Source organism: Microcebus murinus, chromosome 22 (assembly GCF_040939455.1).
Source record: "Microcebus murinus isolate Inina chromosome 22, M.murinus_Inina_mat1.0, whole genome shotgun sequence".
In the NCBI taxonomy this organism is placed as follows: Eukaryota; Metazoa; Chordata; class Mammalia; order Primates; family Cheirogaleidae; genus Microcebus; species Microcebus murinus.
In genome coordinates, this window is record NC_134125.1 from 183,149 (window position 1) to 324,456 (window position 141,308).

General features: G+C 46.6%; 4 protein-coding genes across 12 annotated transcripts in view; 3 read left to right on the top strand and 1 right to left on the bottom strand.

Annotated features, from left to right (window-relative positions):
* Positions 1-7,072: 7,072 nt before the first annotated feature.
* ZNF26 (zinc finger protein 26) lies at positions 7,073-24,241 on the bottom strand. Of its 3 annotated transcripts, XM_020283030.2 has the most exons (5): positions 23,753-24,241; positions 17,306-17,508; positions 16,608-16,734; positions 16,252-16,347; positions 7,073-9,613 (listed from the first exon to the last, which is right to left on the bottom strand). In XM_020283030.2, the coding sequence occupies exons 2-5, from the start codon at positions 17,321-17,323 to the stop codon at positions 8,262-8,264; spliced, it is 1,593 nt and encodes a 530-aa protein (XP_020138619.1). In that variant the 5' UTR covers positions 17,324-17,508; positions 23,753-24,241; the 3' UTR covers positions 7,073-8,261. The 3 variants fall into 3 exon arrangements, with proteins under 3 accessions (XP_020138619.1, XP_012603120.1, XP_012603119.1); XM_012747666.3 differs by lacking the exon at positions 17,306-17,508 and having other exon boundaries at positions 7,073-9,610; XM_012747665.3 differs by lacking the exon at positions 17,306-17,508.
* A 12,059-nt stretch (positions 24,242-36,300) lies between these two features.
* On the top strand, positions 36,301-57,002 carry ZNF605 (zinc finger protein 605). Its single transcript, XM_012747663.3, has 5 exons — positions 36,301-36,359; positions 44,607-44,782; positions 47,702-47,822; positions 48,060-48,152; positions 52,139-57,002. Exons 2-5 carry the CDS (start codon positions 44,768-44,770, stop codon positions 53,929-53,931), a joined length of 2,022 nt encoding a protein of 673 aa, XP_012603117.1. The 5' UTR covers positions 36,301-36,359; positions 44,607-44,767; the 3' UTR covers positions 53,932-57,002.
* A 9,667-nt stretch (positions 57,003-66,669) lies between these two features.
* On the top strand, positions 66,670-95,966 carry CHFR (checkpoint with forkhead and ring finger domains). 4 transcript variants are annotated; one of them, XM_020283103.2, is made up of 18 exons: positions 66,671-66,781; positions 66,960-67,101; positions 72,965-73,064; positions 77,049-77,158; positions 78,039-78,098; positions 78,614-78,820; positions 80,927-81,094; positions 82,495-82,654; positions 83,345-83,499; positions 83,610-83,772; positions 85,696-85,838; positions 87,209-87,325; positions 89,226-89,309; positions 89,763-89,833; positions 91,112-91,199; positions 92,906-93,013; positions 93,674-93,726; positions 94,734-95,966. In XM_020283103.2, exons 2-18 carry the CDS (start codon positions 66,972-66,974, stop codon positions 94,752-94,754), a joined length of 1,938 nt encoding a protein of 645 aa, XP_020138692.2. In that variant the 5' UTR covers positions 66,671-66,781; positions 66,960-66,971; the 3' UTR covers positions 94,755-95,966. The 4 variants fall into 4 exon arrangements, with proteins under 4 accessions (XP_020138694.1, XP_020138692.2, XP_020138691.2 ...); XM_020283102.2 differs by having other exon boundaries at positions 66,672-66,781; positions 93,674-93,746; XM_020283105.2 differs by lacking the exon at positions 78,614-78,820 and having other exon boundaries at positions 66,670-66,781; positions 93,674-93,746.
* Positions 95,967-100,248: 4,282 nt separating this feature from the next.
* Positions 100,249-141,308, top strand: part of GOLGA3 (golgin A3) — a 46,782-nt gene continuing 5,722 nt past the window's right edge. Inside the window, exons 1-21 of one of the 4 annotated variants that reach the window (XM_075996392.1) lie at positions 100,249-100,363; positions 105,755-106,066; positions 108,529-108,807; positions 112,432-112,544; positions 115,071-115,723; positions 116,914-117,025; positions 118,855-119,161; positions 121,736-121,938; positions 123,292-123,429; positions 125,458-125,619; positions 125,938-126,306; positions 129,083-129,160; positions 129,986-130,249; positions 131,498-131,592; positions 133,419-133,638; positions 135,555-135,698; positions 136,448-136,645; positions 137,407-137,523; positions 139,422-139,561; positions 140,491-140,623; positions 140,848-140,970. In XM_075996392.1, the coding sequence (XP_075852507.1) occupies positions 105,934-106,066; positions 108,529-108,807; positions 112,432-112,544; positions 115,071-115,723; positions 116,914-117,025; positions 118,855-119,161; positions 121,736-121,938; positions 123,292-123,429; positions 125,458-125,619; positions 125,938-126,306; positions 129,083-129,160; positions 129,986-130,249; positions 131,498-131,592; positions 133,419-133,638; positions 135,555-135,698; positions 136,448-136,645; positions 137,407-137,523; positions 139,422-139,561; positions 140,491-140,623; positions 140,848-140,970 (3,981 nt within the window). In that variant the 5' untranslated portion in view covers positions 100,249-100,363; positions 105,755-105,933. The other 3 variants (XM_075996395.1, XM_075996394.1, XM_075996393.1) reach the window with 3 other exon arrangements.

Sequence of the window (141,308 nt, forward strand, 5' to 3'; positions counted from 1 at the left end):
TACATAATGTGGAAAGGATAGTCTCTTCAAAAAAAAAAAAAAAAAGATGTGGAAAAACTGGATATTCATATGCAAAAATTAAAATTGGATCTTATCTTGCACCATACACAAAAATCAACTCAAAATGTAATAAAGACTTGCATGTAACACCTGAAATTGCAAAACACCAAGAAAAAAACATAGGAAAACAGCTCCATGACATTGGTCTTGGCAATGATTTTTTAGATATGAAATCAAAAGCACAGAAAAAGCAAAAATAAACAAATGGGATTACATCAAATCAAAATGTTTCTGCAGAGCTAAGGAAATAACAAAATTAAAAGCAGCCATGGAATGGGAGAAAACATTTGCAAGCCATATATCTGATAAAGGATTAATATCCAAAATATACCAGGAACTCATACAATTAAGTAGCCGAAAAACAAATAACTCTATTGAAAAATAAGTACCTAAATAGACATTTTTCCAAAGAAGACATACAAATGGCCAATAGGTATATGAAAAGGTGCTCAACATCACTAATCATCAGAGAAATGCAAAGAAAATCATGAGATATTCCTCACACCTGTTAGGATGTCTATTATAAAAAAAAAAAAGTCAAAAGATAAGTCTTGGTGAAGATGTGGAGAAAAGAGAACGCTTGTACATTGTTGGTGGCAATATAAATTGGTACAACCATTGCAGAAAATAGTATGAAGGGTGCCCACAAAATTAAAAATAGAATGACCACATGATTCAGCAATTCCACTTCTGGGCATTATGTCTTAGTCCCTTTTCTTTTGCTATACCTGAGACTTAGAAATTTATACAGAAAATAAATGTATTTCTTACAGTTCTGGAGGTTGGAAAGTCCTAGGTAAGGGAGCTACATCTGGTGAGGCTCTTCTTGCTAGTGGAGACTCTCTGCAGAGTCCTGACGTGTCTCAGGGCAACACATGCCAAGGGGGCTCAAGCATGCTAGATCAGGTCTTTCTTTCTCTTCTTATAAAGCCACTAATTCCCTACCCTCATGACCTCTTCTAATCCTAATTACCTCCCAAAGGTCCCACTTCTCAATTACTATAGTTGGATTTTCAACCCTCTTAATACTGTTACAATGGGGTTTAGGTTTCAACATTAGTTTCATAGGGGACATTCAAAGCATAGCAGTACATATCAAAATGAAATAAAATCACTATGTCAAAGAGATATCTGCACTCCCTTGTTCACTGCAGCATTATTCATAATAGCAAAGACATGGAAACAACCTAAGCATCCATCAGTGGATGAAAGCATAAAGAACATGTGGTTTATATACACAATGAAATATTATCTAGAAAGGAAATTCTGCCACTTAAAACAACATGGATGAACCTGGAGGACATTATTGTATGTGAGAACAAATAAAAAGATATAGAAAGACAAATATCGCATACTCTCAGATGTGAAATCTACAAAAGTCGAACCCATAGAAACAGGAAGTAGTAGAAAGATAGTTATGAATGGTCAGGTGGTAGGAGAAACGAGGAGATATTGGTCATAGAGTAAAAATCTGCAGTTATAGATGAAGTTCTGGAGACTTACTGTACAGTGCGGTGGCTATAGTTAATAACTGTGTTGTGTACTTGAAATTTGCTTAGAGTAATCCTAAGTATTCTCATCACACATACACAAAAAACAGTAACTATTTGAGGTGATGGATATATTACCTTGTTGCACTCATTTCATACATTTCAGTCATTATTTCTTTGAATATCTTTTCTCAACCTTTCTCTCTCTACTCTCCTGATACTCTTATTATGCATACATTGGTGTGCTTAATTGTGTCTCACATTCATCTGAGGCTCTGTTCATTTTTCTTCATTCTTTTTTCTCTCTCTTCTTTGGATTGCATAATCTTGATCAATTTACCTTCAAGTATGCTAATTCCTTCGTCTGCCACTTCAAATCTATTGTTGATCCCCTCTGATGAACTTCTCAATTTAGCTCCAGAATTTCTACTTGGTTCTTTTTTAAATTTCTTGTTATAAATTTCTCTTCTTTGAGACAGAGTCTCGCTCTGTTGCCCAAGCTAGACTGCTGTGGCATCAGCCTAGCTCACAGCAACCTCAAATTCCTGGGCTCAAGCAATCCTTCTGCCTAAGCCTCCCAAGTAGCTGGGACTACAGGCATGTGCCACAATGCCCAGCTAATTTTTTCTATATATTTTTAGTTGGCCAATTAATTTCTTTCTATTTTTAGTAGAGATGGGGGTCTCACTCTTGCTCAGGCTGGTTTCAAACTCCTGACCTCAAGTGATCTGCCCACCTTGGCCTCCCAGAGTGCTAGGATTACAGGCATGAGCTACCATGCCCGGCCTCTTGTTAAAAATTTCTTAATAGCTAGTTCCTATTTGATGAAACATTGCCTTCACCTTCCTTTACTTCTCTAAAGATGGGTTCCTTTATTTATTTCAATATATTTATCATGGCTGCTTTGAAGTCTTTGGTAAATCAGCCATGTGGTCACTCTTACAGGAAGTTTTGCTTTATTTTTAAAATTACAGGTGATTTTTTTTTTTTTTTTTTGAGACAGAGTCTTGCTTTGTTGCCTAGGCTAGAGTGAGTGCCGTGGCGTCAGCCTAGCTCACAGCAACCTCAAACTCCTGGGCTCAAGCGATCCTTCTGTCTCAGCCTCCCAAGTAGCTGGGACTACAGGCATGTGCCACAATGCCCGGCTAATTTTTTCTATATATATTAGTTGGCCAATTAGTTTCTTTCTATTTATAGTAGAGACGAGGTCTCGCTCTTGCTCAGGATGGTTTCGAACTCCCGACCTCGAGCAATCCGCCCGCCTCGGCCTCCCAGAGAGCTAGGATTACAGGCGTGAGCCACCGCGCCCGGCCTCTACAGGTGATTTTTGATACCTGCTATTTTTTTAAATGTATGGATCAGACCATCCTATCTCTTTGTCTCATAAATTTTTGAAACTGGACATTTTAGATAAAACAGTGACTGGATACTAGTCTTCTCCCTTTAGGGAGCCATTATTATTACTCTTATTATTTGCTTAGTGGTTGGATTATTTTAGTGAAACTATTTATGTCCCACAGTGTGAAGCCTCTGATGTTGACCTTCAGAGGGTGCAGACTTGGTCATGTGCAGTGACCCTGTAATGATAGCGATTGTGGCCAGGTCCTCTCTCATAGTTTCTCCCTGACCACACCCAGCTGTTAAGCCCCACTAATCGCTGGCTATTTGCTCTGCTGTTATCAACAATGCCCCATAGCATAATGTGTTCCACAGACTGAGGCAATTAAATTTGCACCATTTTACAGGGATAGTGTTTGAGGACAGTGAGATTTGTTGTGACCCTAGGAAGGCTTTTCTTAGCTGTCTATATGGTTTCCTCTGATAAACAATCCAGTCTATGATTTAGCTTATATCTCCAATGAATCAACAGTCTCCTATCCATTTCATTTAACCACAACCTCAATTTGAGAATGCAGCTAGGCTGAAATTCCCCACACTCTGTTGCCCATGAAATGAGCTCCTTTGGGAAGAGCTTGGATCACCTTGGGCAAAAATTCTGAGTCACAGATCTGGAGCTGGTGATGCAGACACTGGCTTGTTCTCCTGTTGTAGAACCTTAAAATCAGGTTTGTGAAGCCAACATGCAGGAGAGTGGCTACTGATGGCCACTGCTGAGTCAGTGTTGGGGTGTCCAGTGTCCTGGTGACTCTAGGTCTTGAGGAGAGGGTAACTGAGAGGGAGGAGAGTATTGGTTGTGGCTCCCAGCAGCAGCAGGGGCTGTAGTTCACTTTACTGATCTTACCTTTCTAAGTGTTCCCAGGAAGAGAGGCCCACAGGAATCCTGGAGGAGCTAGCTGCTCTCTAATTTAACATAGTTGTGAGTGACAAGTGGATCCAAGTGGCAGAAGATGGATTGGAGTCAACACAGGCCACCCAATTATTCTCTAATTAAGGACTTACTACCTAGCACTCTGGGAGGCCAAGGCAGGAGGATTGCTTGAGCTCAGGAGTTTGAGACCAGCCTGACCAAGAGCAAGACTCCATCCCTACTATAAACAGAAAGAAATTAGTCAAACAAGTAAAAACAGAAAAAATTATCCGGGCATGGTGGTGCATGCCTGTAGTCCCAGCTACTCAGGAGGCTTAGGCAGGAGGATCGCTTGAGCCCAGGAGTTTGAGGTTGCTGTGAGCTAGGCTGATGCCACAGCACTCTAGCCCAGGGAACAGAGTGAGACTCTGTCTCAAAAAAAAAAAATAAATAAAGGGCTTACTGCTCCAACTCTTGTGAAGGATGTCAGTAGACAAACTCAAGCCGTCAGCTCCTTAAAAATCTCCTTTTGTTTCTTGATTCCACTTCTGTATCTGAATACTTTTAAATACAAGTAAAAGAATCCCTAACTAAAAGTGGTATAAAGACTAAGGAAGAGTTTTTTACACTAAGTTTGGAAGAAAGTAATTCTAGGGTTGCATTAGCAACTCAATTGTTTCTAAGAACCCAGGACTTTGCCACCTTTCCCTATTGCTATTCTCAGTGTGTAGGATGTCTCCCCTTTTGGTAACAAGCCAATCACATATCAATATAAAAAAAGCAGGGAGAAATGATAAAACAATTTTGCACATATTGCCATCAAGGAATAATACTGCTCTCGGATGTCGGGCACAGTGGCTCCTGCCTCTGGTCCCAGCTATCGAGCGGTTGAGGTGGTAGGATTGTCTGAGCCTAAGGGTTCCAGGCTGCAGTGATCCCACCACTGCCCTCCAGCCTGGGTGACAAAGTGAGACCCTGTCTCTTAACAAAAATAAATTTAAAAAGGAACAAACTACTCTTGGAAAATAACCAGCAGACTTAAATTTTGTATCATTGGCAGGAACTCCGATACACGACTCCTCCTGAACCAATCAGTAGCAAAGGGAAATGGCATTTCACACCCTTCTTGTGGATATTACTACCTCAATACCAAGTAAACGTGAGTTTCTTAGCAAGTAAAGGATATTCTGGTGAGTGAGTAATGATTGCCATGGAACACAGTTACTAACTGTATACCCCTCTCATGTTTTTTTTATGCCTGTTATAGCAGATCCTTTGGTTTTATAATACAAACATGGGTTGAATTTCATTTTTAGAGTTCACAAGTAAGAATCAAATGAAGACCTGATTACCATGCCAAACTCATGTCCTTATACTAACTAAATCTACCTAGTCTAGTTGTTAAGGGCCATGACCAGTCTTCTGACAGAACAACATCCTCCCAGAGATGATGGATTTGAATTATATTTGCTCCCACTCACATTCCCAGCCTACAGAGAGTAGCTGATACTTTCAATAATACATTTTTTCTGGGCCTTGGTGAAGAGAAAGGGTTTAGGGTCATGAGAACACATAATGGATCCAATCTGATATGATGTTACAAAGCATTACAATTCTTCCTTCTATATTATGGTAAAGTTTCTGCCTTTTGTTCTTACTCTGTCATGTTGGATCTGGTCTTGGATTAGCCAGTCTAGCTAACTTATAAAATCATAACCACTTCTGGGTATTATGAGCACACTAAGTACAACTGACTGTAGGTCAGTAAAAACTGACTGTAGGTCACCGCCCTTGATCAAACACCCTCAAAAATCATTTTCAGGCTGGGCACGGTGGCTCACGCCTGTAATCCTAGCACTCTGGGAGGCCGAGGCGGGCGGATTGCTAGAGGTCAGGAGTTCGAAACCAGCCTGAGCAAGAGCGAGACCCCATCTCTACTATAAATAGGAAGAAATTAATTGGCCAAGTAATACATACAGAAAAAATTAGCCGGGCATGGTGGCACATGCCTGTAGTCCCAGCTACTCGGGAGGCTGAGGCAGGAGGATTGCTTGAGCCCAGGAGTTTGAGGTTGCTGTGAGCTAGGCTGACGCCATGGCACTCACTCTAGCCAGGGCAACAGAGTGAGACTCTGTCTCAAAAAAAAAAAAAAAAATCATTTTCACAAGTATTTTCCAGAAGTTTTGATATACTACTAATCCTTGCAATGCTTTGTGCTATCTATACTCTATTCTAAATCAGCAATACCATCTCAGGCAGTTTAATGTAGATTACTCTCACCAAACTGGTAACACTGAGCCATGGGGAATTGGCAGAATAAGCTTCACCCTACAAGGCAAAGTCCACTTTTTTCAGAAAAAGGAAGGAGCTCTCTCCACATCAGGAGTTAGATTCTGTGGGCAATGCGATGTCTGCCACATTTTCAACTCTGCCACTACAGTGCAAAAGCAGTCAGATAATACACAAATATATCTGGCCATGTTCCAAGAAAAGTTGACACTCAAGTTTGAATTTCATATATTGCCAATATCTAGTCTATATCCTTAAATGAAGAACATACAGCGCAAACTATGTCAGAAGAGTTGCTAGAGGCTGAGACCTAAGGTTCCTCCTAGATAGTCCTATTCAAATTATCAAGGGACAACTTTTTCAATGCATATTTACATAAGGGATTTAGTGAGCAGTTGAGGTGTGGACTAACTTTTAAATTCACAAAGCCAAACATACTATTTGGTTTCCAGCATATCGACCCTATGAATATAAGTGAAAAGTTATTTCAGCAAAATCACAATAAGCTGTTGAGTCTGATACTCCACCCTGAGAAGAAATTCCAGGGCTTCACACCTGCCATTCTTGTGGTCTAAGATCTAGTATGATTAAAATTAGTCATCTCATTTCCTGTCCTGGATTTACTAAAAAAATTTAAAATTCTTATAAAGCCATAGTTCTTCAATGTTCCACAGTCTTATCATCAGGGATTACATATTGCTAGTGTACACAAACAATTACACTATTTCAAATGATTGGCTAAAAAGTTTGTATCTTGGAATATAAATAGGAATCTGACTTTTTTCTTGTCTCAGGAAAAATCACATAAATTTTGTGATTTATGTGATTGCATAAATCACATAAATTGCATATGTGATTGCAATATCCCACTTTTCCTTAACAGACTGTTATCTATACAGTACTCCAAGGCAATAACTTATCAATTAAGTCCTTACATTATAAGAAATAGTAACTCATTCCTCTTAAGCAAAAAAACCCAAACCAATAAAAAACAAAAACAGTTTTATTGAGAAGATATGAGGAAGCACACAGAAGGCCAGCAAGCCAGGTTCAAAAAGGGATAGTATCCAAAGTTATTCTGGGAATTAATTGATGCGCTCAACAGAATTCTGGGACAAGAATAAGTGGGTTCCCACAATTCCTTTCTGGTTTATGTGTGACTGAATTACAGGCTCAAAATCCTGAAAAAGAGGTTACCAATATTCAGCAATGTGTATAATACTTACTGTGGTGAGTAGAAGGGCTACCTGAAAGACACTGCCACAAGGAAGCACCCAAGAGAGGGGAGGTATTCCTCCAGAGAACACAAGGGTGCTCACATAAACCAATGGAGAACAGACACTAAACTGCTAAAATATAATAAATGTTCATTATGATGACTTCTCTTAAGCAATAGCCCTATAACAACTGCCAGACCTGCTTACATAGACTACTGAATAAGTAAACTTGGAGTGAGAACTGCATCTTTTCATTTTATAAGCCACATTATTTTAGTTATATTGCTAATAAATAGCAATGTTAATATTTAGCATTTAACATGGAGAATATGGAGGATGTTATTCCACAAACTAACAAATATGTATATAGAACAAGTTACATTAAAAAATAAAATACCAAAATTTTTAAAAATGCTTTTCAATGTTAACTCAGAAAGTCACACTAAATATCACTTAACTTTCAGAATATGTTCCTTGAATTTTTCCTGACCATCATTTTATTTACATGTTAAAATAAAACAAAAAACAACTTGATACTTCAACAAGAAAAAGCTTACTATTTATAATTGAGATTTTCTTCACTTCAGCTTTAAATCTGGAATGTGACTTTCAATGTAAAACATTCTATGGGGAAATGCTTTCTTGATTTGTTAAATTTATAAGGTGTTCTCAGCATGAATTCTCTGAATGTTCATAATGATGCTACTACATTTGGTACATTTACTGCTCCTCATTCCTTCAATTATTCTCTTGTCTACAAAGATTTGTGACTTATTTCTGAAAGCTTTTGCAAACTCACTCCAAATATGATTGGTTTCTCTCCTATATGACTTTTTTGACATGAATGCATTTTTAGTACCTCCTGTTTATAAACCCTGTCTATATTATCATCTGAAATCTCCTGAGCATCAGCCTCTGTGATAAAGCTTCTCACATTTACTTCATCACTTTGATTTCTCATTTGTGAGTTTTCCGATGTACACGAAGGCCTGAATTCCAACAGAAGGATTTTCCACATTCAGAGCATTTCCATGGTTTCTCTCCAGTGTGAACTCTTCGATGTTCACCAAGAGATGACTTCTGAGTGAAGGCTTTCCCACACTCACTGCATTTAAAAGGTTTCTCTCCAGAATGAGTTTTCTGGTGTATCCGAAGGGATGCTTTCCTAGGATAGGCTTTTTCACATTCATTGCATTCATAGGGCTTTTCTGTTGAGTGAGTTCTTTGATGTATAATTAGCTGTGATTTCCCACAAAAGGCTCTCTCACACAAACTGCATTCATAGGGTCTTTCTCCTGTGTGTGTTCTCCTATGTATAACAAGGTACGACTTGCTGCTAAAAGCCTTCCCACACTCACTGCATCCGTATGGTTTCTCTCCTGCGTGAGCTCTCAGATGTGCCGTGAGCTGTTCCTTTCTACCAAAGGCTTTCCCACATTCACTGCACTGATATGGATTATTTCCTGTGTGAACTCCCTGATGCACAATGAGTTGTGTCTTCATATTGAAGGCTTTCCCACAATCACTGCATTGATAGGGTTTCTCTCCTGTATGCATTCTGATGTGAACGAGGAGGTAGGATTTACTCCTAAAGGCTTTCCCACATTCATTGCATTTATGGGGTTTCACCCCTGTGTGAGTTCTCTGGTGTACAACAAATGGTGACTTCAAACTGAAGGCCTTCCCACATTCACTACATTCATACGGTTTGACACCTGTATGACTTCTCTGGTGTAAAATCAGCTGTGATTTCCAACTGTATGCTTTCCCACATTCACTGCAACCATAGGGCTTCCCTCCTGTGTGAATTTCCTGATGGACGATGAGCTGTGACCTGAAAGAAAAGACTTTCTCACATTCACTACACGAGTAGGGTTTTTCTCCTGTATGAACTCTCTGATGAGCATTAAGGTTTGACTTGGCACTGAAGGCTCTTTCACATTTAGTGCATTCATAAGGTCTCTCCCCTGTATGACTTCTAAGATGTACAATGAGCTGTGATTTACAACGAAAAGCCTTCCCACATTCACTACACACACAGTTTTTTTCTATGCTACGAGCTCTTTGATGCTTAAGAAAATATGGTTCTTCATAACCATAGAACTTATCAGGATTCTTTCTTATATAGCTTCTGATTGAACCTGAGTTTTGTGTCAAACTTTTTTCATGCGTGTTATACTTATGGAGTCTTTCTTTTGAAGACACATGGGTTTTGCTGAGATGAAGTTTTCCAAACACATTACAAGCATAGCTTCTCTCAATGCTTTCAAGCTCATCTTGATTTTTCTGGTACCATTCTCCCCAGCCTTCTAGAAAAAAAACAAAATAAAACATACTTTTCAAATCATAACATGAACTTGACATGGAATTAAAGAGCTTTAGAACTGCCAAGTAATGAGTCTCTGTCGGTAACAAGACTATGACACTAGTTCAAAAGACATATTGGACAAGCATAGGGGTGAAGGAACTGAATCAGACAAAACCACAACAGGTCTCCTCACAAAATTGATAACAAATTAGCTGTAATCAAAAATGGTTTTTAAGGCCAGGCATGGTGGCTCACACCTGTAATCCTAGCACTCTGGGAGGCCAAGGTGGGTGGATTGCCCAAGGTCAGGAGCTCGAAACCAGCCTGAGTGAGACCCCATCTCTACTAAAAATAGAAAGAAATTAATTGACCAACTAAAAATATATATACAAAAAATTAGCCAGGCATGCTGTAGTCCCAGCTACTCGGGAGGCTTAGGCAGTAGGATCGCTTGAGCCCAGGATATTGAAGTTGCTGTGAGCTAGGCTGATGCCACAGCACTCACTCTAGCCTGGGAAACAAAGTAAGACTCTGTCTCAAAAAAAAAAGGGGGGGGGATTTAAATTGGAGGTTTAAAATTTTTAGCCTACACTTAAGGAACCAACTGTCAATTATTTTATATCTCAGGGTTTTTTTTGTTGTTTTTTTTTGAGACAGAGTCTCGCTTTCTTGCCCAGGCTAGAGTGAGTGTCGTGGCGTCAGCCTAGCTCACAGCAACCTCAAACTCCTGGGCTCAAGCAATCCTTCTGCCTCAGCCTCCCGAGTAGCTGGGACTATAGGCATGTGCCACCATGCCTGGCTAATTTTTTCTATATATATTAGTTGGCCAATTAATTTCTTTCTATTTATAGTAGAGACGGGGTCTCGCTCTTGCTCAGGCTGGTTTCGAACTCCTGACCTCTAGCAATCCGCCCGCCTCGGCCTCCCAGAGTGTTAGGATTACAGGCGTGAGCCACCGCGCCCGGCTGTTTTTTTTTTTTGAGACAGATTCTCGCTTTGTTCGCCAGCCTAGAGTGAGTGCTGTGGTGTCAGCCTAGCTCACAGTAACCTCAAACTCCTGGGCTCAAGTGATCCATCTGCCTCAGCCTCCCGAGTAGCTGGGACGACAGGTATGCGCCACCATGCCCAGCTAATTTTTTCTATATATATTAGCTGACCAATTAATTTTTCTATTTATAGTAGAGACGGGGTCTCGCTCTTGCTCAGGCTGGTTTAGAACTCCTGACCTCGAGCAATCTGCCCACCTAGGCCTCCCAGAGTGCTAAGATTATCTGAATTTTTTAATGCAAGATTTTGCTTAATTAAAAGTGAATTCAGGCCGGGCGCTGTGGCTCACGCCTGTAATCCTAGCTCTTGGGAGGCCGAGGCGGGCGGATTGCTCAAGGTCAGGAGTTCAAAACCAGCCTGAGCAAGAGCGAGACCCGTCTCTACTATAAAAATAGAAAGAAATTAATTGGCCAACTGATATATATATAAAAAAATTAGCCGGGCATGGTGGCACATGCCTGTAGTCCCAGCTACTCGGGAGGCTGAGGCAGGAGGATCGCTTGAGCCCAGGAGTTTGAGGTTGCTGTGAGCTAGGCTGACGCCACGGCACTCACTCTAGCCTGGACAACAAAGCGAGACTCTGTCTCAAAAAAAAAAAAAAAGTGAATTCATAGGATATAGAATAACTAGAGCATGACACTTAGGTAGGGTGACAATGAGACATTAAATATGAGAATTAAGGAGCTGTAAGAAAACTTAACACTCCAAACAGAAGGAATACCACTTATAAATTTCTGGAGGGTACTGCTTGACGTGGTTTATGAAATAGTAAAAGGCCAGAATAGCTAAAACCCGCTGAGTGAATAGAGTGAACACAGAAACCAACTATGCAAGGCTATGGCAAAAAAATATTCATTTTATCCAAAGATTTTTAATTAGAGGAGATATCCAGTAGTCTTCTGCTTTTAAAAGATCAGTTTGGCTGTTACGTAAATAGAAAAGGGCAGAGAGACACATTAGAAAGCTATTGTAGGCTGGTCTGATGGTAGTGGGTTATCAGAACTTATTAACATTAGTGTTACTAAAGTTGGTATTCAACCCCCCACTGCTAAATTTGACTGGTTTTAAAAAAAAAAATTAAAAAGAAAATAAGAAAGCTATTGTAGCGGATCAGGATAAAATAATAATGGTTTGTACTACTCTTCTGGAGTTAATGAAAGCTGGAACATATTTTCACAGAGAAATAAGAGAATTTACTGAGGGACTGGATGTGGGAGCTGAGAAAAGGGAAGGAATTAATAGCATATAACAGCTTGAACACCAAGAGACAGAAAACACAGGGAGAGGCTGGCCTCTGTGGCACACGTCTATAATCCTAGCACTTTGGGAGGCAGAGGTGGGTGGATGGCTCAAGGTCTGGAGTTAAAAACTAGCCTGAGCAAGAGTGAGACCCTGTCTCTACTAAAAATAGAAAGAAATTAATTGGCTAACTAAAAATATATAGAAAAAATTAGCTGGGCATGGTAGTGCAAGCCTGTAGTCCCAGCTACTCGGGAGGTTGAAGCAGAAAGATTGCTTGAGCCCAGGAGATTGGGGTTGCTGTGAGCTAGGCTGATGCCACGGCACTCTAGCCTGGGCAACACAGTGAGACTCTGTCTCAAAAAGAAAAGAAAACACAGGGAGAGAAACATGTTGGGAGGAAAATGAAGGACTTTGTTTTGGATATTGCTACATTTGAGATCTCAGTTAAACGTCTAAATGGAGAAAGTAAGTAGGCAGTCAGAGCCACGTTCAGCACTCGGTGATAGTCAACGGCATATGAAAGGTATTAATATGATGAATGTGACCACCCAGAGAACAAGTGCAATGAAAAAAGATATCAAAACATCCCTGGAGAATACTACATTTAAGGTCGGGCAGATGAAGAGAAGGGGAAATTCATCTATAAGGCTGAAATGGTGCTACAATGATCAATAATAAGCAGACACGGGGTCTGGACAATTCTCATTGGGCACAGTCCTACAAGATTACCATGCCAGGAGCTGTGTTAGCCTTCTACTTGCTTAGTGCCTCGTGCTAAACATTTTCATCCCAATAGCAGTGGAAAGACTCCGTATGGTCTGTGCTTGAAAGTGAGGCCACTACACTCAAGGGTGGAGGTGAGATTAAGACCAATGGCTAGAAGAGAGGAATTCCTGGGTTTAAAGACAGAGTCTAGACAATTTTTGGTTGTTGTTATTGGCTTAACAGAACTAACACACTGACTGCCACACTACAAAAAAAAAAAAAAAAAATTTCCCTGGGGCCATGGTGTTTTATTAAAACAAAACAATCCTTTCAATTTTTTGTTTTCTCTACCTGAGTTTTATGCAACACAATCCACATTTTTAGAATTAAACTGTCAATAGTAATTGTAACAATAAGAACATCAACAAATAAGATTTTCACAAACCAACTTTAGGGTTTTGCTTCATGAGGCCCTTGGCTCCAAACTAGTCTGAGTTAAATACAACTCACAAGGCAGTCAATGTGTGAATCAGAAAACAACAACGACAACAAACCCCCACAAAAAACGGACCGGAAGCCTATGTTTTGAAGGGCACTCAAGCCTTGTGTGGTAATGGTCTGTGATTCTTCAACACTGAGTACTCAAAAACTCAACTACAATAGAAGTGGGCTGCCCTTGAAACCACATAAGTAGCCCACAGAATGGCTTTCTCTCCCTTTATCTCAGTGGGCCACAAAGGACAAAAGAAAGGAAGATCCTCTTGAAGTACAGTACCAGGAGCTCTGAATTTGGTTAATCATTGAAATCGCAGCAAGGCTCGGCCAAAAAAGACCTATCTAATATTTTTCTAAAGGAGATGAAGTGTGCAATGGACCAACGATAGTTATTGTCTTCTACCCTTCCTTTTTGAAAAGAGGAGTTTTACTTATAATTTCCTGGTTCCTTCTCTACTGCTTGGGTATGTTTGGAATAGACAGATCATGAGGGCTTCACTCATACCTGTCTGGACAGCACTGCACACATCTCAAGAAATCCTGGACTTGAACTTGGATTCTTCCTTGTGGAAAAGGATGATCATATTTCATGTCAACATAAACATTTTTGAAGATGTGCTGTTGGACAGAGGGCAGGCTGTATGATATGCCTGTCAAAATGGGACCAGAATACACTGCTCTCTGCCTAATCCAGCCCCATCTCTTCCTTCCAGGCAGCAGCTGACTGGGTGAGAAGATCCATTCTTCCCTTGTCCATGGGAGCAGGTGCCACTCCCAAAATCCACCTTGTCACCCACACCATGACTGGGGTAGGCACTGGCATGTGGATTTCAAGGAAACATGCTGGCAGCCTTCTGGAAAAGACTTTGGGCACTAATGAAAGGGATTTTTCAGAAAGAAACAGGACTTGTTCCAGCAGTTACTACCAGGTCTGCATGTGATGTCTGGCACTGAGAAACTTACCAGATTATACTAAATAGATTTTATGGAGGAAAACTGTAATGACAAAAGCAGAGATATGTGGAAGCTGCATTCCTGACATCACCAAACTTCTGAATAAAGCCACTGTGGAGATGGCCTACAGCAGACTACTGGTCTCTAGAGACTAAAAATTCCTTATTGGTTTACTCATACTTGCTTATTTTCTCAGACTAGTGATAGGATGCTAATGAAAACAAGTCCAGCAGCAATAGGTAAAGAGAAAACAACAGTTCTCCCATATGACTAAGAATTTGAGCTATCAAACCATGGGAGAACACTGATCGAATCTGGATGAAAAATGAGGAGACAAGACCTATAAGACATTTTTCAAAGGATAGAATACTAACAGGAACAGAAGTAGTAGCAAGATTAGCAAAGGAGGAAGAAGACAGGATATCGAATGTGAGACCACAGAGGCCAGGATACCGGACTAGAAGTGCAATTCAGAGTAATAATAGGCCAGGTATGGTAGCTCATGCCTGTAATCCTAGCACTCTTGGAGGCTGAGGCGGGAGGATCGTTTGAGCTTAGCAGTTCGACGAGACCAGCCCAAGCAACAGCAAGACTCCGTTTCTACTAAAAAAATACAAAGAAATTAGCTGAACAACTGAAAAATATATATAGAAAAAAAATTAGCGCGGTGGCTCACGCCTGTAATCCTAGCACTCTGGGAGGCTGAGGCGGGCGGATTGCTTGGGGTCAGGAGTTTGAAACCAGCCTGAGCAAGAGCGAGACCCCATCTCTATTATAAATAGAAAGAAATTAATTGGCCAACTAATATATATAGAAAAAGTTAGCCGCGCATGGTGGCGCATGCCTGTAGTCCCAGCTACTCGGGAGGCTGAGGCAGGAGGATTGCTTGAGCCCAGGAGTTTGACGTTGCTGTGAGCTAGGCTGACACCAAGGCACTCTAGCCCAGGCAACAGATTGAGACTGTCTCAAAAAAAAAAAAGAATAGTAATAAAAACAGGGAAACCGACCAGGTATGGTTGCACACGTCTATAATCCCAGCACTCTGGGAAGCTGAGGTGGGAGGATTCACTGAGGCCAGGAGTTTAAGACGAATCTGAGCAAAGTGAAACCCCCATCTCTACAAAAAATAGAAGAATTAGCCTGGCATGGTGGTGTGCCTATAGCCTCAGCTACTTGGGAAGCTGAGGCAAAAGGATCACTTCAGTCCAGGAGTTTGAGGTGGCAGTGAGCTATGATGACACCACTGCACTCTAGCTGGGGTGACAGAGCCAGACTTTATATCACAGGAAAAAAAAAAAAATAGCCAGGCACAGTGGTGCACATCTGTAGTCCTAGCTACTGGGGAGGCTGAAGTGGGAGCATCAGTTGAACCCAGGTGTTCAAGACTGCAGTGAACTATGATCACAGCACTACATTCTAGCCTGGGCAACAGAGCAAGACCCTGTTTCACACACACACACACACACAAATTAAAAGTGGGGAAACTGAAGAAGAATGGTAATTTTACAAGGAAGTTCCTTCCCATTTCTGATCCTGAGAATGAAGTTTGAGAAAGTACAGGAGAGCAGAGGGAGCTATCCTAAAAGAATATAATACCAAGGACTGAAGTGCAAAAGAAAAGAGTAGGAGGATGACAATTTTGATATCACAACATCAAAGGGAAAAACAGCTTAAATCTTCAGACTAGAAAAGCCTTTCAATACTTTCAACATAGGAGAGGACAGCCACATTTGGGAAACAAATCCCTGTGGAAACTCAAAAAGTAAGTATAAAGCTGTCCAGGTGGGTGAGTGAGAACCAGGAAGGTGGGAGGTGGGGGTGACCTGTGTAAATTCACTCATGCATATAGCAGAGACCAGGTTTAAGAATGGGTAAAACATAAGGCACTTAACTGTGGAAGGCAAAAGAGGAAGCTGAAGTTAGCTTATCAGAAGGGCATGAGTCACCCCATATGAGGGGAAAAGAAACCTCTGAAGGCCCCATGCCCAATGCAGACCATGACCGTTGGAAGGAGGGAAACTATCCCAGAAAGCAAATCATGAGCAGAGTTTAGAGAAAAAGGGCATCCCACCTCTCAAAGACAATGGAGGAAGGAGAGCCCCAAAACGCAAAGAATGACATGCCCTGCAAGTACTAACTCCTCAAGGAACCACAGGTCACCCCCACCTCCCACCTTCCTGGTTCTCACTCACCCACCTGGACAGCTCTGGCTGGAAATCTTGGCGTTTACTTTCCATGGCTCTTCCCCTTGCTCCAATTTGAAGATTAAATCGGGTTTGGTGCCATGATACCCTGTTAATGGAAAATCACAAAGGATGTGGACCAAGCTGTCAGGGACCACACAGAAGCTAAAAAACAAAACTGCTCATTTGCACTTGGGGAGAGATTAGAATTAGGAGGTAAGGGCCAAATAGGGACTAAGAACATTTGACCTCCAAAGTTCAAGTTCATAATCACTAAGCACTTCAGAGATCCCAGAATAGATCAACAAAAGAAAAAGGGATGGCAATTTATGACTCGCAACTTAAGTCAAATAGAGATGCTGCACTTACCCACCGATATTAGGTTGCTATAGTTTTCCAATGTCACGTCCCTGTATAGGTACTTCTGTGTAGAATCCAGTAGCTGCCATTCGTCTGAGGTGAACTCCACAGATACATCCATGAATGACAATAATCCCTGTAATAATACACACCCCATTCAATCGGATACAATTACATTAGGTGACATGGGAAAGATGTAGAGGAACTAGGAAAGGAGAATCTTCCTCCACAGGTTCTCTTCTGTGCCTAGTTCAACATTTACTTTGTGAGAAAATAAAAAATTAATCAATCAACCAAACATTGAGCCTCTATGTACCACAAACTCTTTTGGATCCTGAAGATTTCAGGATGAATAAAATCCAATCCTGTCCTTGAGAAGCTTTCAATCTTGTAGAGGGAAACAAACATTTAGATATGCAAATGAAATAAGGTCTTCTGAGTTTTTTATAAAAACATATCAAGGCTATATTTTACACAGAAACAAAGAGAATAATTCTAAATAAGGGTGCCAAATTTGGCTCTATAGAGATTCACTTGAGCAGTGTTACAGAAGATTCATGATGTGTTCCCCAAGATGAGGTGAAAGGGCAATTCAGAAGGTGTTTAGAAGGAGGTTAAACTGTGAACAACAGGACAGAAAAATAGCAATGGGTTAAACAAGAGAGTTTATCCTTCTTCTACTAGTAGGAGTCTAAAGGCTCCATCACCTTGGTTTGGGGCTCCATCACCTTCAATCTTTTGCTTCACCTGTGTGGCTTCCATTCCCTGGGTAGTCCAGGGCTAAGATGACTCTGGTATCACATCTTCATCTAAACAGCAGTAAACATGGCAACTAGGAGGGAACAGCAGGAAATTCAGAAATGCAGCCTGTTCCTGTATGTGCTCAACTCCAGTTGAAAAATTGGTGAACCTATTATGGAACAAAGAAAAATGTATTGGGAGATAATCTGCAGTCACTGCACCAGGAGCAAGTATCACACAGAACAAATGGTAGAACCTGGTCAATTCAAGGAACTGCAAATATTTTAGACATAGACAAAATGGCTGTTTTAGTCCATTTTCTGTTGCTATAACATAATATCAGAGACTGTTTAATTCATAACGAAAAAAAAGTTTCTTTAGCTCAAGATTCTGGAGGCTGTGAAGTCCACGAGCATGGCACCAACATCTGATGAGGGCCTTCTTGCTGTCTCATAATATGGCAGAAAGTCACATGGTGAGAGACAGGGAACAGGATAGCTCAAGTCTCTCCTTCTCTCCTCATAAAGCCACTGATCCCATCATGGTGGTCCCACCCTGATGACCTTATCTAATCCTAATAACCCACTAAAGGCTCCACCTCCAAATACCATCGACATATGAATTTGGGGATTAAGTTTCCAACACATATAGTGAAGAAATAATTACTGGAAAAAAAAAAAAAAGTTTCCAACACATGAAATTTGGGGGACACATTCAAACAATAGCTATGGCTATGATAGGTGAATAGGTAAGAGCCAGACAGCAAAGCAAACCTGGAATGTTTTTCCTTCAGAGAGAAATAGCCAATGTAGGTTTATATAAATAAAATAGATAATAGGGCAGCATTTGAAGAAACACAGGCTAAAAAATTTCCAGGATTGAAGACAAATATGGGAGATCATATTAGAAGGACCTACCAATTGACAAGATCAGTTACCAAAAAAAGGTTCAAATTTAAGCAGATGGTAATGAAACTATTAAAAATAAGTATAAGGAGAACATCTGATAACCATCAACAGGAAAAGAAGAGAACACTTCCTGAAAGTGGGAGAGAGACAAATAAAGTGCTGAGGAAAAATAATTTTGATTCTGAAATCACATACCTGCCAAACAAAAAGGTAATAATAAGGAAAAACAAAAGACATTTTCAAATATACATGAACTTAGAAAATGTACATCCTAGAGAAGCACATGTCAAGAAAAAAAAAAACACAGAAGGAATTAATGGGAAGCTGGATACAATGGTGAGAACTGAAACCAGTAAAACATACTGATAAATCTAAATACTGATTCTAACACAGTTTAAATGTGCTTCCTTAAAGCCTTGAACTAAAATTACAGTCAGGTACAATTTGGGTATGGATATGATGCAAATAGATGTGAATGAAAGAAAATGAAAATGTATAAAGAACCTTCTTTCATTTGGGAAAAGAAAATATGAACTGTAGACTTTGGTTTAAAGGAAAAAGTTGAGTGTGTCTATGAACAACTTAAAGGCAATCAACCACTAAAAATATGTAAGGAAAGAGGAAGATAAACGTACAACTTCCAAAACAAGAAAGAAAAAAATATACAGAGACAGAACATGTTCAATGAACAAATAAAAGGAAATCAGAAGCACAAGATAGCATGGAAAATACAAAACAGAAAACATGATGGCAGTAATAATTCCAAATATTGTGATCATTAACTATAGTTAGTAGGAAGCAATAAAAAAAAACAACCTCATTGAGATACACATATTGGATAAATAAACACAGCTATGTGTTGTTTCAAAGAGACACACCTAAATTATAACTAAGAAAGTTTGAAACTAATGAGATAAAATCAAAGAAAAAACAAAATTAGAAAACAAAGGAATGAAAAAAGATGTATCAGGTAAATGCCAAGTAAATGAAAGCTGAAATTACAAAATTAGTGCAAGTTAACTGCATTTTTGCATCAGTTTAACTCAGGGGAATTAAACTGAAGGCATTTCCTATGTACCCTACTTGGTGTGAAGGTCTCCCTAAAGCTTCCAGGTGCACACATATGCTCTTGCCTATCCACTCCAGGTTTTGCCTGCTAAACCAAGACAATCCTCGTGGGGAACATCAAGCCAGAACATTAGAGGCAGAGAAAATAATTACATGCTTTGCTCAAAATGAGACAATTACAGATTGTATGACTCATGTGTAAAAGCAAGACCACTTTCAGTGTAGCCCTGAATCAAACAAATCACTGCCCCTGGTGTCCTCACTGAAGCAGCATCTACTCTAATTCTGCAGTGAAAAGTAGCTCCTCCAAACTTGTTAAGAGATGATACACTCCATCATAGGGTACACACATGTGCCTAGATGTTGATGTAGTGGAATATTATTTTTCCTTTATATGAATTTGGATTTGCACATTTCTCTTTGGAACGTAACTCTTGAAGAAGATGGATGTGACTGTGTAAGACAAAAATAGAATAAAACAAAAATTTCCCTTTCTGTTAATATGGCAAACAGCCTGGAAATTCTCACCCTAAAAGTCATTGCAGTCCCAATGAAAATCTCAGCAAGTTATTTTGTAGACACTGGCAAACTGATTCTAAAGTTTATATGGAGAGATAAAAGACTCAGACTAGGCCGGGCGCGGTGGCTCACGCCTGTAATCCTAGCACTCTGGGAGGCTGAGGCGGGCGGATTGCTCAAGGTCAGGAGTTCAAAACCAGCCTGAGCGAGACCCCGTCTCTACCATAAAAATAGAAAGAAATTAATTGGCCAACTAATATATATAATATAAAAATCAGCCGGGCATGGTGGCTCGTGCCTGTAGTCCCAGCTACTCGGGAGGCTGAGGCAGCAGGATCGCTTGAGCCCAGGAGTTTGAGGTTGCTGTGAGCTAGGCTGACGCCACGGCACTCACTCTAGCCTAGGCAAGAAAGCGAGACTCTGTCTCAAAAACAAAACAAAACAAAACAAAACAGACTCAGACTAGCCGACACAGTATTTAAGGATACGTTGGAGGAATGACACTACCTGACTTCAAGACTTATTATAAAGCTATAGTAATCAAGAAAGTGAAAGATTAGACTAATTGATCAATGGAACAGAATACAGAGCCCAGAAATAGACCCATATAAATACAATCAACTGATTATTTGTCAAAGGAGCAAAGATGATACAATGGAGAAGAGTCTTTTCAGCAAATGGTACTAGAACTGGACATTCACATGCAAAAACATGAATCTAAACAGAGAATTTACACCCTTTACAAAAATTAATTCACAATCAATAACAGATCTAAATGTGGCCGGATGCAGTAGCTCACGCCTGTAATCATAGCACTCTGGGAGGCCGAGGAGGGCGGATTGCTCGAGCTCAGGAGTTCGAAACCAGCCTGAGCAAGACCCTGTCTCTACTATAAATAGAAAGAAATTAATTGGCCAACTAATATATATAGAAAAAATTAGCTGGGCATGGTGGCACATCCTGTAGTCCCAGCTACTTGGGAGGCTGAGGCAGTAGGATTGCTTGAGCCCAGGAGTTTGAGGTTGCTGTGAGCTAGGCTGATGCCACAGCACTCTAGTCTGAGTAACACAGTGAGACTCTGTCTCAAAAAAACAAACAAACAAAAACAGATCTAAATGTAAAACTTGAAACTATAAAACTTCTAAAAGATAACATAGGAAAAAATCTAGATAATCTTGGGTTTGGCAATGACTTTTTAGATATGATACCAAAGATACAATCCATAAAAGAAAAAATCAATAAGTTGAAATCATTAAAACTACAAATGGGCCAGGCATGGTGGTTCACATCTATAATCCCAGCATGCTTGGAGGCCTATGCAGGAGGATCACTTGAGGTCAAGAGCTCAAGGTTACAGTAAGCTATGGTCACACCCCTGCACTCCAGATTGGGTGACAGGGTGAGATCCTGTCTCTTTAGATAAATAAATAAAAATGGCCAAAATCCAAAACAGTGTACCACCAAATGCTGGTAAGGATGTGGAGCAACAGGGACTCTCATTTATTGCTGGTAGGAATGCAAAATGGTAGATCTATCTTGGAAGATAGTTTGGCAGTTTTCTTTTTACAAAACTAAACATACTCTTATAAGATCTAGCAATTGCACACCTTGGTATTTACCCTCATGAGCTGAAAACTCAGGTCCACACAAAAACCTACACATGCATGTTTACAGCAGCTTTATTCATAACTGCCAAAACTTGGAAGCAAACAAGATGTCATTCAGTAAATGAATGAATAAAATGTGGTACATCCATATAATGGAATATTTATTATTCAGTGCTAAAAAAAAATGTGCTATCAAACCATGAAAAGATATGGAGGAAAGTAAAGTGCATTTTACTAAATGAAAGAAGCCACTCTGAAAGCCTACCTATCTATATAATTCTGGCTGGGCTTGGTGGCTTACACCTATAATCCTAGCACTCTGGGAAGCCAAGGTGGGCAGATCATTTGAGCTCAGGAGTTCGAGACCAGCCTGAGCAAGGGCGAGACCGCATCTCTACTAAAAAAAACCAAAAAAAAAAATAGAAAGAAATTAGCTGGACAACTAAAAAGATATAGAAAAAATTAGCCGGGCATGGTGGTGCATGCCTGTAGTCCCAGCTACTCGGGAGGCTGAAGCAGGAGGATCGCTTGAGCCCAGAAGTTTGAGGTTGCTGTGAGCTAGGCTGATGCCACGGCACACTAGCCAGGGCAACAGAGTGAGACTCTGTCTCAAAAAAAAAAAAAGAATGTAATTAATTAGAATTGAAAACCTCATTCTAAGCTCACATGTCGTGCAAAAACAGGTGGTGGGACAGATTTAGTCCACAGATCATAGTTTACAGACCCCAGGTCTACACAAAAATCTTAGGCTGTGTTAACTTGTACAAGGAATTAACTCTAAGCAAATCTGGTCCAAGTCTACTGAGTGTTAGAATAAATTGTATTACCTGCAAAACCTGCAAATCCATTCACATGTCACTAATTAAAAAAAAAAAAGCTTTAAGAGTGCTTAGCCAACAGTGGTAGCTATTAATATTATTCAATAGTTTTAAAATGTCATTTATTTAAGTACTCTACACTTAAATTCACTATTGTATTTTAATTGCTATTGTAAAAAGAATTATTTACTTTCTGCATAATTATTGTTTAAAAATAAAAAGGCACATTTATTTTGTGGTTAATTGCATTGTTCAGGCCACCTCACTGAAATCTCTTCTCTCTGGCACCTTAATTCGTCCTTTCACATTTGACCACCAAAAAATTCTATACTATTCCTAATCAATTCCACAGCCTCACGCAATCCACTTTGCAGCACTCCTTTACCTTTCAGGAAGCTATCAGCAGCACCATCATCAATACTCTCTTTGCTCTGGAAAAAGTGCCTAAGACCTGTAAGTCCCCAAATCCAACAGGTAACTTTGCGTCTCATGAAATATTTCTCCGAGGCATTTCATATCACGGCCGTCAGGAAGCTCTCTTTTCCCAAACTTGTGGGGGTGGGGAGATCCACTCCTCCTTTCTCTCACTTCTCTAACACTCCAGCCCTTCTTCACCGCCTGTCCTTTCCTTGTCATTATCCCGAGTCCTCTCCTCCGTCCTCTACGGGGTTCTAGTCGGTCACACCTTGAGCTTCCGCAAATATAGGTGCCTTTAACCTGTATATTTGCGGTTTAGAACCCCCACCTCGAATAACTGACTCAAATATAGGCACTGCATGTCCGCACTTGAGAAAGACTTTCCCAGAATACCTCTTCTAATAGCGTTCCTAGTCTCAAGAAATGTTACCACCACCTACCAAGCGCAACGGGTTAGGCAATCAATCATTGCGAATTATCCCCTCTGGTTCAATTCATCCAGGTGATCCACTGGTCCGGTCCTTCCCCCCAAGATCGCTGCTTCCTCCTTGGACCCTCGAGCTCCTCTCCTAGCTTCCTCTCCCTACCTAAGCACCTGTAATTGTGCCACGGTTCACTTGATTACTCTCCTTCCATGCCAGACTAAAGATCCCCTTAAACAAGTGACATACACAATTTATCTTTGCCAGCACCAGCCCCAGTGTCCAACATACAAAAATACGCTCAGTAAATAGCATTTGGACAAAGAAACAAAAAAGGAAGAGGGTCTTTGCCTTAGTGAAGTCCTAATAGTCTGTGTAAAAAAACAACTGTGCGTACAAACAAAACATGAAATGATGGAAGGTCATTTTCTTAACAAGGACTCTCAAGACTTCAGGGCTCTCAGGTGGCAATGAAGTGCAGTGCAACTGTCAAAGGAGAGGACACTGGACACAAAATACCAGAGACCGAGGGGGCGGGAGGGGGGCCGCTGAGGAACACGTCGAGTTCAGGTTCAGGATGTGACCCTGAAGAGATGAACATGGCCACTCTGTGCCGTGTTAGCTTTTAAAAAGTGAGAGAAAGTCCCTACTTACCCAACACGAAGCTGTCCCGAACCTACTCGCCATCCCGTGCCGGGTTTCGTGCTTGCCGCCTGGGGTGGGTGAATGACCCCGGGGGTGCGGAGGAGAGAACCGTGCAGGGGGCGGTGTCCCGGCACCAAGCACCTGACAGTCCCGGGGCAGAGCTGCTCGCAGGGACAAGGCTCCTCAGCTCGTCCCTGACACCAACCGCGCGTGGCTGCCCGACCTGGGCACGGGAGTCCGAGCGATGGATTTGCACTGTTCCGTGGCCCAGACGCAAGAGGGACCGAGGCCGGCCTGGCTCCGTCCACGCCCCGGACCGACAGTGCGGAGTTCAGCCGGTCAAGTTCCCGGTCTGCCCAGGACGCTCTAGGCCAGATTAATTTCGCGCCTCCGCAGCCATAGAGACTCAGACAGGACACCCCTGGCCCAGGACGGGTTCCCTGAGCCCGAGCCGGAAACAGCCCCGCACGCGCACAGCCGACTACGGCACGGAGTGCGGCGCATGCGGAAGTGCGTCACGCGCTGATGAGCCGGGAGGGCGCCGAAAGGACTGCATCTTCCACAGCCTCTAGGAGAGGCGTCTCGTTCCGGCCTGGGCCCAGCGGCCCGCAGACCTGAAGGGGGCGGAGCCTGACGGGAGAGCCAAGCCGAGAGCTCTGCGGCCGGCTGCGGGTTCCTCCTCCCGCAGCCCCGCTCGGTGCACCCTCAGTTGACTGAGCCCAAGCACCCAGCACCCCAGAGCCGGCGGAGCAGACTCAGATCTGGGAAGAGTCCGACCTCAGCAGAGGACTCGGGCGTGCTCCCAGGTCTTGATATGACATAAGACAGGGTTTAGACCAAAAGGCGCAGCAAGAAAGGACACGTTATATGGATAAAAGCTGCAGTTTCACGCCTGTAATCCTAGTTCTCTGGGAGGCTGAGGTGGGCGGATTCCTCAAGGTCAGGAGTTCGAAACCAGCCTAAGCAAGAACGAGACCCATCTCTACTATAAATAGAAAGAAATTAATTGGCCAACTAATATATATAGAAAAAATTAGGCGGGCATGGTGGCGCATGCCTGTAGTCCCAGCTACTCGGGAGGCTGAGGCAGCAGGATTGCTTGAGCCCAGGAGTTTGAGGTTGCTGTGAGCTAGGCTGACGCCATGGCACACACACACACAAAAAGCTGCAGTTCACAGGGTTATGTAACAATTGTGAATATCAGTGCACCAAATAATACAGTGACCACCTTGATAAAGGCGAAACGACTGTAGATGTACAGAAAAATAAAAAGCACATCAATAGAAGGAGACATTAACTGGGTCCAAAACAGATAAAAACAACCTTTCTGGTAACAGTGCAATAAAACTATAAGTGAATAGTAAGATTTTTAAAAGTCCTTTCTTGTTGAAAATCTTGTTTTTAAATCTTCTGTTAAATGTTAAGTGAATGGGGAAATACAGACAAAATTGTAGACACTTTATAAAGAGAATTCATGGGAGAAAAAGCAGTGTCACAGGAAATTTCATAATCTTAATTATAGCAGCAAAAGCAAAATAAAACAAATGAATTAAATTCTCAAAAAGCTAGTAAAAGAACAAAGCGAAAGAAAGCAAATATTAAAGATGAAAAGCAAAGTACGCAAAATTAACAAGTACAGAAAAGACAACACTGTGAATCTACTTGAAATAATTAACATATGTAAAGCACTCCACCTAAGTACTCTTAAAGATGCTACCTCAAGTTTTCTTTTTCTTTTTTTTTTTGAGACAGAGTCTCACTCTGTTGCCTGGGCTAGAGTGCCATGGCATCAGCCTAGCTCACAGCAACCTCAAACTCCTGGGCTCAGGTGATCCTCCTGCCTCAGCCTCCTGAGTAGCTGGGACTACAGGCATGTGCCACCGTGTCCAGCTAATTTTTTCTATATATTTTTAGTTGGCCAATTACTTTCTTTTTATTTTTAGTAGAGATAGGGTCTTACTCTTGCTCAGGCTGGTTTCAAACTCCTGACCTTGAGTGATCCACCCGCCTTGGCCTCCCAGAATGCTAGGATTACAGGCGTGAGCCACCACGCCGGCCCCCAAGTTTTCTTATTTACAATTATATGAATTTCTGTTATGTGTAAAGCTGTGACTGGCCTAAAATAATGCAGAAGTACTTTTAGGGAAGAGAGTCTATTGTTAGTCTTAGGTAGAAGGGAATGAAAAGTAGTCCTGGAAAAGTGCAAGAAAGAAGTAGACACCTGTAAGAATAACTAATGACAGTCTACAGACAAGTGCAGAACAATGAGAACATCTTGGTGTGTGACATAGGATGGAATACAATACAAAGATAACCATTCTGTTCACAGATGATTAGGGACAGTGTTTGTGACATCTACATGAATTAAAGGAAGTAGGAATTAAAGGAATTAAAGGAAGTATTGCCACAATAGAGAAATAGATATGATCACCTTTTTGCTTCTCTATTTTTCAGTGATTTAGCTGAGAGTTTTGTTTTAATTGGCATGGAAACTGACACTGGGAACACCATACATAATTAATGTAGTAAACTCGTATGAAGACTCTTTTGGATGAAACTACCAGAAATATAACTCAAACTGGCTTAAATTTAGAGGAAATGTATTAGCTACTGTAACTGAAGAAGTCAAGCAGTAGGTTCAGAGTTTCAATCAGCATTAGGACACTCCCTTTTTCTATTAATATTCATGTCAAATTGTTGCCTTTATTTTCAGTCAAGCTTTCCTCATGAAATGGAAGAAAACTCACATCTCTTTCATAGCCATTCCGGCAAACAGGTGGGGACTGATTTTTATAGGGTCAGATGCCCATCCACAAACCAAAGTCACTATCACTGTTGCCCAGGTCTTGGTCCACAGTGTAAAGCCAAGAGTTCATTGTCTGAAACTTCACTGAAACTACATAAACTAAGCATAGGAGAAGGGTTGTTTCCTAAAGAAAAACTGAGTTATCAGAAGAAAGGAAACAGATTTAGGGCAGGCAAAACGTAAACTTCTCAGGTCTAGTTCTAAAATGATTGGCTCCTCTGCTACATAGATTAACCCATGTAATGGGAAAAATCACAGCATGAGGAAGTACTGTAACATATTTCCAATGCATAGGTCCTATACACTTTCAAAATTCATTTTTGTCCATTCCAGTGAATTTTGACCTCATATTTATGAACTACAGTATCACTTGTAATTTGATCCACGTATGTTACTCCTTATTGCCTTCATATCACATGTAATTGTTTCCTGTTTGATGGTCTTGATTTTTCCAAGTCTCTGTTAAGAAAGTGCTCATATTCATTTTTGTTCCCAATTTTGAAAATGTTGGCTCTCATTAGGTATTTGATTGGTTGATTTATATGGAATATACCTAGGAAAATCATTTCCCCATTTTTGAAATTCTTTTTCATAATAATTTCCTCTCTTCCCCAGCTTCCCTGATCTCTTATTATAAGTTTCTCTTGTGTTTGTGAGATATACCTACTATATAAGTCTTTATGAGGACTTTAATACTGAGGAACTCAGCAAAGGATGAGACAAATTTATTTCTCTACAAAGCCTTATAAACTAGCAGGGACAATAAGTATCACATGTAGCAGGTTCAGTGTTTCAGGAAACATACTCTGTAATGAAGATTTATGAGGGAGTGCTCTCTGGAAGACCACCGCAAGGGAATGAGGGAAGCAGAAATGCACAGAGGAAAAGCTGAACAGCAATGCATTTACAACAGAGGGTTCAGCTAATCCCACAAAGATCTCTGAAACTGGCCCGTCAGAAATGTTCAAAATTAAAGCAAAGTGATGGGGACTCTGTATCCCTATTTCGACAAGTGGTTGGATATAGGCTGAATCCAAGGAGAAGGCTAATCTTGGGTGAGACAGCTCCATTGGCTGGGGGAAATTTGTGAAGAAAGATTCATTTGTGAGCTCCTAGAAAGCAACACAACTGGAATTGAGGGAGACGAAGTGCTGACACAGGTTCTGGGTCATATACCAAAGAACCCACTTAGCACATAAAGCAGAACTGCCTAGACAAAACTCTGCCTGAGAGTGTTTTAAAAGCAGTAATTTTGCAGAAAAATCAGCCTATTAAAGGTAACTGTTAAACAGAAGTAGGCAAAACCACTATAAAACTTACCCTGGGTAGAGTCAGTACTTATACTTAATGAGGAACACCATTAGATTTGATGAAAAGTAGTATCTATACCAGTAATAATTTTCAGAGTTCAATGAGGTACAGAGAGTTAGACTGATGGAAATTTTTCAGCTACAACAAATTTTTTTTTTCTTTTTTTTTTTTTCTTCTTTTTTTTTTTTTTGAGACAGAGTCTCGCTTTGTTGCCCAGGCTAGAGTGAGTGCCATGGCGTCAGCCTGGCTCACAGCAACCTCAAACTCCTGGCTCAAGCAATCCTCCTGCCTCAGCCTCCCAAGTAGCTGGGACTACAGGCATGCGCCACCATGCCCGGCTAATTTTTTGTATATATATTAGTTGGCCAATTAATTTCTTTCTATTTATAGTAGAGACGGGTCTCGCTCTTGCTCAGGCTGGTTTCGAACTCCTGACCTTGAGCAATCCGCCCGCCTCGGCCTCCCAGAGAGCTAGGATTACAGGCGTGAGCCACCGCGCCCGGCCTGTTTTCATTTTGAAAAGTTGATCCTGAAATTTCACATAAACACTAGGTGAACAGACCTATATTTTATTTTTCTTTTATGGGTCATACTTTGTATTTAGACCACCCAGGCTGGAATTTTTGCTCTACTACCAAGCAGCTTTGTGGCACTGCATTTAAATATAAGTGCTGAGTAAACATAATCTATTATCACAGTTATTGTTATTCTTGTCATTGTGAAGTATGCATGGTCCCAGAGGACAGGTCAGCGGGTCCTTGAAAGCTTCGGTTAGCACCAGCAATATCATAAATTGGTATTTAAAAAATGTAAGTCTTATAACAGATATAAGTGGGAGAGACTAGAAACTAAGTGAGAGAGAGTTCACCATTTATCATAGGATTGCAGAGATACAGTGAAGAATGTGATGCCAAACTGACTTCTCCAATTCCTTAACTTTCATAATATTTTCCTATATTATTATTTCCCTTTACCTCATCCAGTGATTTTTTTTTTTTTTGAGACAGAGTCTCACTTTGTTGCCCAGGCTAGAGTGCCATGGCATCAGCCTAGCTCACAGCAACCTCAAACTCCTGGGCTCAAGCGATCCTCCTGCCTCAGCCTCCCGAGTAGCTGGGACTACAGGCATGTGCCACCATGCCTGGCTAATTTTTTCTATATATATATTAGTTGGCCAATTAATTTCTTTCTATTTATGGTAGAGACGGGGTCTTGCTCTTGCTCAGGCTGGTTTCTAACTCCTGACCTCGAGCAATCTGCCCGCCTCAGCCTCCCAGAGTGCTAGGATTACAGGCGTGAGCCACCGCGCCCGGCCTCATCCAGTGATTTTTAAAGTTTAGGATTCACTGGAATCACCTAGCTAGGTTGTTAAATCATGTATTCTTTACCCAGATGATGACACTTAAACATTTGTATTGTTAATAAATTTGCTATGTGAATATGATGCTTGCCAAAGCGTAAGACTCACTGATTTACCTCCATTCTGGAGAAAGACTGTATGATTGTAAAAATGTATGAAAACCTTCCATCATCATTCAAACCTTATGGAATATAAAAAAAGTCATAATCAAGACAAACAGTATAAATGTCAGGAATATAGGAAATTCTTTAAGTATGGTTTACATCTTATTCAGAGAATTCAAACTGGGGAAAGACCAGTTATAATAACAATGTTGTATTTATGTTAAAAATAAAAAAGAGTCCTTATCAGTTAGACATACATACTAAACTATTTACAAGTGAAGTTATATGTCTAAGATTTTTTTGTTTTAAAACAATCTGGTTACTTCTGGAGTAAAACACTAAAAAATAAATAAAAATTAAAAAAATAAAATAATCTGGGGATAGGAGAAGTTAGGGATATAGAAAATATGAGATTGGCCATAAAATAACTCACTTGAGAAAATAATCCAAAATGAGCATAAGCCTGCAGGAAAAACAAAGTATTAAATTAAGAATTTCAAATAATAAAAATAGTGAAGATATTGAAGAAAACCACATAAGCCTCACTTAACTCAGGAATACATAGAAACAGAATCTTTTAAAATTACAGGCATGAGCCAGGCATAGGGAGGCCAAGGCAGGAGGACTGCTTGAGGCCAGGAGTTCTAGACCAGCCTGAGCAAGAGTGAGACCCTATCTCTATTAAAAATAAATAAATAGGCCGGGCGCTGTGGCTCACGCCTGTAATCCTAGCTCTTGGGAGGCCGAGGCGGGCGGATTGCTCAAGGTCAGGAGTTCGAAACCAGCCTGAGCAAGAGCGAGACCCCGTCTCTACTATAAAATAAAAAAAAAAAAAAAAAAAAAAAAAATAAAAATAAAAATAAATAAATAAATAAATAAATAAATAAATAAGTCCTACTCATGAATATATAAAAGATAAATTAAAAAAGGGAAATGTTATGAGTAGGCAATTCATGAAAGCAGAAAGCCCAGTCACGGTATTAAAACAAAGTGAAAATACACTCAGTCTTCAGTAATCAGGTAAATGCAAACTAAATAATGAGAAACCAGTCACACTCACTATAATAATACAAAAGCCTGACAACACCAACATTAGAGAGATAATGTAGAGTAATGGAAACTCCTAAACTCTGCCGGATGTAGTGTAAATTGATAGAACCACTTTATTGAACTATTTGACAAAATCTAATAAAGTTAAAGTTGCTTATAATCTACAATTTACTTTTGGATATGCCTATATCTATCTACCAATCTATCTACTAGAGAAGACTCTTGCACAAAAAATCAAGAAGATATGTGCAACAATCTTCCTTGCAATATTATTTTAAAATGCAATGAACAGGCCATGTGCAGTGGCTCACGCCTGTAATCCTAGCACTCTGGGAGGCCAATGCGGGCGGACTGCTCGAGGTCAGGAGTTCGAAACCAGCCTGAGTAAGAGCAAGACCCCGTCTCTACTATAAATAGAAAGAAATCAATCGGCCAACTAATATATATAGAAAATATTAGCCAGGCATGGTAGCTCATGCCTGTAGTCCCAGCTACTCGGGAGGCTGAGGCAGCAGGATTGCTTGAGCCCTGGAGTTTGAAGTTGCTGTGAGCTAGGCTGGTGCCATGGCACTCACTCTAGCCTGAGCAACAAATTGAGACTCTGCTTAAAAATAAATAAATAAAATAAAATAAAATAAACATAAAATGAAGTAATTTAATAGACAAGAGAATGGACAAATAATTCGTACATATTCATAAGATAATATACTCTAGAGCAATTAAAATGAATAATTTATAATTGATCTTTACTAATCAACAATGATAGAAGCTCAAAATCAAAATGCAGAGTTAAATACATTTACAGTGCAATGTCTAATCCCGATTAGCCTATGACAACCAGAAACAAACCTGTAGTCTGACAGAATCAAGATACTGACCCACGGCAAGGAGGGAGACTATACGCCACAGGAATCACGGGTGTGCCACCAAACACATTTTTTAAAAACTAATTCTGGGGAACGGTCCAGTTTAAATAAAATTTCAACGATGCATTGTTTTGACAGCCTCAAAGTAGAGCAGTGCTGCATGAAGACATTAACATCGGGTTTGGATTGCAAAAAGGACCCAGAATTTTTCTCCTTCCTTTGGGAACTACAAAGTTAAGATCAACATAGAATGTCATGTCCAGAAACCCCTTATCTGAAACTCTGCACCTAAGTTATAAATTGAGGCTGCTTCTCTGAGTCAGACTTTTACCCTCCAGGGAAGAGTGGAATGTTTCATTATTACCAATATACTTCAAATATCAAAGTTTCTAATAGTCTATGATTTTAAAGAACAACCTTTCTCAGTGAGTAAAAAAGCAGTAGTCACTCAATGGAGTTATTATTTATTACACTTTACAGTTGCTTGGGATAAATACTGTTTTCTTTTAACTTTGCAGCTGAGTTTACGTGTCTCTTATTCCAGCCTGTTAAATGGCAGGGCAGTTTTGCTTTTTAAATCTGAAAGAATTTTAATTTCCAAGTCCCCCCTTTTGGCTGATAAATTCAGCTCCTAGGACATTATTTGGTTAAATCCAGATCTTCACTGTTAAATCCAGAATCTACTGTTTGGGTTCCACTGCATTCTTTCTACTGTAGGATAAGTTATTTGGTCATCTTACAAGAAAATTGTTGCACAGTAGTTTTTAGAACTCTGGAGATCACACACTTTTAACACTGTAATGCAGACAAATGATAGAATAATCATTGTGTGGTAAAAGATTAGCCTTGTCCAAAGAGAGGTGTGGCTTTGCCCCTGGCTCCTGGAGGAAATCTCAAAATTCTTGGAATGTCCTGCCTGATAAGAGTGTCTGGAGGCCTTGGCCCAGGCCAAATAGCCTGTGCTAACAATGTGACTCATGGGTTGGGCTTTGGACCACGCAGCATCAGCTTGGCCTCCAGAGGGTTGAATGAGCCCCAGCTAAAGCTCTGGACCCTGAGACATGAGTGAGCTTCATTTGTTGGCAATGCTTTATGCGTGCTGTCACACGTCACAGCTGGGAGCAGTCAGTGTTGTCTACAACCACACCAGGAGAGGACAGCAGCAAGTTCACAGTAGGAACTCTTCTGGACCCTGCCCCATGTGCCTCTTCCCTTTGCTGATCTTAATTTGTATGTTTCCTCTTGCTGTAATAAACCGTACCCATGACGATGAAAACTTTCAGTGAGTTCTACCAAATTGTTGAACCTGAAGGAAGTCTTTTGGATCTCAAATTTACAGTTGGTGTGAGAGGTGGGAGTGGTCTGAGGATCTTCAAACTTTATGATCATTACCAGAGTTCTTAGTCCACGTCTAAGCCAAAAGCTAATTTTACCCAAATTAAACCAAGAGAACAGGTTCTATCCTCATTCTGAAGGGCCTGAAGAACCAGATACAGGGATATTAACTAAATTGCCTACTTAAAAACAAAAAAGAACTTTTGTTATTTCAGAAGTCACTCAGTAGTTGGTTCAACTTAGGAAATAAATTGACGTAACACATGAAATTAGTATCAAAGGAATTGGTTAAAAAGTGAATATAAACTTAACAGTTGGTTTGTGTTTTAGCCAAAGCATTAGCAAATTTAGCCAGGTGTTCTGAATCAAAAGAGCTGCAATCAAAGACTGAGCTGCAAAGAACAATATTAAAGACAGAGATCTCATAAGTACCATAATTAAGATGTAACTGGTGTCTGTAAGCAATCTAAACTTAACTGGTAAAGAGAATGAAATAAACAGATGCGTGATGATTTGTGGCTCAGGTCATCTTATTCCACAGGTCTTGGGCAAAAGCTGTCCGTTTCATGTAGGCATCTACTTTTGAAAATTTCCTAAGAACCTTAAGTGTGAGGCCTCCCACTGCTACAGTTTTCAAGTTATTTAAGCGCAACAAGTCTTTTTACTTGAGAGACCAGGATCAACAACCTGGAGATTTAGTGTCATGTTTGATGTTAAAAATAGCACTCATGTAAACTTAAGACATATAAAATGTACATGACACATTAGTATATCTATACATGTACACACCTTTAAGTATAGTTTGTATGTAGTAAAACTATAAATACATTGAAAATAAGGCTACACAGCAAAATCATTATAGTGATTTTCCTAGAAGGGGTGGTAGAGAGGAGGAAAGAAATGATAGGGTTTAGAGAACAGCAAATGAATGAATATGTAATGTTTTATTTTCTGGTTAAAGAAAGATCTGAATAAAATACTATAAAATATAAATATTTGATAATTTTCCTGTTTATTATATCATTTTCTGTACTTCTGTGTATTTTTTAAATATTCTGGACCAGGCACAGTGGCTTATGCCTGTAACACCAGCACTTTGGGTGGCCGAGGTGGGAGGACTGCTCAAGGCCTGAGCAACATAGCAAGACCCCGACTCTACAAAAAAATTTAAAAATTAGCTGAGTGTGGTGGCACCCACCTGTAGTCCCTGCTACTTCAGAGGCTGAGGCAGGAGGATCACGTGAGCCCAGCAGTTTGAGGTTACAGTGAGCTATGATCATGCCACAGCATCTATCCTGGGTGACAGAGCAAGACCCCTGTCGTTAAAAAAAAACAAAAATTAAATTAAAAAATTAAATTTTGAATTTAAGCAAACAATAGTAGTCATAGTTTCATGATTTCTAATGGCAATACTTCTTACAGTGTTATCCATTTATGAGACATTTATTTTTAGATGTTAATATTGCAATACTTCTGTACGAGACTTTTTAAAAAAAATACACATTCCAGGCTAAATGATTTTTCATTAGTCATTAAGATGATGATTCATGTTCCCCCTTCAATCTATTGATATAGTGAATTATGTCAGTAATTTATATAGTCTTGCTGTGGCTTCTACTTGGTTATATGTATTTTTTAATGTATTGCTTGATTTCATTTCCTATTTTCCAAAGATTTTCACATAAATATAACTGAGATTGCTTTATTGTTTGTTTAATCCTACCTTTGCCTGATTATAGCCTAAGTATTTTGTAAACTTTGTATTGAGAAAGTTTTGTGTTCTTTCTAGATTTTTCTGGAAATTTTTTAGAAAGATTTATACTACTTGAAACTGTGGTGGGTTCATCAACTAAATCATATGTGCCTGGAGTTGGAATGTTTTTATTTATTTATTTTATTTATTTTTTTTTTGAGACAGAGTCTCACTTTGTTGCCCAGGCTAGAGTGAGTGCCGTGGCGTCAGCCTAGCTCACAGCAACCTCAAGCTCCTGGGCTCGAGTGATCCTTCTGCCTCAGCCTCCCGAGTAGCTGGGACTACAGGCATGTGCCACTATGCCCGGCTAATTTTTTTTATATATATATCAGTTGGCCAATTAATTTCTTTCTGTTTATAGTAGAGACGGGGTCTCGCTCTTGCTCAGGCTGGTTTTGAACTCCTGACCTTGAGCAATCCGCCCGCCTCGGCCTCCCAAGAGCTAGGATTACAGGCGTGAGCTGGAATGTTTTTAAATTTACCAATGGCTTTAGGTCTAAAAAGATAATTCTTTTTTTAAGTTAATTAACTATTCCTTTAGATCATTTATTTCATTAGACTCCAAATTTACTAACACAGAATTGAGCAAAATATTTCACAAATATTTTAATTTCCTCTTGTCAACGGAAAAAAAGCCAAAGTCTGCAAAATAATTTTAGAGAGATTTATTCTGAGCCAAATTTGAGGACCATGACCCTGAGCCACTGCCAAGAGGCCTTGGGCAAGTGTACTCGCTGTGGCTGGGTTACAGTTTGGTTTTTATACATTTTAGAGGCAAGGGTTGTGGGTAAAGCCATCAATCAATGTGTGGGTGGCATACATTGGTTTGGCCCAAAAAGGAGGGCCATCTCGAAGGGGGAGGGGGCTTATAGGTTATAGGTGGGTTTAAAGATTCTTTAGATTGTAATTGGCTAAAGACATGAAGCTTTGTCTAACGACCTGGAATGTTTTAACATAAACTGTTTACCTGAGGTAAACCACCATTTGTTGCAAACTGAGGGCCTGCAGGTTTGTCTTGCATACCCTTAGGCCTGTTAATGGGTTACAAGTCTCCTAGAAGGGAGGGGGCATGATAAGGCATGTCTGACCTCCCTCCTCCTGGCAGGCAACTTTGCCCTAGAATATTCCTTTGGCCAAGAGGGGGTCCATTCAGTCAGCTGGTGGGGGGGTGAGCATTTTAGTTCACACTCTTTACGGCTGTTTCCATTTTTTCTATTGTCGATTGTGCATTTTTTCCTGTCTCCCCATTTTTTATAAAAAAAATTTAGTATATGTTTACGTATAATTTTTTTAAAGATTGCATATATGTTTATCTTTTATCTTACTTTAATTTCTGCTTTTATACTCATTAATTTTTTCTTTCCATAATTATATTTTATTCGCCCCTAAATGCCCCAGTTCACCTATTTTCAATCTTTTTGTTCAGGCCGGGTGCTGTGGCTCACGCCTGTAATCCTAGCACTCTGGGAGGCGGAGGCAGGTGGATTGCTCAAGGTCAGGAGTTCAAAACCAGCCTGACCAAGACCCGGTCTCTACTAAAAATAGAAAGAAATTAATTGGACAACTAAAAATATATATACAAAAAAAAAATTAGCCGGGCATGGTGGCGCATGCCTGTAGTCCCAGCTACTCGGGAGCCTGAGACAGGAGGATCGCTTGAGCCCAGGAGATTGAGGTTGCTGTGAGCTAGGCTGACGCCGGGGCACTCACTCTAGCCTGGGCAACAAAGTGAGACTCTGTCTCAAAAAAAAAAAAATCTTTTTGTTCAGTACTGCCGGATTGATGTACAAAAATCACCTGTATTACTTACATCTCTTATCACAGTGGAAAAGCGGCAGAAGTTACCTGCCGGCCGGCCGCCCAGGCCCAGGAGGCGCGGGGACCACACCCACCGGAAGCCCGAGCGTCGGCCGGCGGCCGCGGGGCCCTCTGGGAAACGCAGTTTCGGGGCCAGCTGGGCTCTGGTAAATGTAGTTCTGCGCGGACGCTTCCGCCATCGGCCGTGTCCGTCCGCACCGTTAGGCCTGAGGGGTAAGGGTGTGTGGGGCGGGGGCAGGACGGCTGGGCACCGGGGGCGGGGGCGGCCTCCGTGTCTGCCCCAGGGCTCGCGCTGACCCCGGCGCAGGCCGGCTTGTGGTGACCCGGGGACGCGCACGAACCTTCTGCTGAACGGGGTGCGAGGGGGCCCCGCGGGGCGGCCCCGCAGCGCATGCGCTGACCCGCACCCGGGGGGCGGCGGCCCTGGGGCGCGCGGGGGGCGGGACGGGACGGGATGGGGAGCCGGGGTCTGTGGGGCCGGTGACGACCGGGGCAGCGAATGTGATGTCGCGGGGGAGCCGGGGGTCGGTGGCGGGGCAGCTTGTGGGGTGGGTGGCTGGGGGGCTGCGGGGGTGACTGGAGTTGATGAATTTGAGGACGCTTGAGTGTCGGATATTGGGACGTGTGAAAATCAGTGACCTCGGTCTTGAGAGGGGGTGAGTGGCTCCGAGGCCGGTGGAGGGAATTAAATGGGCGACTCAGTGGGAGCGGTTTTGGGGAGTCCGTTTGTAGAGGGTGAGCCCCTGGGATACAAGTTGAGGGTTTGTTTGCAGGAGTAATTAGGACTCCGGTGATCAGTGATTTGGGTGCTTTTGGGGTAGCATTTGGAGGTCAGTGGGGTGGACGGTAAAGTTTTTGTGGGGGGCCTGTTTTGGAGGGATTTAGAGGACTTAGAATGTTGGAAGGTGGATTTCATTAACCGGAAGCCTGTTGATCTTGACATTGTTGGATTTTACCTGAGCCCCCTGCGCCTGGAAAACAGAAGGCTAAGAGATCTCCCACCGTTTTGTGTTCCAGGAAAGTGCTCACTGCGAAGAACCCCCTTCCCCTTCCCCGTATGACCTAGATAAGTTCCAAACATGCACCCTTGTTTACCTGTGACAAGGTCAGACACAGAGCCCCCAAAATTTTCGTTCCTTGCCTTGTCAATGATTAGCTGAACTACTTGTCCCCACTGATCAGGCGCAACAAAATGCTTGTTAACCAAACTTTGATTAGGCTTCTTTCCTTTCCCCAGTTCCCTGAACTTTGGCCCACTGCCAGGCTGAGCCTCCACACAGCCTCTCCTGAGAACAGGTTGGCTCAGGGTAAAACTTTGTTTTCTCTGGTCACCCCACCCTTCCATCCTACTTCACCACAGCTGGTCTTTTCTAACCTAGTTTACTCCTCTCTGTGAAAGAGAAACCCTTTTACCTTGGGAAGATGCACCTCTCCAGGTCTCAGTGATCTCCCTAAAGCAGTAGTCCCTGTCCTTCCCCACCAGTTATCCTTTGGAATAAAGTCTTTCCTTACTCCATCTGGAATGTTGTTTTATTTGAGTTGAGTAACAGTGGTTGCTGTTTCAGTGGAGGCGAGTGACTGGGGTCGCCTATGCTGGAGCGTGGTGGGGATTTTTTTCTAGGGCTGTGTTTGGGGGTGTTGCGATTGAGGCATCAGAGATGGGGGAACTGTGTGTTTGTGACAAGAGGGTCTGGATGTAGGTTAGTGATTGGCCAGTTTGGGTTGTGAGTGGACAGTGGGGTCACTGGAGGAGCCTAGTGTTTGTGCAGTGCTGATCAAGTGCTGATCAGTGCTGATCAAAGCCTTTCCAGGTGATGATCAGGAGAGCCTGTGGGGTGTCAATAAATGGGGTGAGCATGGAGTAGATTAGAGAATGGGATGTCATGGGGGTAAATGCCTGAGGTCCCTGTGGGATAAAGGATTGGGCATCCGTTGGGGTTTAGTGACTGGGGCTAATGCAGGTGGTCTGTGGTGATAAGAGATAGTAAGCCTGAGGGGGGTCAGTGACTGGGGGAGGGGCTCCAGGAGAGCAGTGATGGGGCACCTGTTAAAGTGAGCAAGTGGGTACCTGTAGGAGAGCGTGACTGGAGTCTGGGCATCCTTTGGCACTCAGTGGGGGTTTCACTGACTCAGTTTATAGTCAGTGAATAGACATTTGTGGCGATTATTTCATGGGCGTCTGGGATCACCAGTAGTTTGGAAATCTGGACATCTGTGTTTAGAAGCCTTGTGGAAGTCAGCAATTAGGGGTTCTGGGAGTGAGGACTCTATCATGGGTCCTCTAGCATTGACTGTGGCTGGTCCATGGGACTCAGGGATTGAGAGACTGGTGTGACAGGAATGGCTGACACCAGAGGTATCAGTGGGCTCCACGAGTCTGTGGTTGAGGATCGGGTGCATTATTGATTTGGCGGGGAGGGGTGGAGAAATGGGATTTTATTGATTCATGCCCTGTGGATTGGTTTTGTTATTTTGGGGGCCTGGAGGTGAATGATAAGGAGATTGTTTCTGTTCATGACCAGGGTGCTAGAGATGAAGGGTACCTGGTGGGGTGAGCGGTGGGGATCAGTGAGGAGGAATCCTTGGAGCCATCATGGGTTCGATGTTTGCATGGCCTCTGGGAATGAATGACCAGCGTGCCTGCAGTGTCTGTGATTGGTGTGGGGGTGGGTGAGGGTGAGAAATCGGGGAGCCTGGGGAGTTCAGTGATTTGTTTGCTGTTTGAGGTGAGTGATTGTGAAGTTGGAAGTCAGTGGCCTTTGGGTATCTGTGATTGGTGGTCTGCAGGCCAGTTCCAGGTCTGTAGTTCCAGTCACTGGTTGATCGTAGGCACGCTGAGAGTCACTGGGGGGTGGGGGGGCTGTGCTAGACGAGTTATTAGGGAACCCATAGTGTGCCATTGAAGGCCCTAGAGGAGTGGCTTGTGAAATCAACAACTGTGGTTCTGTGGGGGTGACGGGGACATAGGGTAAGTGTTAGCACAGCTTATGGGGTTCTGTGGCTGGGTGGTCTGGAGACTTATGGAGGGGCCTGTGGGTTCAGTGACCTGGGGAGGTCTTGGGCGTGGAGCTGGAGAATTCATAGGTGGCACTGTGGGCGACGGGGCATGTGAATGCTGGAGATCGGTGTGGGTGTGCAGGGGTATGCAGCTGCTGGGTTCGGTCGTGCAGTGTCTGTGGGGCGAGCATGTGATCGAGGGCCTGGCAAGGGTCACGTCTGGGTTTGGAGATAGGTCTGAGTAAGTGTTGGTCGTGTGTTGGCAGGTCTCTCATGTGGTGACTTCTGTTAAATAACCGTATTTTTTGTCCTTCCCCCCCCCATCATGTGCTTGTTGATATTCCTTTTACATGAATATTTGCTTTTTTAAAAGTTCTCAGTGACGCCATTGGCTTTCAGGCCTTCCCCTTCTATGCTATCTGCTCATTGCCCTCCTCTGGCTGTGGCCACCTCCGCTCTCCCCAGCCCCAGCCCCAGCCTGTGGGTCTGGTGTGCCCTGAGTGGTGTGGTCTCTGCAGGGCCGCCTCAGCTGGCTCCCGCCTTTAGTGCACAGTGAGCACTCCTGCAGTCTGAGATTATTTTATTTACTTACCTGTGTCCCACTCTAGAATGTATTTTCTAGAGGGCAGGGACCACCATGTTTGTCTTGGTTAGTTGTCTCTTCCATGTGCCCGAGCAGTGCCTGGTGTGTAGCAGGCATTCAGCACACGGTGCTTTCCTGGCCAATAAATGAGACAGTGTGAGTGTGTGTTATGTGTGTGTGTGTGTGTGTGTGAGTGTGTTTGTGAATATGTGAATGTGTACATGTATGTGTGTGAGTGTATGTGTGAGTGTGCGTGTGTGTAGATATATGAGTATGTAAGTGTATGCCTGTGTGTGTGTCAGTGTATGTGTCTCTGTAAGTATGCATATGTATGTGTGTGAGTGTGTGTATATGTGTGTGTCAGTGTGTCTCTGAGTATGCATATGTATGTGTGTGTCTGAGTGTATGTGTTTGTGAATGTGTGTATATGTGTGTGAGTATATGTATGTGAGTGTGTGTAAGTGTATGCCTGTGTGTGTGTGTGATTGAGTATGCGTATGTCTGTGAATGTGTATGTGTCTGAGTATGCGTATGTGTGTGTATGTGTTCGTGAATGTGTGTGTATGTGTGTGTGAGTGTGTATGTAAGTATATGCCTGTGTGTCTGTGTGTCTGTGTGAGTGTATGTATATGTGAGTGTGTGTGTGTATGTATGAGTATGTATCTGTGTGAATGTGTGTATGTGGGCAAGAGAGGAAGACTTGATGTGAAGGTGAGAGCAGAGAGAGTAAATACTTCAGGGCCCTAAGGGGGAAGCCAAGTGACTGCTTTTGGATGTCAGGACAACAGGCACCTACTGGTGCCAGGGGAGACAGCTGGAGGAGACCACTGCACCAACTCAAGAGGGGCCGAAACTAAATAGAAGCTTCCGGGGCGGTGGGCCTTGATCTCAGGGACCCCAGGCCTGCATGGCAATAATTCTGGGGTTCCTTTTGTCAACCAGGGCTCCTCTCTGGGCATCCCTGACTCTTGAAACCCCCTGAGCCGTGTGCCCACAAGCCTAAAGGAGCTCCCCAGTCATCTTGGGCGAGCACTTTTCCTTTGAATGTTGTTCTCTGGGCTCTTCCGTGATGTTTTTGTTTTCTCCTGAGAGATCTGCCTCAAGCTGCATGCCCTTCACACCATGGACTAGAAAGAGTCCACTGTACTCAGGGAAGCTGACCTTTATGACATTCCCATGAATGGGTAAACCCCAGGCCATTCTCCCTTCCCACTTCTCCTGGGAATTCTTCCTGCCCTGGATGTCCTTGCTCCTCCCTCCGCCACTGTTTTGGGTCAGAATTCAAAATTCAGCCAGTCTTTCCAAACAGATTATGTTTTTTAACTATCCCACAAAATAATATCTGTTGTGTAATCTGTGGTATTTTAAAGGTTTTTAAAATAGTAGTTATACTCAGCTATCTGGTTGTTTGGCTTATTGAGGAAATAATTAAAACCAAAATCTACCAACCCAGAAAACCTCTCCACAAAAGTAGAAAATAAAGAAAAATAGTTTTATTATTGAATGCAAATTAAACCAGACAGCATGCACATCACAGGCAGTTTGCTGAAAAGAGTGCCAAGACAGAAAGAACTTTTATCCCTTTCTATAACCTAGCAGATGCAACCCACCGCGCATATGGGTTGTTCAAGAAAAACAACTAGTTCTCATGTAAGCGGATTTGGTAGCACCATTTGTCACACATAGTTCATCCTAAATTCATCTGGTAATCGAGGTGGTCGCCTGTGTTTGCTAATTGTCTTTATCCAAAGGAAAAAATAAGCTTCTCATGTCTTTGTGACAGGAGGCAAGTTTACAAGCCGGAGCAGTGCTGCTGAAGCTAGACTCCTACCCACCCACAGAAACTGGGAGATGGGGGTGATAATATTCCTTGATGTTTTCAAACAGATGGCTCCCTGGTCCCTGAGAAAATCATCCCTGGGTCATTAAATTGGCAAAAGGCTTTTTTAGCTTTAAAAAAGATTTATATATGTCTCAAAGGGGCAGAGCAAGAATTGTCAGTGGAAAAAAACCCCAAACTCTGTAAAATAATTTAAAGAGGTTTATTCTGAGCCAAATATGTGTGACTATGGTCTGGAGAACCATGCCTAAGAAGCCCTGAGCAAATGGTCTCCCGGTGGTTGGGGTATAGTTTGGTCTTATACATTTCAGGGAGACAGGGATTACATGTAAAGTCACACATCAGTACATGGAAGGTGTGCATTGGTTTGGCCCCAAAAGGCAGGACATCTCCAGGCAGGGGCATTACAGATTATAGGTGGGTTCAAAGATTCTTTGATTCATGATTGGTTAAAGAAAGGAAGCTGTGTCTAAAGGCTTGGAATGTTTTAAGATAAGGAAGTCTGTTAATCAGAGACAAGCCACCGGACATATACCCAGATGCAAGTGATCTGTTGAGTGAATTGATGCCCTGCAGGTATGGTTGGAGCTGTGTTCTGCATGGCCTGAGGCCTGTCAATGAGTCACAGAAGACATCTCCAAGAAGGGACAGGCACTACAAGGTTGTCTGACCTCCCTTCTAATGGCCAGCAGCTCAGCTTCAGGGTATTTCTGGGGTCCCCATGGCCACGAGGTCAGCTATTGGGGGGGACTTAAAATTTTGTCTTAGCTCACAGAATTTACGAGTTTTCTAAAGTAAATGCTCTAAAAAAAAAAAAAGCAGGGACAAGTCTCTTTCCCTTTTTTGCATGAGGGAGAATTAGGGGTTTATCCTTATTTTAAGTCTATATTTGCCCTTATAGGTCTGTGAGTTTATATTCCCCTAGGAGTGTTAGTTGCTCTCCTACATATTGTGGTGATGTGCCAAAGGGAAGGGCTAAAGGCCAGGCCTTAGTCTTTGAAACTTCTGGTGAGTTGAAGCAGAGAGGAATTGAGGGGTCCCAGGGCTAAGCGTGCAGACCCTGGGAGACGCGGGGCTACTGGCATCCTGCCCTGCTCCAGGCAGCTCCTCCATGGTGGCTGTCCACCAGCCCTGGGATGCTGGGCCCAAAAGCAACTGTGTAACTGAAAGTAGGCTCAGCTGCCTGCTGCTTAAAATGCCAAACTCAAGAGTCCAGGAATGGTGAAAGGAAAAGCGGGTTTATTTCAAGAGCGGCATCCTGAAGACCTGGCAGGCTCCAGTGCCTCAGAGGCCCTTTCAGGTTCCTCAGTCTGAGGAAGGGCTTTTAAAGGAGGAGGCCTAGGAGGGGCCCACCTGAGGGCTGCATTCCTTTTTTCCTGGTGGTTATCTTGAGTGATGGGCCATCTGGCCTGGCTGGCTTCTGTGAGGTTGAATGGAATTGAAGGTTAACTGCTCAGCATTTTCCTCTAGGGGGTTTTATAGTTATCTGCCCAAACCAATTCCTGGAATTATTAAGCAAGCACACAACTAGGCATTGTAAAGGAAAGAGGCAGTAGTTAGCTTTTAGGTGGAGTGACTGGTCCTGTTACAGCTGGACAGTCCTTGCCATCTCCAGATTTCTTCCTTCAGCAGGATTCTTGTTGCAGCCCTGCCAGGCTCACTGCTCACTGCTCAGGAGGAAGCCAGCACACCGAGACATCAGGGGGTACAGCAGAGAAAGAGTTTTATTGCCGCAGGCACCCTGCAAGGAGATGGGAGTGATTTTTCAAATGTTGGAGGAAGAGTTTTTAAAGGGAGTTTGGCGGCAAAGGACTAAGGAATTGGGTCTGCTGATTGGTGGGGGATGAGCTCATAGGGTTGGAATGCAGAAATTATCTTCTCAGTGGGGAGGTTTAGTGGGTAGAGCGTTTCAGGGGATGTTGGATTGGTTCCCACGCCTGCCCACGGGTCTGGTTGGCCTTAGTAGGACTTCCAGATGCAGAGTCTGAGAAACATCTCAAAGACCAGTCTTAACAGTTACAACAGCAGTGTTATCTGTGGAGTCACAAGTCTTGGATTTACAACAACAATGTTACCTATAGAAGTAGGGGAGGGGGTCACAGGTCGTGTGTCTGTCAGTGAGGATAGTGCCATTAAGCAGTGATGCAGTGACCAGTTACAGCGGCAAGGAAGTTAGGGGACAGTGCTGGTTAACTTCTAGCTATGCTTTTATAAAACTAAACCTTGTTTACTATTTACACCTGAGGCTCTATGTTATTTTAATATGGATGGTTTCATTCTGATCTGCCTCTGTTAGCCCTTGGAAACCTGTGGCTACTGATTTCTGAGAGGAAGTACAGGCAGTCTTTGTCCCAATGTGAACTGAGAAAGAGGTAACATAAAAGATTTCCTTGGATATCTGTCTGGCTGCCGTCTGCTGTAGACCTTGCAGCCATCCCCGCTCAGCCCCAAACCTACCCATAAACTTCACCACAGCCTGCAGTCTGCCCTGGTGTGTCTCTTATTATTACTATCGGTTACTCTGATCTATGTTTTTCTTTTGTTCCAGGGCTGATTTGAGGGTAGGGAGCCAAAACCCTAGGCTAATTCACTGTGTTGATCTAAAAGTCCTTTTTTTTGTTTGTTTGTTTGCATTTTACTCTGTAGCACCTATGCAAATAATGTAGGTGCCTCCAGAAAATATTGCAGCAGAATGAGTGAGCTACGGTTGCATTTTCAGCATTTCCTGAGGTCTCTGCCCAGCAGTTTGGTGGGGTGGTGCTCTCCTGGGGGTGCTTGCTTAAACCAGTGAGGTGAATGGCTTCAGTCTGGCGTTTATAGGTAGGAACCAGAGCTGTTAAGTGCAGTATGCAGACCTGGCCCAGAAGTTGAGACATGCTAGCAGCTCATTCATCCTGTCTTACCCACTGGCCCTCGTTTGAGTCCACCAAACATTTAATCTGAGGATTTAAATGAACTGAGTTCCCAGCAAAGGAAAACCAAGATTTAGGTTTCCAAATTAATTACATCATCTAAAATAAAATTTCTACTGCATCCACAGGCCATACCTCTCAGGAACAATACAGTTCATGCGAGATAGGAAAGAAGAGGCCACAAGACCAAGGATGCAGTCTCAGTTGACAGACTTTTGACCAGAAGCCTCCCCCAAGAGTGTCAGGACGGAGAGAAATCGCAAAACAGATTTCCCAAAAGCAGCAGAAAATGATCGAGTCACAGGTGAGTTATCTGTTTTTCCATGGGTGTGATGAGGCTTACAGGAATCTGCCACAAACAGAAAGGTCTCAATGCATTTAAATAAGAGAAAATATAAACTTGGAAAGATGTCAAAAGAAGCACAAAGTAGATTATAGAATCATAAAGAAGTCTTAGAGTTGGAACTTGGAACATAGATAAATAAAAAGTAGGATCCTGCCCTCTCTGCCGGAGCCGCCATCTTCCAGTAATTCGACAAAATGATGAACACAAAGGGAAAAGGAGAGGTTCCCAATATATGTTCTCTAGGCCTTTTAGAAAACACGGAGTTGTTCCTTTGGCCACATACATGCAAATCTACAAGAAAGGTGATATTGTAGACATCAAGGGAATGGGTACTGCTCAAAAAGGCATGCCCCACAAATGTTACCATGGCAAAACTGGAAGAGTCTACAACGTTACCCAGCATGCTGTTGGAATTGTTGTAAATAAACAAGTTAAGGGCAAGATCTTGCCAAGAGGATTAATGTACGTATTGAGCACATTAAGCACTCTAAGAGCTGAGATAGCTTCCTGGTGCGTGTGAAGGAAAATGATCAGAAAAGGAAGGAAGCCAAAGAGAAAGGTACCTGGGTTCAACTGAAGTGACAGCCTGCTCCACCCAGAGAAGCACACTTTGTGAGAACCAATGGAAAGGAGCCCGAGCTGCTGGAACCTATTCCTTATGAATTCATGGCATAATAGGTGTTTCACACTTTGTGAGAAGCGACAGAAAGGAGCCTGAGGTGTTGGGACCTGTTCCCTGTGAATTCACGGTGTAATAGGTATAGCACACCTGTGAGAGCAAAGAAAGAACCATGAGCTGCCAGAATCTATTCCCTATGAATTCATGGTATAGGAGACAAACCTAATAAAAGCCGCTGGACTCTAATAAAAAAAAAAGTAGGATCCTGCGTTGTAGCAAAGCTGAGCTGCAAGCTTTTCTCAGATATTCCCAGAAGCCATAATATAAACGGTAACGGTTAGATGGTGTCCTCTGTCAAAAGGAAAAAGCAGACCTGTTACTCTGGAGAAGCAAACGTTTCCTGGTAATGACACATAAAGGAAACGTTTTGATAACTATTCACATAGGTGCTATAGTGGACAGGTCCTAAATAGCAACCTGCGGTGAATAAACACATTTCCTAGGACTGTTACTCATAGAGCAGTGGTCCCCAACCTGTTTTGGCACGAGGGACCAGTTTCACAGAAGACAATTTTTCTACGGATGGGGGAGGCTCAGGCGGTGGTGTGCAGGCCTGTTTTCCTAACAGGCAAGGGACGGGCCCCAGGGTTGGGGACTGCAGTTACAGAGTTCCTCAGCATCAGCCGGGGGCATGAATCTAAAGGAGAACTCCGGGACACCGTTTCTTCGAGGACTGAGGCAGAGGCCTTGAGTATACTTCCTACCTACATTCTAGGTTTAGGAAAGAAATCTAAATCATCTGGCAGAACTAATCATTGCAAGATTTTCAAATGATCCCCATCAATATTCTCTCAGTTGGAATTTTGATCTGTTTCATGTAGAAATGTTGTTGCTTCTATTGGCAAAAGCTTGGCACACAAGGATTTACCTGAGTTCAGGTGAAAGCTGGCCTCAGCTTACCTCTCTGTTTCTGCTCACTTTAAAAGAGACCACGACTCTCCCATGCCCTCTTTTATATTCCGGAAAGCCAAGGAAACGCTGTTTTCACGCCTTTGCTCACACGGCTGCGTCAGGCATGTCCTTTCCCCACACCCCGCTGTAACCAGGGCTTTCTTATCATCATAGCACCTAACCCAGTATTCTCAAATTCAATATTTTACCCCTGTTTTGTCCCCATATTCTGCAAATTCTTGTTTCATTGCCCCTGTAACACCTTGTTACCTCTGGCCTGAAAAGACTGAAAAGTATTTGAGAACATGGTTTTTCTTCTACTCATATTTTTATTTCCAGTGCCATAATGATATAGTTCCTGGAACGTTAATCGCTCAATATATGTGTGTTAGAAGATATCTAAAAGCTGGCTAGTTATTCTTACTTGAGCAGAACCACTCCCAGCGGGAGGAGAGTATTTTAAATATGTACATGTGGTTTGGGTTTTGACAGTGGCTAAGGTATTACTGTCATTTAGGAGGTAGAGGCCAGGCACGCTGAAGGTCTTACACTGCATGGGGCTAAGCTAAGAGCTAGTCTCAAATACCTATGACCCCTACTTTGAGAAGCACTGTACTTATTTAAAGACAACCTATTCTAATTTCTTATTCAAAGGATGGGTAGATGGGTGAATGAATTCACAATGATAAATATTTTAGTAACATTTTTGTTTCTTCATCAAAGCATAATGCAAGATTAGGATATTGTATTATTAATAATTATCCATTATTGTGTAACAAATTACCTGAAACCTCTAAAGACAATAAACATTTATCTCACAGTTTCTGTGGTTGAAGAATCTGCCAGTCGCTCACCCAGTCAGTTCTGGTTCAGGGTCTCACATGATGCAGTAACCAAGATATGGAGAGAGCTCCAGTCATCTCAAGGTGTCATAGGGAGATGATCCCCTTTAAGCTCATTCACAGGCTCTTGGCAGCCTCAGTTCCTTGCCACAGTGGGCCTCTCCACCCAGCTGCCTCCCAGCATGGTGGCTAGACCCCCAAAGAGAGCAAGAGAGAGCTCCCAAGGTGGAAGTCACATTCTTTCATAACCTAATCTTAGAAGTGACATCCTATCATTTGCCCTGTTCTATTCAGCAGAAGTGAGTCAGTAAGTCCAGCTCACACTCAGGAAAGGTGGATGGATACCAGGAGTCAGACGTCACTGGGCGTCTAAGAGGCTGTGCACCACAGATGGAGAGGAAAGCCTATATTCTGTAGGACCTCATGAGAATCGCTTTGGATTTGACCAAGATTGTGCTTTTCTAGGTATCATTTGAGGATGTGGCTGTGGATTTCACATGGGAAGAATGGCAGCTTCTGAATCCTACTCAGAAGAACTTGTACAGAGATGTGATGCTGGAGAACTATAGCCATCTCGTTTTCTTGGGTAAGAAGGTTCTTGTGTGATTTAGTGTATGCCCGATAACTGAGACCTCTGAGGGATTCACTGATCTTAGATACATGTTTCAGGTGTCAACGACTCTTTGACTTCGATGCCAAATTGAAAATGCCAAATTTTATTCACTTGCTCTGTTTACCAGCCTTTGTAATAAAACATTCTTCCTTTTACAGGTCTCTCAGCCCAAGCAGTTGGGTCTAAGTCCTCTGTGTTTCCAATCAACAGGTTGTCAAATTGTCAGACCTGATGGGATTTGCAAACCGGAGAAAGAAGAGGCCTGGATGGTAGATGAGGAAATCCTGAGTCAGAACCTTTCAGGTGAGAAATAATCGGATTTATGAGATGCAGTGAAAATTAAATCTCATGTTTTTGATGACACATGGGCACTTTTGAAATTTGTTCATAAAACTGTACTTCAAGTTCCAGAATCTTTAGAGTTGACTCAAGACTGGTGACGTGAGTTTTTCATGAAGTTTAATTAATATGCTCTGTATCCTGGTCTCCACATTGGGATGTGTCTTCTTTGCATGGAGTTCATGATAAAATGTGTCCCTGCTCACCCGTACAGTAGCACAGGCTGATGGCCAATCACTTAGGACCCTGCTTTCCTGCATAAAGGGCTGCTTGTTAGCTTCTTTTGTCTCCATTCCTTGGGAAGTAGGTTTGTTTCCTCCTCTTTAAGGATGCGTAATTCTTTTCTTGTTTTAGATAACACTTATTGCCTTTAAGTTTATTTTCATTTAAAACTCTTTTAACTTATTACTTTTCCTTTCTTCCGATAATTTGAACAGATTTCTGTTTTAAACCCACAGAGAGAGTAGAATGTGAATCCATGGATGTAGAATAAAAATCTAACACCTTAACATAGTAAGGAGATTCTGCTCCTTCCCTTACTTGTACAGATGAACGACTTTGAAGTCACCCCCAGTGCATTTGATGTCTAGCTTCTCTAATGCTTCTCACTCCTCCTGCCAAGTAGTCTGGTGGGTGTAAGTCCCCCACTACCTGCTATGTGATTTTTAAACTCCATTTTATGTCGAAGGACCTCATAGTGTAGCAACATCTTATTTATCCAGTTCTTCTTTTGTGTCCAAAAGCCATAGTTAACTCCATTTGAATGAGTTTCTTCCTTAATGCCTTTCACACATTTTTCTCTGCACCTGAGCCTTTGATTGTGGTGTGCTTTCCCTGTTTAGAGCCACTACCCCTCTTTTCAGTGTGAGCTCTTTTTTCACCTCCAGTAAATAGTCCTTGACTTCCAGCCTTTTCTAAAATATATACCCACTTAGCATCTACATTATAGGAACTCAGGCCTGATCAGACATTATTTAGAATTCCTAAAACAATTCTGTCCTAAGGTTTTATCCCACATAGAAGATGGCCAGTAACTTCTCTGTTCTCTATGGAATTTGTGGTATGTAATTGTTACATATTTAATTAATTGGTTATTGTGGGGCCAGGTAAGGCAGATATTTCTTTTTTTTTTTTTTTTTTTTTGAGACAGAGTCTCACTTTGTTGTCCAGGCTAGAGTGAGTGCCGTGGCGTCAGCCTAGCTCACAGCAACCTCAAACTCCTGGGCTCAAGCGATCCTGCTGCCTCAGCCTCCCAAGTAGCTGGGACTACAGGCATGTGCCACCATGCCCGGCTAATTTTTTTTTTTATATATATATCAGTTGGCCAATTAATTTCTTTCTATTTATAGTAGAGATGGGGTCTCGCTCTTGCTCAGGCTGGTATTGAACTCCTGACCTTGAGCAATCCGCCCGCCTCGGCCTCCCAAGAGCTAGGATTACAGGCGTGAGCCACAGCGCCCGGCCAGATATTTCTTACTTATCAAATATCTCTTCATTTCAAAGGTTTCTATCTAAACATGTGTATCAGCTTACCATGGGAAATATTTTAAATTACATACATGGAGGCACCATTCACATGGTTTATTAGGTCTGAATGTGTGAAGTTTGGAAAAGCTGTGAAGATAGATTTTATGTTCCCCCATTAATTTAGAACCACTGTTCTTACGTGGAATGAGAGGAAAGGATATAAGAGTCATGAAATAACCTTGTAGGAGCATAGAATTTTAATTTAGAAGAAAATAAAAAACTATAAAATATTCAGTAATTTAATATTTGAACATGAAGCATTTGTGTTAAAGTGCAAAGTCGATTATCAAGGTTAATGATGCAGAAAGGAACTGCTTTAGAAGTACTGTGACAAGTGAGCAGTTTTTATCCCACAAGGACTGAGGGCTTGCTATGGGCTATGTGGTGGGATGAACTCAGTGAAGAATACAAACCTGTTTTCTGCCTTCATGGGGTTTACTTTCTCATGGGAGAGGCAGAAGTAAGAGGGTTGGTTACGTGTTTGGTAAATACTATGAAGAAAATAGGTAGCATATTGGTTAGTGTGTGATCAAAATGATCTTTAGACCTGAATGAGCCAGGTTTGCTAAAAACTGGGAAGAAATACCAAATAAAAGGAACAACAAATGCAGAGGTCCTAAGGCAGAAAATGTCTTTGTGATCACAGGGGCAGGAAGGAATGCAGTGTGGCTGAGGATTGTGAGTGAAAGTGTTATGAGATGAAGCTGGAGAGGTTGGAGGAAACGAGGTCGTGCAAGGGCCTGTGTGCCATGGGAAAAAGTTTGAGTTTGTCAGAGACAGCAGGGGCATGAAAAGGCCTGATGACATTTTATGAATATTACTTGAGACTAGAATTGAACATAGATTGGAAGTAGGAATGTCAGTTTGGAGAAATAGGATGAGATTGAAAGTTGTATGGCCCACAGTGAGACAGAAACAGAGAGTGGAGAAATATACATGTACCTCTATATAATACCGAAGAAAGGTGACTCACCTGTTTTCCAAAATAACAAGATTTTAAAATTTTCTTAAAGATTTTTTGGATACAATTTAATATCTAAACCTTTAAGTCTGTAGATGAACTACTTTATTATTGTTTGATATCATTTAATTCATGAATATAGATAAACATTTCTTAACCTTATTTTTTGGTTATATTTTAATGTAGAATTATTTTTCTTGTTTCTGTATTGCATAAAACAATTTTCTCTAAACTCTTCAAGTGAATCTCATCACACTTTGTCTACATCTGACTCTGCTTTGATCTCCAAACTTCTTTCCATAGTCTTTTTCATCTCAATGAATAATATTATCATCTCCACTTACTTATGCCCAAGACATTGAGTCTTCCTTTCATTCTTCTCTTTATCAGCAGCTCTGGTTAGTGCTTCCTCTGAAATTCTGACGTCTGAGAACTAGATGAGGCTTTTTTCCCCAAAGTAATTATCACTCAGAAAAGAGCTAGTTGTTTTATATTTGAGACTTGCTCAGTCTTTTATCTTGCAGAATATTTCCTGGGAATATTATCAAAAAGTAAAGTAAACAAACCTTTAAAAGATCACTTGAAAACATTTCAATAAATGGTCATGTTGTAGAAATCACAAAAATAATGTACTTAGCAGGGTGAAAAAAATATGTCCTAATGTTATTTAAAAAATTCTTGTGGTTTAGAATGATCTCCATTGATAGCATTATGTATTTAATGTAGAGATTATAGATTCAATTATAGATCCAATTAAAAAAGGATGAATGTTAAGAAACTTAAATAAAGTGTTGATGCTGAGCTCCAGAGAGGACAATTCCAAAAAGTAGCTTTGATGATGGTGACCATGGACATCAGTGATTCAGGTAATAATCTTGAATGAGAATGTTTTTAAGTGTAACAATAGTACAGAAAATTAATATTTTTCATCTTTTAGGTATATCCTACTTGATATCCTACATTCATTCTGTATCATATCCAGTATTCTTTTATACCATTCAACAATGTACACCAATATTGCTCTTTTGTGTTCTTTCTATTTGCATCCCTAACTCTATTGTGAAGCTCTCTGATGGTAGGGTCCTTGTCTTCTTGACTCATATTCTGCTATTAATAAAGTTATGGACATGTAGTAGATATTTATAGATTATTGTTGAATAGGCAAATTAATCACTCCAGTGTTCAATTAGAAATTGTTCCAAATTCTTTTATCTCCTGATTACTCTTTCTTGAGTACATTTCATTTTTTTCTTATTCAAAAGTTTGTATGTTTAAGCAATTATGATTTTTAAATCCATTTTCATTTCTGTTAAAATTTTCAATGCCCAATAAGTAGTTATTATTTTAGGGAATTTTTTTTTCCTTTTTTGCACTGGGATCCTGGCTATATTTCAGAAGCTTTATTCAATAAGCATAATCACTGAGGGAATTACACAGTATGGTTTATTTTTTTCCTTTTTAGAAGTCTGGCTAGATAATAAATCCAAAATGCTGCATCAAGATAATCAAGACAAGCTTAAAAGTATGGAGAGTGGCCACGAATATGATGTTCTGGGGAGAATATTTAATTCAAGCATGAACTTTGTTCATTTAGGAATGAGATCCTATAAATGTGGCACAGGTGAAAAAAGTTTAAAACATCCTTTTGATTTTCTTATTTCAAAAAGTAACTGTGGAAGAAAGAAACTTGATGAGCTCAATAAGAAAATACCATTTTATATTAAACCTGACAGAACCCATGGTGGAATAAAATACTGTCATTGCAATAAATGTAGAAAAGCCAGCAGTAAAGAGTCATGGCTTATTACAAATCACATAACACATACAGGAGTCTATTTGTGCATGGAGTGTGGCAAAGTCTTTAACAAGAAGTCACAGCTTGTCATACACCAAAGAACTCATACAGGAGAGAAGCCCTATCAGTGCAGTGAATGTGGAAAAGCTTTCTCACAGAAGTCACTGCTCACTATTCATCAAAGGACTCATTCAGGAGAAAAACCATATGGGTGTGGTGAATGTCAAAAAGCTTTCAGTAGGAAGTCACTGCTCATTTTACATCAGAGAACTCATACTGGAGAGAAGCCCTATGGGTGCAGTGAATGTGGAAAAGCCTTCAGCAGGAAGTCACAGCTTAAAAGACATCAGGTAACCCATACAATAGAGAAACCTTACAGTTGTAGTGAGTGCGGGAAAGCTTTCTCCCAGAAGTTAAAGCTTATTACACATCAGAGAATGCATACAGGAGAGAAACCCTATAAATGTAGTGATTGTGGAAAGGCCTTTTTTTGGAAGTCACAGCTTATCACTCATCATAGGACTCACACAGGGAAGAAACCTTATGCATGCAGTGAATGTAAAAAAGCCTTCAGCAGGAACTCACTCCTCATTAGGCATCAGAGGATTCATACAGGAGAGAAACCTTATGAATGCAATGAATGTGGTGAAGCTTTCATCAGAAAACCGCAGCTTATTAAGCATCAGATAACTCATACAGGAGAGAAAAATTATCAATGTAGCGATTGTGAAGAAGCCTTCTTTAAGAAGTCAGAGTTAATAAGACATCAGAAAATTCATTTAGGAGAGAAACCCTATGGATGTGTTGAATGTGGAAAAACCTTCTTTGGGAAGTCTCAGCTCCTAACACATCAGAGAACTCACACTGGGGAGAAGCCTTATGAATGCAGTGAGTGTGGGAAAGCCTTCACCCAGAAGTCAAGCCTGATATCACATCAGAGAACACATACTGGGGAGAAACCCTATGAGTGCAGTGAATGCAGGAAAACTTTCAGTGAGAAGTCGAGTCTCATTCATCATCAGAGAACCCATACTGGAGAAAAGCCCTTTGAATGTAGTGAGTGTAGGAAAGCTTTTGCCTGGAAGCCACAGCTCCTTAGGCATCAGAGAATCCATACAGGGGAGAAACCGTATGAATGCAGTGAATGTGGGAAAGCATTTGTTCAGAAAGTACAGCTCATTAAACATCAGAGAAACCATACAGGTGAGAAAACCTATGGATGTAGTGATTGTGGAAAAGCTTTCTTTGAGAAGGCACAGCTCATTATACATCAGAGAATTCATACAGGAGAGAGGCCCTATCAATGTGGCGAGTGTGGGAAGTCTTTCACTAGAAAGTCACACCTTATGAGGCATCAGAGAATTCACACAGGAGATAAATACTATGGGTGCAGTGAATGTGGGACCACCTTCAACAGGAAGTCACAACTCATGATACATCAGAGAAATCATATAATATAGAAACCCTATGAGTACAGTGAATTTGGAAAGTCTTCCATCAGAAGTCATACTTTCTAACACTTCTGAGGGCACATATAGGAGAGAAATCCAACTGGGGCAGTGACCATTGAAAAAGTGTTAATGGGGGGAATCAATTCACTAAACAAAATTCAGAAAGGAGAGAATTTTTTAAAAGATAGACAATGTAGAAAAGCCGCCTCCCAGAATATAATTCATTATACTTTGGGCAACTCATCAAGGTGAATACTGACAGTGTTGTGATAGTATAGAAGTAGATAATATAGAAGCTTTCTGTCAAAAGTCACAGTTTATTAAATATTTAGAAGACCTAAATAGGAAAAAAAACCATTGGTAACAAGTGAATGAAAGATTTCATCAGAAAAAGGACAACTCGCTGTACACTAGAGAATACATACAGAAAGGAAATTGAATACAGAAACTGAATATTATGTATTAGAGATTTCAGACAGAAGAGTAGTCCTAATAATTTGAAGAATTTGGTAAGCATGACTCTATTGAAATAGTTCTATAAGGAAGTTATGTTCACTGTATATAAATTATTACAAATAGTAGTGAATTTTAAATGGTAGGTATGTTTACTTAAATGTGAAGACTTCTGCTTTCTGCTGTAGTGGCGTAGCAAGGATCAGGTTAACTCTTCTGCCTTAAACTGCTAGAAATTACAACATATATGAAGTATAATGGTTTTTAGATGTATGACAAGCACAGGTTTGTGGTCCATGGCAGAACATAGAGAGTGAGGTGTGTCCTATGATCACCCAGCCTGCTGCCTAATGGCCATTACCAAGTTACAGTTCAGAGAAGAGAACAGACAGGCTTGCTGAAGTGAAGAGACAGAATTGGCATTTGAGGAACCCACAGTAACTGGAATTTGCAAAGGCAGATCCTGGAGAGGAGGGAGCTTCCCAGAGTCAGGGCTCCAGAAATCATCAAGGAGTCCCTTCAGTACTTTGGCCTAGTACTGATTTGCACATGTGTGAAAGGAAACTCCTGAGGCCAGGCAAAGCAGCACTGGAAAGCAGTAGGCTGAACAGTTGCTGGGGCTCAGACAGGGCTGGGAATAGTTCATGTTCCCACCAGCCAGAGTGGAGACAAATTATAACACATGGGGCATCAGGTAGAATACTCAGAAGGATATTGTCTTAGTAATGAGGCTAATTCACCCTAGATTAAAAGCTGTTCTGGACCCAGAATATCTGGCATTCAGAAAACATATATGGCATGCAAAGAAGCAAGAAAATGTGACTCAAAACCAGGATAAAAATAAATCAAGAGAAACAGACCCATAAAATACAGGTGACAGAATTAGTAGACAAGAATGTTAACATAGGCTGGGCGTGGTGGCTCACATCTGTAATCCTAGCACTCCGAGAGGTTGAGGTGGGAGAATGGCTCAAGGTCAGGAGTTCGAAACCAGCATGAACAAGAGTGAGACCCCATCTCTCCTAAAAATAGAAAGAAATTAATTGGACAACTAAAAATATATAGAAAAAATTAGCCGGACATGGTGGTGCATGCCTAGAGTCCCAGCTACTCGGGAGGCTGAGGCAGAAGGATCACTTGAGCACAGGAGTTTGAGGTTACTGTGAACTAGGCTGATGCCACGGCACTCACTCTAGCCTGGGCAACAAAGTGAAATCCTGTCTCAAAAAAAAAAAAATACTATAGAGGTACAAAAGTTTTTGATTATATAGATCAGTTTTGTAATGCAGGAGTCAGGGCTGTAAGTGTGCCCATCACCCAAATCGTGTTCATTATACCCATTAGGAATGTTTTCAACAATCCCCTCCTCCTCCCTCCCCCCTGCTTGATTTCCACTGAGTTTTGCTATACACATGTGTGCTCATCGGTTAGTTCCAATTTAATAGTGAGTACATGTAGTGTTTGTTTTTCCATTCTTTAGATTTTTCACTTAGGATAATGGTCTCTAGTTCCATCCAAATTGTTGCAAAACAAATTAATTCATCCTTTTTTATGGCTGAGTAGTATTCCATGGTATACATATACCACATTTTGTTGGGAAAAGACTTTTTAAAAAGAGACAGAATAGGAAAACAATTACAGTGGTATAATATATGTATAATTGGAGTTCTGAAGAGAAAGAGAAGAGGCATAAAAATGTATTTGAATAAATAATGGCTGAAAAATTTCCAAATATGATAAAAAACAATAGCTCCACATATTCAATAATCTCAAAGAACACAAAACAGAATAAACATAAGGAAAATCACAGCAATACATACACATCGACGAAAACCAATGATAAAGAAAATAATTTTAAAACACCTAGGAAAAATATATATCCACAGGAACAAAGAATGGCAGTGTACTTCTGGTCAGAACTATGCAAGATAGAACACAATGGAATGCCATCTTTACATTACTGAAAGAAAGAAAAACAACAACAAACCTTGCAAACTAGAATTCTATTTCGATCAAAAACATCTTTCCAAAATGAAGGCAAAATAAAGACTATTTCAGATCAAAAAAGTCAAAGAGAATGTACCACCTGTGGACCTGCCTGTAAGAAACATTAAAGGAAGTTTGGGGGAAGCAGGAAAATAATACAAAATGGAAATTTGAATCCATACAAAGGAATAAAGTTCTGGAAGTGGTGAATATGTGGGTAAATATAAAAGATGTTTTTCTCATTTTAAAATTGTCTTAAGGGAATTGACTGCTTAAAGTCAAAACCGTGATAATGTATTTTGGGCTTATGATGTATTTAGAAGTAGTGTATGACAGCAATAGCACTTAAGTAGAAATCTTTAAAAATAATTGAACAGACTGCATCATCTGGGACAGAAGCCGATTTCTGCAGAGCCCAGGAGATTTGTGTTTGCAGCGGCTGCACAGCAGGAGTTTTCTGTGTCATGGCTTCACATGTGCTGACTGTTCTCTGCTTCTCCAGATCGGTTCTCCTCCCTTGTCTGCCCTGCGTGCCCAAGGCTGTCTGCAACAGGCAGGTTTGAACAATGGGAGGTACCAGGAAGAGATCAGGGAGGTACCAGGAAGAGATCTGCAAGAGGCAGGTTTGAACAATGGATGTACCAGGAAAAGATGGGAGGTACCAGGAAGAGATCTGTAAGAGGCAGGTTTGAACAATGGATGTACCAGGAAAGATCAGGGAGGCACCAGGAAGAGATCTGCAAGAGGCAGGTTTGAATAATGGAAGGTACCAGGAAAAGATCAGGGAGGTACCAGGAAGAGATCTGCTAGAGGCAGGTTTGAACAATGGGAGGTACCAGGAAGTGGAGAGAGAGGTCATAATATTTATCACCTGTCCCTCCCTCCTGGACCGTGATTCTGCCAGTCTGTGTCCTTCCTCTGGCAGCCCCGTCTGCAGCTGTGGATCTCTCAGCTTTCTGTTAACCACAGTCCCTCTCCTTGCTCTTCAGACTCAACTACTTCTGGGAGCTTCCCTGTTACTTGTTGGGTTTCTTTAATTTGAAAACATATCTGTAAATAGCCCCTTTATTAAATGTTATTGAGTTAATATTTTGAATGTGCCATATGTTTTCTGTGCCATTCATTAAATGATGAGCATTTAATAACATTGTGGGCATCAGTGTACACCTCACAGGGCATACGCTGACATCTGCCAAGATTTTCCACTCTAAATATCAATATTTTCTCTTTGTATTTTAATAGTGCAGTAGAAATTATACCAAGTAACACAGTCATTTTTGCTTTTTTGCTGCATATATAAATGGCTCTGGAGATTGTTGCCATCTGCTACATATGTAAATAGGCTTACAGTTATTACCAAGCTCCTCTTCAGTGATAGAAAGCAAAATGCATATGAAGTCTTACGCTTCCTCTGGGTTAGCTGTACAACCTACAAAAAAACATTGGTACATGGGTCAAATATGTATGGACAGGAAACAAGATAACCAGTTAATGGGTGAAGAAAGGAGAGAATGATGTACCATCCTTTCTGGTGCTCTGAAAAGTGGTGCTGTACAATTAAAATATCCTTGATCCATAGTCTGTTCTTTATTATGTATGATTCATGTAATCTGTAACCTATGGGCAAGACTTTCCACTTCAGTAATCAAGATTACTAGAGGGACTTCTTCAAAGCCTTTCCCACCAGTTCTCATCCAACAAACTGTCAGAAAGAAAATCAACTTTTCTAAGATTAAACCAGAGTTGCTTCACTTATGATTCCATGAAGCGTAATAAATTACGTTGCTCTGAGTGCAGTGTTTTCTGCCTGTAGTCCCAGCTACTCAGGAGGCAGAGGCAGGAGGATCACTTAAGCCTGGCAGTTTGAGACCGCCTGTGCAACATAGTGAGACCCTGTCTCTAAAAATGCATCCATCCATCCATCCATACATACATACATACTTACAAACTAAAGAGGCCCAGTGTAGATGCCAGCATCTCCTGTCATTTACTAAACATCTCCCTTAAGAATTCCACTTTTCTTTATCCTCTCTCAACTAATCATTCTCTCCAGTTGGCACACAAATGCCATTTGAAGGGAAATAATTGCCATTAGGCTACACAGAGGTCTCTCTTTTTTCCCCGTTAGATTTGCATTTCAGTCTGCATTTTGAAGGAGATCTTTGTACAGGTTTTCTATTTCACACAACTCCAGGAGGCTCCATTTACCTTGTGGTCTGTGTTAATAAACATGTATTACTCTGGTCCTGTCTTTAAGGAATGAACTAGCAAATGAAATAAATAGTTTGGGACCTCGGCATAATTGGACTACAGTATTGTGAGTTATCAGTAATTGTTTCTTTGTAATAGTACTGTGTCATGTGTGCGAATAAAATGGTTTCCACCCTCAGGATTCTCCCATAGCCTCATTTATTTGCCATATAGTGAAGGGAGAGGCCATTCTCACTCCCCTTGTCTTAGAAAATTTTATTTACCTCATGAGGTCTGTCTGCATCTTAGAAGCAGGCAATATAACATCTCTTGACTAGTTCAAAACAATGGAATTCAACTAAGCTATACTTAAGTCTGCTTTCTTCTACAAGTTTCCTTCCCACACCACATACCCCAAAGACATATCAACTCACATACCTTAATGAGTAGTGGATTTATATTGAGACCAAATATGTTACTTTTGTGACACTATCTGATAATTCTTTATTTTCATTGTGGGATTTTCGCAGCTTAGAACACAATTATTACTCATTGTATCCAGGTAGTCTTGACATCTTATCAGAGTGCCAAGATTAAATGAACCAGGAAACATCAGATTTATTTATTCATACCTAAATCGCTAAAGGTACCTAGGAAAACGAATGTAGCTATAGAAGCTACATTCACTGGTAAGATGAAAGGAAGAGAGAAGTACAAGTGAAGGGACATTTATAACTTGAGGTTCTCATTTAAAGACTATCCTATCATTAAAAATACTTACAAAAACCAGATCAAGTTCAGACTCACAATAAGAAATGGGAGGATGCAAGTTAACTTTTTAATGTTCATTAGAGAGTGGTCACGTGAAGGGAGCATTTAAACATAGAGTGTTACCATTCCAGCCTTCCCGATGCTAGTGTAGGTTTATCCCCAAACCACAATGATTGCAAGGCAGCTCTGCAGGCATGAACAGGTCATGTGCGTTGTAACCTATTGTGTGTAATGTGTTTGTATGAAGCAGAATGTGTCAGGAAAGATGATATCAGAGATGTGGCCAGCTGTGAGTCGCATATAAGGATAGGGTAAACAGCTAACTGAAAACAACTGGCTGCGCTTCACTTTGTGAGGAGCACCTTGTGTAACCTGTGGACACTTGTTTCTGTGGACCAGTGCTAGGAGAGCTGTGCTAGCTCAAACCTCTTTTTGATGCTTCCTTCTGTGCCATGTTTGAAAAAGCCTCTGGCCGGGCATGGTGGTTCATGCCTGTAATCCCAGACTTTGGGAGGCCAAGGTGGGAGGATTGCTTGAGGCCAGGGGTTTGCGACCAGCCTGGGCAACAGCAAGACCTGATTTCTACAAAAAGTTAAAGAAAAAATTAACTGGGCATGATGGCACATTCCTGTACTCCCAGCTACAGGGGAGGCCGAGATGGGAAGGATTGCTTGAGGCCAGGAATTTAGGCTGCAGTGAGCTGTGATTGCACCACCGCATTCATCCTGGGCAACAGTGAGACCCTGTCTCTAAATAAAGAAAAGAAAAAAAAAGGGAAATCTCTGTACCTATATGTTTACTGAGTAAACTATTTAATGAATTCTTATGTATGAGTGTGATTATTGGGAACAATCTGCAAATAAACTTGGCTTCCATTCCAACCAAGTATCCCAAACTAAATCTGAATCATCATCAATTTTCAGCATGTAATCCAGATACACCTGAAACATAAAGAGAAAAACACCTCACAATTCAGTTGTTGTTGCTGGTGGCGGTGGTGATGGTGGTGGTGGTGATGGTGGTGGTGATAATGGTGCTGATGGTGGTGGGTGGTGGCATTGATGGTGGTGTTGGTGATGGTGGTGGAGATGGTGGTAGTGGTGATGGTGGTGGAGATAATGGTGCTGATGGTGGTGGTGGTGATGGTGGTAGTGGTGATGGTGGTGGAGATAATGGTGCTGATGGTGGTGGTGGTGATGGTGGTAGTGTTGGCATTGATGGTGATGGTGGTGGTGGTGATGGTGATGATGGTGATGGTGGTAGTGGTGTTGGTGGTGTTGGTGATGATGGTGGTGGTGGCGGTAGTGGTGGTAGTGATAATGGTGCTGATGGTGATGGGTGGTGGCATTGATGGTGGTGGTGATGGTGGTAGTGGTGATGGTGGTAGAGATAATGGTGCTGATGGTGGTGGTGGTGATGGTGGTGGTGTTGGCATTGATGGTGATGGTGGTGGTGGTGGTGGTGATGGTGGTAGTGGTATTGGTGATGATGGTGATGATGGTGGTGGTGGTGGCGATGGTGGTGGTGGTGGCATTGATGGTGATGATGGTGATGGTGGTGATAATGGTGGTGGTCATGATGGTAGTGGTGTTGGTGGTGGTGATAGTCATGGTGTTGATAATGGTGATGGTGGTGGTGGTGGTGGTGATGGTGGTGGAAGGAGTGAGAAACCACTAACTCACGTTTGTTAATACAGTGCCACTTTTGTGGGGGTGGATCAGGGCTATGCTTACATTAGGTAAGCTCTGCGCTTGGTGCTGCACACATTTTACTCATTCCTTGAGCCTCCCATGGTAGAAAGCTTAGTCCCCTTCTTACTCCTGTGTCCTGATATGAAGTCTGGAACCAAATTCTGTTCTTGTTTCAACACATCATGCCTCATTTCATGCCCATTCCCAGCCCACTCCCTCTGATGATTCACTCCTATGTAGTTGTTCTAGCCTACAGCACAGGGCCAGTAGGATGCAATGGCTTGGGTGGTGGGCTTTGCCTGGGTTCAAGTCCTGAATGTGACATGTACTAAATGGATAGCTTCAGTACTACTCAGTTTCCTAGTATATGAACATATATGATGATAATAATGCATGATACATATGATCTGAGGATTGAATGCAAACAGTATAAAGTACTTAGAATATCTTGCACATAGTAAGGGCAAATAAACATTGTTATTAATGGGTCTTTCTGCTACTACCAATTGTTCCCTTCCAGAATATGAGAGGTAGAAGGTCCTTTTAAGATTATCTAGTTCTGGCCGGGCGCGGTGGCTCACGCCTGTAATCCCAGCACTTTGGGAGGCCGAGGCGGGCGGATCGCTCGAGGTCAGGAGTTTGAAACCACCCTGAGCAAGAGTGAGACCCCGTCTCTACTATAAATAGAAAGAAATTAATTGGCCAACTGATATATATAGAAAAAATTAGCTGGGCATGGTGGCGCATGCCTGTAGTCCCAGCTACTGGGGAGGCTGAGGCAGGAGGATTGCTTGAGCCCAGGAGTTTGAGGTTGCTGTGAGCTAGGCTGACGCCACGGCACTCACTCCAGCCTGGGCAATTAAGCGAGAGACAGTCTCAAAAAAAAAAAAAAAAAAAAAGATTATCTAGTTTTAAAATGGAAAAAAAAAAAAAAAGAAAAAAAAGATTATCTAGTTTAACCCCTTGTTTAGTTTAGTTTTGTTGTTTTTTTTTTTTTTGAGACAGAGTCTCACTCTGTTGCCCAAGCTAGAGTGAGTGCTGTGGCGTCAGCCTAGCTCACAGCAACCTCACACTCTTGGGCTGAAGCGATCCTCCTGCCTCAGCCTCCTGAGTAGCTGGGACTACAGGCATGCGCCACCATGCCTAGCTAATTTTTTGTATATATTTTTAGTTGGCCAATTAATTTCTTTCCATTTATAGTAGAGACGGGGTCTCGCTCTTGCTCAGGCTGGTTTCGAACTCCTGAACTCGAGCAGTCCGCCCGCCTGGGCCTCCCAGAGTGCTAGGATGACAGGTGTGAGCCACTGTGCCCAGCCTAACCCCTTGTTTAGATTGGAAACCAAGGCGGTACACAGATGTCCTTGGGGAGCCAGGAAGTTAATCTCTGAGTCCCAGTGCAAGACTACTCTCCCTTCTCGCCTATCTGGTTCACATCCACACAAATCTTTCCACTGACCCTCTAGAATCATGTCTCATCTCCACTCCCCCTTCTAATAGCTTACTCCAACTTGGTCCAAGACTGCTGCTTCACTCTCTGGAGTCGGCCACAGTGGGCAGTTTCTATAGCCAGTTACAGCTGGTATTATTCTCTTGCTCAGGCAGTCCCCAGGGCCCCTGCATGGAAATCTAGTCTCTTCTAATTTGAACTTTTCCTCCCTTTCAAGTTCCAGGTTTAGACATATTCTCTGGGAATCTTTCCCTTCCCAATTCACCCCTTGGTGATGACATATCAGGGTTCCACAGTCAGACCCTCACACCTGAAAAAGCTGTTGTGCCCTGTTAGTTTCTTGTCTATTCCTTTTATTCTCAATGGGAGTAGGGGCCTCTTTTCATCTCTGCAGCCTGATCCTATCCATCCCTCTCCAACTTGAGGGGCCATCCACTTCTGTTACCTGTGTCTCTCCCACTTTGAGACAATGAACAATTAGCTGTCATTTTGCCTATCCCCATAGGCAATTATGTGGGCTTGTTTTCTAAAGCACTGGCAAATGTAATTAGATGGTTCAAATAATATGAAAAGCTAGTATTTTATTGTGGTTGCGGGGACAAAGTTATGCATTTGTCAAAATATACACAACTTGATATTAACAGGGTGACTTTTACTTTGTGTAAGGCATATCTCAATAAACCTGACTTTAAAAAGAACTAGTGGTTTTCATATCATTTGGGGGTGATTAGCCAACTATGCTAGTATAATGGATATATCACGATTTATACTGCTTGTCTTAGAAGCTGTTATAGAAGCAATTGTTTTCTTTTTTATATATTTCTATTTTCTACATGATGTTCTGTGATCATGTCTTGTTTTTATAATTTGAAAAATAATCATTTTGTTAACAATGAAACAATTATCCTTGCTGTTACTTAATCAAGGAAAAACAAAAATGCTCAGTAAAAAGGCACAACTGGAACAACCGAGTTCATTTATACCTACTCTGATAGGAGCAGGTGGGGCAGAAGTGTCAGTTGTACAGAGGCTGGAGTCTTGTGGGGAACAGGCAAGTCAGCACCTTCCCTAGAGGTGCAATAAGGTGCTGACTGGCTCCCAAAAAAGGAATGTAGAGCTGAGGGTAGTGACATTCAAGATTTTGTGCTACAATGATGCCACTGCAATCTACTGGTTGTTTCAGAAAAAAAAAATGCTAATCTAAAATGTCAGTAATGACTATTGGTTTGATTCTTCTGGGAGACTATTTTTTTTTGTTTGTTTCATAGTTTTTCCTTTGTTTTAATTATTTAAATATTTAAATATTTAATTTTTTGTGTGCGTGATATATACATTATTGTCTTTAAAATATGTAAATAAATTATATATAAATTATAAGCACACAATTTAAAAATGTTAAACTTTTTTGTTAAAAACTAAGACACAAACACATACATTAGCCTAGGCCTACACAGAATCGGGGTACTCTTTTTTTTTTTTTTTCTGAGACAGAGTCTCACTCTGTTGCCCAGGCTAGAGTGAGTGCTGTGGCGTCAGCCTTGCTCACAGCAACCTCAAACTCCTGGGCTCAGGCGATCCTCCTGCCTCAGCCTCCCGAGTAGCTGGGACTACAGGCATGTGCCACCATGCCTGGCTAATTTTTTCTATATATATTAGTTGGCCAATTAATTTCTTTCTATTGATAGTAGAGACGGGGATCTCGCTCTTGCTCAGGCTGGTTTCAACTCCTGACCTTGAGCAATCCACCAGCCTCGGCCTCCCAGAGTGCTAGGATTCACAGGTGTGAGCCACTGCGCCTGGCCGGGGTAGTCTTTTAATAACCCATATATAATTGTTTTAAAATTAAGCACATGAAAATATTTCAGAGGTATCCACAAAATTTCACACTTTAATTTTGGTCATTATATTTTATATTCATTGAACTATATAGCAACTGAAATAATTTACATATAATAAATAGCTAACATTCCAATTATATTTAATTATAGAGAATTTAGAACAAAGTTGGAGCAGCAAGACATTCACAACTTGTTGAAATCAGCCTTTCTGATTGGGATTACTGTCTGTCGAACACTTCTAGCACATCTTAAGATCACAGGCAATTTTCATAGCCATGCTAGTCTCTACTATTTATTTCTTGTGATTCAATGAAGTAGCATTTGAAGAAATGGATGCTGTCAATTTGTTTTAATATCCATTTATTTCCACAAATTAAAAGTATTATACACTCTATGAAGAAACTGAAAGGAGGAGATACCACCCTGTAGCGTGTGACTGAGCACAGCAGGAAGAGCTGAGGATGATATCCCTGAATGAAAATTTAAAATATAAATTATTTTTTTCATATACTAGGAAATGTCAATTAACACACTTCTCCTTGAATAGCAATGCAAGTCAAAAGAAATTAAGAAATGCAGCCGGGCGCAGTGGCTCACGCCTGTAATCCTAGCACTCTGGGAGGCTGAGCCGGGAGGATTGCTCAAGCTCAGGAGTTCGAAACCAGCCTGAGCAAGAGAGAGACCCCGTCTCTACTAAAAATAGGAAGAAATTAATTGGCCAACTAAAAACTATATAGAAAAAAATTAGCCAGGCATGGTGGCGCATGCCTGTAGTCCCAGCTACTTGGGAGGCTGAGGCAACAGGATCACTTGAGCCCAGGAGTTTGAGGTTGCTGTGAGCTAGGCTGACTCCACAGCATTCTAGCCCGGGCAACAGAGCGAGACTCTGTCTCAAAAAAAAAAAAGAAGAAGAAAAGAAAAGAAATTAAGAAATGCATTTATATTTTTCTTCCATTTGCCTGGTTAAAATATGAATTGCCGTAAAATCTATTTAGCATTGACAAATATAACTTTCAGATAAGTCAGTAATGTTAGTGAATGTTTAAGTTTGGTGTATTTAGGAAATTGATGTTTGAAAAATTTACGTTAATTGAATTGGCCGTAGATAACATTGTGTTCAGTAGTCATGATGGAAGCGGCATTCCAGAGCAGACAAACTTGGGGCACAGTGCACATCTCTATAGAATCAAGTTATGATAAGGACCACTGCATTGTCATTATCAAAATAGCCATTTGCAAAACTAGGAAGCAAATCAAAGCTAAAAATATATGTGATTTGATTTATCTGTTTTCACTGACTTCAATTCTTCTGTAGCTTCCAAGCAACAAATTTTAACCATTTCTGTTTTTAAAACTTAAGTGGTGAATTTCAAATCTATAAATAATGTGGTTAAACATTTTCATTCTAGAACTCCGGACATGATCTTTGTCTTTCAGTTAAACATAAAAACATAGGCTGGGCACAGTGGCTTACACCTGTAATCCCAGCATTTGGGGAGGCCAAGGCAGGAGGATTCCTTGAGGCCAGAAGTTCAAGAGCAGCCTGGGAGACCATAGTGAGACCATAAAATAAAATGTAATTAAAATTTAAAAAATAAAATAAAACTCACTTTTCTTCTCTAGTCTGTTTCTCCACTGTACTCACAATAGACTGTCTCTGGTTAATCTCCCCTTCTGGTTACCACTGTTTCTTCAGACATCATCCTTGTGCCAATTTCTTCATATTCCAACCACATTTCCAATTTTCTAAGATAGGATCAGCCCTCACCCTTCCTTCCAGCTCTTCTCCCAATTCACCTCCCAACTTTTATCAGCTGTGCTTTTTTTTCTCATAAAGTCAGGATTATAACATTGATCCTGTTCTGGAATTACACAAAAAAGTTTGGCTATTTAACCACAGCTTGATTCTAAAAGTCAGAAACCTCAGCCGGGCATGGTGGCATGGAGGTGCATGCCTATAGTCCCAGCTACTCGGGAGGCTGAGGCAGGAGGATCCCTTGAACCCAAGAGTTTGAGGTTGCAGTGAGCCGTGATGACGCCACTGTACTCCAGCCCAGGCGACAGGAACCAGACTCTTGTCTCAGAAAACAAAATAAACAAATAAAATAGTAAAAGTCACAAGGCTTTAAGAATCTATTCCGACCCCAATGCGGAAGTTACTCCTCCCTTTTGCCCCAACATAACATGGCCCCGACCGCAGCTACTTCCGTAATCCCGACGAGCCGAGTCCTCCCGGCCAGTATCAAAGATGGCGCCCGGGCCTGCAGCCTCTGGTCCACGCACGTCCGTTAGACCCTGCACGTCTGCTCTCGCTGGTCGCTCCCGGCTCCGCTCTAGCCACCGCTCTCGGTGGGCGCTGCCGCCAGCCAATCGCAGGGCGCGGACGCCGGCTTGCCCCGCCCCGCGGATCAGCTGAAGGATCCGCGATGTCCGTTGACAGCGGAGGCGGCGCGGCCGGTTCCGGGTTCGGCGCGGGGAGGGCGGTGAGCGCGGCGGGCGCGGGGCTGCAGCCGAGGGCGGAGGCCCGCCGGCGTCTGGGCCGGGCCGCAGGGCGGCGTGGGTGGGCGGCCGGGCCGGGAGGCCGGCGGGGGCGGGGCGGGCCGGCGCCCAGCCTCTGCCTTCGGGTCGGAGTCTCACCGGACGTTTCCGGGTTCTCGGCAGATGTGAGTCCCCATGGAGCAGCCCGAGGGAGGCGAGCAGCCGCCGCGGCAGCCCTGGGGGCGGCTCCTCCGTCTGGGCGCGGAGGAGGGCGAGCCGCACGTCCTGCTGTGGAAACGCGAGTGGACCATCGGCCGGAGGAGAGGTGCCGGGCCGGGCCGGGGCCGTGCGGGTCGCGTCGGGGAGGACGGGGGCCGGGGAAGGGAGGACCGGGGTCGGGACCGAGCGCGGCACCGGAGGCTGAGGGCCGGACCCGGGACTGAGCCCACTAGGCTGTAGGCAGGCCCCGGGGGCGGGCATGCACGGCGCGCTCCAGTTTTTCCTGTGAAATGGACTCTCACGTAAAAGCTGCCATTTATTCACTTATTTACATGCCCACTCACTCTTCTGCGTGATTCATGCAGATCATTTCATCCTCATGACAACTGTACCAAGTCGTTGCATTCGTATGTCCTCCAGAATGCAATCTTGTCATATTTGTTACTGTACGAAGTATCTTTTCTGACTACAATGGAATGAAATGAGAAATCAGTGACAGAGGGAAAACTGGAAAATTCACAGCTATGTGGAAATTAAACATCACGTCTTAAGCAACTGATGGGTCAAAGAAGAAATTAATCACAGGAAACGTTAAAAAAAATACCTTGAGACAAATAAAAATAGAATATACCAAAACTTAAAGGGTGCAGTTAAAGCAGTCCTCCAAGGGAAATGTATAGCTGTAGTGCTTACATTAAGGAAAGATCTCAAGTCCCCATTCCTAGAATATTTGTTTGTTTAATGAACCTGGGAAGGTAAGAACTTGAACAAAATTGTAGAACTAGTGAGAGAAAGTACCCGCATCCTCCATACTTACTGCCTCTAGACTTCTGAGCAACCAACTGGTAATTTGAGTTCCCTTGTAGCTTTCCTATAGGGAGAGAAATGCACTGGTTAAGTCAACAAAAATATTTAATTTGTTGGAAAATTAATAAATTAGCATTCTGACTTTATACTTTAAAAAAGAAAGAATAAGAAAGATTGCAGCCCGGGCATGGTGGCTCACGCCTGTAATCCTAGCACTCTGGGAGGCCGAGGCAGGCGGATTGCTGGAGATCAGGAGTTTGAAACCAGCCTGAAAAAGAGCAAGACCCGTCTCTACTATAAATGGAAGGAAATTAATTGGCCAACTAATATATATAGAAAAAATTAGCCAGGCATGGTGGTGCATGCCTGTAGTCCCAGCTACTCAGGAGGCTGAGGCAGGAGGATCGCTTGAGCCCAGGAGATTGAGGTTGCTGTGAGCTAGGCTGACGCCACGGCACTCACTCTAGCCTGGGCAACAAAGCGAGATTCTGTCTCAAAAAAAAAAAAAGAAAGAAAAATTGCTATTTGTCGCCTGTAATCCTAGCACTCTGGGAGGCTGAGGCGGGCGGATTGCTCGAGGTCAGGAGTTCGAAACCAACCTGAGCAAGAGCGAGACCCTGTCTCTACTATAAATAGAAACAAATTAATTGGCCAACTAATATATATATAAAATTAGCCAGGCATGGTGGCGCATGCCTGTAGTCCCAGCTACTCGGGAGGCTGAGGCAGCAGGATTGCTTGAGCCCAGGAGTTTGAGGTTGCTGTGAGCTAGGCTGACGCCAGGGCACTCACTCTAGCCTGGGCAACAAGCGAGACTCTGTCTCAAAAAAACAAACAAACAAAAAAAAATTGCTATTTGCATTTTGTTAATTTTACCCCTTATAATGCACTTGCACCTGTTTTTTGTTTTTTTGTTTGTTGTTGTTTTGGGGGGTTTTGGCAGTCTTAAATCCCAATATTAAGTTAAAAAAATTTCTACAACTTTGAAAGTATGTATCATGAGAAACTTTTGAAAAATGCTGTGGTTGTCTTCACTTGATAAACTATAAGGACTGGTGAAGAGCAGAGGCTCCTGAGACAAATTGCCTGGGTTTCCAACCTGTCACCAACACGTACCTTTGGGCTCGAAACGTATCTTTCTATGCCTTTGGGCTTTCTTCATAGAATTGCTGTGAGGAGTTAATAAGATCATACAAGAGCTGCCTAGAAGGAGCCTGGCTTAGAGTTAGCACTTAATGTTAGCCGTTGAAGAATAAAGTCCATCTTTGTGCAAATGAGAATTTTAATAATATAGTTTTATAGAGGTATAATTTACATATGGTAAATTATATAAATAACATCTTAAACATGTTATTACATGTTTAGGCATATTACATATTAATTACAGCAAAAACATGACTGATTAATCTGCTTCTTAATAGAAATGCTTTCAGTAAATGTATTAATAATGTTGCAAGCAAAAATGTAGTTTGTTGTATTAGTCTGTTTGTACTGCCATAACAAAATACCACGTTCTGGGTGGTTTAAGCCTGTCGTACTCGGCCCACAAGGAACTGGGCTGCACAGCAGGAGGCAAGCGGAGGGTGAGTGAGTGAGAGAGCTAAGCCCTCCCTGCACCCGTAGCCGCTCCCCATCTCATGCATCACTGCCCAAGCCCCACCTCAGATCAGTAGCAGCATCAGACCCTCAGGAGCACAAACCCCACTGCATACTGTATATGCAAGGTATCCAGCTTGCATGCTCCCTGTGAGAATCCGGTGCCTGATGGTCTGAGATGGAGTGGAGGCAGCGACTCCCACCCCACGCCCCTCACTCCCGGCCCATGGAAAAATTGTCTTCCATGAAACTGGTCTCTCGTGTTAAAAAGGTTGGGGGCTGCTGGTTTAAGCAACATAAATGTACTTCTCCTAGTCCTAGAGGCTGGGAAGTCCGAGATCAAGGTGCTGGCAGTTCCTGGTGAGTGCTCTCTTCCTGGCTTACAGATGGCCACCTTCTCACTGGGTGGGACATGGTGGAGAGTGAGAGCTCTGGTCTCTTGCTCTTCTTAAAAGGGCACCAGCCCTATGAGATCAGAGCCCACCCTGTGACCTCATTTAATCTTTATCACCTCTTCGTAGGCCCTGTCTCCAAATACAGTCACCTTGGGGGTTAGGACTTGAATATACATTCAGTCCATAAACAGTAGAACTTGATTGTTTTAAAATGATCGTATGTCTGCCATATACAAGTTATAATTTTGGGGAAAAGGGAGTGCAGAGTTGACATGTGTAGGAAGGGATAGATGAACTTCACCTTCCCAAAGAGCTTTTCATTCTCAGGGAGTGCCAGAAATGTATAGTAGCCATGTGAAAGATTTAACCCACCAAATGTTAAGCATGGCAAATCGCCAAGAATAGAACCTTAGTGCAAAGCATCTCTGTTCCAGATTAAAATGCTGATGTTCTGGCATCGAAAAACCTCTGACAAAGACCCACTGTGGTGACACAGTGACTAGTGCTGGATCTGAGGCTGCAGAGAGACCATCCTGATGCTTATTTTCAGTGGAATGGGAAGATTTTGACCACAGGTGATATTCACCTTGGAAAGTGTAACCAAGTGCTTCCATATTATAGAACATTTATGCAGATAAGAGTTTTAATTGTATAGGCCGGGCGCGGTGGCTCACGCCTGTAATCCTAGCACTCTGGGAGGCCGAGGCGGGTGGATTGCTCAAGGTCAGGAGTTCAAAACCAGCCTGAGCGAGACCCAGTCTCTACCATAAAAATAGAAAGAAATTAATTGGCCAACTAATATATATAATATAAAAATCAGCCGGGCATGGTGGCGCATGCCTGTAGTCCCAGCTACTCGGGAGGCTGAGGCAGGAGGATCGCTTGAGCCCAGGAGTTTGAGGTTGCTGTGAGCTAGGCTGACACCACGGCACTCACTCTAGCCTGGGCAAGAAAGCGAGACTCTGTCTCAAAAAAAAAAAAAAAAAAGAGTTTTAATTGTATAGTTTTATAGAGGTGTAATTTATGTACAGTAAAATTTACCCCTTTCGATGTTCAGTACCATGAGTTTTAAGAAATGTAATGTCCACTACAGTCAAGATGTAGAACATTTCCGTCACCCCAGAAACTCCCCTTTGGAGTTGGTGCCCCAGCTTAGCCCCAGCTCCTGGCAGCCGCTGATCTGCTTTCTGTGCCTGTACTTTTTTGCCTTTTCCAGAATGCTATCTGAGTGGAATCACGCAGCATTCTACTGTAGTCATTGCAACAGGTGTCTTTCCCTCGGCTGTGGGTTTGAGAGTCACCCTTTGCTGCTGTGTGTGTCCGTAGTTGTTCCTTTTGGCTGCTCGGCAGTATTCCATTGTTAGGATGTACCACAGTTCGTTAGTTTGCTACCAGCTGATGGACATTTGTACTGGTTCCTGTTTTGGGTTATGAGAATAAAGCTACTGTAACATTAGCATACAGTCTTTCTATGGACATATAATTTTATTTCTCTAAGCTAAGTACCTAGTAGTGGAATTGCTGGTTCGTGTGCTGTGTGTTTAACTTGATGAGACATTGCCAAGCTGTTTTCCAAAGTGATTGTGACATTTTGCAATCCCACTGGCAATGTATGAGAGTTCTAGTTTTTCCACTTCCTCCTTGGCAAGACTTGATGTGGTCATTCTTTAATTTCAGCCAATCCCATTTGGTGATTAGTATTTCATGGTTTTAATTTGCACTTCTCTTATGGCTAATGATGTTCAGCATCTTTTCATGTACTTATTTGCCAAGCATATCTCTTTGATAAAGTGTTTAAGTCTTTAAATTATATTTTGGCTTTCTTTTTTATTAAACTATCAGAGTTCTTTTTAAATTCTGGATACAAGACCTGTATCAGAAAAGTGTTTCACAGATATCCCCACCAGTCTGTGGCTTGTCTTTTCATCTCTTAGTGACTTCTGAAGAACAGATTTTTACTTTTGATGAACCTCAGTTTATCAGTGTTTTCCTTTCTGGTTTGTGCTTTCTGTGTCCAATCCAAGAAATCCATTACAGTGTGACTAAGTTTTTCTCCTGTGTTTTCCAGTGGAAGTTTCATAATTTTGGGTTTTACATTTGTCTCTGTCTGGCTATCTTTATAGAATATAACACTGTATTAATTATTGTAGCTTGATGGTAAGTCAGCCAAGTAATGTGAATCTTCGAACTTCATTTTTTTCAAAATTCCTTTGGTTATTCTAAATATTTTTTCTCTGAACTTTAGAATCAGCTTGCCTTTATTATCTACAAGCCTTCTGGGATTTTGATTGGAATTGCATTGAATCTCTGAAACCTTCTGGAGGAGAATTGGCATATTGACAATATTGAGTCTTCTGATTCACAAACCCATAGGTCAATGATGCGCTCAAAGCAGGGTCAGGTTGTCATTTCATGTGAAACCTTTTGGCAAAGTAAATTTGCATGGTCACTGTCTCCTTGCCAAGTCCTTCACTTTTTAATTGCCTTTAAAAAGTGTCTTATTGTATATGTATCATCATAGACTATTATAAGCAATAGTGATTAATGATTAGATATTAAAAAGCTCCTAAAGCTTTTGTTCTTTTGATTTAAGGAGAGAGCAAATATTTGAGGATTTTTCCTCTTGCATTTAATGAAGATATAATGATTGTATTCAATTATAGATGCATTCCTCTACTGTTTTATATTTTCTTGTACATGTGGCGGTGATAATTTTCTCAATTACATTTCCTGTGACTGTTGGTCATTGCTTCAATTTTGTGATGATTTATGAACATAAGATTACACAGAGAAGAAATTAAGGACTAAGTTAAGGTACTGAAGGATTACTTAAGCCCCTTATTTTTTTAAAGTTCTAATATTTATCAGGCTAGCACTACACATGTGCATGTTGTAAAGTTGTCGGGAAGAGGCAGTTTACCTGTAGCTGAGGTGCTAATGGGGCGTATTTGAGGTGATGGGCATTCACAAGGATTCAGGACACAGTCCTTGCCCCTTTACTATGGCTTAACACTTAGATACTTTAAAAATTCTTCACACCTTGCTTGATTAAATTTTTCCTTAAGTGTGTATGATGAGGGTCCTAATTTTGACTCACCTTTGTAAAGCAAAGGGCATTTGTGTTCACAGCTTATGATCACATCCGGTGTCCTCCCACCCTCTCTGTTTTAGGTTGTGACCTTTCGTTCCCCAGCAATAAACTGGTCTCTGGAGATCACTGTAAAATTGTAGTGGATGAAAAATCTGGTCAGGTGATGCTGGAAGACACCAGGTGAGCTCTTTGTGAACTTCTTTGTTTCCTCTTACAGCTTAAGAAGCCTGACTTAAAGCCAGTGAGTGTGCTGCGTGCCATGGCTGAGTTGAGGGGAAAGTGCTGTGTCTGCAGTGAGACCACAGCACCTCGTTTTCTGTAGCACAGCACAGTCATGCGTGTTATTGACAGGGATGAGTTCTGTGTGAACATCATAGTGGACGTGCACAGACACGGGTGGTAGAGCAGCTGGGCTGTATGGTAGAACCTGTTGTTCCCAGGCTATAACCTGCACACCATGTCACTGTGCTGAATACCATAGGCAGTTGTAACACAACGGTAAGTATTTGTGCAGCTAGACATGGAAGAGGCACAGTAAAAATATGGTGCTACAATCTTATGGGACCAGCATTACATGTGTATTCATTGTTGACCAGCACGTCGTTATGCAGTACATAACTGTAGTTAGTTAGGTACTCAAGGTATTAGAAATTGTATTTTCTGGCTTCCAGGATGGGACACTCAGTGGTGCTTTGGTGTCTGTGACCCTTCTTTGCATGTATTCAAATTAAAGCAACAGAAATAAGACTTTAAAAATATTGTCTCTACAAAAAAATTTTTAACAATTAGCCAGGTATGGTGGCCTGTGCCTATTATAGTCCCAGCTACTTGGGAGGCTGAGGCAGGACGATCATTTGAGCCCAGGTTCGAGGTTGCAGTGATCTGTGATCACACCAGTGTGCTCTAGCCTGACCGACAGAGTGGGACCCTGTCTCTAAAATGAATGAATGAATGATAGTGGTAAATTTTTGGTTCTCGCAAACATTTAAGTTTGACTTCTTTCCCCCAAATCAAAAAATCTTTTTTATTAATTAATAACTCTCATAAAGCTTAACTACAAGTTGAGTATCCCTTATCTGAAATGCTTGGGACCAGAAGTGTTTCTGATTTTGTACTTTTTTAGATTTTGGATTATTTGCATTGTAATTACCAGTTGAGAATCCTAATTTGAAAATCTGAAATCTGAAAAGCTCTAAGGAACATTTTTTTTTTTTTAGTGTCATGTGGGTGCTCAAAAAGTTTCAGATTTTGGAGTGTTTCAGATTTTGGATTAGGGATGCTCACCTTGTAGAATGTAGGAAGTGGAAAGCTCTTCAAAATCCCATTCACATGAGCTAAGGTTTAATGTTGCTGATTCAAAAACAAGACAAAAAAAATCCCATTCACATATTAAAGTGCATATATATTTATTTTACGTAAATGAGTTTACACTGCAAATACTCTTGTGGTATCTGCTTTTTCATTAACAGTGTTTTGTGGGGTGCTTAACATGACATTATGTTTAGATCCATCTCGGTTTTTTTCTTTTTTTTTTTTTTTTTTTTTTTGAACAGGAAACAACAGCTAAATATCTCGGTTTTTTTCATTATTTTATAATTTATTTGTCACTTCCCTAACTGGTAGACATTTATTATTTTGGCTTTTTCTTATTATAAATGACACTGCAGTGACTCTCTTCCAATCTCTGCCTTCATGTCTGATTATTTTCTTTCTTTTTTTTTTTTTTTTTTTTTTTTTTTTGAGACAGAGTCTCACTTTGTTGCCCAGGCTAGAGTGAATGCCGTGGGGTCAGCCTGGCTCACAGCAACCTCAATCTCCTGGGCTCAGCGATCCTACTGCCTCAGCCTCCAGAGTAGCTGGGACTACAGGCATGCGCCACCATGCCCGGCTAATTTTTTGTATATATATTTTTAGTTGGTCAATTAATTTCTTTCTATTTTTGGTAGAGACGGGGTCTCGCTCAGGCTGGTTTCGAACTCCTGACCTTGAGCGATCCGCCCGCCTCGGCCTCCCAAAGTGCTAGGATTACAGGCGTGAGCCACCGCGCCCGGCCATCATGTCTGATTATTTTCTTGGGATGATTTCTCAGAAAGGAATGCTTTGTCCGAATGTGCCTGTTATAAATCTGGTACAGGTGGTAGGTGGCCTTTCAGCAATGTGTTGAGAGCATGCCTTTTCCACTGGATTTTTTATTTTTGTTTTTGTAAAGATTAGGCTCTGTGGGATTCTTTGGTAACTAACAGTTTCAGGTGTCAAAGACGAGGAAGACTAGGTTTTATTGGGAGGAAGTGATGCCCCCTTTCCTATTCTAATAGGTAGCAGATCAAGTTCTTTATTTCTTACTGCAATGTAGAGAATGGAGTGCTGGTTCTAGAGCCGTCCTGCCTGCACCAGGAATTGGCTTTCCTGTACTGGCTATATCGTGGTGTTAGTTTCCTGTGGCTGTTGTAACAATTACCACAAACTTTAGTGTCTTAAAATAACACAAATTTGTTATCTTATGGTTACGGATGTCCAAGTGCAACAGAGGCCTCACAGGGCTAAAATCAAGGGCTGGGCAGGGCTGGTTCCTTCTGGAGGCTCCAGGGGAGAATTTGTTCTCTCCCTTTTCCAGCCTCCAGAGACCACCCATATTCCTTGGCAGAGGGAGGTTGGAGGGGGAGAGGGGACTCCAGGCAGAAGGAGCCATATGTGAGGAGGCCCAGAGGCGAGAGCAGGTCTTGTGTGGTCAGACCCAGTGGTTTGTGGCAAAGCCACACAAGGGAGTTTGGACTTCAGCTTGAGAGCAGTAAGAAGTCATGGAATGGGATTAAGCAGGGAAGTGAAATAATCAAGAGTGTGAGAGTGATTACGGGGAGAAGCCTGGCAGCAGAGGTCCTGACTGCAGTTGTCCCTCAGTGTATGTGGGGATTGGCTCCAGGACCCCCAAACCCACACACACGGAAGTCCCGCAGTGGGCCCTGCAGAACCCACATAGATGAAAAGTCGGCCTTCCACGTGACTCAGTTCCCGCATTCTGTGAATACTGTGTTTTCGACCCACGTTTGGTTCAAGCCTGTGTTGTTGGAAGGTCACGTGTGTATTGTGACAGTTGAGGTTAGCACACGGTGGCTGCTGCCATGCGATTCTGTACATTTTACCGGGATGCAGCCATGGCCGTTGTCTGCGTGCTGTCTCTGGCTGCTTTCACGCCACAGTGGCAGAGCTGAGTTGTTACAGCAGAGACCACCTGACTGCAAAACCTAAACTACTTACTGCCTGGCCCTTCATAGAGAACATTTGCGGCCCCTCACCTAGTGAACCGTGACAGAGGTCAGCTCAGGTGCAAGAGCTCTTCACCACAGGGCCAAGAGTGACACTGTAGAGCTGAGGCCTGCAGTGGCGAGAACGGTTGGAATCAGGCTAGTGGCTCAGGTGCCGAGTTTTGTTTGTCGGGTGTGCTATGTTCTCAGTCTATCATCACCTGGCTAACCCCAAGGTTCTCTCAGGTCTCCACTCAGAAGTCCCTCCCAGGGAAGCGCTTCCTGTCCCCTCTTCATCTCCTCCTGCCTGTCTCCACCACACTCTTGCCTGGGCGTCCGCCTTGGCCTGTCCCAGCAGCATTGTGGTCACTGCCGGTCACCTAGCAGGGTGACTCGGGTGACTTAGCAGCCAGACCACACATTCTGAGCACAGGGCCACATCATCTCCCAGGTGATGGCCCAGCATTTATTTTGCTTCTGCCCTGAGCCCGTCTCGTAGAAGGGATCAGTACTTATTTGAGGAATGCTCTGGGTCATGCCTGCTGGAGGGAGTAGACCTGGTACAGCACTGAGCGTGCTCAGGCGAGGCTGGAACTCAAAGCACAGCGCTGCTGGCCAGGCCTGAGGACCCACCGGGAGGCAAATGGAAGAGAACCCGGCCTTGAACAGCATATCCAAAGCACTTGCTAGGCAATTTGGTTGCTACTTAGGTTGTCCGAAGGGAGGAACAGGCAGGTTTTTTTCTCAAGAGAATTACAAGGTGGTGCTTGCATATGCGCATTGTGAAATATTTGCATTGTTCCTGTCGAGTATCTTCAGAATGGTAATTTGAGTTGTTTCCCTAATGATGGTAGAAAAAAATTTTAACTCAAGTTATTTTATTTTAAGTAGGATAAATAGCATTTTTTTTTTTTTTTTACAGCACCAATGGAACAGTAATTAACAAGCTGAAAATTGTTAAGAAGCAGAGTTGTCCTTTACAGACGGGGGACGTCATCTACTTAGTGTACAGGAAGAATGAGCCGGAACACAGTAAGAGCGAGGAAACTTGCTAGGGTCAGACATACGCAGGGGTGTGCTATGGAGAAGCCCAGCTGAGGCCAGAGGCACCTCCAGAGGGAGTCTGTTGACACAGGTGTTTCCCACAGGAAAGTCACTGTCGGCTACAGTCCCTTTGCTGTCTGCATGGATTCTTGGTGTCCATAGTATCCGTTGGAGAATGGGAGTGTGGTCCAAGCCCCACTGCTTTTCAAGAACACCACTGTGGTCATAAGTGTGAATCTCAAAGGGCAGCCAAGGAAAAGGAATGGTGGCGAGTTAGGTCATATCATAGTGGAATCTTAGTTCTTGGGGAATAAAACCCAGGACCAGAGGCCTGGAGGCCATGGATGGTTCTGCTTTTGGAGACTTTACAAGAGACAGCAAAAGTTAGACTGGATTTCAGTGGGACTTTTTCAGCTTTAGGAGTCTGTTTTTGTTTGTGGAAGAATGATATAAGAGAAGGAGGATTATGGGAGTCCTTCGAAAGTGGCCCTGAAATATTTAAAGACCACAATGGTAAGGAAGAGGAAGAAGGGGGCAGATATTTCTTTGGCCATCCCCAACATAATCAAAGTTAGCCCCCTGCCACAAGGAAAAATCTTATGTCTCTTCCTTTTGGTAGTTTGAAATTATAAGCAAGGCATGGATTCTTCACCTCAGCACACCATGCCGTTTTTTCCTGGGACTCATTTATTTTAAGTTGGTAAAGATGTTTCGGATCACTTGTTTTGAAACCTCTTAAGCTAATGAATGTTATTCCCAGCCAATGAATCAAAATAATCAAAGACAGTTGGGCTGGAGGGAGCAGGAGGAAAACAAGCTCTCACTGCATGTGGCTACCACTTCTCTGATGTGATTCATGTCCTTTCAGATGTGGCATACCTCTACGAATCTTTACATGAGAAGCAAAGCATGACACAAGAATCCCTTGGTAAGTAAGATAACCGCAAAGAAGTGGACGCATGTTAAGGGCTGTTCGATTCTTTGTTTTTTTTTGTTTTTTTTTGAGACAGAGTCTCGCTTTGTTGCCTAGGCTAGAGTGAGTGCCGTGGCGTCAGCCTAGCTCACAGCAACCTCAAACTTCTGGGCTCAAGAGACCCTACTGCCTCAGCCTCCCGAGTAGCTGGGACTACAGGCATGCTCCACCATGCCCAGTTAATTGTTTCTATATATATTAGTTGGCTAATTAATTTCTTTCTATTTATAGTAAAGATGAGGTCTCTCTCTTGCTCAGGCTGGTTTCGAACTCCTGACCTTGAGCAATTCACCCACTCAGCCTCCCAGAGTGCTAGGATTACAGGCGTGGCCACCACGCCCAGCCGGGCTGTTGGATTCTTAAGAGAAACGCCATTCGATGCTCAGGAGTGTCTCAGCTGAAGTACTAGTGTCCTGGTGTCCTCACTGAGTGAGCCCTCAGTGTTGCTTCTTCTCCTTTTGTGGTTACAGAAGCTAATAAAGAAAATGTCTTCCACGTGACCAAAGATACCTCAGGTGCAGGGCATGGTGATGACCCCCAGGTCCCACCATCGTCACCCGTCACTCAGGTGTGCTTTGAGGAGCCACAGCCATCGACATCGACGTCGGACCTCCTCCCCACGGCCTCTACCTCTGCCATGAAGCCTCCTGCAGGACAAGAGTGTTGCTCCAGCTCCGGTGAGATGGAGATTTCCTGTTCACATCTCACGGGTCACGGTGTAGGAGCATAGTATTTTGTTTACTAACCCTTACCTGTGTTGTCACAGACACAGAGAAGCCAGTGGGGAATGGCATAATAATATGATTTCTGTAGTAGTAAATACTGACTTGTTCTATCCCCGAGAGAAATGTCGCAGGTCAGGGACTGTAGTGCCATAGTATATTTTACATTTTTATTGGGATGTAATTCACATAACATACAAATCACCCAGTTAAAGTGTACATTTCAGTGGTTTTTGTAACATTCCTAAAGTTTTACAACCATCATCACCAACTCCAGAAAGTTTTCATCACCCTGAAAGGAAACCCATCCCCCTGAGCAAACACTCCCCGTCCCCTTCCCCTACCCATCAGCAGCCACGAGTCTGCCTTCTGATAAGTTACACGTCACTTCTCACCACGATGGGGCCTGTCAGAGAGGTGCCATTAATACAATCTTTATTCTGGAGTTGAGAAGTCGGGCTGAGCACAGAGGGCTCTCGAGACGCTGGCCTGAGTGAGTGCTGGGCTAGAGGCTGGCAGTCAGCCCGGGAAGCTGTCTCTCTTCTGCTATTACATGAATTAATTTATTTTCCAAACTATTTTGTTTTCTTTCAGCTTCTGTTGGCCAGTTTTTTCTTTTTTCAAATACTAATACTTACCATTTGAATATTGTAAACTAGATATGTATTATAGTATAATACTATAAACTAGATCTTTTTGTTTGTTTGTGACAGTCTCGCTGTGTTGCCCAGGCTAGAGTGCAGTGGTGTCATCACAGTTCAGTGCAGCCTCAAACTTCTGGGCTCCTGAGATTAAGATCTTTCTTAAGACAGAAGTTATTGGCCAAGCATGGGGCTCATGCCTGTAATCTTAGCACTTTGCAGGGCTAAGGTGGAAGGATCACTTGAGGCCAGGAGTTCAAGACCAGCCTGAGCAAGAGTGAGACCCCATCTCTATAAAAAAAATAGAAAAATTAGGCAGGCATTGTGGTGGCACCTGTAGTGCCAGCTACTCGGGAGGCTGAGGCAGGAGGATGGCTTGAGCCCAGGAGTTTGAAGTTGCAGTGAGCTGTGATCATGCCACTGCCCTCATGTCCGGACAACAAAGCATGATCCTGTCTCAGAAAAAAAAAAAAAGGAAAAAAAAGATATTGGAAAATTTGCCTATCTTTCTGCCACGGTCATTCCAGTTATTTATTTATTTATTTATTTATTTACTTACTTACTTACTTACTTACTTACTTATTTATTTATTTTGAGACAGAGTCTCACTTTGTTGCCCAGGCTAGAGTGAGTGCCGTGGCGTCAGCCTAGTTCGCAGCAACCTCAAACTCCTGGACTCAAGCAATCCTTCTGCCTTAGCCTCCCGAGTAGCTGGGACTACAGGCATGCGCCACCATGCCCGGCTGATTTTTTTCTATATATATTAGTTGGCCAATTAATTTGTTTCTATTTATAGTAGAGACAGGGTCTCGCTCTTGCTCAGGTTGGTTTCGAATTCCTGAGCTCAAACGATCCGCCCGCCTCCGCCTCCATGAGAGCTAGGATTACAGGCATGAGCCACTGCGCCCGGCCATTCCAGTTATTTATGACTTGAGCTTCTTGCTCGTGGAGACCAGAGCTCTCCCTACAAGTTACTGTTTCTTCTTCCCTTTATCACACTTCTTGGGAAAATAGTTAATACTCACCCACTGCCCCCACGCCTGTCTAAAGCTACTGCCTCCCTCTGTTGGAATGTCTGTACACAGACCTCTGTCTTAACAGTTGACAACATAATGTGCCTGATGCACTGGCATGTGGCTTTGCCCCGTGTTAGAGTCAGTATTTAAGGGTCGATCCCAATCACAAACATCCCTGTGCCCTTGCTACTCAACCCCAGCTCCACCGCACACAGTGATGGGCACAGATACATTTAAGGTCGTGAGTGGACTGAATAAGCATTTCTCATGAGCCACGCATCATTCTTAAACTCTGAGATCTTGGCTTGCAGACTGCACTTGGTTTAAGTCAGTGACATTTTACCCAGCATGTTCCCTCCTGAGGTGTATCCATCAGAGCCTGTCTTGTTTGTTCCCACACGCAGGGTCCGGGGCTGCAGCCATCTCCCCAAAAGCTTGTGGTCCATTCGTGGCCCGTGATGAAATCGCTGGCTGCGCATCGGCTCCCCCAGACATGGAAGGAGCACCCTCCTCCTCGCCAGACCCCCGGGATCAGGAGGATTTGGAGCCCACTAAAAAGAAAATGAAAGGAGGTCAGAGTCTGTGGTTCTCTGCATCCTGTGCCGTCCCGTGAGCTCCCTGGGCTGGCGCTGTGCGCTGTGGGGGCCTTGTTTCCTGCAGGGGCGAGAAGACCCTGCCTCAGCGCGGTGCCTGTGACACCTCAGCGTTTTCTGAGTGAAAATCCGGGCTTTTTCTTTCTTAATTGCATAATCCGTATAGAACTGTGTTTGCTGCTGGGCTGTGTTCTTGGTCTGGAAATGGTATGTTCTGAATTTCGGAACTGATCTGAAAGTCCTCTGTCCTGATAATGATAATAATTTCTAAAAATGTAGTTTGAATGTTCACACTGAAGGCGATTTAGATTCTTAACTGTTCCCGAGGGGCAAAATAACTAAATAAAAAATGTTTTAATGGAGGTTATTTAGAGAAAAGTCTACATTTTAAAAGCCAAAATTAGAAGTATTATTAAAAAATATCTGGGACTGTGGTGGCAGAAGGAGGGGGCGGGGGGTTCTCAGGAGAGAGATTAAATTGTCTGAAACATCAAGTGGGTGGCTTGAGAAGGGTGCGCAAAGAACCAGCAACACTCACATGGAAAAAGTAAGTAAGCGTAAAAATGAGGAAATTTTTATCCCCAGCAAAAATTTAAAATTGTACAAAAACTTAATTACAGTATATACTGGGCTCAGGTATGAATATTTATGAGCATAATAATGTAAATGCAGTAATATGGAGCCAACAGTTGTGTGACGGTAATATTGGGAAGCGGGTCTCAGGAGTCAAAATTCTTCACGGCCTTGCTAGGTGTCAGGAGACAATATCTAAAATTGGTAAATTTTAGACTAGTACTAGAATTCAGAAATTCAGAGGTAAATATCAGAAAAAACAGGTAAAAGACATGAAAGTAGTTTTCCTCAGAGGATGGAAATCTGGGTCAGGAGAGGCTGGGGCCGGGGATGGCTGCTTTTGTTTTCTTCTAAGTATTTGTCTTTTTACATAATGTGTGTTTCTTTAATTAGAAATCTATGAGTATCAACATATGAGCATTATAGAAAAATAAAAACACCAGATGAAAAAAAAATTTAAAGCTCCTGGTGACAGCTTGTAATCTGTGCTTTTTCACACTCTCCAGGGTGTATACGAGTCAGTTTTTTGTTTGTTTAAACAAAAATGGACATTATACACAAATACCGTTTGACAGCTGAGCTTTATCTCTGAACCATACATCCTGAATGTCTTTTTTTATGTATTAACTATGGCTTTAAAACAAAACTTAAACTTACGGCGAGGATTGTGTATGCCCTGCTTCTGGTGGACAGTAGAAGCCCGAAGCTTTTCTGTGTCTACACATTAAGACGTTTGTAAACCAGAAAGACAGTGCATTTATTTCTTTCTTGATTTTGACAGTCGGACGTGTCCCTTTTTCTCACAGACGGTGAGCTCGACCTGAACCTGCAGCTGTTGGCCACGGACCAGTGTGGAAACGCCCAGACTGTCCATGGGGACGCCAGAGCTGCTGCCGTGAAGCCGGACAAGATGGAGGAGACGCTCACATGCATCATCTGCCAGGACCTGCTGCACGACTGCGTGAGGTATGTGCCGTGGGCCCGGTTTCCCCCTGGAGCAGACTGGGCACCCAGGTGTCTCGTCCAGGGCAGGGAGGAGGCCACAGGTGGAACAAACCTTGGGTCCTGTTTGGTGTGGAATTTGCTGAGGTTACCATTTTCGTTTCACTTGTATGGCCAAAAAGGAGAAAACCTGGGCCCAGAGACCGAGACTGTGGAACCTATGAGGTTTTGGCAGTGCTAGTTTCGACTGGCCTGGGTCACGTGTGACCTAGTGAACCCAGTCTCCACCTCACAGATCAAATGAGCTATACTCAGTTTCAAGCATTTCCTAGCTTTTTAAAAAAGGTGACATTTATCATAGAACAGACGTGTAGGAGCCGCTAGGGAAGAGCCTGCTTGCTTTCCATTGGGAACTTGAGAGTTAGCGCCTGTTGGACTTTCAGTCTAAACACACTCCGTGTCCTTGTTACTTGTCTTCCTGAAGTCACAATCTGCTCTCCCTGTCCCTCCTTAAAATAGAGTCCACGTGGCCTCTGATTTGTTTTCATCGACCAAGACTGAGTGAAAATACTTTTAGGTGGAATGATGGTTTGAGCCTCCCCAGTTGGGGGGGCCTGTCCTCAGATTGGCCCATCCTTCCATCGGGTGGGCCTGCTGGGGACTTTAGCCCAAGGGCCACGGTCTCGTGTGCAGACATGCCCCTCTGTGCTCCAGCCTGCAGCCTTGCATGCACACGTTCTGTGCGGCTTGCTACTCCGGCTGGATGGAGCGGTCCTCCCTCTGCCCCACCTGCCGCTGCCCGGTGGAGCGCATCTGTAAGAACCACATCCTCAACAACCTCGTGGAGGCGTACCTCATCCAGCACCCAGGCAAGTGGGGCAGCTCGCCCAGGCCTCCCTCCTTCAGGCGCTGGGGATGTGAGCTCTGAGCGGTCTAGACTATGCTGCCGGTGAGTGGTGCTGTGCCCTTTGAACCCTAGACAAGAGTCGCAGTGAGGAAGACGTGCAGAGCATGGATGCCAGGAATAAGATCACTCAAGACATGCTGCAGCCCAAAGTCAGGAGGTCTTTTTCTGACGAAGAGGCGAGTTCAGAGGACCTGCTGGAGCTGTCCGACGTTGACAGCGAGTCCTCGGACATCAGGTAAGTCCTGGCCTGGTGCGGAGCAGAGCATGGGAGCTGGAGGTGCAGTTGGCACCTGCTTGGGAGTTTGCTCCTGGGGTGGACAGGGCAGCATGGGCTCTGAGTCCAGGCTCTGCCCCCAGCAGCCCAGTTCCTCAGGGGCTTGGGCTTGTTTTCTGGTGTTGAGGAGAACCAGCACCTCTGTGGAGAGGCGTGGTCTGGACTGGATGAACACTCAGGGTGGCGGCTGGCCGTGTCAGCCTTGGGTAACTGGCAGGGACCCGCCCCCGCGCTGACATCCTTCCATTCTCGTAGTCTCCGCATCGAGGGTCTGGCTGTAACACAGGGTGGTCACTGGATGTGTCATTTTCTTCCCACATGAGCAGACTTGTTCTTTGTACCGTATCTAGTGACCACAAAGTCCTACATCATAAATTGCAGTACGTATCGTTTGTCAGGAAACGGCACAGTCGTCCAGCTGAGAGGATACTGTCCTAGGAGACCTCAGCGTATCTGCTGATGTGTCGAAATTCCTAACTCAGAAGTCTAGGATCTGAATTTTGGATCGAAGCCATGATATTTAAAAAGACACTAAACAAAAGACCCCAAAACTTTTATTATTGTTTCCTTTCTGTAAATTTAGCAAGTGACAATGGTTAAGAAAAAAAGAAAATGAAAAATCAGTTTAGTGTTAACGTTTTAGTATACCCATCTGGTCATTCAGAGGTGTATTCGTACACATATTTTCTTAACAAAACAGATGTAATATACTAGTAAATATTCTGTGAAGATGAGATTACACGGCACGCACACACCTGTGATGCCCCCGGCATTTTGAGTCTGGCAGCTGCACCCGGGTCTGTGCCTGTGCTCGTGGCCGTTCCATGAAGACAAATGCGTAGAAGTGAGGTGGTCGAGTCAAGGAGTGTGACTGGGAATTGGACCTTGCTTGACTTTCAGTGTTTGTCATCCAGTCACCTCCAAAAAGTTCGTGCAGTGCCACTCTGTGAGGTCCACACGAGGGGTTCCCTTTGCCAGCTTAGGAGAAAAAAGGCATCTCATGTTCATTTGTGTTCCTTTGACGGTTTTCATTGTTTTGTTTTTGCCTGGTCTGGTCTTCCCCATTCACCCTCACTGGCTCCTTGCATGGCGTCAGGCTTAGAAGGTTTTCTCCAACAGAGAGGAGTCTTGGATATTTTCCATGGATCGTTTTTTTTTTTTTTGAGACAGAGTCTCACTTTGTTGCTCAGGCTAGAGTGAGTGCCGTGGCTTCAGCCTAGCTCACAGCAACCTCAAACTCCTGGGCTCAAGCGATCCTCCTGCCTCAGCCTCCCAAGTAGCCGGGACTACAGGCATGTGTACCATGCCCGGCTAATTTTTTCTATATATATTAGTTGGCCAATTAATTTCTTTCTTTTTGTAGTAGAGACAAGGTCTCTTGCTCAGGCTGGTTTTGAACTCCTGACCTCCAGCAGTCCGCCTGGCTCAGCCTCCCAGAGTGCTAGGATTACAGGCGTGAGCCACCACGCCCGGCCCATGGATCGTTTTTTTACAGTCTCCTTTTTTCCTCATAGTTTCTGGTGGAGTACAACAAAGACAAATGATCCAGGGCAGCTGGGGCCACCCTGGAGAGCAGGGAGTGCGGTTGGCTGGGGGTGGTGAGCTGTGGGGCTAACGAGGGAGGGTGTGCAGTTGCCCTGAGAGGCACAGGTGCCGCCCTGGCTCCTGGGGGCGCTGGCCGCCCTGCTTGCTGCAGACTCCTGCTCTCTTTCAGGAGTGGGTGCCGGGCGGGCGGGAGGCTGCCCTTCCCCCCCCCACCAGAAGCCATGGGTGGCGACCGAGGCAGGAGGCAGTGGATTTTGGGTGGTGCTGTCTCTGAGAGACAGAGAGCCCGGGCCCAGGGGCAGCCCCGCCGCGTCACCCTGCCCCGTGCTCTCCCCGCAGCCAGCCGTACATCGTGTGCCGTCAGTGTCCGGAGTACAGGAGGCAGGCGGCGCGGCCCCTTCCCTGCCCGGCGCCCGACTGCGAGCCGGGTGCCCTGCCAGCCCTCGGAGAGGCGCCGTCCACCTCCACCAGCCTCGCCACAGGTGAGAGGCCGCTTCCATCAGGCTGTGTCCCTGTCGTCACGTCTTGCCTCACGGTGACTGCGCTGACGGGCAGTGTGGCCGACGCTCTGCCACCTTCGCTCTGCGCCTCTTGCTGCCCTCCCGCCACCTGCCTTGGTGGCCCCCGCCTCTCACAGCTTGCTGCTTTTCGTAACTGATTTTGGGCTAAAAGATCAGATAACTAAGTGTTCACTCATGACCTCCTGCGTGCTCCTGGGAATTAATCCTGGTTTTAACTCTTGGTCTCTGCTCAGCCCACTGCTCAGGCAGCTGGCGTCCCCGCTGGGCTTGCAAATCCAAAGTGGTGACCACACGTCAGGTGAGAGATGGGCTTCTCTCCAGCCGTGGGTGGTGACATCACCAGAGGCTGCCCTGTGCCTCGAGTCACCCCAGACGCTCCTGTGTCAGGTGCCTGTTTCCAGCAGGCAGACCCCATTAGGAGAGGCACAGGAGAGCTCGCCTGGGCATGAGGGATGTGCCGTTCTCTGTCCCATCCACTATGTGATTCATGCAGATGCCCCCCCAGGGCTCTGGCCTGAGGCCGCCCACTGCGGGTGTGACTCAGAGCCACCTTCCTAGACCGCAGTTCTCCCAGTGGCTTCTTGTAGAACCTGTGGACCGGACAGGCAGAGCAGTGCTGGGACGTGGGCGCGGACGCGAGGCCACTCCTCAGTCTGCCTTGGGCACTGGTCGGGTTCTTCCCTGTGAGCAGCAGGGACCCAGCACTTCCCCTGGGCTTGTCTGAGTGCTCATGGGGTCATGTGTGTAGAGGCGTGTTGTACCCAGCAGAGCCTGAGACCCTTGGTGGGTGCTCCAGAAAGTTGCAGGGGAGTTGCTATGGGGGTGGTTGGCGTGTCCCCCGTGACCTTTCCTCTGTGGACCATGTATGTCCAGGGAACTTGGCCACATTGGCACAGAGTGCCAGGTCAGTCAATCGTACCCACCGTGCCCGTCATTTGTGTTTCCATTTGTGTTTCCATTCCAAAGGATGTAGCTGATAACTTCTGCCTCAGCAGAAGTCAAACACATAACTTGTTTTATTGCTTTACAATATTACATGTGCTCTATGGGCCTGTCCTTCCTTTATAGGAAATATGAGAAAACCTTCAACTGATCTTTGAAATCTTTCTATAACCACTGAGCCAAAAGACAGTGTTTGATGACCCTTAAATCTACTTGAAGTCCCCTAGTTTGGATGGCAGACTGTCATCTGGCTGCCCAGAACAGGTCCAGGTTCCTTGGCGCTCTCTCGGGTCTGCCTCTCCCGCACTTCCACCGTCTCTCTGATGTGAGTCTAATCTGCTCTTTCTGCCCGTTGTTCCAACATGCGTGGCCCATGTGTGCGCCCGCAGGCCAGGAGTACGTGTGCCCGCTGCAGGGGAGCCACGCCATGTGCACCTGCTGCTTCCAGCCCATGCCCGACCGGAGAGCCGAGCGCGAGCAGGACCCTCGCGTCGCCCCCCAGCAGTGTGAGTGAGCCGGGAGCCTTCGCGCTCTGCCCCGAGGCTCTGGTTTCCAAGCGGTGTTGACCTTGTGTGGGGCGCACAGTAAGGACGCAGTTTCTCTTTTCTTCATCTACATGATCAGTTGTCCCCCCGTGACCATGGTGAATAATCTGTCTCTTCCCACCACGGACGAGCTGCCCTGATGGAGGCTGAGTTTCCGTACACGGCGGTCCTCGTTCTGGGGTCTGTGTCTGTTTCTGTCCCCACGTCGGTGCCACAGTGCATTGTAATGTCTCACGTCTGAATCTAACAGATGAGGCCAGGCACAGTGGCTCACACCTGCAGTCCCAGCACTCTGGGAGGCCGAGGCAGGAGAATCGCATGAGCTCAGGAGTTCGAGACCAGCCCCAACAAGAGCGAGACCCCATCTCTACTAAAAATAGAAAAATAAGCCTGGCGTGGCGCCCGCCTGTTGTCCCAGCTACTCGGGAGGCTAAGGCAGGAGGATGCCTCGAGCCCAGGAGTTTGAGGTTGCAGTGAGCTATGATGAAGCCACGGCACTCTACCCAGAGCAACAGAGCGAGGCTGTCTCAAATAAATAAATCTAGGAGATGAAATGTGCTGCTTTGTTTTAATATACAGGCCTTACTGTTAGAATGGAACCTGTCATTGATTCACTGGCTGTTTGACTTATCCCGACTGAAACGTCTGCCCTCTCCTTTGCCTCCTGTCACAAGGCTTCCTGGTCTCTGAGAGCACGGCTGTTGACGGAGAGAACGTGACCCATGTGGCAGCGTCAGCCTGTTCTGACGGGGCACACGGTGCTGGCCCGTCCTACACGCTGGAGCAGCCAGCAGGACACTCTCTCTGCAGTGATTTAAGAGTGTTCTGGGCACTCTGGCCACTGTCCTCCTGAGCCTGGCTTGGGCTCCAGGTCAGGCAGGTGCAGCTGGTCCAGTGGGACACACCTGGGCTGCCTGTGGGTGGCCACTGCCCTTGTCTGCACAGTGGCCACTTTGCGAGGCTTGACGTCTCCCGTCGGGAGAGCAGATGAGAGGTCTCGGGGGCCACCCGCCTCCTGGCCCGCATGCGCGGTGGGCAGCAAGGGCAGCTTAGGGAAGGGCTTCACAAAGTGGGCACGAGCCCAGCGTTTCCTCAGTGATCTTCACTTTTGACTCTAATTTCATATAGAATGCTTTTATACATAGAGACATTTATGAAATGATTACAGATTTTAAAAGACTTTTTTTTGAGACGGGTCTCGTTCTGTCACCCAGGCTAGAGCGCAGTGGTGAGATCGTAGCTCACCGCAGCCTCCAATTCCTGGGCTCAAGCAATCCTCCTGCCTCAGCCCCCCAAGTAGCTGGGACTGCAGGTGTGAGCCACCACGCCCAACCAGATTTTAGAAGACTTTACTATTCCATACTATGAGAATTTTAGCTAGAGTTTACCTAATGTTATATTTTAGGGAATTTTGCTCTATAGAATATTGAGCATTAAAAAATAACGTTTATAAAATAGGTAGCAACATGAAAAAATACTCATGGAGAAAAAGGCATCTACAGATGTGAGTGCACAGCGGATGGCAGGGACGTCACGGCTGGCAGGGCTGGGAGGAGCCCCCGGAATCTGCGTGGGGCGAGGAGACAGATGTGACTCTAGCTTTTGTGGATCCTGTGGTTTTCCTGGGACGAGCGTGTGTACGGTGTGGGAAACAATGCGGGTCTGCAGCTCTCAGCCGTTGCAGCTCAGTCCCCCCCCCCATGCCGGCTGGGGTGTGGCCCCCGCTCCCAGGTTCCATGGAAACTCCTCATAAACCGTGTTTTCAAAGAGCGTTGAGCTTCTGGGTCTGGCACTGCCTGGAGTCGCATCAGAGATAGGCCGTGCACCGGGCTCTCGCCTGACCGGTGTCCTTTGTCTACAGGTGCGGTTTGCCTGCAGCCCTTCTGCCACCTGTACTGGGGCTGTGCCCGGACCGGCTGCTTCGGCTGCCTGGCCCCATTCTGCGGTAATGCCGGCTCCTCCGCCACAAGTTGCTTAGACCTTGTGCTGTCTCTTGGTGAACTTGAGGGCAGGTGACGGTGGTATCCGTGGCCTGCTGGGGGGGGGGGCAGGGCGGCCACTGCAGGTCACCAAGTGACTAACTGCCTCTATCCTGCTCACCTAAGACGTTTGCCATTTTCAAAGTGTCAAATTTGTGTCAGCTCAAAATCAAGCAATAATGGAACAACTTTTTCAAGAATAGGTGTGGAGGAGACTCAGAGAACTTATCATTTTAAGAAGGGAGTGAAATAGAAATTGTTTCTACCTATTGTCTGTTTAAAATTATATAATTGAAATTAATGATTTATTCTGTGTCAAATCTATAATGAAAAGAAATTTGTTTATTCTGTCAGGCAAATAATACTTTCATACGATGTCTTTATAAAACAGATAACATTGCTTCCCTTCATCTCGGCAGAACTCAACCTGGGGGACAAGTGTCTGGATGGGGTGTTGAACAACAACAACTATGAGTCAGACATCTTGAAGGTATCCCCCTCTCAAACTTGCCCTCAGGTTTAGCTGAAACCGAGAAGAGCCCCCTCCCATAACTTCTCTAGTTACTTTTAGGACTCTTTCTGCTCTTTCTGACTCACGCAGTCAGTTCTCTGCATCCCGTTGTCGTATGCCTGTTTTCCCCACGTTCCAAAAATCGGTGTTTCCTTTTTGCCCTTCACGCCATGAATCCATCTGTAGGAGTCAGTTCCTGAAGCTCACAGAGAGGGTTTCTCTAAAGTGCTGGCCCCTAGCGTGGGTTCTGCTCCCTGGCGCCTTCCTTTTCTGGCCATTTTCCTTCCCATGTTTGAGGAGGCGCTCAGAGTTTTAATACGTTTAACGTGCACATCTGCCCTGTCACCCCGAGCCTGGCCAACAGCACGCGCACGGGGGGGGGGGGGGGGGGTTGGGGGGGTGCCCTCCATATTCCCCGTGGACACGGCCTCTCGAGCTTCACTCAGCACAGATCCACACTGTGCTTCGACGTCCACACGCGGTGGCACTTCTCTGCAGGTTTGCACAAAAGGAGCCAAACGGCTCCGTGTTTCTGAAGCGCAGGGAGGACCGGCGCCAGGTCCTCAGCTTCTGTTCCAGAGCGAGGCCCGTCATGGGACTCAGGACACCCCAGCTGAGGTTTGGTGTCCTCACTTGCACCTGTGCTGCGGGTGTCACTGCGGATACTTTGTGACTGGGTGGTAGCTCTCACACTTGAGCCTCACAGCTGGCCGCCGCCTTCGGAAGGCTCTGGGACAGGGCTCCTCGCGCAGCAGTGCGCGTCGCCCGCAGCTGCCCGCCGGGTGGTCTGGGCCGGCCCTGCACAGGTGTCCTCGCGAGGGGCTGTGCTCCAGCTCTACCCACCTCAGGGGGCCTTTTGTGAGACATTTCCTTTCTTCCCATTTTAGCATCTCTTCCCCTGAGTATTTCTTCATTTATTTATTTAGTTAGTTAGTTTTTTGAGACAGAGTCTCGCTCTGTTGTCCGGGCTAGAGTGCTGTGGCATCAGCCTATCTCACAGCAACCTCAAACTCCTGGGCTCAAGCAATCCTCCTGCCTCAGCCTCCCTAGTAGCTGGGACTGTAGGCATGCACCACCATGCTAGGCTCATTTTTTCTATTTTTAGTGGAGACAGGGTCTCGCTCTTGCTCAGGTTGGTTTCGAACTCCTGACCTTGAGCGATCTGCCCACGTCGGCCTCCCAGAGTGTCAGGATTATAGGCGTGAGCCACCATGCCCAGCCTAGTGTTTCTTCTTATTGCCCTTTTCTCTCTTGCAGAATTACCTGGCAACCAGGGGTTTGACGTGGAAAAACATGCTGACGGAGAGTCTCGTGGCGCTTCAGCGGGGGGTGTTTTTACTGTCAGGTAAATGTCGTTCACGTGCCACCATGCCCTGGAAGGGACTCGCCTTTCCCAGGCTTCCTTTGCCTCCTGTGAAGCAGCAGAACCCGGCAGGCCGTCCTGGCAGCATCACCTGTCTGCCCTCCCCCATTTATACCTTCGACCTCCACCCACCCTGGCAGAGAGATAGGAAGGTCCTGATACTTCTGGGTGGTTTTTTAAATATTTGGTTTCAACCTACACGGCATATTCCAGCACCTTCTGTCCCTGTAGAGGAGGGCGGGATCGCAACTTGGAGGGACCCCACTGTTATCCACGGGGTCCTGGTGCCTGTGTTCTCGGAGGCTCTGGTCTTGGTGTGCCGAGCATCAGTGAGGGTCGCCCTTCTCCAGAGCAGGACAAGGCGCCTTGTGGGATGGGATTTTCGTCACTAAGGGAGGCTGCAGAAATGTTAGCAGGGGACTCTTTCCTAAGACATAAATTATTAAGAAAGATTTTAGGTTTTCCTAAAATCCTTTTAAGCTGTTTCTGTTCCATGGACACATTCTAGCGAGCGTCTTCTGTGTGGGTGTCGGGTGTCCTGCGCTGTAACACCTGCCGTGTGGCCGCCCAGATCTGTCAGCTGGGTCTGAGCTTCTTCGGGTTCTAAATGGCTTCTTATTTTTGGCTCACAAAGAAAATGTAAGTGATAGAGGGAAGTACAAAGGGCAAAGTAAAAGTCGCTGGAAATCTACCTTAGAGACACTCAGAGTTGATCTTTTCGTGACGGCCTGTCTAGGCACCTTTCAACACACTCCGCTGTTTGTGTACCTCACTTTCACAAAGTCCTATGTGTGCTCTGTGTACTCTGGTTTTCCTCAGCAAGGTATCATGGACCCGTAATTGCATAATATTCTAATATCATGGTTTTATTTAGCTAATTTATTAATATAGGATTATTTAAATTATTTCCAGTTTTTCACCATTTTAAACAACATTGCAGTTGTTGAGCATGCAATATTGTAGGCTTGAAAAATCACCTTAGGATAGACAAAGAGGGTTCTTAGGACAGTGGTGCACACAGCTGAGGTCACTGCGCAGGGTCTCCGTGCTGCCCGGACAGTCCTGGGCGCTGAGGGCAGAAGCCGTAGCCATCAGCTCCACATTTGCCCTCATTTGTCAATGTCAGAGGCCAGCAATGACATGCCATTGTCCTATTTGCCCATTTTTAGTTATTAACTAAATTGAAGATCATTTTGCACTTATGAGTCCTTTGCTTGGCCCATATTTATATTGGACTATTTTGATTTTTTTTGGTATGGATTTGTATGTTACCTGTGTTAATTAAGGGCACAGCGCATGGTCGTTTGGGTTGCGGATGTTTCGGCTCTGTGGTTAGGGTTTCACATCTATTTGTTGTGTGTGTTTTCACTGTGGGGTTGAAGTTGTAAATCCTCTCTCCTGTGTCCTCTGGTTTTCATGACATGCTTAGAAATAGGTCGAGAGAAAATGATATTTGTTTTTTTCTTAGCACATTTTTGGATTTTTTAATATTTAAATTTTTTAGCCATGTGGGATTATTTTGCCGTAAATTTGTATATCTTGGTTTTGCTCATTTGGCCCGTCACCTCACCCCATGTATGGGTCGGCGCTTGAGCTCGCCCCATGGGAAGTGCCGTGTCTGTTCTGCTGCTCTGGAAGGGGACGTGCCTGGTGGCTGGCTGTGTCTGCATGAGGCGGTTTCCTTCCAGATCACAGGGTCACGGGGAACACCGTGCTGTGCTACTGCTGCGGCCTGCGCAGCTTCCGGGAGCTGACCTACCAGTATCGGCAGAACATTCCTGCCTCCGAGTTGCCAGGTAAGGCCCCCACGCTCGTTCCCGCCAGCTTTCACACTGTTCTGTTCGATCAGCCTTCTAGCAGACGCTTTGCCTGGCCTTGCCTCGTTCCCAGCAGATTGGGCCTCGGGCGGGCAGGGAAGCTGGCAGGGAAGCGGGGCAGGGAAGCGGGGAGGGAAGCGGGCAGAGAAGCAGGCTGCATAAGGCCCTGAGTCTGTTTGCTGTCACTGATCGAGGCAACCAGGCAGTGCTGGTTTGTAAAACAAGATACATAAAGATGTCCAGTAGATAGCTGGAGTGATTTCATTTCCTAAGTTGGATTTTCAATTAAATAGGGGTTTTCCTTTCCTGAAATCTTGGAACAGTCCAATGGAGTTAGTTTTAAAGAGTGACAAAGATGCTGGCGTTTCAGCTGCAGTTTCTCTCTTTGGACCTCTACTTAAATTCAGTTAGTTGGCCAGGCACAGTGGCTCACGCTTGTGATCCCAGCACTTTGGAAGGCTGAGGGTGGAGGACCCTTGAGGCCAGGAATGCAAAGCTGCAGTGAGCTATGATCACACCACTGCACTCCAGTCTGGGCAACAGGGTTGAGACCCTGTCTCAAAAAAAAAAAAAAAAAAAAAAAAAAAAAAAATTAAATAGATACATCTAATAGATATATGTAATTTTTTCTTTTTCTAGTGGCTGTAACATCCCGTCCTGACTGCTACTGGGGCCGTAACTGCCGCACTCAGGTGAAGGCTCACCACGCGATGTGAGTGAGGCTGGGGATGCCTGTGTGGCTCGAGGCTTGGGAAGGCAGGGGAGACAGTCCACTACCTACTCATAAATACGCTGATTTAGTCACTATGCCTCTACAGAGCCACGCAGTATGCAAAGCTACCTTTCCATTTAGGAATTCTTCTCTTCTGTTACCTTATTTGGTGAAGTGTTTATTGCAAACGTTCATTTCCATCTTCCACTCTGCGTCTCGGTGGCTGGAGTCACTGTAGCTTCCGGGGGTGCCCAGCATCTGAGGCTCAGCAGCTTCTGAGCTGGGGGCTGTGGTCACCACAGGCCCGCTCACAGCATGAGGGCAGCTGGGAGCTTCTCTGACTGAGCGGTCAGGTGATCATCACAGTCAGTCCCATGCCAGTGTGCAGGCCCCAGCAGTCACTTGCAGGCTTGTGGCATAGTCCTGGAGACAGGGCCATCAGCACGAGGGACATCTTCTGATAAAGGTGATCCCATGAAGGCGTGATTTCAGGGAATGAAAACCTTGCTTCATGTTTGAACAGAAACAGCATATGGAAGTGACTGTGCTGTAAGAAAAGAGATTTCCCTGGTGACTGGCTCACCTTCCTGAGTGGAAGTGCAGGTCAGGACGGCAAAGGCACACATGGCGTGTGGGGCTGGTGGGAGGGAAGGTGCCGTGCCTGGGGCCTCCAGCACCACGGGAGGCTCTGAGGAAGCACAGCTTTTGTTCTTCTCTTTTTTTTTTTTTTTTTTTTTTTTGCGCCCCCTGTTCTTCTCTTTAAGAAAACTACCTAAGGTATTCTCACTTCTTTTTAAAAAATTTAAAAGAGAAAAAGAAGGCTACCTTTAGGGCTTAGTTTCTTTGATATGATTAAAATACACTGCTGTAAGTCCACATACACACATCATATATTTGTCAGGTAGTTCTTCCAGTACATGGTTTCAGAATTTATTTGAATACCCATCTCACGTCCTCTCGTGTAATTTGGCCATTTTTTCCCTGCAGGAAATTCAATCATATCTGTGAACAGACGAGGTTCAAGAACTAGGAGTCGGGAAGCCCTCGTAGCTGTGGCGTGTTGGAGGCGATGGCAGCGAGTTTTAGAAATACTGAATACAGACACGTTAGGGCATCTCCAGAGTCCCCTGAGAGAGGCTGGGGTCTCTGGTCAGGGACTCAGGTGTGACTTTCTCTTTGGTGGAGTTCTACCCTCTGAGGGAGACCCTCCCAAGGTGCCTGTGGATCTTGGGAGCCACAGCCTGTCCTCCTGGCAAGCGCCAGGCAAGGACTCCCAGGGGGGACCAGGCAGGGACTCCCGGTGGCTGGAGCAGCAGAGACAGAGCGCTTCCCGGGGACAGAGTTGTCCCTTCCCACCGAGATGGGGACAGCGCAGCTTTGCTCTTTCTGTACCTTTCTGTAACTAGAGCTAAAACAAATCTCTTTTCAGGAAAAGTTTTTCAAGGGAGAAAGGGGAAAGTTTATCAAAAACATTCTAAGGAAAATGGAACATGAGTTTACAGCCTACAGGATGTACAGAATATTCTACTGTCGGGAAAACCACAGCATTTTATATATTTTTTATTTTAATAGGTTTGGTGCTTATCTTCTAATAAGATTTAAATATCACAAACTGTAGCACAAATAATATAATTTATAATTTACAAATTGACTAAAATTGGGTATAGTATGGCATTTGAAAGAATAAGCATATGTTTCTGTTTATTAAAAAAAAAAAAAAAAAGTCTACCAATGTCCCAAACTGCTCACCCTAGAAGTGGATATCACGTTATGGGCTCCTTGCTACAGAGCGTGAGTCACTGCCGTTGCCAGCCCAGGGCTGACCATGCATCCTGGATGAGGCGGCAGGATAAGGCGCAGAACGCACCACCCCACGAAGCTCCCTGAGCCCCTGCAGCAGGGCCTCCCCACGGGGACCCCACAGAGTGGAGGGGGGAGCACACTGGGCCTCTACTTTTGGGATCCCCTTCCCACATTAGGTTTGCCATGTCATCTGGAATAATACTTGAAATTTTGGTTTTTGTAAAAAAAAAAAAAAAAAAAAAAAATCTTTTGTTGAAATCACCTGTTTGTTTGCAATCTGGTGACTTTTTTGCTCCTTCTCAGGAATACGATTTTCAACTGTTGTCTTGCTCTTGATACACACTGAGAAGCAGCACTCTGATTTGTGGAAGGAAGTCCTCTCTTTTGCAATCTAATAAACAGGCCACGTTTGTTTCGCTCCCCGTGTTGGGCTTGCTTGGGTGTGGACTGCCCCACATGATGGAAACAGGCTCTGTGCAAATTTACTGGTTCTTTACTACTGGTAATGTTTGCTTTATTGCCTACTAGTGGATCTGGTGACTCCTTCAGCATATTGGCCACGAGGGGTGAGCTGGGCTTGGGGCCCAGAGTCTGAGCATCTGGGGAAACAGCACAGGATCTCCTCATTCTGCCACAACCAGTCTGTCCAGTGTGGAAGCTTTGTCTTCAGCAGAGCACCAGAGAAAGCCACAGGGCAGAGATCTTGTGTTTGTGCAGGAGTGAGGCCAAGAGGGGAGACCCTGAGATTGTGCAGGAGTGAGGCCAAGAGGGGAGGCCTTGCAGGTACCGGGGAACGAACTGGAGCTGCCCTGCGTCTGTGTCCAGGAGGGAGTGGCTGATCACACATGCTCCTTTCTCCTCTCCACCAAATAAAAATAAAAATGCCGGCCGGGCGCGGTGGCTCACGCCTGTAATCCTAGCTCTTGGGAGGCCGAGGCGGGCGGATTGCTCAAGGTCAGGAGTTCAAAACCAGCCTGAGCAAGAGCGAGACCCCGTCTCTACTATAAATAGAAAGAAATTAATTGGCCAACTGATATATATATAAAAAAAAAATTAGCCGGGCATGGTGGCTCATGCCTGTAGTCCCAGCTACTCGGGAGGCTGAGGCAGAAGGATCGCTCGAGCCCAGGAGTTTGAGGTTGCTGTGAGCTAGGCTGACGCCACGGCACTCACTCTAGCCTGGACAACAAAGCGAGACTTTGTCTCAAAAAAAAAAAAATAAATAAAAAAAATAAATAAATAAAAATGCCGACCCTGTAGAGCAGGGGTCCTCAAACTACGGCCCTCGGGCTACATGTGGCCCACCGAGGACATTTATCCAGCCTGCCGGGTGTTTTTGCCGCCGTTGCCTGTCCTGCTTAGCCCACTCACCCCAGGCCCACAGTGCGCATGTGTGGAATGTGTGCCGCGCTCTCCAACGGTCTGGGATACAGCGAACTGGCCCCCTGTTTAAAAAGTTTGAGGACCCCTGCTGTAGAGGATACAGCAGCCTTTTCCTGCCTTGGTTTGAACAGAACCAGCAACTTTCCTTGGGTCTCGCTGGATCTGTCCAGAAAGGGCAGGACACTCGGAGAGCTCTGGGCACTGCACAGCCTTGGGAGTCGCTTTTGCTTCCTAGTTCTTCCGCAGAAGCCGGATGCCTGGTTCCCAGCAAAGGGGTTGATGAGGCTTCAGTTCCCTGGTAACGAGCTGCCTGCCCGTAGAGGCAGGTGGGCTGTGCAACGCTTTTGTCGCCTTCTGTACTTCCTGTTCCTCAAAATCCTCCCACCCAAAGAGACCAACAAGCCACGGTTTTCTGAGAGCCCCCTGTCCCTATGGGGTGGCCGCACAGGCTCACTCAGGCTCGTCCTGGAGGACGGCCCGGCAGCAGCCACAGACTCCCACTGTTTCTGCTCAGCTCCTTGAGCCTGGGAACAGACCCAGAGCTGGCCTGCAGCTGCCCACAGACCATCGCCCCACGTGCCCAGCGCACACTTGCCGACTCCCTGCAAGCTGCGTCTCCTGCGTGCTCTGGTGCAGCACAGGTCACCTCGTCCTCCCAGCGCCCTGCTCAGGAGCTGCAGCCAGCCCTGCCCACTTGCCTGGCCCATCAGCTGCACACCCTTCAGTGCCACCAGAGTGAGTGCTTCCTGGCCCAGAGGGTTCTGAGCTCCAAGCCATGGGAGGAGGGCTAGAGGTTCTGCATGAGCCAGTTAGCCCCATGAATGCCAAGCAATTGAGTAAAACAAGAAGGACTTGGGAATGAGGGCCAACCCTCTGCTAAGGCCAAATAAAAGCCTTTGAAATAGGTTCTAAATCATCTTAATTACCTTCATGCTAGCAGGGCGGCAACACTTGGTCAGGCCCAGATCCGAGAGGTGGGGGTCCAGCGCTGCTGCCTGCACTGTGGCCAAATGAGAGAGGCAGCTGAGAGGCTGGAGGGGTCTCTGCCAGCTGGGGGTTCCCCTGCTCTGGGCTGGCAACCCAGGAGAGAGCTACAGCTGGCCTCAGCTGAGAGACCTGGATGCTGCTGCCAGGGCTACAAGGTCACCAGGAACCTGGCATTGTGAATCTGCTTTCCTCGGGAGAAAGCACAGGAGAAACATGTATTTGTGCATTATGCTTTTCTTACCATGTCTAAGAACTCTCCCCAAGCTGTAGGTCCTGAAAATTTTCTCATATTTTCTTCTAAAAGTAGTAGAGTTTTATACATTTTACACGTAAGTCTGTGATCATTTTGAATCAAAACTATTAATTTATTGGCCAGGTGTGGTGGCTTACGTCTGTGATCCTAGCACTCTGGGAGGTCGAGGTGGGAGGATCATTGGCGCTCAGGAGTTCAAGACCATCCTGAGCAAGAGCAAGACCCCGGCTCTCCTAAAAATAGAAAGAAATTAATTGGCCAACTAAAAATATATAGAAAAAATTAGCTGGGCATGGTGGCGCATGCCTGTAGTCCCAGCTACAGGCATGCTTAAAATCCCAGCAGCTCAGAGGCTGAGTCAGGAGGATCGCTTGAATCCAGGAGTTTGAGGTTGCTGTGGTAAGTTTTGCAGTGGCAGAAGAAGAGTAGTGAGGCCGAATCAATGCTGACAAACATAGCGTTTACTGAAAGCGCTCCCGGGCGATGTTCAAGGGTCCCAGAACAGGGGGGCTCCAGAAGTCACACCGCCCAGGACTGCGAGTTAGCTTTTATAGGGGGCTAGCTGTTGTTGTCTGTCTCCGGGGGTCATGGCAGGATGTTTTGCAACTGGGGTGTCTTCCTGCTTTGCCTTGGTGGGTGGTCCAAGTCTAGATGTTCCGTTGGTAACAGGATGCAGTTAGGGCAGCTGTTGTGCAAGGTCTGCAGGCTTTGCAATGCTGTGAGGATGGGGGAAGAGGGGAGAGGAAGACCCAGCCACCAGCCATGGCACTTTACCCCGGGCAACAGAGTGAGACTCTGTCTCAAAAAAAAAAAAAAAGATAAATTATTATTTTATTTTTGGAGCCAGGGTCTCTGTAGCCAGGCTGGAGTGCAGAGGTGCAATCAGCTCACTGCGATCTCAAGCGATTCTTCTGCCTCAGCCTCTGAGCCGCTGGGATTTAAGCATGAATCGCCACCTTGAGTTAAAATTTGCATTTGCAGTTGACTTGATGGTCTATGTAGATAATTGCATGGAATTTACAAAAAGAAAAAAGAAAAGAAAACCAACCTAAACAAACCCTATTACTAATAAGTCAGTTCAGTGAAGTCTCCGGATACAAAGTCAACACACAGAATTCATCACATTTCCAGACACGAACAATGAACATGTAGGAACCAAAGTAAAAAAACAGTGCCATTTACAATAGCTTAGAAGGAAATGAAACACTTAGGTATAAACCTAACCAGACGCACGCAATCTGTATGCTGAAATTGCAAAACGTGGATGAGAGAAACCAGTGAAGACCTAAGTAGACGGAGACCTACCAGGTACACACGTGGAAAGGCTGAGTCAACACAGTGACGATGTCGGCTCTCCCCAATTTGATCTGTGCTTTAATGCCATTGCTATCAGAATCCGGGAAGAGTTTTCTGTAGACAAGCGTGTTCTACAACGTGGACGAGACGTCTGGGCCGGCAGAGCCACCCTCCCTGACGTCACGGCCCTCGGTGGAGGGACCCGCCCCCAGCACCTTCAGCTCCAGAAGCGATTTATGGGAGGAATTTAATGTCTTTTCAGAAATCAGAGCGGGAAGGGCTCGATACCCCTAGGCAAAAGCCATCAGCTCTGGCCTGCGCCTCACGCCCAAGACCGTCAGCGTTCCTGTCGCGGAAAAGCGAAACGTCGCGGCGGCCGCACGACCAGCGCGGGCGGGGCCAAGGCCAGGCCGGGAGGGGCTGCCGGACCGCGTGGGGCGGGGCCGGGCCTTGCGACCACGCCCTCCAATGGGCGGGCCCAGAGCGACCACGCCCACAGCCTGGCAGATGGGGCGGGGCAGGACTGGGACTGAGCCCTGCCACGCCACTTCCGCCGGAAGCTCAATTGTTCGGCTTCCTGTCAGGATGGGTCCCGCAAGTCCAGGAGCTGTGTCTATACGGAGTTGTGCAAACTCTTAAAGCCACTTTCTGATATCTGCCTAGGGCCAATTAGGGGTGAGCGCGACATGGACCCTGCGGCCAGCGCGTTCCTGGCCCTAGGCCGGCTGCTGGCGAGCAGAAGACTGCATTCTCTCTTCCGGAACGGAGGCAGCGCGTACAGGCTGTTTCCGGGGGGGCTCGTAGTCGTTGCACCGCCGCGCCCCGCCCCTCGCGCGGCCACGTCTCCGCCGGAGCAGCCGGGCTAGGCGGCCGCCGCGGCTTCCGCAGCGCTAGGGTGAGGGTCGCGGGGGCCACGGTGCCCCGGGGCCGGGCTCTTGCCGGGAGAGGGCCCAGGAGTCCCAGGAGTCGGCGGCGGAGGCCGGGCGGCGGGCGAGGGGCGGCCAGCGAGGGCGGCGGGCCTGGGCGCGGCTGCCTTCGGGAGCGGTGGTGCGGTGACGGCCGTTCCAGTCACCCTCCTCACTGCTGGTAGCCTCGGGGCCTGGAAGCCAGCTTTCAGTTGTCACCGAGCCGCCTCTGTGGATACTGATTCACTCGAGCCCTTCCGGAACGCTTGTCTGCGCCTAATAGGATGTGATTTGTCCCAAAGGTGTCTGATGCTACTGCTCGGGCAGTACTTGTGTTTTCTTGTCCTTTACAGTTTAATTTTTAAGTTTTTTCTTTTTTTGAGAAGAGGTCTCGCTCTGCTGCCCAGACTGGAGTGCAGTGCGTCATTTCAGCTCACTGCAGCCTTGAACTCCTGGGCTCAAGCGGATCATTTCACCTCAGCCTCCCCAGTAGACAGATGTCATTTGCAGTGGATGACAAACGTGACTTGGTGTCGGGCAATTTGTGTACATCGTGTTTTAAAGAATCCATGTACTTCCCTGTTTGCCTCTGTGGCTGGCAGACTTATTATTTCTGTTCTAGATGCTCAGAGGTGTTTCACTAGTTCAGTGCTACTGTCCAGAGGGAGTGGGTCCAGGCAGCCAGGCATTGTCAGTGGTATGAACCAGGTGAACAGCTCGACCTTCATGCACCAAATATTTATTGAGTGCCTGTTGTGTGACAAGTCCTGTTCATGGAGGCCCTGGGGTTCAGTGGTGAAGTCCTGTCAGGTTCCCTGCCCTCACTGAGCTTACCTAGTGGAGGGACACATGAGGTCCTGAGAGTACTGATGGTGATTGGGGTGGGGCAAGCTACCTTAAGTTGTATGGGAAGATCCATAAGGGAGGTGACTTTTGTGTCAATGCCTCTATGACAAGAAGCTAGCCACGCAAAGTTGTGGGAAAAGAACATTTGATACAGAATGAAGTGGAAGTGTGAAGACCTTGAGGAAGGTTCAGTGTTTATGGCTAGTGTATAATGAAAAAGGAAGAAAGCAATAGGAGTTAGGGTGTAGCTGTAGGCAGGGGCCAGATCACATTTGGCTTCATAGTTCCTGATAAGAGGCTGGATTTTATTATCATTGGGACATTGCAAGCCATTTACAGGTGACTCATGGATTTTTTTTTATTTGTCTCTTTGCTATCATGAACATAGCCCTTTATAACCCTTTAACAGCTTTTGGTTACAGTATTCTTTGAATGGCAAGGAAAAGAAATAAGTCATCTATAGGGTGGGAATAGTAGAGAAAAAGAAAACGAAATAAGTCGCCTGGCATTGTTCAGATTCAAAAGTAGCTTTTTTTTTTTTCTTTTTCTTTTTATGCCTGTTGTCTTAAGAAATAGTGTACCTTCTCAGTTGGCTTTTATCCATTTTGACAAGGAACAATTGAAGGGAAAATAACAGTAGTAATTGTTCCCATTCTATTGAAGACGTAGGACAGACCCTCTGCCTTCTTGCATTTAATCCTGGCAGAAATTTTATATTATTTTTCTTATTGCTTTACTGATGGGGAAACAGGCTAAGAGTGGGTAAGAAATCTTCGAAAAGTCTCACAGCTAAATGGTAGAGGAGTCGGGATGTGAAGTAGAGAGGTCAGATTCCCCACTCTGTCCACCTCTCCTCTATGTCTCTGCTGTACATGAGGCTTGCTTTTGGTTTTCACTTTGTACATAGGGCTCCATGTATCTTTGGATACTAGTGTATCCTCCCTCAACCAGATATTATCTTAAGGAAATTCTTGTTTTATCTTTGCCTATGCTCTGATTCTAACTGCTGAGAGGAACAACTTAAATAAGGTGGGGTCCATGGAGCTGTTAATGTATATATATGGAGTTTGTCTAATCTGCTGAATGGGGGAAGCCAGAAGTCCTGCAGGCGCCTGGCGTGGTGGTTTGTCAGTGTGAAGTCCCTTGATGTTAGACAGGTGTGAACCTCGATTTGTGAGTACCTTTTGAAGTTCCCAGTGACAGCTTTGTCCTGTTTCTTCCCTCTAGGAAACATAGGAATGCAAGTGGTCAAAAATAAGATTGACCTCTTTATTTATTTTTTTTTTTAAATCACAAAATGGAGTGCCTGTTACCAATAACAGCTTCCTTGCGACACACCCCCAGCTGTCCGATCCTCCTCCAGTTGCCCAGAGATTTGCTTTTGTCAGCGGTCTGAGGTAATAAGCCCCTGAACGACTGAGTCATGCTAACTAAAATTCAAGTGAGACTGAGGAGTGAGAATGCCAGTTTATTGCCCTACAGGGAGAAGTATCGCTGTCACCAAGCTCCACTTTGGGCACAGGCAGTAAATCCTGCCTCTGTAGTCCAGCCTCAAGAGGAGCTGCGTGTAAACAGGAGCTGTCTTTATGAGCTGCCAGAATAAGTCACAGTCACAGGGTCTCCATTCCGGGTGGGGGTAGGACTGCTTGGGAGTCACGGGGTTTCTTGTTTAGCAAGAAATCAGAATAAGGAAATTAAATGAGTGGCATCTGTGATGGCTTCAGGCCCGGACAGCCTGATGTGTTTGTCGCCGTGTTTGGCATGCCTTCTCAGTGGCACCTGAACACCCTTGGCTAACGTGTCTCTTTCCTGGGCAGTGTGAAGGCTGGGCGTCGTCACTGTTTGCCTCTGTGGCGGCTCCCTTCCGCATAGTCTGTCTTTGATGGCTAGATCTGGTCCTGCCAGTCGCCCCGTCTTCCCGTTCAGGGGACGCTTGTTTGGGGTGCAGCCTTCACAGTCTGCTCTTCTCGTCTATACCTCCCAGGGGCACTCTTTGTCCTCCGTCAAAACTGGAGCTCTCAGGTGTTTTCAGTAGGAGTAGGTAAGAGGTTTTCTGTATTTTAAAAGGCAGTGTTGATTGATGCTCAGGGATTCAAATACTTCATCATTTTGTTTTGGAACCATTAGCTTGATGGCTAAGGGATGGCTTTGGCGGAGCCAGTGATTCAATTCAGCAACCTGTGCTGAGTGTTCTGAGTGGGGGGTGTTGGAGGTGGTGGGGACCCAGACTTGGAATGATAGTTTTTGATAGTTTTTGATAGTTTTGATAGTTTTTGTGTTCAGGGATCTTACCAGGAGATGAACACACACACAGTCGCACGCATGACATGCTGTGGTAGAGGGCACGTGTGAGGTATAGCTATGACAGAAGGGAGTGTGTGAGGCACTTTGCCTGCGAGGCCAGCGGAGACTTCAGAGGCGGTGCCTGATGCAGACGTGGAAGGACGGTGGGGTTCACCTGGCGGTCGGGGGAGAGGGCACTCCTAGCAGAGAGGCCAGATCTGCAGTCGTAGGCACGTGAAAAGCTTTCCTCCTACAAACACGGGGCATGTGGGCACTGCAGGAGCAGATTTAGATACCGTCCCCTGCACTCCCACCCCCACCAGGCAGAAGCAAAGACATATCAAAGCAAAATGCAAACATTTTCTTTTGCTAAGGACCCTTTCAGGATGACCAGGCCGCACAGAATGCCAGTGTCCAGCAGCAGAGTCCACATTTCACCACATTTATTCCTGCGTGTCCATCTGTAGCTCGTCTGTCCTGGAGGTGGCGAGTGTGGTGAAGGGGCCACCTTGGCCGTCGTTTTGCTGATGTGCCTTACCCTGCTCTGTGTGTGTCTTCCCCACAGTGTCGCACCCTGGCCTGGCTGGCTTTCGGCCAGCTGTCCTGGGGAGCATCTGGGTTTGTGGCTGAGGGGCAGGCGTGGTGGGCGTCACAGTGGTTTTCCTGTGAAATGGTGATTTTTCAGAGGGTTCTGTGCAGTGAGGACAGCTGCGTAGCTCAAATCTCTGCCTAAGCTCTCAGGGCCCACTTGTCTACCCACCCATCCAGAGAATCTCCAGGGATGAAAGGTGTTACTGATGATTGTAAAGGCAAAAATGGGATTGAGAATTCATTGCACACAGGATTATTTTGGGGGCCAGCCTAAGGAACTTCCTTAATTTCTGTGATTCAGACATTGTTTTAGTGTTCAAATATTTATATGTGCTAGTCAGGCTGACTCCCCGAGTCCTTTGCGGTAGTTCTTTGACTAGCTATATTGGATTTATAGTCACTAATGTTATCACATGTTTTTATTAACAGTACTTTCTAGTTACAAACCCTTAATGCTGGTTTTACACTGATAACATACACAACGTTTTTGTATTGACAACACACTTATTAACTTACCCTGGCTCTGGCCTGTAGGGTGCAAGGTGGATTATTATAGTTACAAGCAAATGCTCCCAGGTCTGCCTGTCCCTGTATTAGTTGTTGACAGCGTCAGGAGACTAGGAGACACCTGCCATCAGCGGGTGCCCTTCTTCCACAGGTGAACAGTGACAAGTGGCAGGTAGAGTGACAGTGAAAGAAAGCTCCTTGTCAAGGGCCACCCGTGTGGCTTCTTGTCTGTAATTCCTGTATGGAATTTGTCAGCTAGAGACGAAGGCTCTGTAATGTTTATCATGAAACACGTCAAATATAGAAAATGATGTAGGATAATATGAAACTCATTTTAAAGGGAGTAAATGCCATCATTTCTGTAGCATGAATAGAAGCTCATGCTAGTATCTTATCTGTTAAGGAAATGAGCTAATCACACCAGTACGTTTCAAAGTTGATAACCAATTGCCAAACTTCGGGCAAAATTTTAGCCCCTTAAATCTAGTCTAGCAGGTGGGTTGCAAGAAAGCTGGTCCAGCTCGGGATGGAGACAGGGTGGCCACCTCCTCTGGCCTCAGGCCTGAGTCAGCTGCCTTTCTGTGTGCCCTTGTGCCCCCTTCCTCATACCCAGTCACTGCGTCCCGTGGCAGCTGCTTCTTTAGTGTTGTCCCTCTGGATCTGCAAGTGTCCGCCTTGGAGGCTGGGGCTGCCTGGCAGGAGCTGTGGCCTTGGGCACAGTCACTTCAGGTGACCTGGGAGGGGAGCTTGCCCTGTGAGCACTAGGCCTGCAACTCTAATACAGACCTGGCCACGTGTGGCTATTTCAAACTAATTACATTTAAATGAAATCTAAGACTGAGATCCTCAGCTGCCCTGTATGGTGACTGCAGCCCCATGCAGAGCTGCTCCATCCTGGCAGAGTGCTCCCCAGCCGGCCACGATGCACACTGGTGCCTTCGGGAAAGAGCCCAGGGGTGGCAGGTTCAGCGTTCTGTCCTCAAAACCTAGGGTCTTGTAGGTGCTCGAGGATTATTTGTTAAATAAATAACCCGTATTTATTTCTTATATGTGTTATATGCAAACCAGGAACCAAATGTTAGTTTTGTTAATTGTTACTTGAAATCTGATAAGTGAAGTTTCATAATACAGTTTTTCTCTTTCCCTCCTGTCAGGTATCGTGATATTGGTTGGACTTCAAGCTCTCTGTGAATCTTCAAATCTTACCCCGAAAATGGAAAACATGGTGGGGGCCTTCCCGGGCCCTTTCGGCTGTTGCTGATGGCAGGAGCCAAGCTCACCTGCAGTCCACTCGCAGCCCTTCAGTGTCAGCTCCGCTCGCGTCGAGCTGGCCATGGATGGCGTGGCAGCCGAACAGGATGGCCCCTTGGAGGACACACCCGGCAGGGGCGCATCAGCTTCCCCGGAGGCCCCCCTGAAGCCCGGGGGCTCGCCGGCCCTGCCTGACATGTGGGACAAGGCCCAGAGTAAGTCGTGGGGTCGCTGTGTGCTGCTGGACGGGAGGACACGTCGGCTTGTGTTTTGGGGGACATTCAGAGTGTGCTCTGGTGACCTGATGCATGTTTTCTCTCAGTTGGTGCTAACTTTGGATCAAGCACCGTTTGTATTAAACAGAATACGAACCGCCTAGTGGTTGTGTTTTCCTGAAGGTGTCTGTGGGTCTTCACTGACCCACAGTGGTGTTGCTCGCTGCCTAAATGTCTGCCTTTTTGGTTGGTCACTTGCTAAGTTCTGATAACTGGAATTCAGACGTGATCCAATAGAGATCTAAGGGTTATTGAATCACATTTCTATGGTAGTGGCTGGGGCGTGTCATGGCCCTTCCTGGTCATGAGGTATCAGTGCAGCATTGGCCTTAAACTGCAGATTATAGATGTAGTAATTTACTAACAGGCCGACACAGTGGCTCACGCCTGTAATCCTAGCACTCTGGGAGGCTGAGGCGGGCGGATTGTTTGAGCTCAGGAGTTCAAGACATGCCTGAGCAAAAGCGAGACCCCGTCTCTACTAAAAAAAAAAAAAAATAAAAGGAAATTAGCTGGACAACTAAAAATATATAGAAAAGCTAGGCTGGTGGTACCTGCCTGTAGTCCCAGCTACTTGGGAGGCTGAGGCAGGAGATTGCTTGAGCCCAGGAGTTTAAGGTTATTGTGAGCTAGGCTGACACCACGGCACTCTAGCCCGGGCAACAGAGTGACACTCTGTCTCAAAAAATAAAAAAAAAGAAGTGATGCATGTAAAATGCCCAGAGCATGGCAAGTGTCCAGGCAGTGGTGGTAGCCATTTTTGTCACCTTATCATCCTTGTTTGTTTATCCGTAGTTAGGCCTATGTTTGTAAATAATAGAGTCTTACTGTTTATTGGGCCTTTTTACTTTTAGATTTTTTTAAAAATTGCAATATGATTCTCAGAAAAACACTTTGTTGAGTAAACAGGAAGGAATCCATCAGAAAGTGGCATTAACCCAATTCCCTCGTATGTGACCTGCAGTGGGACTGACGCAGTCGTTTGTGAGAGTCGTTTGTAGAGAACAGCTGCTGTCTCAGGGCAGCGACTGGGTCCCCTTGCTCTGCTTCCTGTCTGTGGCACCCATTTGTATCTGGTGTATCTTCCGGGGAGGCATGACAGTAAACAGCTGTTTTAGTTGGGATTCACATTTGCAAGCGACAAAAACCCATTTTTAATTTGCTTGCGCACAGGGGGAATTTCCGGGATGTGTACTGGGTAGGTCATGGGGTCCAAGTGACGCCAACCCTGCGAGAGCTCAGGGCCTTGCTGGGCCTCGGGGCCCGCTGGAGCCAGGCTCGGACCCCGCAGGCCTCCTCACACCATTCTGGCCTTTGCTGACTGGCTTACCAGCCAGGGGGAGGGGGATGACTGAGAATCATTTACTTGCAGTAAGTCCTTCTTCCTTTTTTCCCATTTGATGAGGAAATATGTTATTAGATTGCATAGTGAGTAATTCTGTGTATAACAATGTTAATGGGTTAGCCTAAGTTTAATACGTGAGTACAGAGTCGTCATTGGTTAAACTTGAGTTTCTACCTAACTGGTGGCCTTCAAGCAGAAGGAAAGTCCTGGGTTCTGTGCTTAGCTTTGCCAGAATTGTTCAGATCAGATGATCGACCCATTTGCCTTAGATTTCTCATATTGAAGGATAAACTTATGCTTTGGAATGACTTTGAATTCAGGCCTTCGTAAATGTGACTGTGATTAGTACTGCTGTTACCAATTCTTGTTAAAAAAAATGTCAGTTATGTTTTAAGCTTTCATGTTTTTTTTTGCTTTTTTTTTGAGACAGAGTCTTACTCTGTCTCCCAGGCTAGAGTGCAGTGTTGTCATCGTAGCTCACAACAACCTCAAACTCCTGGGCTCAAGTCATCCTGCTGCCTCAGCCTCCCAAGAAGCTGGGACTACAGGCACGTGCCACCACACCCGGCTAATTTTTCTAATTTTTGTTGAGACAAGGTCTTACGGTATTGCCCAGGCTGGTCTCAAACTTCTGGCCTCAAGCCATCTTCCCACCTCGGCCTTCCAGGCCAAGTGCTAGGATTACAAGTGGGAGACTTTGCCCAGCCCCTTTTTGCTATAAGTAAAAGCAGACTTTCACAACGTTTGTTACTGGTCTTATGGAAATGAAAGGGAAACGCCACTACTTAAGTTCCACAACCGTAGTGCGGAGGGTGAGGCCATTTTACAGGTGAGGACGCTGGGGCCCAGAGCAGTGGGGAGACCTGTCCCAAGTCACCCTGCCTGCAGGAGGAGAGGCGGGCATGCTCTTCTCTCGGAGTGAGCGTGTTTATGAGACGTGGAAATGCTGGTGCTCAGGTATCCAGATTCTTCTCTGTCCTATGTTAGCTGCGTGTCTGAAAAACGACGTGATCGTGTTGTCAGAACCGCGGTGGCCCAGCGTGCTCTCTCTTTCCAGGTGCCGGTGTCGAGGTAAACAGGACTTCCAAGAAAGGAGAAAGCCCGCATGGACCTGGCCAGGGCGGCCTCTGCCAGAACGGGCCAACGCCGCAGCTCCCAGACCCACCACTGTCTCTCAGTCCCACCACAAGCCCAGTGGTTCCAGATGCCTCTCCAGGTGTGGCTGGTTTCCATGACAACCTAAGGAAGTCTCAGGGAACTAGTGCTGAGGGCAGTGTTAGAAAAGAAGCTTTGCAGTCTCTCAGCCTCAGTCTTCCTATGCAAGAAACGCAACTGTGTAAGCATCTGTTCTCCGCCGGGCCCCCCTCCCCGGGTCAGCGCCGCCAGCCCCCCAGAGCCTTGCCCCCAGCACCTGCTGTCTGAGCAGGCGCCTCCCGTTGCCACGCGCCACCTTGGGGCTGTGGTGGGCTGTGTGTGGAACGAGGCAGCTTCGTTCTAAGGACTGAAATACACTCGGCAGTTGAGGCTCCTCTGCAGCCTGGTGTTGGCAGTGGCACTGAAGCCCTTGCTGCTAAGGCCAGCCTTCCTGTCCTTTGTCACCGCGTGGTTAGTGAGCAGACTGTGGAGGACCAGTCCTGAGACAGTTTACTTGGAGGTGTCATTGCTTGGAGGTGTCATTGATGAATTATTTTAACTTTTCTTTTTAAGAGACGAGTCTTGCTATGTTGCCCAGGCTGGTCTCCTGGTCTCAAGTGATCCTCCTGCCTCAGCCTCCTGGAATGAATTAATTTAATCAGCATTTACTTTGTGCTGATCTCAAAGATGAACCAACCACACTCTAGCAGCCTGTGGGCCCTAGAAGCCTTGAGACCTTTTTCTGACCATTGCTTTTCATGAATGCACACGTGTGTAACTTTACATAACGAGGCCGTATCAGACGTGCCGTTCTCACCCCTCATCCCCTTCGTGCCTCATTCCTCCCCACGGGACCCCTTGTAGGACTCTTAAACATACCCAGGTTTTTGGTCCTTGTTTTTTAAAATGGGATTGTAGTGCTCACATGACCGCATGTTGTCCCCACTTAGCTCGATCACAGGGAGACTGCTGCGTTGCCTGACGTAGCTGTGACCCGATCTTGCTGTGTGGCTGGGTCAGTGCTCTGCGGCCACACCCCAGAGCAGACCGGCTTGGTCTGGGCCACGAGCACCCTTGGGGCCAGCCCGTGTGGTGACACGGCCACCAGTAACCCCTAAGGACACTTTCTCCCATGCCCCACCAGCAGATAGACTCTCTCTCTCTTTCTTTTTAATTTTCACCAGTCTGATGGGTCTGAGAGGGTACTTCATTGTTACTTTTTTTTTTTTTTGAGACTGAGTCTCATTTTGTTGCCCAGGCTAGAGTGAGTGCCGTGGCGTCAGCCTAGCTCACAGCAACCTCAGACTCCTGGGCTCAAACAATCCTGCTGCCTCAGCCCCCTGAGTAGCTGGGACTACAGGCATGCGCCACCATGCCTGGCTAATTTTCTATATATATTAGTTGGCCAATGAATTTCTTTCTATTTATAGTAGAGACGGGGTCTTACTCTTGCTCAGGCTGGTTTTGAACTCCTGACCTCGAGCAGTCCGCCCGCCTCAGCCTCCCAAAGTGCTAGGATTACAGGCGTGAGCCACCACGCCCGGCCTTGTTACTTTAAGTATTAGAGGATTACATGAGGATGCGAACATCTCTTTATCTGTTTGGTGGCTATTTGGACACTCTTTTCTGTGAATTGTCTCTTTATATGTTTGCCCATTTTTATTATGTATTGTTTGCCTCTTTCTTCATGGGCATTATTTTTTTAAGGCTGCAGTGTAGTTTTTTGTTTGTTTTTGTTTTTTGAGACAGGGTCTCGCTCTGTTTCCTAGGCTGTAATGCAGTGGTGCGGTCATAGTTCACTACAGCCTTGAACTTCCTGGCCTCAAGGATCCTCCTGCCTCAGCCTCCTGAGTAGCTGGGACTACAGGTGTGCACCACTACGCCCCGCTAATTTTTTAAATTTTTAGTAGAGACGGGGTCTCGCTATGTTGCCTAGGCTGATCTTGAGCTCCTGGCATCAAGTGACTCTTCTGCCTTGCCCTCCCAAAGTGCTGGGATTACAGGTGTGAGCCATAACAGTGGTGAATTTTTAGGGAACTACTTGGGCCTGCTCAGATTTTAGGGATTATTACAGCAATAGCTGCTTACCTCCTCATTATCCATGTCTAAAGAGGGTGCCACACATAAGTTGCTAAATGGTCTCACTTGTCTACCTGGTCGACATTTAGACCATCCTGCGGTGTTCCGTGTCACATCTGTGGATGTGCTGAAGAAGGATAAAGTCACAAGCCCGGTCCTGGGGAACTGGCTGCCCTGGGTGTAACTGTGACGCCTTTGCATGCTCTGTTCAGCCCGTTAATTACCCAAAATAAAAGGTTTGGGTTTTAGATATTTTACACTATGTTTTTGGCTGCAAAGTTATCATTTCCTCCCCTTCCTGTCCTTGACCACAACCTCATCTCTCTGGAAACTGAGGTAAGCAGCCCCTGGCCCTCGGGGGCCGACACCTGCTCAGTCTTTCCTCTGCATCGAGTTCCAATGCCAGACTTTGGCAGTTTTATTCCTTAGGTAAACAGCGTCTGCTTACTGCTAGCTTGTATATGTGCTTTTTGTTTTTTGTTTGTAAATAATCATAATTTTGATTTACTCAATTCTTTTCTTTTTTAAATTTTTTTATTTTAGCATATTATGGGGGTACAAGTGCTAAGGTTACGTATATTGCCCATGCCTCCCCTCCGCCATTGAGTCAGAGCTTCAAGCATGTCCATCCCCCAAACGTTGCACATCTTACTCCTTGTGGTTGAATATACCCATCCCCTCCTCCCCCCTCCCACCCTCCTGACACCCGATAAATGTTATTTCTATATGTCCACTTAGGTGTTGATCGGTTAATACCACTTTGCTGGTGAGTACACGTGGTGCTTGTTTCCATTCTTGAGATACTTCACTTAGTAGAATGGGTTCCAGCTCTATCCAGGAATATACAAGAGGTGCTATATACATGCTTTTTGGATCTTAAGATGCTTTATTATAACATGACATTTTTGCAGGGATTGTGATAAGCTGTGGATCAAATTAGATCCCCAAGTGTAACTGCATAAAGAAAACATGCTTTCTGTCATGAGACCACATGATGGCCACGTGCCCATTGGTCATCGCTGAGTGGAATTCTATCACGACTGCCTTTAATGTATTCTTCACCTCCAGGTTGTGAGTAGCTTTGTGAGGTTAGCAGGGTGTCAGCTCAGCGAAAGTTGAGAATTTCTGTGCCTCAGAGCACTTAGCATTGACACTGACCTTAAATTCAATTTTTTTTGTTATTAAAGGACACTTTTTGGCCAGGTGTGGTGGTTCATATCTGTAATCCTAGCACTCTGGGAGGCCGAGACAGGAGGATTGCTTGAGGTCAGGAGTTTGAGACCAGCCTGAGCAAGAACGAGACCCCGTCTCTACCAAAAATAGAAAAAATTAGCTGGGCATGGTGGCTCCTGTGCCTGTAGTCCCATCTACTCAGGAGGCTGAAGCAGGAGGATCGCTTGAGCCCAGGAGTTTGAAGCTGCAGTGAGTTATGATGATGTCACTGCCCTCTAGCCAGGGCTGCAGACTGAGACTTTGTCTCAAAAAAAAGGCACTTGTTACCATCTCCTGTCTTACCACTGAATACCCACACAAGGTAGTTCACGCCATGAACACACACCCAGGTAGATCCTGTCTGTGGTCAGTGTCTAAGGCCCACAGTTTTCTCTTGATCTAGAATTGTTCTTCAAAACTCGGTGGCTGTATATCGCTTAGGCACTGAAACACATTGGTAATTAAATGCAAAACAACCAAGCTGCGGTTCTGATTTTTTTTTCACAAGTTTCTAAATGGTCATTTCTCACCACAGGCTCCACAGAGTCTCCACTGCCCCTGGAGAAGGAGGAGCAGGTCCGACGCCAGGCTCAGAAGCAGCTGGAAGAGCAGCTCAAGCAGTACCGAGTGAAGCGCCAGCAGGAGAGGGTGAGTATCCCTCTCCCGAAAAAGCTGACGCGAGGCCTGGGGTACCAGAGGCAGGAATTGGTCCCTTGTGACCCTGGAGCCTGCCGTGTGTGTCTCTGAGCCGGGACAGGCTCTGGTCTGCGCAGCTGCTGACTGCGCCACTCTCGTGTGGCTCCGCCTCTGCGGAGACCAGCGGGCGAAGGGTTCATGCCCCTCACCTGGTGCCGCTTCCGTTGGAACAAGCATGTTTTATTCCCACATCTGCCATTTGAAAAGCACAGAAAGTAAACACAGGCACGCCTCAGGGAAGATTCTGTTCCAACCACCATAAAAGAGCAAATATCACAAAGTGAGGCAGACAAATTTTTTGTTTCCCCAGTACATGTAAAAGTTTGTATTTGGTAAAATACAAAATTCCTGGTTGAAAAACACAAAACAAAACTACTACATTAGGAATAGAAGGATATTTCTTTACCACAGGGGTTGCAGTTCAGGTATCACATTTAAATGGTACAAAACGACGAGTAAAAGTCCCGTCCTATTTCTGGTCTCCTGTAAGCCATGGAAATGTCTTTATGCTTCTGTCTCTGCGGAGATCACCCGGTGAGAAACTGTCCTTTGTGCTTTGTCTGCACATCACCGTTTCACCCCCTGCACCCCGAGCTCTTCCGCCATCAGTGCAGACAGCTGGGGCCCACCTCACTCTTCGTACTAGCCTGTGTGTGCACCAGCATTTAATAGCCGGTCCAAGGGGATCAGCATTTTGGTGGCTTTCTAATTTTTGAATTGCAAACAATACTGCAATGAATGTTTTATATCTTGATATACTTTTGTGGGTAGGTCCTTAAATTATCAAATTATTGAGGAAAAGGTGTTATGTATTTGTTATTTTAGGCTCTAATTAGGGTAGACTAGCTTATGCTCTGGCTGGCAGTGTATGAGACTGCCAGCTTCCTTATCCATGGCAGCGTTGGAAATAACAAAACTTGAATTTTTGTCCTTCTAGTAGGTGAAACAGATGGTACTTCCTAACACTGAGCATCTTTCATGTATTGGCAGTTGTGTTTCTGTCATAGTCTTTTCCCATTTTCTACCCGTCGTTTCTGCTGTGTAGGTGCCGCATAGATCAGGAACATGGCCCTTGTCAGTTCAGACTAAAAGTCTCGTTTCCCTGGATCTTTGTAATTTCTTTCAATTTCAAAATCAGAAGAATATAAATAAATTCCACAGTGTTTTCTTATATTTTTAAGATCTTAAAAAAATGTGTAATATAATCATCTGAAATGTTTGGTATTAAAGAGAGAGGCAGGGGTTGGGTCTCTTTGGACAGCTGGTGAGTCATCTCAGATTGCTTCTCCTGGGGTCTGGCTTTCCCCCGGGTTGCGGTCCTGCCTCATTGTGGCACTTCCAACCACCTACCCACCCCACCTGCGCCTAGGCGGGTTTTGCGCTGCGTACTTTTGTCTCCTCAGGCTGCCTGCTGCTTTTTAAGGCCTGTGTGGATCTCGTTATTGCAGATTTACGTCGTCCACAGCGAGTGTGGACCTGCGCTGCGCCCGTGGCCCCGCCCTTTACTGCGCTTTTCTAGCCGTCCCCGGCCATTTGTCCTAGGCACCTGCAGGGTCATTGGTGACGTTTCTCACTCACCCTCCTCTGTGTGCCCTGCCCGGTGGGATTGATTCTGTAGCATGGCCGGGACCACGAGGTCCTGGCAGAGAGGACACAGGGTGGGGCTGTCCTTTGTCCCGGTCTCGGGCCGCCTCGGTAACTAACGTCAGGAAAAGCAGCGAGTGAGGTGAACACAGAAAAGGAGGAGAAAGATGCGTTGTTTGCAGGTGTTGGTAACACCGTGGAAAACTCTAAAGGATCAGCTGAAAAAATTATTAGATTTAATTAGGGTTCAGAGAATTGTCAGTTAAAAAAAACAAGTATGAAAAATTAATAGTTATCCTAACACGATCAGTTATAAAATTAATGGGAAAAGATAACAGTTATAATAACAATAAAAACGGTCCGAGGGGTAAATTAAAATGGCAACAAAAAGGGCTTAGAATGCAGATAAAGAAGCTGAAGTAACGGCTTTGTTGAGAGACAGGCAAGCAGATAATAATCGAAGGGAAGCAGCCCAGTATTCCCTAAGTAATTATAAATTTAAGGTAGTTCTAATTCAAAAGGACATTTTTTTTTTAACTTGAAGAAAAATTTTTTTTCATGTTGATCTGAAAGAATAACCAGGAGAACAGCCAGGGAGGCTTTGTCAAGGGAGCACAATGACAGCATGACGCTCTTACACGTGTCTTAGAATGTTTCAGAGTCGCATTTGTTAACCAGGGTGCTTCTGGCCTGGGAATGGTCACCTAGTTAGCCGAGTGGTGAGACCTGAGGATCGGGGGCCTGGCTGCACGCTGCGTGGCAGGGGAGGGGAGGCAGATGCTCTCTGGTCACCAGTACAGGGGGTATTCATTGGTATAGCCTTTCTGAATGGCAGTTTTAGAAGGCTGCTTGTCAATTTTAAACATAATTTTTGTGCTTTTGTTTCCTTCTCAGTCCAGTCAACCTGCAACAAAAGCAAGACTTTTTAGCACACTTGATCCTGAGCTCATGTTAAACCCAGAACACTTACCAAGGGCCAATACGGTGGCTATGACAAAAGAATACTCCTTCCTGCGCACCAGTGTCCCTCGTGGGCCCAAGGTGGGCAGCTTAGGGCTCTTGGCACATCCTAAGGAGAAAAAAAGTTCAAAATCAAGCAAAATTCGGTCTCTGGCTGATTACAGAACTGAAGGTTCAGATGCTGGGAGCTCTGGTGGAAATGTTCCGGCTGGCGACTCTCCCAGGGGCGCCCTGAAGCAGAGCGGAAGCAGTGCGTCAGTTGTGTCTGAGATCAGCCTGCCTCCTGAGACCGATGACCGTCTGGAGAACGCCTCGCTGACCGGAGACAGCGTGTCCGAGGCTGATGGGAACGAGAGTGACAGCTCATCACACAGCAGTCTCTCCACCCGCGGGACCCATGGCATTCTGGTGAACACAGCGGGCACACGGGAAGCTCCCTACCTGGTCGACGGCCAGGAGATGGCTGACGCTCTGGGCCAGTTCCCCTCAATCAAGGATGTGCTCCTGGCCGCAGCAGCCGAGCAGCAAGACCAAGGGCAGGAAGTGAACGGAGAGGTGCAGAGCCGGAGAAACAGCATCTGTAGCAGGTAGGGCAGGTGAGGGCTGGGCGGGGTGGGTGGGAGGCGTGGTCTCAGACTCAGCTTCTCTGGACCGTGGCCTCTGTCACTGCAGCAAGCCGGTACTGTTTCTCATTTCTAATTTCATCTTTAGTCTTTTTTTTTTTTTTTTTTTTTTTGAGACAGAGTCTCACTCTGTTTCCCAGGCTAGAATGCCATGGTGTCAGCCTCGCTCACAGCAACCTCAAATTCCTGGGCTCAGGCGATCCTCCTGCCTCAGCCTCTTGAGTAGCTGAGATTATAGGCATGTGCCACCATGTCTGGCTAATTTTTTCTATTTTTTTTTTTTTTTTTTTTTTTTTTGAGACAGAGTCTCGCTTTCTTGCCTAGGCTAGAGTGAGTGCCGTGGCGTCAGCCTAGCTCACAGCAACCTCAAACTCCTGGGCTCAAGCGATCCTGCTGCCTCAGCCTCCCGAGTAGCTGGGACTACAGGCACGAGCCACCATGCCCGGCTGATTTTTATATTATATATATTAGTTGGCCAATTAATTTCTTTCTATTTTTATGGTAGAGACGGGGTCTCGCTCAGGCTGGTTTTGAACTCCTGACCTTGAGCAATCCGCCCGCCTCGGCCTCCCAGAGTGCTAGGATTACAGGCGTGAGCCACCGCGCCCGGCCTCTATATATTTTTAATTGGCCAATTAATTTATTTCTATTTTTAGTAGAGACGGAGTCTCGCTCTTGCTCAGGCTGGTTTCGAACTCTTGAGCTTGAGTGATCCGCCTGCCTCAGCCTCCCAGAGTGCTAGGAGTACAGGTGTGAGCCACTGCACCCAGCCTCATCTTTAGTCTTGACATTAATATTTCATTCCTATACAACTCTGTCGCTTTTTGAGAAATAAGTTAGATCGAATCAGCAATCGTCTGTGGTACTAACATATCCTGTCCTCCAATATTTACATAGACTGATCTCTGAAACTGCATGCGCACTTATGTGGGCTCACATTTCCAAAGGGCCCAGGCATGTATAAATGTATGACTGTTGGCAGGAGTGTTTATTGGCAGTGTACATATAAACTTGAGCTTTCTAGATAAATCTGTTGACTTAATTTTTAAAGCCATGGGAGGGAGTAGCGAGGGCATGTGAAACTGGAGAGTGTGGAGGAAAGTTATGAAGTCACCATCACTCACATGTCCCTGGTCCTGCACTTTGTCCTTTAGCGTGTCCATGGAAAGCTCCGTTGCTGAGACTCAGGACGAAATGTTGCAGGTTCTCAAAGAAAAAATGAGACTTGAAGGACAGCTGGAAGCTTTATCATTAGAGGCTAGTCAGGTAACAGATATCTGATTCATGTTTTATTGTGCCATGCCTCTGAAAGAATGTGCAATTCCTTTGTTGGGTGCAGAGTTTTACGGACGGACATCTTTAATAATGAGCCGTATCAGCCAAGTCTTTCGCATCTTTACGTTTCTCTTCTGTTTCGTCTCTCTGTCGGCCTCAGACAGAGGTGTGTGAGTTTTCTGCTTTGGTTGTGAATGGTCAGTTTCTCCCGCATCTCAATCGGGGTTTGCCCAGAATATTTCCTGGATATTAGGTACTTCACAGTCCAAAACAGTTAATTCTCTTGGTGGATGGCACCTTTTCCTGGTATGGTTAAAATCTTCATCTTTACTTCTTTAGTATGTTTTGCGATGGGGTTCTACTTTTTTGATATTATTTTTGCTGTATCTGGTTAGCATTTGCCAAAAAATCATTTTCCATCCCTTAATTTTCAGCTTTCCTTTGTCATTCTATTGTATGCACTTTTATCAATGGTGAAGAACTAGATTTTTATCTTTCTTTCAATGATTGAAGTAGATCAGTGCAGTGGAATCCGGCTGTCTGCTTTCAGCACAAGAGAGTGTGAGGATGCACCTGCAGCACGGGTGTGGCGGGAGGGCATCCTGGCAGTGAGCGTGCTGCAGGGCAGCGGAGGGGAGAGGAGCTGCCTGTGGTGAGAGGAGCCGGCTGTGCTGGATACACACTTTGTGTTTACGGCGGCTTTGTATGCAACATGGTCCTTGGACACAATCCGACCACCGTGTGGTGCATGAAACTGTCTGCTAAAATTTCAGTAACGTCAAGATTAATTTTGGTTGGGTACAGTTTTTACTTTACATACTACTTTAGAACGTAGCTCTCTCATCAGATGCATTTCCACTTCATCTAAATTCCATTCAGTCCCTTGGACAATCTAAGAGCTTGCTTTTACTTTATCTTCTTACCCCCCTGGGGTTACCGATGTGTGCTTTGGAGTGTCCAAGCCAAGGTCTGTGTGGGTTGCTGCGGGTGCAGTGCTTCCTGGCATCTCTGTGCAGGTGCCGGTTCTGCTTATTCTGAGATCTCATTAAGTTTGCTCAGTTCACTTGATGTCAACTGGGTGCATGTTCTTCTGTGTGTTGGATTTGCTATTCGTCTTGAGGACGACGTGTGCATTCTGGGTTCCCGTGTACATCTCCCGCTGAGCTTGCAACGCTGGCATGCTGACGGGCGGGTGGGCGTGTGCCCTTTGCTCACTTCTTGTGGTGGTCTTTGCTGCTCCTGGGGCCTCTCCTCTCCCTCCCTGCCTCACCCTGCGGACGGCCCTGCCGTGGTCACTCAGGACTGCTCCTGTGTCCAGTGCCCTGGCTGGAGTGCTCACAACCTCCCTGATGTAACGACAGCCTTTCCCTGGAGATGTTTTCTCTCCACGTCCCCCACTCTGATCTCAATCAACTGCTTTTTATCTTAGGGGTCCCTCAGCACGTCTAGCATTCTTACTCTGTGCACGCAGGTGTGCACCCTTGTGAGCTTCTTTGATTTTTGTAAAAACATTTCCCACATCCCTTCAGGTGAGTGGGGGCCTTCCCAGCTCTGCCTGACGCTGCCCTGCCTGGGTGCAGCTGTGCCTAGAACCAGCGCAGACTCTGCGCCCCTCCTGCCTCCGGGCATGTCTGGAAAGTCGCCTTTGGGGGATAGGTGTGTTGGGGGAGTGGCTGGGTGATGTGGGAATGTCACGCTAGGTCTACCTGTCAGACACCTTTTTCCGTGTCGCTGGTTGTGTGTGCTGGCAGTCCTGTTACATGCTAGACAGAAGTGCTCATTCTCCTGGAAGTCAGTGTGGTGGTTTGGGATCTTTCCAGGCACTTCAAGAAAAGGCTGAGCTGCAGGCCCAGCTGGCCGCCCTGACCACCAGGCTGCAGGTGCAGGTGGAGCACAGCCGCAGCAGCCAGCAGCGGCAGGACTCCCTCAGCTTGGAGGTAGACACCTTGAAGCAGTCCTGCTGGGACCTGGAGCAAGCCATGACTGACCTGCAGAACATGCTGGAAGCCAAAAATGCCAGCCTGGCGTCCTCCAACAACGACCTGAAGGTAGCGGAGGAGCAGTACCAGAGGCTCATGGCGAAAGTGGAAGACATGCAGAGCAACATCCTCAGCAGGGACAACACAGGTGAGGGCTGCCCAGCGAGGTGCGGGGGGTGGGGGGGAGCCCGGCTGTCACCACGTCATGTTTCTGTGGGGTGTGTGGTTTATAATTTATACTTAAGGTGTCCGCTTTTCTAAGGGAAATGGACTTTTTGGTTGACCCCATGGCATTCTGCACGTCTTTCCGTGAGTATCAGGGAAGTGACTGAGACCTTAGAAGGTGGCGTTGTTCCCTTGACCGCAGTGTTGTTGCTGCTACTCGTTCTGCCTTGAAAGTCCAGTGCTGTTCGGGGTGTAGGGCTGTCAGCTCGTTCCACAGAATAGCAGATGCTAATTACAATATTTATTTTTTTAATTTTAATTTTAATTTATTTATTTTTGAGACAAAGTCTCACTCTGTTGCCAGGGCTAGAGTGCCATGGCATCAGCCTAGCTCACAGCAACCTCAAACTCCTGGGCTCAGGCGATCCTCCTGCCTCAGCCTCCCGAGTAGCTGAGACTACAGGCATGTGCCACCACGCCCGGCTGATTTTTTCTATATGTATTTTTTAGTTGTCCAGCTAATTGCTTTCTATTTTTTTAGTAGAGACAGAACCTCGCTCTTGCTCAGGCTGGTCTCCAATTCCTAAGCTCAAATGATCCACCCGCCTCGGCCTCCCAGAGTGCTGGGATTACAGGCGTGAGCCACTGCGCCTGGCCTACTTAGAACATTTAAAAGGAACACTTAGGTTGCTGGAGCTCTTCACACTGTGTTCGGCCCTCTGGTCCAGCTGCCTCTGTAGGCCTGACCTGGGGAGTCGTGGGAGTGGAGTCGTGGAGTTGCGGGAGCCGTGGCGGCCCCTGTAGTCAGCAGCGTGTCTTTCGCCGCCTTTGTGTGACCTGCCCTCCCTTGGGTGCTCCGTCCTCAGTCGCCCCCCAGAGCTGGTCTCAGAGTTGATGCTCTTACCCCATGGGGGACCGAGAAGATTCCGGTCTGCCTGCTCAGCCCGTGGCGGTGTGACCAGGAGCGGGAAGCAGAGGGCAGGCATGGTGGGAAGACTGACTGTCAGAGCCCACGGGGCGAAGAGTGACTCCTCGAAGACTGCTCAGATGAGGCTCTTCTCGGGGGGTTCGGGGCCGCCTGCTCGACAGGGGGGCCTTGGTGTGGCTGGTGTGAGGGCCGAGGCAGTGTGAGGCGCGGTCTCAGATCCGATGGTCACAGAGGCTCTCTTCTCGTGCTAGGAGAGAGAGCCAGCCAAGAAACAAAAAGCAGACATTTTATTTTTTATTTATTTATTTATTTATTTATTTTGAGACAGAGTCTTGCTTTGTTCCCCAGGCTAGAGTGAGTGCCGTGGCGTCTGCCTGGCTCACAGCAACCTCAATCTCCTGGGCTCAGGCGATCCTCCTGCCTCAGCCTCCCGAGTAGCTGGGACTACAGGCATGTGCCACCATGCCCGGCTAATTTTTTCTATATATATTAGTTGGCCAATTAATTTCTTTCTATTTACAGTAGAGACGGAGTCTCCTTCTTGCTCACACTGGTTTCAAACTCCTGACCTCGAGCATCCACCCGCTTCGGCCTCCCAGAGTGCTGGGATTACAGGCATGAGCCACCATGCCTGGCCTAGACTTTTTAAATTTTATTGATTTTTAAGTCTTTGAGTGCCTTATGAAACCCAGTCCCCTAGGAAAAACTGTAGAATCCAAAACATGCTTGAACACCAGACGCGTTTTGTGGCTCTGTGGCTCGCGAGGCTTCATCTGAGCAGTGTGCGCTGGGCAGCAGAACCGACATAGACTCAGGCAGGGCTGCTCGGTCCCGGCCCACAGCCCAGCGGGAGCGGCCACGGGGACACCGTGGCTGCCTGTTGGTGGCTGATGGACACCAGCAGACTGAAGAGGAGAGCCTCGGTGTCCCCCACAGTTGATTTTCAGTGTCACAGATTCCACAGCTGTGAATTTGCCTCTTAGATTTATTTACACCCCCAAATCATAACTCATAGAGCTTTAATAGTCGTTTGCAGACGCAAGCAGAGAGGCAAAACCTTACGTTGCCTGAAGCGCTCGGTTGTAGCCAAGGTGCCTTCTTGCTTCAGCTCAGACTGTGAACAAGTGTCCTTGACCTGGTCTCTTCAGTGCCATTTTTGTATTTTTGAGCGTTTTGGGGTGGTTCAGCTGTTAAAAATGTCTCAACCACTGGCTGGCAGTGTTAAGCGCAAGGAGGCTATGATGTGTTTTATGGAGAAGGTATGTTTCCCAGAGAAGCTTCACGTTCCTGTTGGCTGTGAGTTCAACATGAGCACATCAACATCACGTATCACGTAAGTTGTCTTTAAACAGAAACACACATGAACAAAGGTTCCCTATTGATCAGTTGATGAAAATGTGAACAGAGGCTTGGAGGACCTAACCTTACGTCTCCCGGGAGCAGTGGCTCAGTGTCTGCTGATGCGGTGTCCACATGGCTTTGTGAAATGTAATTCCTGAGAATAACCAGAATCAACTGTGTTTCTTGCTCTCTGCAGAGACAGCCCTCTGTGTGAGGGGTCCGCGCAGAGCCGTCGGCTCTCCTGCCTGTGGCCGTCAGCCTTAGCCGGCTGTCCTTGCTCCCTTGCAGTGCACGACCTGCGGCAGCAGATGACCGCCCTGCAGAGCCAGCTCCAGCAGGTGCAGCTGGAGCGCACAACACTGACCAGCAAGCTCAAGGCGTCACAGGCGGAGATCTCGTCCCTGCAGAACGTCCGGCAGTGGTATCAGCAGCAGCTCGCCCTGGCGCAGGAGGCCCGTGTCCGGCTGCAGGACGAGATGGCCCACATCCAGGTACCGCCCGGGCTCCCTTCCAGGGGAGACATGGGCACATGGCCTGGTAGGTCATGCCTCACGTCTTCATGTGGAACTGCAACTTTTCCCTAAATTAAAAAGATTTTTCACTGGTGCAGTGGCTCAGGCCTGTAATTCCAGCACTCTGGGAGGCCGAGGCAGGAGGATTGCTTGAGCTCAGGAGTTGGAGACCAGCATGAGCAATAGCAAGACTCCGTCTCTACTGAAACTAGAGTAAGATTAGCTGGACGTGGTGGCGTGCACCTGTACTCCCAGCTACTCAGGAGGCTGAGGCGAGAGAACCATGAGTTAGAGGCTGTAGTGCACTATGATTATGCCTGTGAATAACTACTGCACTCCAGACTGGGCAGCAGAGTGAGACCTCATCTCTGAAAAATGACATATAATATTTTAAAAAGGATTTTTCCTATTTTAGATTTCCCAGATACATTTTTTTAATCTGCTAACCACTAATCCCACCCACGCCATGTCCTGGACATGACCTGCCTCCGTGACCTTCTGACACGGGAGTCTCAGCTCCCGGGAGTGGTGCGTGTTGGGTGTCAGGCTGAGGGAGGGGGGCGCATGTGCTGGGTTTGGTCAGTTCAGATAAGGCTCCTCACCTTGAGGGCTCAGAGAGGCCCCTTCATTAGGAACCTCTTTTTATTTATTCATTTATTTTTTTGAGACAGAGTCTCTGTTGCCCGGGCTAGAGTGCCGTAGCGTCAGCCTACCTCACAGCAACCTCAAACTCCTGGGCTAAGGCAATCCTTCTGCCTCAGTCTCCCGAGTAGCTGGGACTACAGGCATGTGCCACCATGCCCGGCTAATTTTTTCTACTTTTTAGTAGAGACGGGGTCTCACTCTTGCTCAAGTTGGTCTCGAACCACTGAGCTCAAGCGATCCTCCCGCCTTGGCCTCCCAGAGTACTAGGATTACAGGCATGAGCCACCGGGCCTGGCCAGGAACCTATTTTTAGAGGCAGGGTCTTGCCATGCTGCCCAGGCTAGCCTCAAACTCCCAGGCTCAGGCAATCCCCTTGCCTCAGCCTCCTGAGTAGCTGGAACTCGCCATGTGCCACTGTGCCCAGCAATCGGTGGGAACTTCTCTGCAGGTCCAGCCGCACACTGCACAGTCTCGCTGTGTGTGGTGACCACTGGTGTCTGGGCTGCACATACAGCCCGGACAGCCTGCGTCTTGAGGTGGACGACACGTGGGGGGCAGCGGGGCTTGCGTGGGAGACGTCAAGAGGGGCAGCCAGTGACCCTCACCCTGGGGTCCTGGGGACAGGCTGGTCTACGTTTCTTACTTGAAGTTGAGCAACTTTGTGCCTTGTGCCTTTTTTCTTTGCAGGTTGGACAGATGACCCAGGCAGGTCTCCTGGAGCACCTGAAACTCGAGAACGTGTCCCTGTCCCACCAGCTGACAGAGACGCAGCACAGGTCCATCAAGGAGAAGGAGCGCATAGCTGTCCAGCTCCAGAGCATCGAGGTGGGGCCCAGTGGCTGGTTTTTACCGGGTTTTGGGTCATGCTGGTGAGAGTAAAACACGTACACATATACATAGATACGGAATGTCTCTTCTTATACACGTATGCACACACACATGTACTTTAATACTTTCGAACAGCTTGCAGTGATAGCTGTGTGAGATTTGGGGGATCCATCCCTCATCTCTTACCTGTGAATGGGTCACACTTTGTTTGTTTTTTGTTTGTTTATTTGTTTTCTGAGACAGAGTCTCACTCTGTTGCCCCAGCTAGAGTGCCGTGGTGTCAGCCTAGCTCACAGCAACCTCAAACTCCTAGGCTCAAGGGATCCTTCTGCCTCAGCCTCCCCAGAAGCTGGGACTACAGGCATGCACCACCATGCCCGGCTAATTTTTTTTTCTATATATTTTTAGTTATCCAGCTAATTTCTTTCTATTTTCAGTAGAGACGGGATCTCATTCTTGCTCAGGCTGGTCTCGAACTCCTGAGCTCAAACAATCCACCTTCCTCGGCCTCTCAAAGTAGTAGGATTATAAGTGTGAGCCACCACGCCTGGCCCACACTTTGGAGCTGTTCTCCCCTAAGCCCTGCCCTGGGCCTGGCCACCTGGTCATTGCTGGCGGGGGACAGTACTGGGTGCCTGGTGGGTGGGGCGGAAAGGGCTTAGCACATCTAGGCGACTGACCGCGTCTCAGAGCCCAGTGGTGGTGAGTGTGTTCTCAGCCTGCTTTGTGTTCAGTCCTCCGGCCACCGCGTGGGGTTGCTGTGGTTCTGCCATCTGCCCGTTGAGAGCCTCCCCGGAGGATGGGAGATACACAGCTCTGGCTGGGTCTAGGTAGCTGTTCTCTTTTTAGCTGTGAGGCCCTGGGCGATTTCTTAACCTCGCTGAGCCTTGTTTCCTTCTTTATAAAGTGGGGAATAATAATACCTTCTTTTTTTGAGACAGAGTCTCACTTTGCTGCCCAGGCTAGAGTGAGTGCCGTGGCATCAGCCTAGCTCACAGCAACCTCAAACTCCTGGGCTCAGGCAATCCTCCTGTCTCAGCCTCCCAAGTAGCTGGGACTACAGGCATGCGCCACCATGCCCGGCTAATTTTTTTTTTTGTATATATATTTTTAGTTGCCCAATTAATTTCTTTCTACTTTTAGTAGAGACGGGGTCTTGGTCAGGCTGGTTTTGAACTCCTGACCTCCAGCAATCCGCCCGCCTGGGCCTCCCAGAGTGCTAAGATTACAGGCGTGAGCCACCGCGCCCGGCCAATAATACCTTCTTAATAGTCTTGTTGGAAAAAGTAATAAGAAAAAACAATGTGAAACCTCTCTGCAGGTGTGAGGTGGCCTTTTGTGCCTGGCTGTCTTTGCTGCTCTCAGGCACGTGGAAGGTCAGCTTTCCTCGACCACTGGGCTTCTTGTCTCTCGGGCCTCCTCCCTGGGGAAGATTCCGGGGGCTCATTGATGGGGATGATGGATGGCAGTCATGTCCTGCCAACTGTAATGCTTCAAGGGCTCGGGGGGAAAAGAGCCAAAAAAGTTTTAAGCTATTAGTTTTAGGTTACAAACTAAAAAATGAATGTTTTTTTCCCTAAGAAGTGTAAGGAATGCTGAATTTGCTCCGTGGTCCCCTGGTGTCGCGTTTGTTTACCAGGTGGTATCAGGTGAGACTCTTATGAAAGAGAAAGTTCCATGTCTCACCCCAGAAGAAGGGACCTGCCACCCACCTGTCTTCATGGGAGAAACGGCCAGGGAGGCTTCCTGCCCCCAGCTGATCCCAGTTCTTGAGACTGGGTGGTTCACCTGCTTCTCTCCTGGGCCAGGCCTGTGGGTCGGCAGAGAGGAGGACTGGGCTGGGCTGGCCGGGAGAGGAGCCTGGTCACAGGGTCCACCCGGCCCCTCAAGCTGCAGGCTGTGGTGACGGGCATAGGAGGCCCTCTGCCAGGGCAGCAGGTTTGCCTATGAAGCGGGAGGTCTGCAGTCTGCTGTCGGGACCCGATTTGCCTGCTTTTTTGAAAACACCTTGTTTCCTGGGCGCAGGCTGACATGCTGGATCAGGAGGCGGCCTTTGTGCAGATCCAGGAGGCGAAGACGATGGTGGAGGAGGACCTGCAGAGGCGGCTGGAGGAGTTTGAAGACGAGAGGCAGCGGCTACAGACGGTGGCGGCCTCAGCGGTGTCCCTGGAGCAACAGCTAGAGCAGGCGAGTACCTGCTGCCACTTCAGTGCCGGCACCATGGGGCTGCACACAGGTAGCCGTGTGGCCCACTCGTGTCATCCGCCTCCGTGCAGGCCCAGGTGGGTCGTCTTCGGACCCGAGGGAGGGTCACGTCAGCAGACTCTGCTGCTACAGACCTGGCCGTGTGCTTGCTTCTGTTGGTGTCCTTCCACGTCAGGATTTTGCATAAAAAGTCCCTCCAAAGTATCCATCAGAATTAGTTAAAACCTGAACAGGGAGAAAGCATGAATTCTCGGGGTAGGGTGGAGAGCAGCCGTGTTGAACTTACTGTCTTTTGCTCAGGTTAGGTTGGCTTTGCAGCAGCGAGACCAGCAGCTGGAGGCTCTGCAGCAGGAGCACCTGGACCTGATGAAGCAGCTCACCTCGGCACAGGAGACGCTGCAGGCCCGGGAGCAGGCCCTGGGCGACCTGCAGACGCACTACGACGAGCTGCAGGCCCGGCTGGGGGAGCTGGAAGGGGAGGCGGCCTCGAGAGAGGATGAGGTCCGCTTCCTGCAGAACGAGAAGATCGTCTTGGAGGTGGCGCTGCAGGCGGCCAAGAGTAGCGAGGAGGAATTCGACAGAGGAGCAAAACGCCTAGAAGAAGGTGCCGAGGAAACGTCTGGAATTTTAGAGCAGTTGAGGGAAGACCTGGCCATCAAGTCCCGCCAGGTAATGTAGTCTGCCGTCGTTCTGTCAGGAATCAAGGTCACGTCCACAAGAGCGAGTGCCGACGCGTGGTCCTTTCTGTGGACGTGCTGCTTTGTAACATGGGTGACCACTAGGGAGGGGCGCGGAGCTCCGCTGGGGACGGGGTGACACCAGCATCTGTGCTTCTAGGCCCTGCCCTAGCTGCTTCTGGCCCTGCCCTAGTGGAGAAGTCCAGACCTGGGGAGCTGAATTTCATGCGCAGCTTTTGAGTATTCTCCCAGGAAGCACCGGTTTCTGTGCACTGGTGACGCGGAGCTAAGAGTCAGGAGCAGCTGTGGGAAACCTGGCTGTCCCTTCCCTGTGCCTGCGTGTGGCCCCACTGGCTCCCGGGCAGGGCAGCTGCAGTGTGAGGTGGTGCGTGGGGCGGGCAGGGTCCTGGAGCGTGTGGGCGTCCTCTGCAGGCACGTCATGCTGGAGAAGAGCTGACATGTGACGTGGCCTTGATGTAGGTAAACATGCTTAAACACGTAGACAGCATGGAAACTCCAGAGGACGTGGAGGGAGTAGAGTTCGTGTCGAGGAATGATCTTGTGTTTGAATCCCACTCTAAAGTGAAGCAGCCCAGAGAGAGAGTGCGACGCCGTGTGTTCTCGCAGTGGGAGCTGAATCCTATACACAAGGTCGCGAGTGTGGGGTGATGGACTCGGGGGCTCGCAGGGGTGGGGGGTCTGGGGCGAATGGACACTGAGAGCCCAGACCTCACCACCGTGCCCTGCGTCCACGGAACAAAACTACACTGCCCCCTAAGTCTGTAAACCTCAAAATAACTTTAAAAATAAATGACTCCCACTCTGTGAGTACCAAGGGCAAGAGGAAGTCACTGGGGAAAGTAAAACAGGAGGAGGCTGCCTGTCCCGACGGCGCTGAGTTTGCTCTGGGCTCCCTGCGCTGAGACGCGTCACAGTCACAGTGCTGGGGAGTCAATTTAGAGCAGTTGTCAGAATGCTGTCACTGAATTTGAATTTTATTTTACTGTTTGCTTGGTGAGAGGAACGTCAGCTGACATTTGGAAAACTCCAGAAGAGGCTTTTGGTGGTACCAGACTTTATTTATCATACTGAAATTCCACCTGCATCGTTACTGACAAAGGCGCTGGCAGTTACCTAATCCGAGTTCACCCTGGATGGAGATTGTTTGCCCCAGAACAGGTGGAGGTGGTGGTAGTGGTGGTGTTCCCATCTCGCCAGGCAGCTGCCTCTCTTCCTCTGATGGCCGTTTTCTTGACGTGGGAGCCAGAGCCAGCCTACCTGGGAACCAGACTGGCCCTGGCCCCAGCCTGCCTAGGTGCTGGCTGCTCACCAGCCTCGCTGGCTGGGCTGCGCCAGGCGTCTGGAAGCAGCACTGTCCACGTGGGGCTGGACGTTCGTCTGACCATGGCGCCCCTTTGCCTGGTGCCAAGCCTCTGCCCCAGCTGGAGCTGCTGTGGGATCAGGGGCAGGCGATGGGGACCTGTGGGAGGGGACGCATGACAGATGCAAAACAAAGCTGCGCTTTGATCCTTCTCAGGAGGGTTCCTGAAGGAGCCGCTCTCCAGAGCATAGCTCTGGGAAAACGGCTCATTTCCTGATCATGCCCACGTGATAACTAGGATTTGCGTGGAGTGTGTTCCTGTCAGAGGAGGAAAACTTTGGCCACGCAGAAGCTCTTGCCCATTTCTAGAGACCGTGACTCCAATTGCGAGCACTGAAAGCTGCATGTAAACGTGATCTCACAGGGCCACCTCGGGTGACACGGCATGTGGTGGCACCTCTGTCACACGGTGTGGACCAGTGCTTTCCGCATTCAGGGCCTGGTGTGTTTGTCACCTGTCACACGGTGTGGACCAGTGCTTTCCACGCCTGGGGCCTGGTGTGTTTGTCACCTGTCACACGGTGTAGACCAGTGCTTTCCGCATTCAGGGCCTGGTGTGTTTGTCACCTGTCACACGGTGTGGACCAGTGCTTTCCACGCCTGGGGCCTGGTGTGTTTGTCACCTGTCACACGGTGTAGACCAGTGCTTTCCACGCCCAGGGCCTGGTGTGTTTGTCACCTGGTTGCTTTTATTTTTCTTAATTCGAGACAGGGCCCTCACTCTGTTGCCCAGGCTGGAGTGCAGAGGTGCATATTCACAGCTCACAGCAGCCTCCAACTCCTGGGCTCGAGCCATCCTCTCACCTCAGCCTCCCGAGTAGCTGGGACTACAGGCACCACCACGCCTGGCTTCACCCGCCTTCTTAAGCATTTTTGCTGAGGCAGAGTAGCATTTCCCAGATGTCATGTGTCCCTGAACCCTCTGGGGTTTCCATGTCTGACTCAGACACAGTCCGTCTGGGTAGGGCCGGGGGCTCTGCATCTCGCACAGCACCCAGTGAGCACAGACAGCTTGGCCTCAAAGCCTGGGGGTGGCTAGGTCAGCCTGGGGACCCAGCTCACCACCGAGCTTTGTAAGTTTGTATTGAAACACAGTAAATCAAGTTTATTTACTTACCGTCTATGGCTTTTGTGCTCCAAGAGTGGTGCTGAGGAGCTGCCGCACCGTGGCCTGTGAACTGAATGTGTCATCACCTGGCGGTTCCCAGGAAAGGCTTTGCCACCTCCCGTGCCGAGCGTCCCCTGTCTCAGCCCTGCCCCACTTCTTTCCCCACTTCCTTCCCCCTCCATCCTGCTTTCCATGGTGAGAGGGATCCCAGCTCTCTCGGGTTGCAAATGCGCCCCCTCCCGGGCCCTCGTGTGATGTCCATGCACTTGTGTCCCACAGGTGGAGCACCTGCAGCAGGAGACCGCCACGCTGAAAAAGCAGACGCAGAAAGTAAAGGAGCAGTTCATTCAGCAGAAGGTAAAAACGTGTCGTTGGTTTCTTTGTGTAAAACAATTGCACGAGCAAAGTCCTGGCGGTTTGATCGCCTCAGTAGGATGGAACTGACTGAGGCGTTGGTGTCGGACTCCTCAATCTTTTCAGAGGCACTTCACTCATTCCAGATGTCCTCCCTGCCTGGTTTTATTGTGCTTCCACGCAGGGTGGGCGTCTGACCCATAGGTCGCAAGTGGCAGCTGTCACCGCCACGCCTGTCGGGGAACCCTGTTGTCGCCCCTCCAGAGAATTGTGTATGTTTTGCACTATTGTCACTACACAGGTTGTGTTTGCTGTTTAAAATGTCTTTGAAAAATTTACACCATGTTCCAGGATCGAAACAAATCCTGGTGTCACCAGGAGTGTAAATCTTGTCAGGGAGGCTCGTGCCTCTGGCTGGAGGAATGATTCTGATCCACACTTCTTTGCAAAGCAGCAGTCAGGGCCTTGTGGGATCAGAGAGAGGAAACCCCAAAGCAGTGTTGTGAGTGGTGTTCTGTTTTATTGCTGGGGTGCAAGCGAGGGGATGACTGGTCGGAAGCCAAGCAGTGTGGCCAAAGGGCAAAGGAGCTGCCAGACTGTTCAGGACAGAGATGTCTAGGAGGCCAGGGGCCTGCTCCCAGCCTCACACAGACTCGGTGCAAGCACGGCAGTGTCGCTTGGTGGATAACACAGGTGTATCTGAGGGAGTGGCAAAGTATGTTATCTTTAGGTCAAAAAAGTTGTGCCCTGGATATGTGGTGAACACTGTCTGCAGCAGCCTGGCCCTGGGAAGCCCCTCTGAGTGCCTGGGGCCCTGTCTCGCGGCAGGTGATGGTGGAGGCCTACCGGCGGGACGCCGCCTCCAGAGACCGGCTGGTCAGCGAGCTCAAAACCGCGAAGAAGGGGCTGGACACAGAGGTGAAGGGGCTGAGGCAGGAGCTGATGAAGCTGCAGGGGGAGAAGAGGGCCACGGAGGCGGAGCACTCGCGCCTGCAGAAGGAGGTGTCCGAGGTCCACCGGCAGATGGCGGATCTCGAAGGGCATCTCCAGTCCGTGCGGAAGGAGCGGGACGAGATGGAGACGCAGTTGCAGGTCTGTGTGACGTGTGTGGGTGGGGTGGGGCACGTCAGGGAGAGGCCCCCTTGGAGCCAGCGTCCTGGTGGGACAGACGGGGAGTGTCTGCAGAGCCCCCGCCAGGGTGCACTGAGCCCCCTGTGGCTGGAGTGTGGAGCTGGGATGCGGGTGCGCACCGGGGCTGGGTGTGCAAAGGCCCGCAAAGGCCTGCCCTGCCTCGGTGGGCAGCCGGGAGGTGAGAGGTGTGGGGATGGGGCGGAGGCCACAGTCAGGTCTGTGTCCAGATGTCCAGGATGTCCAGGCATCTCTTCCTGAGGTGAGACGTCAGGGGAGAGCCCTGGATTCAGGGCAGGGGTGGGCAAGATGTGAGACCATGCACACAAGAGGACCAGGCTGAGGCCACCCGGGCCGGCTGGCTGAGGCATCGCACCCTGGGAGGAGCCCTGCTGTGGCCTGCAAGTAGACAGCGCTGAGTGGGGGCGGGGGCCAGGGGCTTGGAGGGGGATGCCATCAGTGCCGGACAGCAAGGGGGGAGGGGGGGCCTGGCGGAGTCCGGGGGTGATGAGGCAGGCCCTGGCGTGGGCGAGCACATCCACACCCGCCACCCCGCAGTTGCCTGTTGCTGCGGCTGAGCTGGTCTGGGAGACTCTGCCACACAGGAGGGGAGCAGAGGCGGCGAGGTTGGGGGTTTCTAGGGCTCCAGGAGGCCCACAGGGCGGAGGCTTCCTGTCGCCCGCTGCCTCCCTGTTGTGCCTCAGTGCTCTGCACACGGCATCTGGAAACACTTTTTTATTTTTTTGAGACAGAGTCTCACTCTATTGCCCCAGGTTAGAGTGCAGTGGCGTCATCACAGCTCACAGCAGCTCCCAGCTCCTGGGCTCAAACCATCCTCCTGCCTCAGCCTCCTGAGTAGCTGGGGCTACAGGCATATGCCACCATGCCCGGCTCATATTTTCTATTTTTAGTAGAGACTGGGTCTCACTCTTGCTTAGGCTGGTCTCAAACTCCTGAGCTGAAGCTATCCTCCTGCCTCAGTCCCCCAGAGTGCTGGGATTACAGGTGTGAGCCACCGCACCCAGCCTTGAAAGACTTTTGACCTCTGTGGAGTATCGTTTCTGAAGAGACAAATGTCCCTGTCAGGGTTTTCTTCAAGGCCTGGGTCCTTGAGGGCGGCCCTCAACGGCACCATGGGCCCTGAGGGGTCAGGCGAGGGTGGGCGGCTCTGTGCCTTGTACTGCATTTCTCACGCTGTCTTCCCTCCTGTAGTCTTTGCAGTTCGAGGAGGGGCAGGTGGCCACCCTTACGGAGGCCAACGAGGTGCTCAAGAAACAAATCGAGGAGCTGCAGCAAGAAGCCAGGAAGTAAGTCTGCACCTGCCTGGGATAGTGGCATGAGCCCCCACCATGGGCGTGCATGGGCGGGCCTGGACACCCTTGCTGAGAAGCAGCTTGGGGCCCACGTAAAGGCGGCCTGGAGTGTTATGTTCTACATTTAAAGTTCCAGCTAGGCATGGTGATGTGCACCTATAGTCCCGGCTACTCGGGAGGCTGAAGCAGGAGGATGGCTTGAGCCCAGGAGTTGGAGGCTGCAGTGAGCTATGACTGCACCACTGCACTCCAGTCCAGGTGACAGAGCGAGACCCAGTCTCTTAATTAGAAAAAAAAAAAAAAAAAGGAAAGTTCCATTGTGATTTGGCAGTTGCCCATTCTATAAAATAATCCCAGATTATTGACTCGCTAAAGCATCCTGTAACCAAAGCTCCCCTTTTGTTTCTATCCATTTGACTTTTTGTGCCACACACTTGTGGCAGCCCCCTCCCCAAACCCACCCCCTCAGCAGGGACTACACTTATTCATCCTCATACCCTTTATAGTCACACAAATGTGAACACACAGACCTAACCCGCATATACCTACATACATGTATGTGCATGTACATATGTGTGTAGGCACCTGTGTACGTGTATGTGCACGTACATGTGTGTGCAGACAGCTTTTGGGGGCCTTTTTACCCCGACGGCATATCCTCTGCTGGTTTGCTTTGATTGGCTGGTGATTTACTCGTAGCTCTGACTGTTGGATTTCATGCCGATATTCAGGAACATTGGAAGCATCTCTGTTTGGGGGAGCAGACTGTGTCTCTGCCCTCACAACATCATTTTCGAATTGCCCCGAGAGGAGGGCAGGTCTGCGGGGGGTGGTGGGAATGGCTGAAAGTCACGCGTGCGTGCCGTCTGCCTGCCTCTGTGGGGACGCCCGGCGTGGCCTCTCCCCCTCCCTCCACAGCCACAGCAGGACAGGCACACGCTTGCCTGACGCGCCGCCTCCGAGGCGCAGCGGGTGCCGGGGCAGGTGCGGGGGCGGGGGCGGGGGCTGAGGCGGCCCCTCCAGAGCCTGGGTCTGAGCCCCGTGCCCACCTGGGGACGCACTCCTGACCCACGTCCAGAGCCTGGGTCTGAGCCCCGTGCCCACCTGGGGACGCACTCCTGACCCACGTCCAGAGCCTGGGTCTGAGCCCCGTGCCCACCTGGGGACGCACTCCTGACCCACGTCCAGAGCCTGGGTCTGAGCCCCGTGCCCACCTGGGGACGCACTCCTGACCCACGTCCAGAGCCTGGGTCTGAGCCCCGTGCCCACCTGGGGACGCACTCCTGACCCACGTCCAGAGCCTGGGTCTGAGCCCCGTGCCCACCTGGGGACGCACTCCTGACCCACGTCCAGAGCCTGGGTCTGAGCCCCGTGCCCACCTGGGGACGCACTCCTGACCCACGTCCAGAGCCTGGGTCTGAGCCCCGTGCCCACCTGGGGACGCACTCCTGACCCACGTCCAGAGCCTGGGTCTGAGCCCCGTGCCCACCTGGGGACGCACTCCTGACCCACGTCCAGAGCCTGGGTCTGAGCCCCGTGCCCACCTGGGGACGCACTCCTGACCCACGTCCAGAGCCTGGGTCTGAGCCCCGTGCCCACCTGGGGACGCACTCCTGACCCACGTCCAGAGCCTGGGTCTGAGCCCCGTGCCCACCTGGGGACGCACTCCTGACCCACGTCCAGAGCCTGGGTCTGAGCCCCGTGCCCACCTGGGGACGCACTCCGGACGCACGTCACTGTCACTGGATGTTGTACACCAGGACGCTGGCCGAGCAGCAGAGGTAATCGAGCTTCCTTTGTTGTCCTTGGTGACACCCCAGGGCCATCTCAGAGCAGCAGCAGAAGATGAGGCAGCTGGGCTCGGACCTGACCAGCGCCGAGAAGGAGATGAAGACCAAGCACAAGGCCTACGAGAGCGCCGTGAGCATCCTCAGCCGCCGCCTGCGTGAGGCCCTCGCCGCCAAGGAGGCCGCGGACGCGGAGCTGAGCCAGCTCAGAGCCCAGAGCAGCGCCAGCGGCGCCAGCGACCTTGCTCTACATGTAGGTAAACACCACGCCGTCCCCGCCAGAGCGGTGAGGTCTCTGTAGGGAAAGGCAGTCTCATAAACGTTTTCCCCTCCAAGACCCATACGAGGGTTTAGACAAAAGGTAGCATTTCTTTAAAATACTGCTCAGTATCCGTGTGTGCCAGGGTCCTGTAATGATTGCGTGTATCATCTCGTGCAATCCTCACGAACCCCATGCAGTCTGTGGAGGTCACTGTATTTTCATCGAGGACCTCCATGGCTTAGAGAAATCGGCCACTCGCTGAGAGGCAGAGACAGACGCACGCTTGGGCCACCTGCCCTCCGGCTTTCTGCGCACCTCACGTCTCAGGAGTTGACGTGCCCAGAGGGAGAGCAGCGAGCAGGCGCCCACTGGGGCTGGAGTGGGTGCGGGGCGGGGTCGGTGCTTAGAGTCCAGGACGCTGGGAGCATCAGCACCTGCAGTGGCCCAGACAGAGGGTGCCTGCGGCAGGGGCGCCGTGCAGGCTGTGACAGCCGGGGGGCCTGGATGGTGCCGCCTCTGTTTTCTTTCAGTTTTGCTAGTAGGTGTGAAATTCTGCCCGAGTGAATTTGTTTGGATTTTATTTATGATGTGTCATTACACTGACATCTGAGTGGTTTTTTTTTTTTTTTTTTTTTTTAATTGAGACAGGGTCTTGCTCTGTTGCCTGGGCTAGAGTGCAGTGGCATCATCACAGCTCACTGCAGCCTCCAACTCCTGGGCTCAAGTGATCCTCCTGCCTTGGCCTCCCAGAGTGCTAGGATTACAGGCATAAGCCACCGTGCCCAGCCCACAGTGTTTCTTTTCTTTCTTTCTTTTATTTGTTTTTTACTGACCCAGATCCAAACCTGCAGAGGGGTCAGCCCGCAACCCCACAGTGTTTCTTATGTGCAGTTTATTCCTGTCTCCTATCCACTCATGAATTTAGTAGGAAGCGATTATATCATAACCTGGGGTTCTCCCTCTCCTGGTTACTTTATAAAACATAGGGGGTATTTAGTCAATTGCCATTTTCGTTTATACTTGAAAGTGTGTCTCAGCTGTTGTTTTGCCCTTGGTCAGTGCCCTTGGTCAGGGGGTCGGGCAGAGTCTCCGTGGGCCGGCAGCAACTAAGGGACAGCAAGGCCGGGAGCTCAAGTCTGGGCTCCGTCTGGGCCTCACCACTCATGAGGCGGTGACTCCTGGCAGATGGCTCAGTTAGGGTCCTCAGTAAGATGAGGACAAGATGAGGTAGATAATAGAACCTTCTTCTTAGATGGTTGAGTTAGGGGCACCTGGAGAGTAGTTGGAATGGGGCCTGCACCACTGAGGCCGCAGGTGTGTGTGTGAGCGCGCGCATGGGGTGTAAGAATGTGTATGTGCGTGTAGTGCAAGTGTGTGACTACATGTATGAGTATGTGTGTTTGCATGTGCTATGTGTGAGCATGTGCATGGGTTGTATGTATGTGCTTGTATGTAGTTCCTATGTGTATATGCATGGGGATGTGTGTGAGCATGAGTGTGGAGTGTGAGTGCATGTGCGTGTGTGAGCACATGTGCACGTGTGTGAACGCACACGTATGTATGTGTGGTGTTTATTATATTGTGCCAGGTGCTGCTTATGTGCCCTGAGTGGCAGCGTGTAGCCTTTATCTACAGGTCAGATTTTTTTCTGTATATTTAAAGCGTTTTGCTGGAAAGATTATTGAGTTTGTCCTGACGGCACTTTGTGTGTCATTAGCGTGTGCATGGTGTGTTGGTTAATCCAAGTCCTGTAAAGGAAGTGCAGTGTTGTGAGAATGTGTCATACTGGTGCTGGCGCAGCAGCACCAGGTGTGTGTGGCCGCAGCTTCGCACCTGCAGCACCGTGGAAGGCTGGGGGACGAGGGCCTGTCCCGGTGGCCAGACGCACTCGCCTGTCTCCCCGCCAGGAGAGGATCCGGGCCCTGGAGGTGGAGCTGCAGGCTGTCGGCCGCAGCAAGGAGCTGCTGGAGAGCGAGCTGCAGGAGGTCATCGCCACCACCGGCCAGGAGCTGGAGGAGTCTCGGGAGAAGGTGCTGGAGCTGGAGGATGAGGTGAGGCCCAACGCCTGTTGTCGCCATAGCAATCAGATGGTCCCTGGGCTCCGAGGCAGGCCCCCATGAGCGTGGGCCCTACAGAGCAGGAGAACCTCGCTGTGCGGCCAGCACTACTGCCTGGTGCTGCCGTCACCTTCCGTGGTGGAGCGGGTTGTGATCCAGCCCTCCGGCGAGGACAGCTGTAGTCACAGCCTCTGCAGTGGAGGGGTCACTGGAATTCGTAGGGGAACCTTTTTCTCAGAATGCTTTGGTTGCAGATAAGAAATCCAGCTCAAATCTTGAAAGAACTTCTCAAAACTCTTAGGTTCAGAGACAGTTCTTGCTTTGGGCTCTGCTGGCAGTAGCTCAGCACTGTCACCCAGAGCCCTTGCCGAGCCCTTACTACCAGCCCCTGGCTCGCCCTTCCAGCAGAGTCCCCGGGGCCTCTTAGTCACCCGGGGCTGCGTATGTCATTCACTCATCTCTGTCCTGGCCTCGGCACCGCGTCCACCCCGCTGTGTGGCTTGACCAGGGCCAGGGTTGGCCCCTGGACGGCCTTCCTCAGAAGCACACAGGCCCAGGAGTGGGCAGGGTTGCTGGCCGTGGAGAGGCAGGAGGGGGTGAGGAAAGCCACCCCCCACGGCCACACGGCCCAGGTCATGAAGTGGGGCGGTTTGCTGCTTGCGGTTGCATGCTAGTACTAGCTCTGTTCACGTGTTCCCGGGGTTTGTGGCAGCCCCATGTTCACGTCTGCGCCGGTGTTTCAGCTCCAGGAATCGAGAGGCTTCAGGAGGAGGATCAAGTTCCTGGAGGAGTCGAACAAGAAGTTGGCTCTGGAACTGGAGCACGAGAAGGGGAAGCTCATGGGCCTGGGGCAGTCCAACGCGGCTCTGCGGGAGCACAACAGCGTCCTGGAGCGAGCGCTGGCCAAGAGGGAGGCAGACCTGGTCCAGTTCAATCTCCAGGTACTCAGACCCGTCACCAGAAGCAGACAGCGCTGGGTGGGCCTGGCAGCACTCCGGATGTCCAGATCAGTTCCTCCCACCCACCCTTGAGGAAAATACAGCCTCCCACCCTAGAGATTCGGAGACAGAGGCCTGAGTCCCAGCTGTGAGGCGCAGACCCAGAGCACCTGCCTGTGCGTTGATGGTGCCGAGTCCATCCTGGCTTTGGGTGTAGGTGGGATGACTTCCCCTTCCAGGCAGTGACATCGTCTGTAGGGGACGTTTACCTGAAGGCCTCAAACTGATTTCAAACCCCAGCCGGGGTCCCGCTGTGCTCCTGCAGCCTTTCTGCTGGGGGAGATCTCCACACTGGCAGCCCGAGGCCAGGTGGAGCCCCAGCCTTGGGTTAACCTGTCCTGAGACAGTCTTCCCTGCTCCCCACTCGCTTCGTTTCGAACCTGACTGCCTCACCCCCCGCGTTGCCGGCCTCGCCGCAGAGGCATCAAGTCTGAACCCGGGTCTCTGGGTTCCCAGCCAGATTCGGGAAGGTGACCCTGTGACTGTGCCACAGCCACGGGTTGCTGGTTTGGGAACGGTGTTCTTTAGAGACGGAATTTCCTCTTCTCCAACTTGTTTCCTCCTCTGCTGTGAGCTGACTGGTCCCCATCCTGCTGCACCTCCCGCCCGGCACCGGCTGCTGCGGCCCCGCACTCTGCCCTGGTTTCTTCAGGGGTTTGGAATTTGACGTCTCTTCTTATTTATGTTTCTGCGGTGCCTCCTAGGTCCAGGCGGTCTTGGAGCGCAAAGAGAAGGAGGATCGCCAGATGAGGCAGCTCGTGCAGGTGCTGCAGGCCTCGCTGGAGAAGGAGAAGGGGAAGGTCAGCAGCCTCATGGAGCAGGTGTGTGCCACCTTCCCGCCTTTTGCTTTTTGTTAAAGATGCTGCCTCACAGGGCCTTGTGGAAGGCGTTTCAGTGCCTGAAAACTTACGCGGGCACCCCTCACGCTGGAGCTCCCCTTCCAGAAAGTTAGAGAGGGAGGTATCACTGCCATCGTCGTGAAGGTGGGTCGCAGAGCTCCCGGGCTGGTCCGTGGAAGGAGCTGAAATGAGATGCAGCCGTGAGGCCTGGGCTGGACACATAGCATGTTCACGTGCCTATTCATGTGTTGCCAGGAGAAGGCATCTGGTACGTAGTGCTTCCTCAGGAGAGCAAACTTCAGAATACTGTGTGATCCCATCTGTGTTAAACAAGCCAACGAGGAAGGCGGTTGTGTTACCCTCTCCTGTGTCGGGGCCGTCTTTCATGGCTGGCTCCTTTCCACGCTTCAGGTGTTCACTGTGGTGTCAGGTCAGCCGTCAGACCCGCGCTGACCGCCAGGGTCTCCACACCAGGGCCCTGCCCCCAGACCTTCCTCTTCCTCTGCTAGTGTGGGGCTCCCTGGTACATGCCAGTGCCCGGCACGGAGCAGGTGCTAAGAACACATCTGCCGTGAGTGTGCATGTACGGCGTGTGTGCCGGCATGGGGTGCAGTGTGTGTGTGCACGTGTGTGTTTGAGGCTCATGTATGCGTGGAAAATTTCTCGGAGGAGCACAAGGAATAGCTGTGATTGTCTCTGGAGAAGGGTAGGAAAGGACACGTGGCTTTTCCTTTCAAGTCTGTTTGAATTACTTTGCGACTTATAATTACTTTCCCAGTTCAGAATTTTCAGCCTAAGAATAAAGCTGCTTTAGTCCCTATGACCTGGCTTTTGCCATATCCTTTAAAAACTTACCTATGATAACGTAATGGAGATAAAAAAAAAAAAGAAGAAGAAGAAAGTTCTTGATTTCTTGGGTGAGACAGCATAACTTCTTTTAAAATACAATTAGTTTTAAGATATGGTAAGAAGATTTTATTTTTTTAGAGACAGGGTTTTGCTCTGTTGCTAAGGCTAGAGTGCATTAGCGCAATCATAGCTCACTGTAGCCTTGAACTCCTGGGCTTAAGCGATCCTCCCACCTTGGCCTTCCAAAGTGTTGGGATTATAGGTGTGAGCCACCACGCCTGGCCTTCAACTTTTTAAATAAAATACTGGCTAGTGCTTTAGACAAGAAAACTAAACTATTGGAAAATAAACTTTTGGTTTTTGTTATACTCTGAGAATTTGCTTGTTTTCTTGGAAGCCTTGAGAGAATCCATTGTTAACTGTGAAAAGCAGAAAAATTCTAGAAAGGAGGTCTGTTCCATCATGAATGGTAAGAATCAATAGCGTTATCACAGCCAGGTAGTAGGGTGGAAACGCAGCGTCCTCTGAGAGGGCCTGAGCTATGGGTACGTTGAACTGGAAACACGCAGATACACTTGAAGGAGACCACGCAAACTGCTTACCAGGGGTTCTCAAACTTTAAACAGGGGCCAGTTCACTGTCCCTCAGACTGTTGGGCCATTGGAGAGAGCGGTGCACATGCCACACATGCGCACTGTGGGCCCAGGACGAGTCGGCTGCTAAGCAGGACAGGCAGCAGCGGCAAAAACACCCGGCGGGCCGGATAAATGTCCTCGGCGGGCCGTAGTTTGAGGACACCTGGTTTAGACCAAGAAACAGATTTGTTCATTCAACAGACACTAGCAGCACACAGCGTGTACTCCCCGCTGCTTGGTCCTGTGCGTCGGTCGTCGTGAGAACTTGATGCCCAACTATGGCGGCTGGGTGTGGTGGGGTCGGGAGGGGCTTCCCCTCTGCCCTGGGCCCACCACAGAGCTGCGGGCGTCACAAGGGCGCTGTGTGCGCTGATCACGTGGCTTCCTTCCTCCTAGGTGGCTGCTGCCAGGGCAGAAGCTGGTCACAGCCGCCGCCACTTCAAGGCGGCCACTTTGGAGCTGAGTGAGGTGAAGAAGGAGCTGCAGGCCAAGGAGCACCTGGTGCAGAAGCTGCAGGCCGAGGCCGACAGCCTCCAGTGAGTGCAGGCCCGCGCAGAGGGGAGCCAGGAGCCTGGCCAGTGTGTGGCATGGTGGGCAGGGTCGCTGCCTCCGCCGCTGGCTCAGCACGGCAGGCTCGCCTCTTCTCTAGCAGATTCCAGCAGCCTGCCAAGTGTGTCAGAGGCAAATTGAAGGGGCTGGATACCCCGACTTCTGTCTCCAGAAGCTGAGTTTCACTGTCTCGCTGCCCTGTGCTCGCTCCCCCAAACCAGAGGGCACCCCGTGTGAGCGTGTACCTCAGGGCCACGTCCCGGGCACCGAGAGGGTCGTCACAGACCCCTCACTGGGGCAGCATCGAGTCAGACTCATGGAGGCACCAGCCGGGCACAAGGTCCTGGAGGCTCTGGAGGCCACCGCTCCCTGCACGGTCTCACAGTTACTCGCTGTCGAATGTGGACGGTGTTAGCAGAGCGAGATGGTGCATCCTAAAGCACCCAGGACGGGTCCAGCGCGGGGTCTCACCGGGACGGACATGCTCCACAGGCAGCATTTTCCAGGGGGAGGGCAGGTTGAAAGGACGCAGTGATTCCATTCTCATTTGCTTTTTTTTTTTTTTTTTTTTTTTTTTTGAGACAGAGTCTCGCTTTGTTGTCCAGGCTAGAGTGAGTGCCGTGGCGTCAGCCTAGCTCACAGCAACCTCAAACTCCTGGGCTCGAGTGATCCTTCTGCCTCAGCCTCCCGAGTAGCTGGGACTACAGGCATGCGCCACCATGCCCGGCTAATTTTTTATATATATATCAGTTGGCCAATTAATTTCTTTCTATTTATAGTAGAGACGGGGTCTCGCTCTTGCTCAGGCTGGTTTTGAACTCCTGACCTTGAGCAATCCGCCCGCCTCGGCCTCCCAAGAGCTAGGATTACAGGCGTGAGCCACAGCGCCCGGCCCTCATTTGCTTTTTTACCCTAGGTGTCGGGAGGGGAAACATTCCCAGGAAGTAGCGCAGTTCCAGGTGGAGCTGGCCGAGGCCCGGACGCAGCTCCAGCTCCTGCAGAAGCAGCTGGATGAGCAGCTGAGCAAACAGCCCATGGGAAACCAAGAGGTGACGTGCCCGGTGGCCTCATGCCCCTAATTAACGTGGCTCACGGGCTGGACCCTGCTGAGCAGCACGCTGGATCACTGTATGCCCTGTCTGCTTGGAGAGGAATATTTATTTTTTTCCCTTAATGTGGTATTAAAAGATAAGCAGACATACAGTTAGAGCAAATTTTCAGTGCAAGAAAGCCACTTTAAAATTCTTGTGGTCACGTGACTTTCCCTCCTCAGGTGGAAAATCTCAGGTGGGAAGTGGATCAGAAGGAGAGAGAGATCCAGTCATTGAAGCAGCAGCTGGACTTGACGGGGCAGCAGGGCCGGAAGGAGCTGGAAGGAACGCAGCAGATGTTGCAGGTGCCTGTCCCGCGGGGGTCGCGGGGCGTCGGTGGCCAGGGCTGCCTGCCTGGCCGGGAGCTCGTCGGGGCGGTGCTCACAGCACACGGCTCTGGAGACGTGGTCACCCGGGCCAGGTCACACAGCTGGAGGGGGCAGGGCTGAAGCCCCAGCCGGCTCGACTGCCATCAGTCCCGTGAGCAGGCAGCCGTGTGTGACGAGCTGGCCAGTTCGTGACCAGCTCCTCTATGAGGAGCTCCGTCTGCAGAGTTCTCGGCCGCGTGAGGACAGGTTCAGGAACATAATCGTGAACGGATGGCCTGAGTCACAGGGGAATTGATTCATAATACAAGTTGAGC

Coding starts and splice junctions, on each gene's coding strand:
- ZNF26 (XM_012747665.3), bottom strand. CDS start 23,785: ATGGCGAGTAGGTTCGGGACAGCTTCGTGTTGG. Junction 16,348..16,607: donor TAGCAACCTAATATCGGTGG/GTAAGTGCAGCA, acceptor TTCCATTAACAG/GGTATCATGGCACCAAACCC. Junction 9,614..16,251: donor TTCCAGCCAGAGCTGTCCAG/GTGGGTGAGTGA, acceptor TTTTTTTTCTAG/AAGGCTGGGGAGAATGGTAC.
- ZNF605 (XM_012747663.3), top strand. Junction 47,823..48,059: donor TAGCCATCTCGTTTTCTTGG/GTAAGAAGGTTC, acceptor TCCAATCAACAG/GTTGTCAAATTGTCAGACCT. Junction 48,153..52,138: donor CCTGAGTCAGAACCTTTCAG/GTGAGAAATAAT, acceptor TTTCCTTTTTAG/AAGTCTGGCTAGATAATAAA.
- CHFR (XM_020283102.2), top strand. CDS start 66,972: ATGGAGCAGCCCGAGGGAGGCGAGCAGCCGCCGCGGCAGCCCTGGGGG. Junction 83,773..85,695: donor AGCGAGTCCTCGGACATCAG/GTAAGTCCTGGC, acceptor CTCTCCCCGCAG/CCAGCCGTACATCGTGTGCC. Junction 91,200..92,905: donor GGGGGTGTTTTTACTGTCAG/GTAAATGTCGTT, acceptor GTTTCCTTCCAG/ATCACAGGGTCACGGGGAAC.